Genomic DNA, 144,179 nt, shown 5'->3' on the forward strand with positions numbered 1-144,179 from the left:
TGCAATTACACAGACAGGCAGGTGTGATACTTGCACACATGATATGTTATGATGTTTGTTGTTTGCAAACTGCATCCATTTTTCTTGGATGACTGGATCAAGTGGAAAACGGTGCAAACTAAAATTGTTCGCTTCAAGTCCTGCTTTTTACCTGGACGACGACAGTTTCCAGCCACGCAGTAGTTCACCATCATGGCATTTGTTAACTGGTTTGAACGCAAATGAAGAGAGCATGTATTTACAAACCCTTACATAACTCTTGCTTGACAACGCTGCAAGATTCCACATCGAAACGTCGCATCGTATACAATAAAAGAATTTGCCACCAGTAAAGAATCATACTATCTTATCTCACCATACTTCTAAAGTGCCAATCAAGCAGCTCGTCTCTAGGTACACACGCAATGAACCGTCAGTGTATCGGCAAATGAACCAGACAATGAAAAGACTTCCATACACTAGAGTATACATCCATCCAGCTAGGGTCCATGCGTGAAGTACTCTAAGCCCCCATGGTCCCATGCGTGGTGATCTACCTTCATCTGCTGGCAATATATAGCCTGCCTTAATATTAAATCCGGCACTAGTAAAGATCCGGGTAGTAACCGATCTTCAGTATTCCATGTTTGTCTTAAGAGGCGACTAACAGGTCAAACTCGCTGGCTTGGTTTACACATGTAATCTTGTCCATCGAGATCGATGCTCATGTTGTTGATCAGGGGATTGTTTGGTCTAGGCTTGACAACATCCGAAACGGGAATATTGCTGAGGACAGCGTGAAACTAAACTCACTCACTCATTAATCCGAAACCTCCTCTAACTGGACTGTTACTATTATCAGATTACCGACATCGACCAGTGACATGACTCATGAAACCGCCTCTAACCTGTCATATTCGGAATCCCTGTTTGTTTCACTTTATCAAATATGGTGGCATACGTTCTATTCCCCGTCAGCATATCTGATATGTCCGTCGTATCATTGACGTTTCGCTTGGCAGACACTTCTCATCATATGCATTACTTAACCAAAACAACTCACTCACTCACATTAAGATGTGACTTAATAATGATGTGTGCTCCGTTGTTCAAAGCAACCTTATCTCTTAAGGTCAACCTTAAGATTGCAACCCTTAGACCTTTACTAAGGTTACAATATGTATGCTGGTGACGGTGCACCATGCATTGGTGGATGTTGTGGTGTACTCATGTATGCCGGTGGTGGTACACCATGCATTGGTGGATGTGATGGTGGTGTCTCATGTATGAGGGTTGTGGTGTCCCATGAATTAGTGTATGTGATGGTGGTGTCTCATGTAAGCTGGTGGCGGTGGACGATGCATTTGTGGCCATGCATTGGTGGATGTGATGGTGGTGTCTCATGCATATGTATGAGGGTGCTGGTGCGCCATGCATTGGTGGATGTGATGGTGGTGGCTCATGTATACCGGTGGTGGTGCGTCATGCATTGGTGGATGTTGTGGTGTACTCATGTATGCCGGTGGATGTTGTAGTGTACTCATGTGTGCGGTTGTCGGTGCCCCATGCATTGGTGGATGTGATGGTGGTGCCTCATGTATACTGGTGGTGGTGCCCCACTCATTGGTGGATGTTGTGGTGTACTCATGTATGCCAGTGGCAGTGCCCCATGCATTGGTAGATGTTGTGGTGTACTCATGTATGTCGGTTTTCCTGTCCCATCCATTGGTGGATATTGTGGTGTACTTATGCATGCCGGTGGCGTTGCACGATGCATTGGTGGATGTGATGGTGGTGTCTGATGTATGAGGGTTGAGGTGCCCTATGCATTGGTGGATGTTGTGGTGTCCTCTTGTATGCCGGTGTCTGTGCACAGTGCATTAGTGGATGTTGTTATGTACTCATGTATGCCGGTGCCCAATGGATTGGTGAATGTGATGGTGGTGTCTCATGTATTCCGGTGGTGTTGCAACATGCATTGGTGGATGTTGTGGTGTACTCATATATGCCGGTGGTGGTGCACCATGCATTGGTGGATGTAATGGTGGTGGCTTATGTATGCCTGTTTTGGTGCCAAATGCATTGGTGGATGTTGTGGTGTACTCATGTATGCCGGTGACGTTGCACGATGCATTGGTGGATGTTGTTATGTTCTATTGTATGCCGGTGGCAGTACGAAATGCATTGGTGGATGAGATGGTGGTGGCTCATGTATACCGATAGTGGTGCGGAATGCATTGGTGGATGTTGTGTTCTACTCATGTTTGCCGGTGGCGGTGTACCTTGCATTGGTGGATGTTGTGGTGTGCTCACGTATGCCTCTGGCGGTGCCCAATGCATTGGAGGATGTGATGGTGGTGTCTCATGTATGCCAGGGGTGGTGGAACATGCATTGGTGGATGCTGTGTTGTACTCATGTATGCCGGTGGTGGTGCACGATGCATTGGTGGATGTTGTGATGTACTCATGTATGCTGGTGGCGGTACGAAATGCATTGGTGGATGAGATGGTGGTGGCTGATCTATACCGATAGTGGTGCGCCTTGCATTGGTGGATGTTGTGTTCTAGTCATGTATGTCGGTGGCAGTGAGCCACGCATTGCTTGATGTGATGGTGGTGGCTTATGTATGCCTGTGGTGGTGCCCCATGCATTGGTGGATGTTGTGGTGTACTCATGTATGTCTGTGGCGGTGTGCCATGCATTGGTGGATGTTGTGGTGTACTCATGTATGCCGGTTTTGGTGTCCCATGCATTGGTGAATATTGTGGTGTACTCATGTATGCCGGTGGTGATGCGCCATGCATTGGTGGATGTGATGGTGGTGTCTCATGTATGAGGGTGGTGGTGCCCCATGCATTGGTGGATGTTGTGGTGTTTTCGTGTATGCCGGTGGCAGTGCCCCATGGATTGGTGGATTTAGTGGTGTACTCATGTATGCTTGTGGTGGTGCACCATGCATTGGTGGATGTTGTGGTGTACTCATGTATGCCTGTGGTGGTGCACCATGCATTGGTGGATGTTGTTATGTATTCATGTATACTGTTGGTTTTGCCCCATGCATTGGTGGAAGTTTTGGTGCACTCATGTATGCCGGTAGCAGTGCACCATGCATTGGTGGATGTTGTGGTGTACTGAAATATATCAGTGGCGGTGTGCCATGCATTGGTGGATGTGATGGTTATTTTTCCTGTATGAGGGTGGTGGTGCCCCATGCATTGTTGGATGTTGTGGTGGGCTCATATATACCAGTGGCGGTGCACCATGTATTGGTGGATATGATGGTGCCGTCTCATGTATGAGGGTTGTGGTACCCCAGCAGAAAGTTGATGGTGTTAAATCCTGGACTAAGAGCTGCAACTCATTAAAATTAGTCCTTAGACCTCTACAGTTCCACTGTAAAAGATTATGCTGATAACCTATCTTTTTGGGGGGTTTATTGGGGATCTACCCCGCACTGTTTTGGTGGGCGACAAGCTGTGAGCCCTAGAATGGACGTTTTCACACGTCGGTGGCAGTGTGTCATGCATTGGTGGATGTTGTGGTGTACTCATATATGCCGGTGGCGGTGCGCCATGCCTTGGTGGATGACATGGTGGTGGCTCATGTATACCTAAAGTGGTGCGCCGTGGATTGGTGAATGTTGTGGTGTGCTCATGCATGCCGGTGGTGATACCCCATGCATTGGTGGATGTGATGGTGGTATCTCATGTATGAGGGTTGTGGTGCCCCATGAATTAGTGTATGTGATGGTGGTGTCTCATGTAAGCTGGTGGCGGTGGACGATGCATTTGTGGCCATGTATTGGTGGATGTGATGGTGGTGACTCATGTATATGTATGAGGGTGGTGGTGCGCCATGCATTGGTGGATGTGATGGTGGTGGCTCATGTATGCCGGTGGCAGTGCACCATGCATTGGTGGATGTTTTAGTGTACTCATGTATGCGGTTGTCGGTGTCCCATGCATTGGTGGATGTGATGGTGGTTCCTCATGTATGCAGGTGGTGGTGCCCCATTCATTGGTGGATGTTGTAGTGTACTCATGTGTGCGGTTGTCTGTGTCCCATGCATTGGTGGATGTGATGGTGGTGTCTCATGTATGAGGGTGGTGGTGCCACATGCATTGGTGGATGTTGTGGTGACCTTATGTAAGCCGGTGGCTGTGCACAGTGCATTAGTTATGTACTCATGTATGCCGATGGTGGTGCCCAATGCATTGGAGGATGTGATGGTGTTGTCTCATGTATGCAGGTGTTGATGCAACATGCATTGTGGATGTAGTGGTGGTGGCTTATATATGCCTGTTTTGGTGCCCCATGATGTTGTGTTCTACTCATGTATGCCGGTGGCGATTAGGCTTGCATTGGTGGATGTTGAGGTGTGTTCACGTATGCCTGTGGTAGTGCACCATGGATTGGTGTATGTTGTGGTGTGCTCATGTATGCCGGTAGCGGTTTGCCATGCATTGGTGTATGTGATGGTGGTGTCTGATGTATACCGCTTTTGGTGGTGTGCCATGGATTGGTGGATGTTGTGGTGTATTCATGTATGCTGGTGGTGGTGCACCATGCATTGGTGGATGTTGTAGTGTACTCATGTAGCTGGTGGCGGTGCCCAATGCATTGGAGGATGTGATGGTGTTGTCTTATGTATGCCGGTGGCGGTGCCACATGCATTGGTGGATGCTGTGGTGTACTCATTTATGCGGGTGGTGGTGCACCATGCATGTGGATGTAATGGTGGTTGCTTATGTATGTTTGTTTCGTTGCCCCATGCATTGGTGGATGTTGAGGTGTGTTCACGTATGCCTGTGGTAGTGCACCATGGATTGGTGTATGTTGTGGTGTGCTCATGTATGCCGGTGGCGGTTTGCCATGCATTGGTGTATGTGATGGTGGTGTCTGATGTATACCGCTTTTGGTGGTGTGCCATGGATTGGTGGATGTTGTGGTGTATTCATGTATGCTGGTGGTGGTGCACCATGCATTGGTGGATGTTGTAGTGTACTCATGTAGCTGGTGGCGGTGCCCAATGCATTGGAGGATGTGATGGTGTTGTCTTATGTATGCCGGTGGTGGTGCCACATGCATTGGTGGATGCTGTGGTGTACTCATTTATGCGGGTGGTGGTGCACCATGCATGTGGATGTAATGGTGGTTGCTTATGTATGTTTGTTTCGTTGCCCCATGCATTGGTGGATGTTGTGTTCTACTCATGTAGGCCGGTGGCGATTAGGCTTGCATTGGTGGATGTTGAGGTGTGTTCACGTATGCCTGTGGTAGTGCACCATGCATTCGTGGATGTTGTAGTGTACTGATGTATGCTGGTGGCGGTGCCCAATGCATTGGATGATGTGATGGTGGTGTCTGATGTATACCGCTTTTGGTGGTGTGCCATGGATTGGTGGATGTTGTGGTGTATTCATGTATGCTGGTGGTGGTGCACCATGCATTGGTGGATGTTGTAGTGTACTCATGTAGCTGGTGGCGGTGCCCAATGCATTGGAGGATGTGATGGTGTTGTCTTATGTATGCCGGTGGTGGTGCCACATGCATTGGTGGATGCTGTGGTGTACTCATTTATGCGGGTGGTGGTGCACCATGCATGTGGATGTAATGGTGGTTGCTTATGTATGTTTGTTTCGTTGCCCCATGCATTGGTGGATGTTGTGTTCTACTCATGTAGGCCGGTGGCGATTAGGCTTGCATTGGTGGATGTTGAGGTGTGTTCACGTATGCCTGTGGTAGTGCACCATGCATTCGTGGATGTTGTAGTGTACTGATGTATGCTGGTGGCGGTGCCCAATGCATTGGATGATGTGATGGTGGTGTCTCATGTATGCCGATGGTGGTGCAACATGCATTCGTGGATGTTGTTATGTACTAATGTATGCCGGTGGCGGTGCGCAATACATTGGTGGATGAGATGGTGGTGGCTCATGTATGCCGATAGTTGTGCGGAATGCATTGGTGGATGTTGTGTTCTACTCATGTATGCCGGTGGCGGTGTGCCTTGCATTGGTTGATGTTTAGATGTGCTCACGTATGCCAGTGGCTGTGCACAGTGCATTGGTGGATGTTGTGGTGTACTCATATATGCCGGTGGTGGTGCACCATGTATTGGTGGATGTAATGGTGGTGTGTTACATACGCCTTTCTTAGTGCCCCATGCATTGGTGGATGTTGTGGTGTTTTCGTGTATGCCGGTGGCAGTGCCCCATGGATTGGTGGATTTAGTGGTGTACTCATGTATGCTTGTGGTGGTGCACCATGCATTGGTGGATGTTGTGGTGTACTCATGTATGCCTGTGGTGGTGCACCATGCATTGGTGGATGTTGTTATGTATTCATGTATACTGTTGGTTTTGCCCCATGCATTGGTGGAAGTTTTGGTGCACTCATGTATGCCGGTAGCAGTGCACCATGCATTGGTGGATGTTGTGGTGTACTGAAATATATCAGTGGCGGTGTGCCATGCATTGGTGGATGTGATGGTTATTTTTCCTGTATGAGGGTGGTGGTGCCCCATGCATTGTTGGATGTTGTGGTGGGCTCATATATACCAGTGGCGGTGCACCATGTATTGGTGGATATGATGGTGCCGTCTCATGTATGAGGGTTGTGGTACCCCAGCAGAAAGTTGATGGTGTTAAATCCTGGACTAAGAGCTGCAACTCATTAAAATTAGTCCTTAGACCTCTACAGTTCCACTGTAAAAGATTATGCTGATAACCTATCTTTTTGGGGGGTTTATTGGGGATCTACCCCGCACTGTTTTGGTGGGCGACAAGCTGTGAGCCCTAGAATGGACGTTTTCACACGTCGGTGGCAGTGTGTCATGCATTGGTGGATGTTGTGGTGTACTCATATATGCCGGTGGCGGTGCGCCATGCCTTGGTGGATGACATGGTGGTGGCTCATGTATACCTAAAGTGGTGCGCCGTGGATTGGTGAATGTTGTGGTGTGCTCATGCATGCCGGTGGTGATACCCCATGCATTGGTGGATGTGATGGTGGTATCTCATGTATGAGGGTTGTGGTGCCCCATGAATTAGTGTATGTGATGGTGGTGTCTCATGTAAGCTGGTGGCGGTGGACGATGCATTTGTGGCCATGTATTGGTGGATGTGATGGTGGTGACTCATGTATATGTATGAGGGTGGTGGTGCGCCATGCATTGGTGGATGTGATGGTGGTGGCTCATGTATGCCGGTGGCAGTGCACCATGCATTGGTGGATGTTTTAGTGTACTCATGTGTGCGGTTGTCGGTGTCCCATGCATTGGTGGATGTGATGGTGGTTCCTCATGTATGCAGGTGGTGGTGCCCCATTCATTGGTGGATGTTGTAGTGTACTCATGTGTGCGGTTGTCTGTGTCCCATGCATTGGTGGATGTGATGGTGGTGTCTCATGTATGAGGGTGGTGGTGCCACATGCATTGGTGGATGTTGTGGTGACCTTATGTAAGCCGGTGGCTGTGCACAGTGCATTAGTTATGTACTCATGTATGCCGATAGTGGTGCCCAATGCATTGGAGGATGTGATGGTGTTGTCTCATGTATGCAGGTGTTGATGCAACATGCATTGTGGATGTAGTGGTGGTGGCTTATATATGCCTGTTTTGGTGCCCCATGATGTTGTGTTCTACTCATGTATGCCGGTGGCGATTAGGCTTGCATTGGTGGATGTTGAGGTGTGTTCACGTATGCCTGTGGTAGTGCACCATGGATTGGTGTATGTTGTGGTGTGCTCATGTATGCCGGTAGCGGTTTGCCATGCATTGGTGTATGTGATGGTGGTGTCTGATGTATACCGCTTTTGGTGGTGTGCCATGGATTGGTGGATGTTGTGGTGTATTCATGTATGCTGGTGGTGGTGCACCATGCATTGGTGGATGTTGTAGTGTACTCATGTAGCTGGTGGCGGTGCCCAATGCATTGGAGGATGTGATGGTGTTGTCTTATGTATGCCGGTGGTGGTGCCACATGCATTGGTGGATGCTGTGGTGTACTCATTTATGCGGGTGGTGGTGCACCATGCATGTGGATGTAATGGTGGTTGCTTATGTATGTTTGTTTCGTTGCCCCATGCATTGGTGGATGTTGTGTTCTACTCATGTATGCCGGTGGCGATTAGGCTTGCATTGGTGGATGTTGAGGTGTGTTCACGTATGCCTGTGGTAGTGCACCATGCATTCGTGGATGTTGTAGTGTACTGATGTATGCTGGTGGCGGTGCCCAATGCATTGGATGATGTGATGGTGGTGTCTCATGTATGCCGATGGTGGTGCAACATGTATTGGTGGATGTAATGGTGGTGTGTTACATACGCCTTTCTTAGTGCCCCATGCATTGGTGGATGTTGTGGTGTACTCATGTATGTCGATGACGGTGCACGATGCATTGGTGGATGTTGTTATGTACTTATGTATGCTGGTGGCGGTGCGCAATACATTGGTGAATGAGATGGTGGTGGCTCATGTATACCGATAGTGGTGTGCTATGCATTGGTGGATGTTGTGGTGTGCTTATATATGACGGTGGTTTTGCCCCATGCATTTGGTGGATGTTTTGGTGTGCTCATGTATGCCAGTGGCGGTGACACCATGCTTTGGTGAATGTAGTGGTGTAATCCTGTATCTCGATGATGGTGCCCCATGCATTGGTGGATGTTGTGGTGTCCTCATGTATGCCGGTGGCTGTGCACAATGCATTGGTGGATGTGATGGTGGTGTCTCATGTATGCCGGTGGTGGTGCCCCATGCATAGGGGGATGTTGTGGTGTCCTCATGTATGCCGGTGGCTGTGCACAGTGCACTGGTGGATGTTGTGGTGTACTAATGTATGCCGCTGGCGATGCCCAATTCATTGGGGGATGTGATGGTGGTGTCTCATGTATGCGGGTGGTGGTGGAACATGGATTGGTGGATGTTGTGGTGTACTCATGTATGCGTGTGGCGGAGAGCCATGCATTGGTGGATGTAATAATGGTGGCTTATGTATGCCTGTGATGGTGCGCCATGCATTGGTGGATGTTGTGGTGTACTCATGTATGCCGGTTTTGGTGCACGATGTATTGGTGGATGTTGTTATGTACTAATGAATGCCTGTGGCGGTATGAAATGCATTGGTCAATGAGATGGTGGTGGCTCATGTACAGTGATAGTGGTGCGGAATGCATTGATGAATGTTGTGGTCTGCTCATGTATGCCTGTGGTGGTGCCCCATGCATTGGTGGATGTTGTGGTCTGCTCAAGTATGCCAGTGGCGGTGCACCATGCTTTGATGGATGTAGTGGTGTACTCCTGTATGTCGGTGGCGATGTGCCATGCATTTGTGGATGTGATGGTGGTGTCTAATGTATGAGGGTGGTGGTGTACCATGCATTGGCGGATGTGTTGGTGGTGTCTCATGTATATCTATGAGGATGGTGGTGGCCCATGCATTTTTGGATGTTGTTGTGTGCTCATGTATGCCGGTGACGGTACCCCATGGATTGGTGGATGTTGTGGTGTCCTCATGTATGCCGGTGGTGGTGCACCATGCATTGGTGGATGTGATGGTGGTGTCTCATGTATGCCGGTGGTGGTGCCCAATGCATTGGTGGATGTTGTGGTGTCCTCATGTATGCCGGTGGCTGTGCACAGTGCATTGGTGGATGTTGTTATGTACTAATGAGTGCCACTGGCGGTGCCCAATGCATTGGTGGATGTGATGGTGGTGTCTCATGTAAGCCGGTGGTGGTGCCCCATGCATTGGTGGATGTTGTGGTGTACTCATGTATGCAGGTGTCGGTACGACATGTGTTCCTTGATGTGATCATGGTGTGCTCATGTATGCCGGTGGCGGTTTGCCATGCATGGTGGATGTGATGGTGGTGTCTCATATGTGCTGGTGGTGGTGTGCCATGGATTGGTGGATGTGATGGTGTACTCATTTATGCCGGTATTGGTGTCCCATGCATTGGTGGATGTTGTGGTGTACTAATGTGTGCCGTTGGTGGTGCCCCATGCATTGGTGGATGTTTTGGTGTCCCATGTAGTGCCGGTGGTGGTGCGCCATGCATTGGTGAATGTGATGGTGGTGCCTCATTTACATGTATTTTGGTGTAGGATGTTGAGATAATTTTTTTACTGTAAACAAAACGTATACCAGACATAGTGAAATTAATTTTTCGAATTCACATCATTTTATCTTGCAACTGACAATTTAAGTCTTAGAATTTTATTCAACTTAGGATAAAAGTTGTTTAAGAAACGATTATAGATTCAAATCGTTATTACTGGTTTGTATTGCAAGGAGGTAAGCGCAGCAGTTAGAACAATGAAACAAGCGCACGTGCGGTACGTGATGAGCGTTAACTTAGAACAACCCAACTTCTCGACATTTTATTTATTGTGCACCCCAAACCCCTTGTAATGCAAATAGAGAAAGTGATTTGAAATTATGATCGTTTGTTTAACAACTTTCATCTTAAGTTGAATACAATTCTGAGAATTAAATGTTCAACTGGCAAGGTATAAAATTATAAGAAATTTGCCATCGTAATTTCATTTTATTCGATTTACGTTTTTGTTTAAAGAGACATTCATCGGTACGCTTTCACGGCAAACGGACTGTAATCGCAGAATAACACGAGTGAGTCACGAAAGCGATGAGCACTGATAAGCACATCACAATTTACAACATTCCCACCCACGGACGATAGTTTGTTTTAATTGATTTACATTGAATGTTCCATACACCTATGTCACTTTGGGTTTAACTTGTAATTTTAAATTTACAATGGGTTATACCTGTATTGTATTAACCGTTGATTATGTTTTAGCTATATTGTCTTACATAAATAAATCTGTAATTAATGGAAGAAAATTTTGTTTCGTTTTGTTTCAATAATGACTATTACCAGGTCTTACTTGGCTCACGCTAAATAAGAAAACATGCCTCTGTGCAAACACTTGTGATTGAGGTGCTTTCAATAGCTCTAATCCTTTGTTTCGGGTTCGGCGACTGGGATTAGGTTGCGTAAGCGAGCGACCCGAGGCGAGCGACTGAAGCCCGCTTGGGGTTTGAGCACCCACCGATAGTGATGTGAAATATTCGTCGTGGAGTCAGAAAGTCTTGAACTTCTGTAGAGGTAGGACGACTACAAGGATTCTTCGGAAGGGCGACAGACGACCAGACAGGTAGGTGTTTCCATATCTATTCGAAAGGAAATATGCATCTTCATGGATATTTGTTTAATATACAGTGCACACTCATTATCTCATAGTACACAGCCATTTAGGTATAGATGGGAAAGGTTGATACTGGTTTCTGCATGTAAACGGAGTGGTAGTGTAGCCTAGTTGTTCAAGTGTTGGCACGTCATGTTCAGTACCATTGTTCCAGTCCTCACTTAAATACTATGCCCCACGCCTACGTATGAGGCCCGTCGCTGGAAAATTGCCCAAAGTGGCAGAAAACCACACTTACTCGCTGTTGTTAATCCAATCTACATCCGAGAGAAACGTGATTACTGATGCTTATGCATGACTCATTTCTTTCAGACGCAGGAACCCTGGCACACTCTGGATTTCGTGTTGTGTCACTCTAAACCCTTCCACCTGGACTTTAGTACACTGACTTTCCGAGGGTCCGATGGGATGAGCTTTTGTCTCATGGTGGCTCCATTGTGCGTCTGCTCTCCGCGTAGCCCCCTGCCGAGCGTACATGGAGTAGGTTCGGTGCTAGGGCCTGACTGTACAGTCAGGATGGTTGTTACAGCAACCCAGCTAGTTTAGGGTTGGCACACTCTGTGGCCCCAGTCTTTTCAGCACCCCCAGTAGACCCAATGCTGACTGCACTTGACTGGTAGATTAGGGGTTAGTGTAGATAGGGCCCCCTTCGTGCATGCCCTGTACGATGCTATCTATAGATAGTATAACGTAGTGTTAACCCACCATTCCGTCCTTCAATAGGTAGTTTGAGACAAAGCAAGTCCCGGATGGTCACTTTGAAAGTCAGTGTACTGGCCACCTGCTGGTAAAGTATTCACTATTTCAGTTTAAAACTTAGATGAAATTTTGTTTTTCACGTCCCGACATATTTGCTTTGCATTTAAATGTTAGGGGATCGTCGAATAACCGAATGGTTAAAGCGTTCGCTCATGACGATCCAAACAGCCTATTTCGATTTTCCATATCTGAATGATGTGTGAAGCATATATTTGTTGTTTCTCACCGTGATATAGCTAGTATATTGCTGAAAGCGGTGTAAAAGTACACTCATGCAGTCATAATCTGTGTTAGAAGCATAAATTATTTAAAGTGTTCTTTGCTTTTTTAAGTAGAACCGTTGCTTACGCATGCAACTGTTCCTTTCAAACAATCTTTTGAATAAACCATAACATGCAATGCATCCTTGTTTATCATGACGTCTACTGCAAAATTACAACTTGAGTTTCATGTTTCAGATTTTACGTGTAGGCATATAAGTTGCATTTATGCACACGGTAAGTGTCAGCAATGTAAACTATATTCTCTGTACTGTTATGAGCAGGGATGCCATCTACCTGGGGGCGGAAATGGACCCTGAAGTCCCCCAGAGGCAGGACGACTGCCAAGAAGATATTCCGTGGACAGAAGTGGATCAAGGTCTCTTTTGGCGGCAGGACAACGACCACAAAGGCGCCAGACTACCAGGAAGGCAAGTTCTCCAAACTATCTTTTGAAGACAACATGAATATATTCTTGTTGACAATGACGTCATGAGCAAGTTACAACGTGTGTTTCAGGTTACAGCGTTTTCCTGACCAAAAAGCATATGCTTTTAATATTTATTATCTATGTAGTAAATACAGTCGAACCCCGTTGTGTCGAACTCGTCGGGACCAAGGGAAAAGTTCGACTTATCCGAGTGTTCGACACATCCGTCAGCATTGAAAGGACCAAGAACCAACACAACCACGGTGCTTAACACATCGTTATTTCGCAGTAGGATACACATACGAACAATATATCTTTGCAATAAACGTTTACGACAGTATTGATCTTTAAATTACAACATATACAAATTCAATCACTTTATTCGTCATGGCAAATAAATATGCATACAAAAAGATAAGAACAAGAATAATTTAACAAACTCACAAGCGATCCCGTTTAGTTGGCTGCACTAATTCATTTTCAGTCAGTATAAAAAGTTGTATAGTTCACACAAACGGAATCGGAATGTACATACGTGTACATGTGGGGAATTTATCTCTTAAAAAATCCGAAATTACAGTCTGTTTGGCGTTCGGGCATGGCATCACAGCAGAATTGCTCAAAAAGTTTCTTAATGTACCAAGCTGGTTGGAAAAAGTGTCAGTGTCACGTGCTTCCACAAATCTGATTAGGGTGTCGAGGGCGGTCCATGCTGCAGCTAGGGTAGGGGTGGGTGGTTCAATTTCATCAGATTCAGTGTCAGTCTCGGGATCGCTGTCATTGTTAGGTTTCTCCGGTGCCGGGGCTGATAGGGTCCTTCGCTGAATTGCTCTGCCATGTTACTAACCGTACTGGTTAAAACAAATTGATCCTACACCTTAAATACTACACCAAAAACAAAACATCAATTTAGATAATCCAACTCCGTTTTCCTCACATTTTGTATTTTCAAGGAAATCACATGACCGCTAACATAGACTGTCACATGACAACAACATGCGCCATTGTTTAGAGATATCCTGTCGGTCCGTGATCAACGTGTCACTGGTAACAACTTAATTATGGTTAATTGTTTGAGTAAAGTTCAGTTGGTAAGTGTGCTGACAATGTGTGTATAGATGCGTAGTTAAACATGTCACTTGATTGTTGAGTCCGTTAATCGTTACTTTTGATCTTATGAGGATGACTTCCGATTGCGCGACTGCAGTTTTCAGTTGCAACAACCAGCTTTGACAGTTCGAGACAAAAGGGTAAATTTGTACTTGTTAGAGCCTTTGGGGACCTTAAAATGAGTTCGACACAACCGGGAATTCGACACATCTAGTTCGACACATCAGGGTAAAAATAATGATAAATATAAGGAAATCGGCAGGGACCGAGATGTCAGTTCGACACATCCGAGAATTCGTCTCAACCGAGTTCGAGACAATGGGGTTCGACTGTATCAGTGATATGAAACATTAACCTATTCGTTATCGTTACTATTAGGAACGTGGATGCCATCGTCCTGGGGGCGGAAAAGGACCCTGAAGTCCCCCAGAGGCAGGACGACTGCCAAGAAGATATTCCATGGATAGACGTGAACCATGGATTCTTCGGAAGGGTGACAGAGGACCAGACAGGCAGGTGTTTTCAACTCTATTTGGAAGAACATATTTGTTTCATATATAGTGCACACTAATTCTCTCATAGTATACAGCCATTTAGGAGTGAGTGTAGTTTTACGCCACACTCAGCAATATTCACCTATAAGGTGACGGTCTGTAAATAATCGAGTCTGGACAAGACAATCCAGTGATCAACAGCACGAGCATCGTTCTGCGCAAATGGGAACCGATGACATGTTTCAACCAAGAAGTCAGCGAGTCTGACCAGCTGATCCCGCTAGTCGCCTCTTACGACCAGCATAGTCACAACCATTTAGGTATAGATGGGAAAGGTTGATACTGGTTTCTGCATGTAAAAGGAGTGGTAGTGTGGCCTAGTTGTTCAAGTGTTGGCACGTCATGTTCAGTGTCAGTGATCGAGTCCTCACTTAAATACTATGCCCCACGCCCACTTATGAGGCCCGTCGCTGGAAAATTGCCCAAAGTGGCAGAAAACCACACTTACTCGCTGTTGTTAATCCAATCTACATCCGAGAGAAACGTGATTACTGATGCTTATGCATGACTCATTTCTTTCAGACGCAGGAACCCTGGCACACTCTGGATTTCGTGTTGTGTCACTCTAAACCCTTCCACCTGGACTTTAGTACACTGACTTTCCGAGGGTCCGATGGGATGAGCTTTTGTCTCATGGTGGCTCCATTGTGCGTCTGCTCTCCGCGTAGCCCCCTGCCGAGCGTACATGGAGTAGGTTCGGTGCTAGGGCCTGACTGTACAGTCAGGATGGTTGTTACAGCAACCCAGCTAGTTTAGGGTTGGCACACTCTGTGGCCCCAGTCTTTTCAGCACCCCCAGTAGACCCAATGCTGACTGCACTTGACTGGTAGATTAGGGGTTAGTGTAGATAGGGCCCCCTTCGTGCATGCCCTGTACGATGCTATCTATAGATAGTATAACTTAGTGTTAACCCACCATTCCGTCCTTCAATAGGTAGTTTGAGACAAAGCAAGTCCCGGATGGTCACTTTGAAAGTCAGTGTACTGGCCACCTGCTGGTAAAGTATTCACTATTTCAGTTTAAAACTTAGATGAAATTTTGTTTTTCACGTCCCGACATATTTGCTTTGCATTTAAATGTTAGGGGATCGTCGAATAACCGAATGGTTAAAGCGTTCGCTCATGACGATCCAAACAGCCTATTTCGATTTTCCATATCTGAATGATGTGTGAAGCATATATTTGTTGTTTCTCACCGTGATATAGCTAGTATATTGCTGAAAGCGGTGTAAAAGTACACTCATGCAGTCATAATCTGTGTTAGAAGCATAAATTATTTAAAGTGTTCTTTGCTTTTTTAAGTAGAACCGTTGCTTACGCATGCAACTGTTCCTTTCAAACAATCTTTTGAATAAACCATAACATGCAATGCATCCTTGTTTATCATGACGTCTACTGCAAAATTACAACTTGAGTTTCATGTTTCAGATTTTACGTGTAGGCATATAAGTTGCATTTATGCACACGGTAAGTGTCAGCAATGTAAACTATATTCTCTTTACTGTTATGAGCAGGGATGCCATCTACCTGGGGGCGGAAATGGACCCTGAAGTCCCCCAGAGGCAGGACGACTGCCAAGAAGATATTCCGTGGACAGAAGTGGATCAAGGTCTCTTCTGGCGGCAGGACAACGACCACAAAGGCGCCAGACTACCAGGAAGGCAAGTTCTCCAAACTATCTTTTGAAGACAACATGAATATATTCTTGTTGACAATGACGTCATGAGCAAGTTACAACTTGTGTTTCAGGTTACAGCGTTTTCCTGACCAAAAAGCATATGCTTTTAATATTTATTATCTATGTAGTAAATATCAGTGATATGAAACATTAACCTATTCGTTATCGTTACTATTAGGAACGTGGATGCCATCGTCCTGGGGGCGGAAAAGGACCCTGAAGTCCCCCAGAGGCAGGACGACTGCCAAGAAGATATTCCATGGATAGACGTGAACCATGGATTCTTCGGAAGGGTGACAGAGGACCAGACAGGCAGGTGTTTTCAACTCTATTTGGAAGAACATATTTGTTTCATATATAGTGCACACTAATTCTCTCATAGTATACAGCCATTTAGGAGTGAGTATAGTTTTACGCCACACTCAGCAATATTCAGCTATGAGGTGACGGTCTGTAAATAATCGAGTCTGGACAAGACAATCCAGTGATCAACAGCACGAGCATCGATCTGCGCAAATGGGAACCGATGACATGTTTCAACCAAGAAGTCAGCGAGTCTGACCAGCCGATCCCGCTAGTCGTCTCTTACGACCAGCATAGTCACAGCCATTTAGGTATAGATGGGAAAGGTTGATACTGGTTTCTGCATGTAAAAGGAGTGGTAGTGTAGTCTAGTTGTTCAAGTGTTGGCACGTCATGTTCAGTACCATTGTTCCAGTCCTCACTTAAATACTATGCCCCACGCCTACGTTTGAGGCCCGTCGTTGGAAAATTGCCCAAAGTGGCAGAAAACCACACTTACTCGCTGTTGTTACTCCAATCTACATCCGAGAGAAATGTGATTACTGATGCTTATGCATGACTCATTTCTTTCAGACGCAGGAACCCTGGCACACTCTGGATTTCGTGTTGTGTCACTCTAAACCCTTCCACCTGGACTTTAGTACACTGACTTTCCGAGGGTCCGATGGGATGAGCTTTTGTCTCATGGTGGCTCCATTGTGCGTCTGCTCTCCGCGTAGCCCCCTGCCGAGCGTACATGGAGTAGGTTCGGTGCTAGGGCCTGACTGTACAGTCAGGATGGTTGTTACAGCAACCCAGCTAGTTTAGGGTTGGCACACTCTGTGGCCCCAGTCTTTTCAGCACCCCCAGTAGACCCAATGCTGACTGCACTTGACTGGTAGATTAGGGGTTAGTGTAGATAGGGCCCCCTTCGTGCATGCCCTGTACGATGCTATCTATAGATAGTATAACTTAGTGTTAACCCACCATTCCGTCCTTCTATAGGTAGTTCGAGACAAAGCAAGTCCCGGATGGTCACTTTGAAAGTCAGTGTACTGGCCATCTGCTGGTAAAGCATTCAATATTTCAGTTTAAAACTTAGATGAAATTGTGTTTTTGCACGTTCCGATATATTTGCTTTGTATTTAAATGTAAGGGGATCGTCGAATAACCGAATGGTTAAAGCGTTCGCTCATGACGCTCCAAACAAACCTATTTCGATTTTCCATATCTGAATGATGTGTGGATCCGATATTTGTTGTTTCTCCCCGTGATATAGCTGGTATGCTGGTAAAAGCAGTGTGAAAACGACACTCATGCAGTCTTAATATGTGCTGGAAGTATAAATTATGATACGGAATACTGTTTACCTTTGTTAGAAGAAGTCACTGTGTTCTTCCAAACGATCTTTTAAAGAAAACATAAAGTGCCTCCTTGTGTACAATGACGTCTACTGCCAAGTCACAACTTGATTTTCGTGTTTGAGATATGTTCTCGTGGAATCATATATTTTGCATTTATGCACACAGTACAGATGATATAAAATCTGTTTACCTTTATTATCAGGAGCGTGGATGCCATCGTCCTGGGGGCGGAAATGGACCCTGAAGTCCCCCAGAGGCAGGACGACTGCCAAGAAGATATTCCGTGGACAGAAGTGGATCAAGGATTCTTCTGGAGCAGCAAGTGGATGTTTTACTGTTCGGATATTTTGTGACAATGTACTCTGCGTGTCTACTACTGTAAACCCTCCAGTAGAATAGGTAGCGTTGCATACGTTGAGGGAACACGGTTCCAGAGTTTTTTTCTCAAAAATGTTTTTTTAACTCTGGTTTTACGTGTCGGGCTCAGTTACCTTTGACCTTGTTCAAATCTCAAATTTGATCAAGATCAATTTAGACACACATTCTGCGACAACAATGTTGGTGTTTATGTTCGAGGATTTGGTACTGTTCCATGTTGGGAATGATGACATTAATAAAACATAATCCGCACATCTGGTCCAGTTGTACTTGTTTGTTTTGTTGTTTTGTTTGTGAAACTTGTGAACTCGAGAAGAATTGTTTTTGTCCATGGAAATCGGATGTGCACGACTTTATCGCCTTGTAGGAATGCTTGTTTTTAGCTATATACTGCCATGCACTGCTAAACACCGCCAACACAGAAACACATCACGAAACATGTCCAACAGTAAAACAATAGATCAATACACGGGGGTATTCTAATGTCTACAAACCAGAACTTACTATACAAAAGCCTATCAACATTACTAGATCACATCGCACAGACCTTTAGTTCAATCTATGTACTAAACAATCCAGTGGTGTCTGTAGATGAGACAAGACATTAAATGAAAAGCTCCCACCAACATCCAACAGTCTAGAATATTACATTGCGCAAGTAAACAACCAAGTGCATGTTTGCCAATCATATTCCTTAACCAGTTGACCATGTTTGGGGCATTTGTGATAGTCAGCGTATCCCTATTCTGGTGTTCTGATGTCGAGAGATGCTGCTCCCCATGGATTGGTTGAACTGACACATAGTAAATGCAATAAAGTCAGTATGCCATCAGAGAGAGATCTATATCAAAGCAGATAAACTGAACAAATTGTAAGCTTCTGAATGTATCAAAAGTGATTAACAGTTATCTGACAGACCATTTGAATAGCTACTACGAGAGCTGAGAGGCAGTTATCGATTGTGAAGCATAGTTTTCTAATACTTTGGATACTGCTATTTCATCAAATAATTTAGGAAAGTATAGCTTTTATTAACCATAGCATTGAAGTTTGTTTTTTTCTAAACTGTGTTAAACATGTGACACCAAATGAATTGTTTGTTAGTTCTCTGCTCTGTATAGGCACTAAAACTACAATGGTGGCCATCTTGGCAGCCATTTTTGAATTCTGTTTAATATCAAGTTATTCCATGTAACATGTTGTCACTCTAGAAGTAAACAGGAAACAAAATCTCGTCTCAAAGAGTAAGCTGTAAAACATTTTATTATCACGACATGACCATACAAAAGCACCTGTTTTGTGCGCGAGTCACCACTCTAGAAGATACAAGTGTCAAAAAACATAAAAAGTATCAACACTGGCCGTAAATGGACACATTCGGTGTTAATTTTTATGTAAATGTAACTGCCGAGATGATAATTCATTTTCACTATTTTCAAAAGCACATATATGTGAAAAAACATATACACCCTTTAGCAATACACAAAAGTCACAATGACAGTGATCAGATTGATATTAGTAAAACTATCCATGATTAACTTTGAGATGTTGTCGGCCAGCAAACCAAATGTCATGAAAATGCTCACGGACCTCCACCACATAAAATGGCCTGTGAAAACCTGAGTATTAAGGGCCTTTTCATGAGCCAAAGACATCATACTAACTGAAGATAGTGTCAAACAAACTCAGTACTGGGGAGGCTACGACATCAGATTTTTCAGCTGCCTCCTCCTGTACTACTTCAATACCCTTGGATACAGCAAAGGGGTTCACCTTCTACGGAGTCTTGTCAGGAGTCTCGATCACAAGGAAAAGCGGCCAATACTCAATCGATGCAGAAGGTCTGAGATCAGTATCAATAGGGTCAATTTCAAGTGGACATTTTGGGCTTTTGGGCGGAATTTCGTAGCTGTAAGCCATGGTAAGTGTATTCTGGTTCATCATCCGAGCCACCCACCCACCACGGAGTATCACAAGGACAATGCAAAAAGCAAGTGGGTCTCCAACTTACAGCACCAAGGATACCCGGATGATCTACTCCAGCAGAAGAATTAATATTAATATTTCTACCAGATTGGCCCATGAGCCATATTAACTGCGAGGTCGAAAATATCGGGGTTCATATTTTTCATACGATGACCTAGGGGAAAATATTACTTTGTCATGGTGAGGTGATGTCGTGAGCAATGCAAGGACGCCACGTCTCCTCTATAACGTTGCGTTCTAAATGAGGCCATTGTGGGTAACCAGCCCATGTTTGAAAGTTGAGTTTGGTAATAGATAGGCACACTCGTGCCTAAATATCTGTATATCCCTCGCTTCCGTTCGGGGAATACCAACATTCCATTTTGTGTCGTAAACATAGTTTCACATTAATTAGCAACAGCCTTAACAATAATAAGCGTATTGTATCGTGCTTACGTCAACTTTCAGGGTGTATTGCACTCTGTAGACAGGTGTAAGTTGTGGTAAGTTGTCAAAGTTAGATGTAAATGGAAAATTAATGTCAGTTATATATTCTTTGTATCTGAACGTTAGATCGTTTGTTAGCGTTGGAAGCTATTTTAGTGAATCCTTTAAGAATAATTCGGATTTAATGCAAGGCGATGTTTTGTCTCCAATTCTATTTTCATTTTATCTCAGTGATTTTGAGACCCCCTTTTTTTGAAGATAACTGAATTTCTTATAAATGTAAATCCCTAAGTATTTTTCTGTTACTGTATGCAGACGACATGTCCTAATTTCTGAATCAGTTGATGGTTCACAAAAGCAGTTAGATTCGTTGTTGCATTACGCCACTGAAGTTAAAAAACTATACACGTAATTCTATGGCTTATGCAGAATTGGGTCGTCTCCCTCGCATATATCAGAGACAATTTAACATGACAAAGTATTGGTGCAAGTTGCTTCACACAAATGATCTTATCATTCGAAATTATTATGAATGTCTTTTGTGAGAAGTAAAGAGCCGTCGTGTTAATAGCTGGGCGTATCAGGGGAACAATATTTAATCTTTATATTGGTATCAATGAATTATGACATAGAGATGAAGTATGTCCTGCATACCTACCTTCTTACATGCGAAGTTTCGATCAAGCATCCCAAGAGATTGTTGTTATTTATCCAATTGATCAGAATGTGTAATTTATATAAATATTATTGATATTTGCACTCTACTGTACATGTATTACCTATGTAAAGTTATCCCGCACATCTTCGGGAAATATTTATCTAAATTCCGACGTAACTCTCGTAATTCAACTATAGAAACAGCATGTTGAAATAACAGAAAGAAACTATGTTTTTTTGTGAAGACGACATCGAAGAGGAGTTGCATTTTATATTAGTATGTCGCTATTTTATTAATTACAGAAAACTGTACATAAAACCATATTACTACAGATGCCATATTACTAACATATAAAACCATATTAGTACAATGCATAAACGCTTTCAACTTGTAAGTGTTAGAAATGTAAAACAGTTGTGTAATTTAGGTGAATATTTGTATAAAGCTTCTTGTCTCAGAAATGAAATGATGCTATATAATAAGGTACTCTCTGTACATTCTACATTATAATCAATGTTTCGTCATCCACCTGTGCCAACTTTCGTCTTTGTAGGCACCACTGATTGTCTGTAAAGGTAAATTATGAATCTCAATCTGACATGGGCACTCATACAATGAGATAATACATCACTTCATATAATGGTATAATACATCACTTCATATAATGGTATAATACATCACCTGAATCATCCAAACGTTCATCGATAGGAAGGGGTGCCCATTCTTCACTGAGTCGTGTTTGCATTATCCCAAGATTGATACTAAAGGTGATTTCAGACACGTGTAAGGAGGAACCATTGTTATACCATTCAGTAAGTTAGACTGGTTTAACGGAATGGAATCGATGACGAAAAACACAGATTGGCAAGGCAGGATGAATGACGTCTTTAACACGAGCCGAACCTAAGTACGGGAAATTGACGGGGGCTGTTTTGGAAATAACACTATGCAATGTGTGTCAGAGGTTTCTGGAAAGCAAATTAAGAGTTACTGGAGAAGCGATAGATTTAATGCCTTTCAAATACACGACAAGTTGTACCACGAGGCGTTCAGATCAGATGTGATTTCATTCCGACTTTAAACACGTTTTCTTTCAACAAAACGGTTCCAGTGACTTTTATTTTCTATGCAGTGATTCTTGTGAATTGGTGGATGTTTTGGTGTACTCATGTATGCGTGTGGCGTTGCGCCATGCATTTGTGGATGTGATGGTGGTGGCTCATATATACCGATGGTGGTGCCCAGTGCATTGGTGGATGTTGTGGTGTCCTGATGTATGCCGGTGGCGGTGCGCGATGCATTGGTGGATGTCATGGTGTACTCATGTATGTCGGTGGCGGTGTCCCATGCATTGGTGGATGTTGTGGTGTACTCACGTATGCCGGTGGCGGTGCACCATACTTTGGTGGATGTTGAAGTGTACTCATGTATGCCTTTGGCGATGCACCATGCATTGGTGGATGTTTTGGTGTGCTCATGTATGCCTTTGGCGGTGCACCATGCATTGGTAGATTTTGTAGTGTACTCATGTATGCCGGTGGCGGTGCGCAATGCATTTGTGTGTGATGGTGATGTGTCATGTATGCCAGTGGCGGTGCGCCATGCATTGGTTGATGCTGTGGTGTACTCATGTTGTCGATGGCGGTATGCCATGCATTGGTGGATGTGATGGTGGTGTCTCATGTATGAGGGTGGTGGTACCCCATGCATTGGTGGATGTTGTGGTGTACTCCTGTATGTCGGTGGCAGTGTGCCATGCATTGGTGGATGTGATGATGGTGTCTCTTGTATGAGGGTGCTGGTGCCCCATGCATTTGTGGATGTTATGGTGTGCTCATGTATGCCAGTGGTAGTGCCCCATGCATTGGTGGATATGATGGTGCTGTCTCATGTATGCCGGTGGTGGTGCCCCATGATTTAGTGGATGTGATGGTGGTGTCTCATCTATGAGGGTGCTGGTGCGCTATGCATTGGTGGATGTTGTGGTGTCCTCATGTATGCCAGTGGTAGTGCCCCATGCATTGGTGGATATGATGGTGCTGTCTCATGTATGCCGGTGGTGGTGCCCCATGAATTAGTGGATGTGATGGTGGTGTCTCATGTATGCTGGTGGCGGTGGACGATGCATTGGTGAATGTTGTGGTGTACTCATCTATGATGGTGGTGGTGCCCCATGCATTGGTGGATGTTGTGGTGTACTCACGTATGCCGGTGGCGGTGTACCATACTTTGGTGGATGTTGAGGTGTACTCATGTATGCCTTTGGCGATGCACCATGCATTGGTGGATGTTTTGGTGTGCTCATGTATGCCAGTGGCGGTGCACCATGCATTGGTAGATTTTGTAGTGTACTCCTGTATGCCAGTGGCGGTGCGCAATGCATTGGTGTATGTGATGGTGGTGTGTCATGTATGCCAGTGGCGGTGCGCCATGCATTGGTGGATGTTGTGGTGTACTCATGTTGTCGATGGCGGTATGCCATGCATTGGTGGATGTGATGGTGGTGTCTCATGTATGAGGGTGGCGGTGGACGATGCATTGGTGGATGTTGTGGAGTACTCCTGTATGTCGGTGGCAGTGTGCCATGCATTGGTGGATGTGATGGTGTGGTCACGTATGCCAGTGGCGGTGCGCCATGCATTGGTTGATGTTGTGGTGTGCTCATGTATGCCAGTGGCGGTGCGTCATGCATTGGTGGATTTGATGGTGCTGTCTCATGTATGCCGGTGGTGGTGCCCCATGAATTAGTGGATGTGATGGTGGTGTACTCATGTATGCCGGTGGCTTTGCCCCATGCATTGGTGGATGTTGTGGTGTCCTCATGTATGCCGGTGGCGTTGCCCCATTTATTGGTGGATGTTGTGGTGTGCTCATGTATGCCGGTGGCGGTGCCCCATGCATTGGTAGATGTTGTGGTGTACTCATGTATGCCGGTGGCGGTGCGCTATGCATTGGTGGATGTTGTGGTGTGCTCATGTATGCCAGTGGCGGTGCACCATGCATTTGTGGATGTTATGGTGTGCTCATGTATGCCAGTGGCGGTGCGCCATGCATTGGTGGATTTGATGGTGCTGTCTCATGTATGCCGGTGGTGGTGCCCAATGAATTAGTGGATGTGATGGTGGTGTACTCATGTATGCCGGTGGCTTTGCCCCATGCATTGGTGGATGTTGTGGTGTCCTCATGTATGCTGGTGGCGGTGCCACATTCATTGGTGGATGTTGTGGTGTGCTCATGTATGCCGGTGGCGGTGCCCCATGCATTGGTAGATGTTGTGGTGTACTCATGTATGCCGGTGGCGGTGCGCTATGCATTGGTGGATGTTGTGGTGTGCTCATGTATGCCAGTGGCGGTGCACCATGCATTTGTGGATGTTATGGTGTGCTCATGTATGCCAGTGGCGGTGCGCCATGCATTGGTGGATTTGATGGTGCTGTCTCATGTTTGAGGGTGGTGGTGCCCCATGAATTAGTGGATGTGATGGTGGTGTCTCATGTATGCTGGTGGCGGTGCGCGATGCATTGGTGGATGTTGTTATGTACTAATGAATGCCTGTGGCGGTATGAAATGCATTGGTCAATGAGATGGTGGTGGCTCATGTACAGTGATAGTGGTGCGGAATGCATTGATGAATGTTGTGGTCTGCTCATGTATGCCTGTGGTGGTGCCCCATGCATTGGTGGATGTTGTGGTCTGCTCAAGTATGCCAGTGGCGGTGCACCATGCTTTGATTAATGTAGTGGTGTACTCCTGTATGTCGGTGGCGATGTGCCATGCATTTGTGGATGTGATGGTGGTGTCTAATGTATGAGGGTGGTGGTGTACCATGCATTGGCGGATGTGTTGGTGGTGTCTCATGTATATCTATGAGGATGGTGGTGGCCCATGCATTTTTGGATGTTGTTGTGTGCTCATGTATGCCGGTGACGGTACCCCATGGATTGGTGGATGTTGTGGTGTCCTCATGTATGCCGGTGGTGGTGCACCATGCATTGGTGGATGTGATGGTGGTGTCTCATGTATGCCGGTGGTGGTGCCCAATGCATTGGTGGATGTTGTGGTGTCCTCATGTATGCCGGTGGCTGTGCACAGTGCATTGGTGGATGTTGTTATGTACTAATGAGTGCCACTGGCGGTGCCCAATGCATTGGTGGATGTGATGGTGGTGTCTCATGTAAGCCGGTGGTGGTGCCCCATGCATTGGTGGATGTTGTGGTGTACACATGTATGCCGGTGGCGGTGCACGATTCATTGGTGGATGTTGTGGTGTTCTTATGCATAGCCTCCCGTTGCACGAAACAAACCTAACTAAGGTTAACCATAAGTTAAGATTGATAACTAAGTTTGGTCCGACCCAACTTTAGCGTCTCTAAGGCTGGGAAGGGAATATGGAGGCTGCAACGAGATTGAGTTGGAGGAAGCAGAGAGTGTACAGAGACAGAACGAGTCAAATGGACACGCTGAATTCACGTGGTAACAAGGGACGCTGCCATTACTCCTACGCTGAAGTGTTCAGCCTCAGTTAAGTTTACGGCTAAGGTTGGAGACCAAGTGAAAGTACCCGTAAGGTTACTTTGTGTAACGAGCGTATCTTTTTCATAAGGTGATCGTAACTCTAACCTTAGTGTTTATGGTTGATCTAAGGTTGTTTCGAGCAACGGAACACTGGTGCAGTGAACTATCGTGTGAGTGTTGATGTAACGTGGTTTGAATAAACTGAACATGATCGAATACTCCTGGTGTATCATTGCAGTGTGCATGTATCATGTAAACGAGGGTAAGAACCTGTGAAGACACAGATGAGAACCTGTTTTAAGCAACCCATGTCATAAAAGGCAACTAACGGGTTCGGGTGGTCAGAGTCGGCAGCTATGTTCTCATGTCCTCGCAACCTGCTTGAGTAGATCGATGCTCGTGATGTCAATCATTGGACTGTTTCATCATCTTAGACCGCCGTGTTAGAATTTGAGTATTTGAGCGTTAAACACACAAACAATCAAAATCAAGATTGTTAGTTTCTTCGACGCCTTGCTTGCTGGTTACAGTGGGCAAGAAGCTTGACAGATGTCAACTCATCACCAAAACAGGATGTAATTGTTTGGGTTTTGTGTTTTGACTCATATTCCCACCGGCATACACAACCCACAGACAACGTTTTGCCACATTTATTAATGTTGAATAAATACAAATAGAACAATGTCTGGATAGAATATTGTGTGTCGGAGTTTCGCCTATTGACATCCCATCTGCTTGTAACTGATAGTAGCGAATCCTGTTTCACTAATAAAGCATCCGATGCGTTGTGACACACCGTCAGTGTTGAACCAGAACAAGACTTGTTCACTTTCGGCTCCTGCAATACGGACGGTGATGTCGTTGCTGTCGACGTTGATGTCGACAACTCGCTGCGGAGACATTGGGACCCACTTGTCAAGTTCTCCTTGAATCAGGACCTGATGCCTGTGGAAAAAGAGCACATTGAGCATTGACACTGTATGCAAAGTTGCCTCCCCTGAGACACCAGTACCCTGTGATCCAAACTGGAGTTTATGAAATACCCCGTGCTGCATCTCGAATGGTGTCCAAAGAATATCTAAAAAAAGTATTTCAAAAGTATTATCCTCAATCCTACATCAGTCCACCAATACGCATAATGGGACGGTGGAACAGCCTAGTGTTCGCTCGTCACGGTTATGATCCGGGTTTGATTCCCGACTGTGGTACAATGTGTGAGTCTTTTGTGGTGTCCTCCACCCTGATATTTCTGGAATATTGTGACTGTGAATAAACTAAACATATTCACTCGCTCATATATTATGCTGATACACATATTGATACTGTTTGTCATACAGTCAATATTTGAACCTATGCTGACACTCATATTAATACTATTTTTCATATTGCAATATTTAGACCAATGTTTAGTAACCCAATTTGTTTTCGGGGTTACACAAAGCCCTTCGTATCCTCGACCGTGTTGTGGTTATCGGTGGTGACACTTGGCAACGTGTTTGATTGCAGATGAATGTGGATAGGTGCTCTCAATCATCGGATTGCCTGTTACAGACTCGTCAGTGGCTTGTCTGTTTCAGACACTATTATTTACAGGTCGCTGCCATATGGTATGTGTGTATGTTTTTAAAGACGCAGTCAGTGACATGACAGAGGTCCGTAATTACTGGAGTCTAGATCTAGTGATTGATGTAATGTCCCACACTAATGTCAACCACTCGAGCTGTATAGTCACCTTTAACGACCGGCAGGTGTTTGATGCCAACATTAACTCGGGAACATGAGGCAAGTGTTTCATTTTAGTTTTACGCCGCAATATTCCAGCAATATCACGGTGTGAGGCACAACAAACTGGCTTCGCGCATTGTAACAATGAATCGAATCGAATCCGGGTTGTCTCCGTGACGAGCGAACGCTTCAACCACTTGGCTACCCTTCCGCCCTTTCTGGAACATGGGGCTCGCGAGATCACTTCATGCCCTGGCACTGTTAAATAACGTTTCTGAAGAAATACAGTCACAAGGATTATGGAAACGAAATCAGGTCAAACTATAATATAGCAAAAGAAACACAGCTCTGTTTTGGTCACGTTTTCAGTTAGAAGACTTAAACACGAACGCTTACTTTTATGACATTTCATTTTTGCGTTTGTTTTGCTGTTCAGTATATGTTGTCCACATCCTTACCCTCCAAATGTCATAACGGGTGAGACATAGTACAGACAGAAGTCCACCATAGTACAGTCACTCAGCAGGAGAGGCTGGGCGTCTGTCAGCATCTGCAACCTGCTGGGATCTTTGGCAGAGAACACCATGGACTCGGGGAACTGGAAATATACATATAAGTCACCCATTCTGCGTGTGACAGTTATATAATGTAGGGAGTGGTGGATGTTTGCTCAATCTTCATTTCAAAGGGATTACTTTTTAAAAATCACGAATAACTTTACTGTTATACCGAGCAGTGTATCAGAGGTACACAAAATACGTGATCTGGACAAACCAATATTGGACCTTTCGGGACATGCGGTGGCTGAGTGGGGTTTATAACTGACTTCGGTTTTTAGATGTCTCACTCTGAGGAGGTGGTTTCGCACCCCTGCTGGGTATACACTCATATTTCAGGTAATTTAAGATATTTACACTTCCGATGGCGGTACTCCCAAAGCACCACAAGCAATAATGTCCTTAAAGGAGAATACGAGAGAATTTCAATAATTGAACGTAAGAATACAATGGTACCTATTGCATGGATTGTAAGATGTGAACAAATGTCAACAGCGTTAAAAGCTAGACAGCAATTAGTACTACATGAATAAAGGGGATGCTAGGTATTATGTATGTATAGCAAAGGTACAAACTACATACTTAAACTCATTTCGAAACGTTTGCAAGTGTGCATCAAATAATGCCATACTGGGTGGGTGTGGTAGATACGCGCACGTTTCTACTCATAGGCGTGTTATAAAGTTTTGGTTAAAAGTATTAAGAATGGAATCGGACCGCCTTCCTCACCAGTGTTATCTTGATGAACGTGGTAAGCATACATATGTTTCACATGTCCGTCACTTGTTTTTCACGACTGGTCTTCGATTTGTTTGGATAGAGCGATGTGCAGGAAAAATACAAATGTTTAATAGCGCTTTTGCGCAAAGAATCCATGAGATATATTCCCAGATTTGGCATGGGTCTCTTTGTACATCCACAACTTTAAGGAATTACTCGGCTTTACAGCACTAAGTGATAACACCTAGATTCGTGACATTCTGTAAATTACGTATTGCATTCCATTAGTTTAAAGTTAATTTAATGAGAAAAAACATTGTACTAATGAAAGCATTCCTGTATGCCCTACGTATGTATGTTGTAATGTAGGAGTTCTCAAAGATGAGTACCATGTATTATTTGTATGTGAAAGGTATGCGTACCTCAGAAAAATTATAAAAGTCTGTCTGTCCTCGGTACAAAAAATACACTAACCATAACTTCTGTCTCAATTTGCATGAAACATGTGGTTTTCCTTTTCATGAAGATGTACATATGTTCTTCCTGTCACATGTTAAGTTGTCACAGTCAGTTGAACTTTGGGTCACGTGGCCAAACTACCGAAGAAATAGATTGAACTGAATGGAATCAAATTGGTGCCTCCCATTCTACTGATTCTTCTTCTTCATCTTCTCTGGAAGTTTCTCCTGCTCGATGTAAAATCAGTTAGTATTGATACGGTCTACCTTACAGGTAAAACATGACGTCGGGTACATACATTATAGCTTCAAATTCCATGGTCACTGTCAAGTTGTCAAATATAATCAAAGAGGGAGCCACCGGTAATAGTCACATTTGACGTCATGTCACGTGATACCACCTCTGCTCATTAACTGTCGGGTGTTTCCGCAACAAGCAGAAATCCGAGGTCGTTTTTCACGTTTTTATTGCCATTTTACAAACTTTTTGAGAAATTTTGATACGGAAAGTGATCTTTAGTGATCAAAGATTCATTAAATGTATTTTGTGTATTGTTTAGAGCCCATCTCAGACATATTCCAGCTATACTGTGGCGGTTTGTAAATAATTAAGTCTAGACCAGACAGTCCTTTGATCAACAGTGTGATTATCAACCTTTGTAACTGGGATATGGTGGCAATTGTTAGGTCTGGAAGCCTGGCAAATCTACCTTGTTAGTCGCCTCTTACGACAGGTATGGGTTTCTGAAGACCAGTTCTAATCCGGATGGTCTTGGGTTCTATAGATGGACAATTATATTATGTAAGAAGTGATGGGTACACGCGGAATCTTCATTACAATCGGCTTCGTTTAAAAAATCTTGAATAACAGTCTCTCACACACCCATCGATATTTCAGAGGAGTGCACTACACAGATGACCCAGACTGACAGGATTTTGCGGTGGCTCAGAGTTAGAACATTCTAAAGACGCAATAAGTTTTCAAACGCATTCATGGTAAAATGAGAAAGTAATTAACATGCATTTCCGTGTTTATCAGGCAACGTCATACACTCTGCCTTTGGAATAGAATTGATATGTGGAACTTCTTGAGTTGAAGGGGTGCTCTTGTTTGAAAAGCTGGTCGGAATAAGTTCTCAGCATAAATATGTCTCTCAAGTCATATGGAGGGTCAAAACTTGATAATTGTATATAATCGTGTCCTTTCTTGACGGATACCTCTCCATCTTTCTTACCCCTTGGAAACCAGCCATACACGGTGTCATGTTATAACTTCCTTGAAGGTCTGCAGCAAGCACGATGCCGTATTTGTTGTCGCCACCAAAGTCAGAATATGTTGACCACACTTCACCATCTGGACCATCAAAATCGGCCCATGCCAGCTGAAGACAAATACGCGAGAACCAAAACTACATGGATTCTGTTTCTCAATTTCATTCTGAACATTTTGGAAACATCTGATTTGCTCTCCGGCTTGTGATAATGGAACACTAACGGCGTTGTGTACTTGTTTCGTTCCTGCTTTCAGACAGAGTCCAAAATATGAACGCGACAGGGAAATAGTAAATATGTTTTGGGCCGTCTTTTCTACTTTTACTTTAAAAATAATTTTATCCATAAAATTCAGGCAGAAATTGATTTTATCTCCGGTTTTATTGAAAAAGCAAACTGTTCTCTGGAAATGCTAAATGTTCTAAAAACTGCTTTTTGCCACAGATTGAGTATTTACCCTTCTGATCATGTTGTCTATCGCTGTGGCGGGTCTAGACGGCTTCAGGATCAGTCCGTCCGAATTAACGCTCCTGAAAATGGTGAAGGAGTATAATTTATTTTCCTTATCAATAATAATGAATCTAAACAAAGAAAATATGGGGGATGTAAATTGTCAGTTGTGAGACCAGATGCCAGTCTGCAGTGTGTACACGTGTAGGAGATCCTAACTAAGTAAGACGCCCGTATGGCAAACCGTTTTCACGTTTATTAAGAAATACTGACATCGCAAATGCTTTTTAGGATATCTTGAACTGAACTGGAGATATCGAAATTGATGAAATATATCTTTGATTATTTACACACATATTTAAATACAATCCACATATCTTCAAAACAACTCTTTAAACCATAACCTTAACCTAAACTAACCTAAAAGCTGTCTTTTTATCTTTTAAATTTCTCGATACACATTCGGAAACATTTAGCACTGTTATCAAGCGTCTTCTAAGCGTTGTCAGTTTAACACGATCACAAGATTAACAATGTGTACCTCATTATGATTGTCTTGTTGAACTTGCCGATCATGTCACTTGGTCCAACAGGCCCTGTGCTGAGAGTGGCCACCAGTGCGTTCAGCTCCGTGTAAGGTTCTGTTGCGCCTGTGTTAAAGCAATGAATCCATCAACCGCCATACTAAGATGAGCGCCAAAATGCTTAACTCTTTCCCCAAAATACCTCAGATGTCTGTCATTAGGGATTAGCGAACCGGTACGAAACAAATAACCCTGCATATTTAATTTCAAGGATACTTGCATGAATAGATGCACCCACATCTTTCTCACTTACACACAGACACAGACACAGACACAGACAGAGAGACGCATAAGCACATGCACACACTTTTGTCACACATACTGACACACATGCCAAGCAGAGACACACACGCCGACGAACACCCTACACACACACACACACACACACACACACACACACACACACACACACACACACACACACACACACTCAGTTACACACAGTCACAATTCACATCTGCTTATGCATAATTTTGAATTCAGACGTTGTACAAGTTTTACGATGTATGTGATACGTTCTCTACAAATACCTTTATAAGGACTACCAGGTTGGACAGTCGTGGTCCAGAAGTTGTCCTTGAAAGGAGTGATGCCTATAGCCCATGCAAAAACAGAGGTGACGCCAATACGCCATTGTTGTGTTCCAGGATGATAGTCATTGCTGGCTCTTGCCTGTTGAGTGATTGACCGACTGAGTGAATTATTTTTCACTTTTGTTCGTTGTTTAACGAGGTTCTTGCGATACGATGACATGTATCTATTGCAATAGCGAGTCTGACAACGCGATCCCTTTCGTCTTCTTTTACGAAAAGCATGGGTTGCTGATGGCCAGTGGTAAACCGGCTGCTCACTGGAAACACTATTTATAAATGCAGGTAAGGTTGAAGTGAGCTTTCCAAAAGATCTGTCTAAATTTAACTGCTTTTAAATCATTAGGTTAGGTTAAAATTGTCAAGTAGATACATTCACAAACTGTTGTGTAACATGTTCAGTATTACAAATGTGTACCTGTGTCACAGCAGGGATAGAGATCCCTTGGAGTAGGTGTCGACTGTTGGCCATACAGTACTGTATCGTCACACCGTTCTTGGCAGCTCCACGCCCCATCTGGTTGAGCCATGTTTCACCCAGGTAGGCATCGTAGGTGAGGGACGGAACGCCGGCAAACTCCACGTTGAGCCAGTCCTGGTGTGATGTAGATGTGTCAAACCAAATTGAAACTATTCTATTTGGTATTATGAAATTGATGGACAGTGTTCAACACACACGACGAAATGTTTGAATGTGCTTCTACCATGGACATGTGATTATGAAGGCACACACTGGACCCACCACTGGCACCGGTCACAAACACATGCAGAGGCAAGTCAATTGGTCACCAGAAATAACAAAACACGTGCCTACCTGCTCATACGTTAGAAGACCCCATTTCCGACCATTGGAGATAAGATCATCCCAGAACGTCTGAAAACAGACGCATTCCATGCACAAAATAGCAAAGGCAATTCTACCTTGAGAATACATTTTTAATGCTGAATTTTGTTTGGACTGCCGGTATCATTCATCTTACATGATGCCCGACGTGTTCGTGCGAAATACAATCACGTCCTAAAGTGCATGCAAAATCTCCAAATCATTGTCATCATCATGATCATCATCATCATCATGCATGTCATTGATGGCTGCATCTTCTAAATGAATACCAATATCTTTATTTTTAGAAAGCCAGCAATAGGACTATTTGACCAATAAAGTGAATTCTACAGAGAATCGAATTTGCAAGAATGTCAGACTGAGTGTACAACAATTTCAGCACTGACAAAAAAGAACCTGTCTGAGATGCAAAAGAAAGCCCTAAAAATATTTTACATGAAAACGATGTGTCTTGTCAACTCCTTTCAACCATTTGCTTGTTCTTCATCAGGACGCTGGACTGGTTTATATAAGGTCGTATAGCCACCCGTCTGTACATGATTAAAGTTACTATACATCTATTGTTTTCTTTGGTAAACTGAGATGGGAAACAGATAACATGTAAAATGTTTCCCTTCATTGATGTCACATTGTCGCAATGTCTCAAGATAAACAGGAAAAGCATTTATTCAGGAGCAAGGAGCTACCAGTAATGCTAAGAGACACGTCCCGATATCATTGTTGCCATTAAGTGTTAAACCAATATATTCAGATTGTATGTATTCTTAATTAACCAACACAGTCTTGCATATTTCCTAAGAAGGCGGCAGGGTAGCCAAGTGATTAAAACGTTCCATCATCACGATGAAGACCAGGGTTGAAATGGGTACACAGGAATTAAGACGATTTCCGGTGTCCCGATTTCTGGTGCTAGTTTGCAACAAGATGCGCTAAACTGCACCCAGTATGTACATACTCGCTGTCCTTAGAAATGCACTCGCAGGAAACATGTTTTGCCGTACATTCACCTGACCCAATGGATGTCAACATCAGAAGGCAAACCTATGTTCATGTACTGTTTAGATCCTCATTCTTTAACTAGAATTTTCCAGCATGAATATATATGTTCTTACACAGGAACCGTCATCAGTTTGTCCCTTTATCTTCCTTACCTGGTCATTAGGAAGGGCTTTGTTGTTTTCAATAAGGAAATAATATTTTCCACCATTCTGCCTTGCATATGTTGTGTCGCTTGCCCTGAAATGATAAAGAGTATGTTAAAAGAACAACCCATTTGGTATCTGTCTTGTTTGTCTGTGTGTTTGATGCCACACTCAACAATATTCTGCGTAATGGTGGATGTCTTTAAAAAAACAAATTGAGACCAGAAACTTCAGTGACTGACATCATGGATACGTTCATATGCATCAACTACGGAATAGCCGATCCCGTTATTCGCCTCTTATACCTTAAGGTTGCTGAAGGTCAAATCAAACTATATGTTCTAATTCTTGAATGATTTATTTCAGCCATCTCATGTACTTACCAGTATCTATTATGAGCTGAAATTGGGAGTCCAGTTTTATTGTATAGCCACCTGGAATACAAAACATATGTGTCCAGATAAAGCCGATAGTGTAGAAAGGTCGCTTAAGCGTTAGTGGAAATTGTTATATACCCGAAACAAATCAACAGTTTTCTTGTGTATTGAAGCGCGCATTTAGAATCCAGATTTAGTGCATGTGACAATGTCTCTGAGAACCACCTTTGTTCAGTGATACAGATGCTGTCACTTACTGCATGCCGTTAGGGAACACTTCTGGAGTGCTCTCCCATGTTTTGACTCCATCACCAACACCTTTGTAGTACCACCAGGAGTCGAACTGCAGGTACCTGAAGCAGAGTGGTTGAGTGAGAAAGATGTTGAGTGATTGGTTGTGAGTGGTTCACTGAGTTGTCGAGTGAGTGGTTGAGTGAGTGAGTTTCATTCCGCTCGCTATCAGATAGTTGCTCAGTAATTCCACAGACTCTTGCGTATGGAGTGAGTGAGTGAGTTTAGTTTTACGCTGCACTCAGCAATATTACACCTGCATGGCGGCGGTCTGTAAATAATCGAGTCTGGACCAGACAATCCAGTGATCAACAGCATGAGCATCGAACTGCGCAACTGGGATCCAATGACATATGCCAACCAAGTCAGCAAGCCTGACCACCCGATCCCGTTAGTCGCCTCTTACGACAAGCATAGTCCTTGCGTATGAAACTGGAAATTGAAAAGTTATTACTGTGACAGCAGTTATAGTACAACGTATAGAACATCAACTCCAGGACGCTGTTGTCGATAACATGCCGAAATGATCCTTCTGGGCTTACAGGCAAGTAGTACTGAGATCTGTATGAATGGATCAATGAAAAACAGCTTGCGAGATGGGGAGGAACGTACAATCGAGTGATTGATCTTATGAGCAACGATCAACGCTGATATGCAAGTACACACTTGGTGGTGTGTGGTCTTGTGCATACAACACAGGTCACAACGTGAAGTTAAGCAATGATGGTCAAGGAGAGTCCTCGGATGGGTGACAGTGTTGGACATCTCGACCTCTGAGCGTTTATGCTGTCCCACGACGAAGCACACATGTGATCTTGCCGTAGGCAAGTGCGTTTGTTGCAAATTGCCTCAATTCACACGGCGGAGAATGGGCACCATTTGGGAAAAGTCATATGCATCAACTTTCCACTTGAAGGGTATCCCTGTTTCCTTGGCGGAACTGAAGGTAAGCGCCTACCTGAAGGGTAGCCCTGTTTCCTTGGTGGAACTGAAGGTAAGCACCTACCTAAAGGGTATCCCTGTTTCCTTGATGGCAGTGGCAACATCTAGTATTGTATCCTGGTAGTTTTTCTGAGGTTCGGTATTATAGTAGTAGTACGCCCCTGTAAATACAGGATCTCACATAGACCGTTTCTTTGACTGGTTTGAAAGTTCAGTTTTAACACAGTATATAATGCGCTTGTGTTCAGTTAATAGTTAAATGCCATGTGTATTTGTATTACGTCATGAACAGGCTGTGATGAATTTATTACGGAGAAACTTGAGCATCAACCAATGCAGTGCGTGGATTGACTAGAGATCTCAGTGTGGCTTTCCTACCGTTATCTGTCCAGTACCCCAGATAGTTGATGGTGAAGTCGGACTTGACAAAACTGTTGTCTCTTTCATACATCTTCTGTAAAATCTGACCCCAGCTAACGAATCCCTAATGCAGAGATATGAACTTTATATAATTAACATGAAATCATTGTGTACATACATATATCAAATTATATTTGAATTTAGATTGTTTTTAAATGAAACAAAATATATCTTCCAGTAAAGCGTTTATATATCATTTTAATTCATATTTATAGGATCTGTCATCGTTAGTAATGAAAATAACCCCGTAAACCAGCTTATCAAACTAATTGCTTCAATCACCAGGTAGCTTAACTGCATTTCGATTCAGTGGCAGGATCTAGCAAGCGATAAGCATCGTTATATTCAATCCATATAACTGTGTTACGAGGTCGATATCTTATTATATAATCAACTAGTCATCGGTAAAATACATGCGATGAAACAATTTCCATCAGTCGTCTAGATTCAGTTAGTGACGATTCAGTGAAATGGTCAGCGTGTCATGGCCGGATGCTCTGTTGTTACTTGAGGATACAGTTAAGTCGCATATGTTTTTCATGTGACAAACATTTATGACAGATACAGAGTGCTCTAAGACTGGAAGATCACGACTCGCCACAATACGTTAACGTGTAGATATACTCATGAAAATGAATAATAGAAAACATGAAAGTACAAGTGTCCCTGTCCCTGCATTCCCAGGATTCCACCCACAGTGCAAGAAAAAGCAAGACAAGAAACTCGGAAAAGAGTACAGGAACACTTGTGTATATTTAATACGCTGACTCTCACTCGGAATACATAAGATTAAGGAAATTTACGGGTGAAGAGAATATGTTCCTGTGACAATATTTTGCGACCACATTTTGCGAATGCGGTAGTATGTGCCGTGAACTTTGGACAGTATAAAACGCAACAAGCATCGCTACATTCAACTTTCTTCTTTGTTTATTATATCTTGCACAAAACTTCACCTCCCACGCTAGATGCAAGACGCAGGTGTCTCCACCACGTATATCAAGGTTCAACGTAATTGTTCGTTCTTCTATGTCCTGATAACATATCTGTGACTGAAGCCTGTACTCAACATTTGCCCCATTGATCGACAATGTATTTATATTCTTCAGCATATTTGTCGTTAACCTATACCCAATAGTATTGAAAGTATACTACTCCAGTTTTGATGGGGATAATGACCCATTAATTTCTTAAGCGTATATTATATTGTATCACTTATAACCACTCCAAAATGGAGTTTTCCAAAGACGAACAAAACATCGTTTCTTTCATGATTCGCAAACTCATGGCGCCGATCAATACGATCCCCAAAGTCGATCATCCGATCCCCGGGGTCGACCCTCCGATCCCCATTGGGGACAGCCTGTATTATGACTGTATAACTGTTGGGGACCCCTTTAAATCCGGATTTCTATTTCTATATTGTTCTGTGTGTACTCTCCGTCACCTTATCCTTTGAAATACCTCAAGTTAATCAATAATCATGGGTATTTTCAACAAATTAATTATTTTAAGACCTTGACACCAGTTCATAACTCACCTTGTTGATACCTTGGTTACTGTAGTACAGAATGGTGCTGGTTTCAAAACCCGGCACAATATCAGAGACTCCGCCCATGATTCCCCAGTAGAGGTTGTTTCCGGTGCTGGAAGTTTGGTACCACAGATTGGCAGCCATGAAGGTACTGGCGGGGGACAGGATGAGAGTGTTGGCGGTCTTTACCCGGTCAAATATAGAGAGGGGTCCACTTCTGATGCCGGACGTAATCTTCATTTCCGGGCCAAATCTGAAAAAAATGCACATAATTCGGAAATAGTAACCATATTAACACAGGTGAACAAAATGTTTTCTCCTCTATACTGAATGAAGTTTATATTCAAGCAAAAAGTCTAAATGTAATTACATAATCGTCAAGAATGTTTTAGTTAGTTCGTGTAATTTAGTGTTCTCGCAATAGATAACCATGAACATGCGGTCACATAAAATATGTTCTCTCTTGAATTAAGTACCTTATATACAAACAATCGTCATAAGACCCGTGAAGGTCTGGATAAGAATAAGGCTTCAGCAACCCATGCTTGCCATAAAAGGCGACTATGCTTGTCATAAAAGGCGACTAACAGGATCGGGTGGTTAGGCTTGCTGACACATGTCATCAGTTCCCAGTGGCGCAGATCGAAGCTCATGCTGTTGATCACTGGATTGTCTGGTCCAGACTCGATTATTTATAGACCGCCGCCATATAGCAGGAATATTGCTGAGTGTGGCGTAAGTCTAAACTCACTCACTCACTTACTCACATATCAGACATACATTTTCAGCATCGAATCCTGGCACATCTATGAGAGATAATATCAAATACTATTGATTTAAAACCATAGACCATCACGTATTTGTTACAGACTTTTGTTTGAAAAAGCTGACATTGGATAACTTCAACATAAAATATATGAACATTAAATTAACTGAACCGTAAGGACGTTTATGACGACTCAGTGAATGTGTTTGGTTTACGTCGCACTCAGCAATGTTACACCTAAATGGCAACGGTCTGTAGACAATCGAGTCTTGGCCAGATAATCCAGTGATCACCAGCATGAGCATCGAACTGCGCAATTGGGAACTGATGACATGTGTCAACCAAGTCAGCGAGCCTGACCACCCGATCCCGTTAGTCGCCTCTTACGACAAGTCGCCATTTATGGCAAGCATGTGTTGCTGAAGGCCTATTCTACCCCGGGACCTCCTATATGTGAAACGACACGTACTGTCCGAAGGCTTTGCTGCTGTCGCCGTACATGTCGCCCCCGTAGGACATGTAGCCAAGGGGAACAGTCGTCTCCTCCACAACAAACCCAGGAAAACCGGCTATAATTTCATCAACAGATGGCGCCTGAGTGGCATTGGTTTGGGTTAGGTAAGTCTGTGGAAAAAACACAAATTTATAGTTAATATGTCCATTATGGCAGATTCTGTGAATGCATTTCAAAGTGAAAAGATGTCTAATGTCATTAGAGGTTTGTTACTATGCTTAGAAATGGCTGTTTGTCTTGACTTATGCTTTTACTTTACAGTTTTTCATAAAAAAAACGTGAATTCCTAAGTTAACCATGCCGATAGCCAACGTTTGTGGTTATATTGTTCGCTGTGTATGCACAACGAAGGCTCGGGTATGACTCCCCCAGAGCGAACAATACATGTATATTGATCACATTTTCCCCGTAATATCGGAAGAATACTGCCATAAAGTATCAACTACGACCTCCAATATCCGCCGCAATAAAGGCGGCCAATGAAATCTCCTGTCTTTGCAGTAATCCTGGTGGGATAGTGCTAAAAGTGGCAAATTTCCGATTGACGAGTCTTTCTTTCATGTATGAGAACCATCTGTATTTTCTGAATTCATTAGTATTGCTTTAATAATCATCATGCATGTGTACATAGTCATACGTAAAACAAACGTATGCATTTCTTAACCCATTTGAAGAATCTTTTTCTAACCGTATTTTTCAACAGCCTCTATTCAACGAAGCTAGTCAAACACAAACATTGAGTAAACTTGTTAAGACACATTTCGTTTTAACTGTAGTTTTCGTAGTTCCTGAAGGAAGAGGTCTGTTTGAAACTAAACGGAAGGACAACATGTTGTTGAAGAGCAAAAATTGTCCTGGTGGGTCGTATTATGCATATGAAAAGGTACTTATCTGATATTGTTGTTAATACGCTTTTTAGTTTAACCTTTCATTTTCAAAGTCCATTTCAAAAATAGTATTATTCATCAGTATTTATAAATCAAAAGATCGCAATTGGAGCTATTGGAAAAGTCAAACCTGTTTGAAGAGAAGAAATTGTTCAGGTGGGTTGTTGTAGGAGAAGATACTTGAGTCGGGCGTGTAGAGATAGATGCTGGCTAGGAACCGGCACGTACTGGCTTGGTAGAGGAAGTTGGTGGCCTGCCATTTGCCGATGAAGTCAGATCCAGATGTAGCGGTGGTCTCCAGAAGCTTCAAGGTGCCTTCGGCGGTGCTGAACACCTGCTTGTTGACTCGAACGAACGTCGGTGCACTTTGCAGCCAGACATTTCCCTGCACGGAGATGCTGTAACTGCCGTTGGTGTTGACGTTGATCTCAAAGCTGTCACCCTTTGTGATAGCTGAACAGAGCAGTTACAAATATGGACCTTTTTGTTCAGATTAGAAATATTATGTGTAATTAAGTCTAGGTGTCATGACGAGATGAATTGTCGTGTAAGGCGGCACTCACCAATTTTCAAGCTATATGACAGCGGCCAATCAGTAATCGAATCAGGACAAGACTGTCAACAGCATGAGCATCGATCTACGCACCTTGGATACGATGACACGTGTGCACCAAGCCAGCGAGTCTCATCTCCCGATGCCGTTAGTCGCCTCTTACGACAAGTATAGGCGCCGTTTGTTGTAAGCATTTGTTGCCTAATCTACCTTAACGGATCGATCAAAACAAGATGTCGGCTGTCATTCACGACACATCACTAAGTCGTGATACCCAACTGTTCTTTGCATGATTTCGTGTAATAGCTATTATATCAACAGAATAATATGTTGTTTGAAGTCATTTGGTCCCTTTTTCACACCCCTTGTTTTTTTTTGTTTTTTTTGTTTAAATCAAATTACTGTTGACAATAATCGATCAAATGTATCCATAGGCAAGACCCTTGTCATGACGGCGTTCTTTAAGCTGACATCTGAGGTATTATTTTGCTAACATTGGATGAGTGATGCCATATTTATCAAGCACGTGAATGATATTTTATCTAACGAGTGGAAAGGAGCGAACGCGAGTTTGTACAATGTCGCTCACTCGTTTCATAAATATGGTATTACATGGGGCATCGTTTAGTATTCTCTATATCTGAACTGATCTCTACATATTAGTGTCGACAAAAGTTATGAATAACTGTAACACAGATACATGAAACCGTACGCGTAAATATGTCTAGGGACTTGTGAACTCAATTGACACGTTTTAGTTTGTCGTACGTGAACACATCATCGTTCATGTACACCTTTCATCCTTCGGTCTGGCTTAGTACACGCAATTTTAACACGTCAAGTCCCTGGCGACCCGCCATTGAAAATGTAACTTATACAGCTGTGTATCAATCACTCTTTATGCAGTCATGTGTTTCACATTCACAGGAGGCAAGCTAATCATACTCAACTATTCAGAATATTGAGATTTATTCCCATACTTTCTGGGGTTTTTTTCTAAGTCGGTCATCGAGCAATGTTCAAATGTCAGAGCATCTAAACTAGCACGTGACCTAATTACGTCACAGTGGATTTCCCTTCTTAACAGGACACGACATGAGTTATAACGAGAAAGTGACACTAAAATAAGACGACTGTGTGATCTGATACATCCACACCAGAGAAATATCAATTACAAAGGACATCGTAGACAGGATAAAACATTTGAATTCAGCAACGCTTACATGTAACAGATTGTAACCGAGTGTGGAAATACAATGACAACGCAACAAGCACGTTAACTGAAATATGGTGCAATAAAATACAAAACACGAACCTCCAGAGCACACAAGAATTAGCGCCACGAGAAGAAACCCAACATCCATCTTCAACAACGACACCCACAACAATAGTAAAAGATCAGATGATCTTCTCGCTCCTGAACATTATCTTTACCTTTATCTCGTCCTTGACCCAAGGAGCCCTATTATTATTAATTCTATCTATATTCTACTGCAACATCAATTGTAAAATTTGCAAAGTAATGTTCACGTTATGTTAGAATATGGATATGCGATGCTGGAACTTAAATACCATGTTAAGTAATACAATCAGTACAATTTAACTTGGTAACTGATATCGGTCGTATTACTGATCAGTATTGTCATATATCCATATGGGAACTAGATGTGGAGTTTATCTCGATGACGACAATACTGATACGTGTTCATGTATAAATATAGGTTATCGTTATGCTTATGTTTGCACAATATATTATCCATATTGGATTTGGACTTTATCAGCAATAGCAAATGTAAGCAGTGTCTCCAAGATCTCGTTGATTTCGACATGCATTCGTGTACCAGATTTTCTCAACATTCCTTAACGTAGCAGGAATACGTTGGTTAAATGTTTTTTCGAAACAGTGGTATAATTACTTGAACTGAATTTTACACATAAATCAATGTGCGATTTTTACCCTATATTTCCTATCGATGACAACGGTCACTGGGGCATTTTAGCTGAATGTTCAATGAATGATGGGGTGATGGATGGATGAATGAATGAATGAATGAATGAATGAATGGAAAGTTTTGAGCCTTTTTTCTTGAATGATGCTTCTCTTGAGCAATAGGCGTGAGAACCTCTTTGAAATCTTTCAACTGAAAACATGATTGTGAAAAATCTTGCAATCAGTGCATTGTACTTGGAACTAAACTGACGGAGATGCAACAAACATACACACGAGGAACACAAGCCAACAAAGCCCAGTTGTAACTTGTGCATGTGAAACTAAACTGCCGGCAATGCAACAAACACATGTACGAGGAACTAAATCCAAAAACATAACTGTGACCTGTGAATCGCACGTGGAACTTATAACTTCCTACAATCCAACTCACCCTATCCTTCTAATCTGAACAATCTGTCAAGCTGCGAATCTGAAATGAATGTAGGAATGTCTTTTATGTCGAAATACCCTATAGTGTGTGGATGCACTCGTGGATGTTTCTGTGTTAAATGCCTACGTGTCTGTGGCACTAATTATATTGACTATACCATCGAGCGCGCTTCTGTTGAAGCAGTGTCTGGCCGTGTGGGCGATGTTGGGATTCGAACCCAACCCTAGCGCATCATGTACAGCCAGTCTCTGTGTTCTTGATAATCTGTTAAGCCTAATCAAGGCAAGTGCCAAACCATTCTTTTCACCACTGTCTATTCTTGTAGATCCTGATTCACAATATATTGTTTTAGTTGAATGCTATCATTTACAACAGCGGTAGTCCTATAATGACACGATGCATCCTGCTTTACCTTGAGCTTTTTATGAAAACAATGAACCCCAAACACTGCCTGGAGTCAGAGAAGTGGGAAAACAATGGACAAAGTAAATGAGAGAGGTTCTGACACTACGTAATCTTATAAGTAATTAAATCAATCAAGTGTCATTGTCGTCCATACAAAAACATGCAGGAAGTTACAAAACAAACAAACAAACAAAACAAAGTGCGACAAGGACAATCTGACGATCAGTCGCATTGAGTATACGTTAGCACCCTCCTCAAGGGTGATATGGATATCAACGCTCGAGCCGTAAGGCGAGAGCGTTGAATCCATATCACCCGCAGAGGGGGGGTGCTAACCTACTTACACCACGTGGGCGCTGAATGGACTCGTCCATTGCTTGTCGCACGTGCCTTTCCTGCACCGCCAAGGTTATGTGTACACGTGGTTTGGGGAAATAAGTCAATGTGCAGGGTGAATTCTGATGATGAGCTTTGTCGGGCCTCGCAAGAAGCGGAGGCATGCCATATCAATAGCGATAGAGACTCAGAATTGTTGGAAGCATCTCAAATTATTGAAGAAGAATTACAAGAAAAAGGTAAAACTGCTGAACGTTTTTATGAGGCTAATGATGGTGAAATTGGGAAGCGTGCGTTGGATGCTGTGGAGAGTAACACCCAGCGGCGGGATAAATGGGCGTACAACACGTTTACTGCCTGGGCTATCGCCGTAAATAATCGGAGGGGGGTGGACGAAAACCGGTCACTCTTTTGGAAAATATGGGACTTGACGAGTTGGCGTATTTCATGTCAAAGTTTGTTCTGGAAGTCAGAAAAAAGATGGCTTGGAATACCCCCCGAATTCACTCTTTCAGATAGTTATGGGTATACAATCATACATAAAGACTGTTTCTAAAGTAAATGTTGAATTTCTCCAGTCTGATGTGTTCGAAGAATTCCGCCAGGTTCTTGACGGAGAGATGAAAAGACTGACACGTAAGGGATTGGGACAATTCGTTAAGAAAGCTGAAGCTATCAGTGTTGATGAGGAGGAGCTGCTGTGGAGGAGTGGTCAACTTGGAGACCTGAACCCGCGAGTACTAGTGAACACCTTGCTTTACCTGAATGGCAAACATTTTGGACTTCGTAGTGGCCACGAACACAGAAAGCTAAAACACAAAAACTCACAAATATCCCTTAAGATGGGTCCTGAAGGACACGAGTACTTGTGTTACCAGGAAGATTACTCCAAAACTGTGCAAGGGGGGCTGAAGCACAGAAGAGTTACCCCTAAAGAGATCGAACATCACACCAGTAGTAATCCTGCCCGATGCCATGTTCGTCTGTTTAAGAAGTACTTATTACTGTGTCCTCCAGACGGCCATGATGACGCTTTCTACCTTCAAGCTCTTCAATCTCCGACAGATAAGTGTTGGTGTTTCGTGAGCTTACAACTTCCGGTTTTAATGTGACCGTGTAAGGGATGCCAATAGTCATCAAGATATTAAACTAAATATTGTGATCAACGAAATGAAACCTGTTTCACATTCAAACCAGACCACTCGTTCAAACCAGTGTATATACTTTATCCTATACAGGATAGTCAATGAATGGCAGATTTATTGTTAGAAAAAATGAAAATAAAATTAAAGATGATAATTATTGAATATGCAATACACCCAGCGTTCAGTATTGGATTGGTCAGTCTATAATTACCAATTCTCCCATGTTCCAGGTACAGCCGACAGCCACTGGGTCACAACACGCTACAGAAGATTGTCCCTGAAATGTGTCGGAAGGCTGGTGTGCAGGGCTACAAGACGAACCACTCACTTAGGGTTACCACGGCAACCCGTCTGTACCAGGCTGGGGTTAGCGAACCATTGATAATGGAACGAACTGGACACAGGAGCGTTACAGGTGTGTATTATTTTTTCACTAAAGCAATCATTTAAGTGGTGAAAGTTCGTTTCTTTCAAACTAAAGTCCCATTGTTGAGCTTCACTACATATGCTACATTACCAATTTGATCCAGTTTTCTTTCAAACAGGTGTGCGCAGTTACACCAGAACCAGTGAGGACCAGAAAGCCATAGTAAACGCCATACTGAATGACGAACAGCTGGGAGATACTGGCGCGTCAACGGAGACCGCATCATGGCCAGACCAGGAACATGGCAAGGCCACCTCTGCAACCTCTAGCTCCACCGTCACACTGTCGGCAGCCCAAACCAGGCACCAGATTTACATGGACAACTGTGTTGTAAATTTCACAATGAAATAAATCCACACATCCTTGTTCATGTTATTATTTTAGATTGGCACCTGGACGGAATCGCTGTATTCACACCCTTTTGATACTTTTATAGAGGTAATTTTCAAATATTGTTTCCAGGCGAAGCCGAGAAACAATATTTGAAAATTACCGATGTCCAAAATTCCGTGGGGAGATAAGTCAATGACCGAGGCGAAGCCGAGGTGTCACTTATCTACCCCAGGTTGGCCAGTCCAGCTGCCAAATAATATACCCGGTTGTTAACATCATATCAACCTCTGCACGTGCAGATAGAAGGTTGATACACAGAAAATCAACCTGCCAGAACAATGGACATAACACACCCTAGTGGTGTAAGGCAAGGTACCGCCCTGAAAAATATTTTAACGTGTCTCTCAGTCAAAGTGTGGTAATACCGTTAGGTAAGTGTGTTTCTCACCTTTCATACCTTTATCTTCGTGATTGATGCCAATATTTTGCCATTTGCGTTTTCCCTACCTTATAAAGGATAGTTCTGTCCCTCATTTGGTTTCAGTGAGGTAGGGTGTGGTTGTCTTTTCCATGTAATACTGTAAGTGACATTCTCGCGAACTCGTCCTTTAGACTTACTTGTTTTGGATCAACATGCTCATCTTAAACTCAAAAAAATAAATTATCGTGTCCAGAGATAAAATAATCTCCGACTACATAATCTACAACTCTACAATCCTTACAGGTGTTTGACTAATTCCTAAACTGTATGTCTCCGATACATATTTTTCGTCTCCAGCCAAACCTTGGTTATATTTGTTGTTGGTTGTTTAACGATACACATAATCGAGTCCCGACCAGACACTCCAGTCATCAACACCTTGACCATTGATATACGAAACTGGGACATGATGACCTGCGTGGCTTGTTTGCTTGTTTGTTGTCGTTAAACGCTGTACTCGTCATCATTCCAGCTATTTGGTGGCGATCTGAAACTAATCGAGTCGTGGCCATACAATCCAGTGGTCACCTGTATGACGACATGTGTCCGCAAGCCTGACCTCCCGATCTCATTAACTGCCTCTTACAAGGAACAGTTCAAGATCAAGTCCAACCAACATAATTATATCGTACATGACACCATCTATTTCTATGGCGATCTATTTATTGCTACAAGTTACGTCCTAATATTAATTGAGGTATTTTGTTTTGTATTCTATCCATATATGCAGCCCCAGGCTTTGTAACTGATAGTAGCATAGCCTGAGTCTCCCAGGTTACACTGGAGACTTTTTGACACTCCGTCGATGTTGAACCAAAAATTGACAATTTCATTTGCTCCTCCTGTAACACGGACTAGGATGTCACTGTCAAAGTTGATGTCGACAACTCTCTGTGGAGACATTGGCACCCACTTGTCAAGTTCTCCTTGAATGATGACCTGGTGACTGAAAATAGGAAAAAAACGTGCACTGGAATGAAGGATTGAGTGACTGAGGGACTGAGTGACCGAGGGACAATATTTCAGTGATGTCGCTTTGGTGAAATATTTGGGAAATATCAAGGCTGAAAATACTGAATCTGATGTGGGAACTGACAAAGTGCGGATCCTGCATTGGGAAGGGAGACGACTCGTCTGGTGCCTCATGACTTCGAAACGCCAGGATCATAGACTAGGAGACCGGGGACGTCCTGAAACTGTGGAAATCTAGAGTTGCCAAAATCTAGACTTACATGGGCTTTCTTGAATATTTGTTAAAGGTTCTATATGACAGTCTAACTTGATCACTGTTAAAACCGTTAATTAAAAACATTTACAACCGTGTACCTGATACAGGTGATATACCTCACTGTGATCCTCCTTCCAAACATTCAGTGTACCCAATCACAAAGGTTTACAGTCAGTAAAAGATTTTTGGCTTGATCCTCACCCTCCATATGTTGTAACGGGTGAGACATAGTACAGACAGAAGTCCACCTTTGTGCAACCACTAAGCAGGAGAGGCTGGGGGTCTGTCAGTAGCTGCACCTTGCTGGGTTCTTTGGCAGAGAACACCACAGACTGGGGGAACTAGAAATACACAGTTTGTTTGATGTATTTCCAATGTCTGACAATGTCAGTGTGAAATGGGTGATTGAGTAAGTTTATTTTTTCACAGTTTTCCTCATGCCAGTGGTCAACAACATCAGAACACGAGCACATAGTAACAATACCGGGATACGATATGTGTTTCAGCCTGAGAGGAGTGGGTGGTCAGGCTCAATTATTTGGTTGACACATGAATCATGAATCATGAATCATGCGTTAAACAAGAAACAACCTACCTCTTGGAACCCAGCCATGCACGGTGTCATGTTATAGCTTCCTTGAAGATCTGCAGCAAGCACGATGCCGTATTTGTTGTCGCCACCAAAGTCAGAATATGTTGACCACACTTCACCATCTGGACCATCAAAATCGTCCCATGCCAGCTGAAGACGTACGGTAGAATAATCGATAAGGTCCATTATAAATGGGATTTTTAAAAATGTGTTAAATAAGGGTATACTCCGTTACAAAATAAAAGAATGTCATTGTTTGCCGCATAAAAATGGTATTGTTCATGCCCCTGGTGCTTACCAAAATATGAAACATGCTCAGAGCCCAATCATGAGACAATCATATCTTCAAAACAAATTCATATGCTTAAGGACATGATGTCAGATAGTTTCCGACAAAGTACTATTTATGAAGATCACTTACCAAACTGTTATACGTAACTTTGAGGAAATGAGATTCAGATGTACATTTCAACGTTCAAGTAATTTGACAATATATGTAAAAATAAATATCATTTGAATTTTATGCTCATAGTTCACTAAATGCGATGGGGTGGGTTGGGGTGTTGGTGTTGGTGTTGGTGTTGTTGGTGGTGGTCTCTGTGCGAGCGAATGTGTTACGTGCTGTCATTGGAAACATGCCTGTAAACATACAATATTGTGACATAGAAATGGAAGAGATAGTGTTGCCACATGACTTTGCTATCAAAGTGTATGTGGAAAATATATGAAAAGCAGGACCATCTGTGATCGGGACATTTCAGCTAACAGCTAACGTGTCCAGGAAAGAGTGCTCACCCTTCTGATCATGTTGTCTATAGCTGTGGCGGGTCTAGATGGTTTCAGGATCAGTCCGTCCGAATTCACACTTCTGCAAATCAGTGAGACCATTTACCAACAAGAGACAAAATATGTGGAACGTGTCAACAACAAATACTAAGGGAAACAACTAAGGCAATACCACTTCATGGTTCCATTATATTTATACACTGGAATTTTCATGTGTTCCTTTTCTTCGTTTCTCTCAAAATGTAAAACAAGTAACAAGAGAATGCTCTGTCGCTGGACCTAGACAGTTCATTTCCGAGTGTGCATGTCGTCATTTTCGGATTTCACGTCGTCATGTCTAAGTGAAAAAAAAACACCATATAGCACTTAAGGCGACGTGGCCAAAACAACCACGTCAGAGAACGTCGTCCTCGCTTTGACAGTCCAATCGTGACACCCTTTCGCCTCGACAAATGGATTCGAACCACACTTCTTCCATCCAGTGACCCTCGCGGTCGGTATGATCCCATAGAACAGAGGCAACACCTCATTGGCACATGCAACTCTTGCAATTATAGACAGGAGCAACAGGGACGACAGGGCACCCCTGACAGTAGTGATGGAGAGATCAGTTGCTCGGGACAGCAAAACTGACGAATCACGTTTCCTTGCTCGTCGACACTGTATCATGTGATTTGTCACAAATCGAACATGTTGCTACCCTTCCTCAGATATGGAATCCCATTTCCAAGATTCTCCAACAAGGTCGGGTGGAATGAATGCGGTATAGGTGTCCAAGTCGTCATTGATCGGTCCTGTATGTGCCAAGAACATATCATAATACCTTCCAAATACACTTGAAAAGTTGTAAAACTGCCCAAAGCTGTTATTGTCATAGTCATTGTTCATAATATAGTTATATAAATTCATATCATTTAATGTTAACGTTTGGCAGGCTGCTTGCAGATTGTTCTCGTAACATTAAACTTTTTTTCTAAATTTGTCGATGTGAATTCCAAAACGATATCACTGAATGATCAAACTGCATGATCTCATTAACATATATCTTCCAACTCTTCTTACCTCATTATAATCGTCTTGTTGAATTTGCCGATCATATCACTTGGTCCGACAGGTCCTGTGCTGAGAGTGGCCACCAGTGCGTTCAACTCCGGATATGGCTCTGTTATGTCTGTGTTGAAAAACATATTCTGATAGATACCTTCTGATTCTGATACCTTGCAGATTCATTCCCGAAAACAAACATGACATACCACAAATTCATGCACACGCACACGCACACGCACACGCACACGCACACGCACACGCACACGCACACGGACATGCACACTTTACGCAAATGCACGCACAAAAGAAACCTAATTTATCGACAATGAAGCTGACACTGATCATGTGTACTCATCATTTCCACCTGAAACAGAACCGCGCCAGATTTAGCCATCGATCTTGAACCCTCTAAGTAGTCCCTCAGGCAGGCCCTGACAGCTGACGAATAATGTTAAACAAGAATACCTGCGGCATTAAAAGAATTATAAGGATACGTGGTATGTTCACATAAGTGAATGCTTTACTTGAATGTTTTCCATGCGGTTGAACAGTCGTAGTCCAGAAGTTATCTTTGAAGGGTGCTATGCCGATGGCATACGCCAACATGGACGTGACTCCTATCCGCCACTGGTCGCGTCCAGGATGATAGTCTGTGCTCGCTCTTACCTACGAAACAAATCAATGCATGTAGTACAGTCGGCATCCCGTCAGGCCGTTAGTTACAAACACCTTTATCACTTGCTTGATGACGACGTTAGTACCTACACGGAAACGTATTAACGTCTCATATTAATATTAAAGAAACTGTATATCCACAGAACTCTCCTCGTTGTTTAACCACCATCTGATAAGTATTTATGTTACGAGGGAGAAGTATGCGTTATATGTTCATACAAGAGAAAGTGATGAGTCAGCATGTTTCGTCGTCCTGCCTGTGTTGCGAGAGGGTTTGAGTGAAGCTTGCATTTTCTCAAGAGTAAATGTTTTATACTCCTACCTGTGTTACGGGGGAGAAGTATGTTTTATATTTTCATGCAAGAAAACGTGATGAGTCAGCATGTTTGGTTGTCCTACCTGTGTTACGACAGGGATGGAGATCGCATGCAGTGCGTGTCTACAGACAGACATGCAGTACTGTATTGTCAAACCATTTTTGGCAGCTCCACGTCCCATCTGATTGAGCCACGTCTCTGCCATGTGTACATCCTCAGTGAGAGCACCAACTCCGCCAAACTCACCTTGAAGCCAGTCCTGAAGTTATTACAGAAATGCCTTGAGTTTCTGATGAGGCTACGTGAGGTGATGGTAAGTGAGATGAGATGATAGTGCTTGACATGAGGGTAGGGTAGGTGAGTTAAGTAGGTGAGTATGTTAGTTGAGATGAGATGATAGTGCTTGACATGAGGGTAGGGAAGGTGAGTTAAGTAGGTGAGTATGTTAGTTGAGATGAGATGATAGTGCTTGACATGAGGGTAGGGTAGGTGAGTTAAGTAGGTGAGTATGTTAGTTGAGATGAGATGATAGTACTTGACATGAGGGTAGGGTAGGTGAGTTAAGTAGGTGAGTATGTTAGTTGAGATGAGATGATAGTGCTTGACATGAGGGTAGGGTAGGTGAGTTAAGTAGGTGAGTATGTTAGTTGAGATGAGATGATAGTGCTTCACATGAGGGTAGGGTAGGTGAGTTAAGTAGGTGAGTATGTTAGTTGAGATGAGATGATAGTACTTGACATGAGGGTAGTGTAGGTGAGTTAAGTAGGTGAGTATGTTAGTTGAGATGAGATGATAGTGCTTGACATGAGGGTAGGGTAGGTGAGTTAAGTAGGTGAGTATGTTAGTTGAGATGAGATGATAGAACTTGACATGAGGGTAGTGTAGGTGAGTTAAGTAGGTGAGTATGTTAGTTGAGATGAGATGATAGTACTTGACATGAGGGTAGTGTAGGTGAGTTAAGTAGGTGAGTATGTTAGTTGAGATGGGATGATAGTACTTGACATGAGGGTGAGGTAGGTGAGTTAAGTAGCGAGTATGTTATTTGGGATGAGATGATAGTAGTTGACACGAGGGTAGGGTAGGTGAGGTTGATTAGGTGAGGTAAGGTGAGTAGAGATAGGTGATTTCAGCTGAGTTAGGTGAGGTGAGTCGATGGTAGGTGATGCAAAGCGAGGTAAGGTTCCACATTGCGTTTAAAATTACTGTTATTGTGCAGCGAATACATGCATGTGCCTGTGAGTGTGATTCATCTTGTGCCAGACCCATCTCCTTTCGGTATATTTATTTATTTTTCCACCACGAAGATACAACACCGAGGTTTAAATAATATAGATACCCTTTCTCTTACTCATTGAAGATGACCAATGCGTGTTCGCCCTTTCAGTCACAAATTAGCGCCAAGGTAACTATACATATTATCTTTGCCGCTATTTTGTGATGCAAAACACTGACCTTCGGGATGTGGTGGAGCGGTGGATTAAGTATGGTTTTACGCCGATTGTAGCAATATTTTAGTAACAACATTGCATCGGGAAACACCAGAAATAGGTTTCACAAATTGTTCCCATGCGAAGAATCGAAGCCCTGACGAGCGGACGCTTAAAACCATTTGGCTACCCCACAACCTTTCGATGTATTAGTGACAAATCGATTTATTCGGTGTATTTCTTTTGAAGCAATTGTTGGCCAACACTCTAGATCTCCCTATATGAAACAATCAGTTACTGTTGAGCCTACCTGTTCATATGTCATTAAGCCCCATTTTCGAGCATTTGCGAAGAGGTCGTCCCAGAATATCTGAAAGTAGAAACCATAAACCTATAAACCAAAAGGAAACAAGTCAAACCTATAACACATCTGTAAGCAAACACGATAAGTGTCTTATGTATGCAAGACATACATACATACATACACACACACATACACACACACACACACACACACACACACACACACACACACACACACACACACACACATACATACATACATACATACATACATACATACATACATACATACATACATGAGTGAGTTTAGCTTTACGCCACACTCAGCAAGATTCCAGCTACATGGCGGCGATCTGTAGACAATCGAGTCTGGACCAGACAATCCAGTGATCAACAGCATGATCATCGTTCTACGTAAATGGGAACCGAAGATATGCGTCAATCAAACCTGGCAACCCGATCCTGTTAGTCGCCTCTTACAACAATCATGGATTACTGAAGATCAGGTCTTCACGAGTTGACACCATAAAAGAGGAACATTATGAACAGGTATATTTTCAAATTACCTGTTCCGTTGGAAGGGCTTTTGTCTTATCAATGATGAAAGAATATTGACCACCATTCTGTTTAGCGTACGTTGTGTCGCTTGCCCTGCAATTGCACATAGCTGATATACAAGTAGTTAGCAGGTGATTTTAGTTTTACGCCGCTTTCATCAATATTTCCGCAATATCACAGCGAGGAAAACACATTCTATCCATGTGGAGAGTTGAACCGACCCAGATGTGATTAAGAGCATGTACTGTGAAGTTTATCATTTTTTCTTATTCATTCATTCTTTATGAGCCATCGTCTTATGATACGATAAACATGCTAAATACATATACAATTATAAATAAAATGGAATCATTCACAGTTGATTGAAATATAACATTCTCCACGACATCACGACATTTGATACTTCTTGAAATACTTATATGTCTTAAAATGTTTTAGGGGCTCTCGCATATTGTGGGTATAACATTTATATGTTGTTTACGCAGTTACAGAGTATTTACTAAGATACATCTGAAAGACAAATGCACATGATATTCATTCCCTGTGAAACCCTGTTTAAACGTCGCATTATCTTTGTTCTCTTGGTGTCGTAAAATATCTTCCTGTACATACACGACCACAGGAGTAAACATGAGGCACACTAATATTAAGGAGATAACATTTTAGGGCTTTTCATAATGAAAAATGCCACGTGAAAATCGTAATTGTGAGACAAATTTAAATGAGTCTGAAAAGCAAACTTGTTCTTTTTCATGACTTGTTCACTTGATTGTCTGGTCCAAATTCTATTATTGACAAATATTGCTGAATGACAAAAGAAACTATACAAACTCGAATCACCTTTATTCTAAAGACAGACCACCATTGTAAAAAGGCAAATGAAGTTTAAGAACATAGGTATGGACAATGCACATGCCCATACGCCTGCTATTAAAATTTCTTTCCTTTTTCCACAATGGTGGATTGTCATTTCGTACTATCAGTGATTTCGATTTGGTAGCCTTTCTTTTGCCCGTCGATTTATGATTATAATTACTCGATAGGGAAACTAGTGAAATACTTGCCAGTATCTGTTGTGTGCTGTAACTGGCAATCCTGTTTTGTTGTAGAGCCACCTAGTAAGTACATACAGCAAATACATTCAGATACAGTCAACCAAACGTGTGTCGAGTTAAAATGTATTTTGCACAACCGAAAATAGATGAATAAAGGAATTATGCGAGGGTACGAAGCCTTTATTTCCATACAATCATGGGTTCGATACCGTTGTGGCGAAGCTGAAGTGACCTTCTTAAATACTTCGAGTTATGCAAGATTCCACACAGCCGAAAATAGGTGACTATAGAAAGGATGCGAAGGGACAACCATATGGTCTTCTTAAAGTACGACTTTGTGGTGTATTCACATATATGCATACACATGGGACATGGGTTGATTTATCGTCGATGTTTGTGTACGTTCTCTAAGCCCGAGGGCTATCGCTCCTGTTACTTACAGCATGCCGTTTGGAAATACTTGTGGGGTAGCCTCCCATGTCTTGACGCCATTTCCTGCACCTTTGTAGTACCACCATGAGTCGAACTGCAAGTATCTGAAACAGAGTTCGTGAGTGAGTTGGGTTTCATTCTGCTGTCAGACAGCGGGTTGCTTTGAAAAATATTTCATTTATGTTAAGGTGAGTCAGATCCCCGAGCAAAGAGTGTTAGACCCACGTATATGTTGCGTACAGACCACGAATCATAAACACATCGAAACTAGAAGACGTACCCACGACAAGCGGATCCTGTTACCAAACAAAACCAAAACGTCATGCGCACATCGAACTGTGGCACTTGAAGCTAGTGTGCCTCTGGAAAGATGTGTAAATGTCCACCTACCTGAAGGGTATTCCTGTGTCATTGATAGCGGTAACAATGTCGATTATGGTGTCTTCGTAATTCTTCTGGGGTTCCGTATGGTAATAGTAATATGCACCTGCAAATAGTGAGTGCAATGTTTGATCGCTGCTTGATGTATATCAGGTATTCGTTGGAGTGGGGTCCTATGAGGAAAAACAAGCGCGCGCGCGCACACACACACACACACACACACACACACACACACGTCATGCAGGGGATTAGGAGAGGTTGGGTAGGCTTCTGGTTGAAGGATTCACTCGTCACTCTGAAGATTCGGTTTCCCACATAATAAGCCGCTGGTTGGTGAGAGTTGAACCGGCACTCGTTGATTTTCCGGCGATTGTTATTTGTGTAATGGTTAGTTTTACGCCACTTTTAGCAATATTCTAGCAATATCACGGCGGAGCTCACCAGAACTGGACTTCACACACTGAACCTATGTGGGGATCGAACACGGGCCTTCGACGAGAGGCGGGGCTTTATCCACTGGGCTGCCCCACTACCCCTGACGTGGTATCAGCATGTAACACCACAGAACAATTTTGCAAACTGGAGTCGAGAAGGGGTTGCCATTTCTTGCAGTCCCTTACCGTTGTCTGTGTAGTACCCCAAATAGTTGTTGGTGAAGTCTGACTTGACAAAACTATCGTCTCTTCTGTACATTTTTTGCAGGACCTGCCCCCAGCTGACAAATCCCTGAAATTGTAATGATTAAAATTTAACCTAATTAATGTCAATTTCAATTAAATAAATATTTAAATATAAGTATAAACATAAAACTGTAAAGCCAGTCTATGTATACGTTTGATAATGAAAAAAATATTATATGTAATACTGATATTATCATTACGTAATGAAATATATTTTTGCATAATAAAATAAAATAATTTTGATAACTTTTAGAATACGTTCTGTCACTGCTGTTTCGGATTAAGACAGATATCATAAATAGACATATTTATGAAGCCCTGTGTGTTAACCTTTTGTATTCCTTCACTTCGCACTGTTTATAGACCGGTCAATATAGTCTCATCAAATAGGCGAGAGCAATCTTATATACAGCACCTTGTTGATGCCTTGGTTGCTGAAGAAGAGGATGGTGCTGGTTTCAAAGTTGGCTGGGACGTTGGTAACGCCACCCATGGTTCCCCAGTACATGTTGGCTAAAGCGCCGTTTTTCTGGTACATGAGATTGGCGGACATGAAAGAACTGGCAGGAGACAGGATGAAAGTGTTGGCTGTCTTGTTCCGGTCGAATATACAGAAAGGGCCACTTGTGATACCGTCGGAAATGTTAAGAGGAGGCAAAAATCTGAAAGTGAACTATTCTACAGTAATAGCTTAGATGGACAAAGCAGAAAACATGCACATATTTTACATATATACGCACATACAAATGTATATTTACATATACACAAACACACACACACGCACACACACATGATTTCTGTATAAGTGATTTCTTCAGGTGCATAATATATAAGTATATAATCCATAGTCCATGCTTGTCCAAACTCATATATTTACCACACCAAAAGCAGTCTGACAAATGTTATGAATATTACTATCATTATGATTATTTATAAGAATAAACAATGACCAATGCCCCAATGCCCCAATGTCATCACTCATTCACTCCGCATCACTGTACATACTCTCCAAATGCTTTTTGGCCATATCCAAACTGACCACCACCGTACGACAGGAAGCCACGGGATACTGGCGTATTCTCCACAACGAAACCGGGAAAGCCGGCTATGACGTCATCGTTTTTCTTTGCCATCGTTCCGTTCGTTGCGTTCAGGTACGTCTATTGAGAGCAAAGCGAAAACTCATATACCTGACGTTCGTGTGTTTTATGAATGATCCATCCAGAGAAGTTTGGAGATAATAATGTTCCTTTCGATAACACATTGGTTGTCAGGACTGTGCCACTGTTATGGTCATTTGTTTGTTTGCATGCTTGTTTGTTTAAAGTCGTAATATTCAAGCACTTTTGTGGCGTTCTGTAAAAAATCCAGTGATCAACTTCACTATCATCGATATATGCATTTGGGATACTAAGACATGTTTCAGCCATGAACGCCATCCGGCCATCACTGATGTGAGGGGACGGTGGGGTAGCCTAATGGTTTAAACATTCGCTCGTCACGCCGAAGACCCGGGTTCGATTCCCCACATGGGTACAATGTGTGAAGCCCATTTTCTGGTGTCCCCTGCCTTGATATTGCTGGAATATTGCTAAAAAGCGGCGTAAAACTAAACTCACACACTCACTGATATGAATGAAACACTGTACAGCATAGTCGTATTGGACACGTATATCTTGAATGGTAAATATCCATTAAACAACACCCAACGTAATATAGGTGTTCATATTTAACGATATTTGAACTGCTCTTGGATGTTACAGACGGCGTTGACGTTGGTCAATCATTAAAAACAGTCCATAGACATTTTGTATGTTCACATTCACCAGTAAATTAAACAGAAAACATTCCAAGGTGATACTTGTACAAACATGGTTTTGTGTTAACATCAGTGTGTGTGTGTGTGTGTGTGTGTGTGTGTGTGTGTGTGTGTGTGTGTGTGTGTGTGTGTGTGTGTGTGTGTGTGTGTGTGTGTGTGTGTGTGCGTGCGTGTGTGTCTGGTATCATCACAAAATCAACATGGATTCAAGTCATTTTTGTTGTGAGTGAAAGGGCGGGTCAGAAATACTCAGCTTTTCCATCTTGGTCACCACGAGAAGTTTTATATACATTTTTAAACACATACTATTGCAAAAATACAGAAAGGGTGCTTATTGAAGATATCTGTGTATATGCAATTAGAGGGACTTTGTACAGGGTAACGCTAAAGCTTCTGCAATGTGCATGTTTGATGCAGAAAATGTTTGTATGTAAAACCCGTGAGAAGAAAGTAAAACCTGTTTGAAGATGACAAACTGATCAGGTGGGTTTGAGAAGACACTTGGGTCTGGCGTGTAGAGGTAGATGCTGGCTAGGAAGCGGTATGCGTCGGCTTGGTAGAGGAAGTTGGTGGACTGCCATTTGCCGATGAAGTCAGATCCAGATGTTCCTGTGGTCTCCAGAAGCTTCAAGGTGCCATCGGCGGTGCTGTAGACCTTATTGTTGGCGCGGAAGAAAGTCGGGGCGCTATTGAGCCAGACATCTCCATCGACACTGATCGAATAATAACCGCTGGTATAGACGGTGATGGTATAACTATCACTCCTTGTGACACCTGTACACGTGAAGTAACAATTATGAATAGAACTTCCAGATATTACTGAGATTCCGGGATACGAACACGCTTTTTCAGAATCAGACACCCATCTGATACCTGTGACAGGGATACACAAAGTACGTTATCCAGACTACTAGATTTTCATTTTGTGTAGGAGGCTGCGTGGGTTAGATGGCTATCTCTGTGTGCTGGCATATGTACTATAACTGTTTCCTAAATTCCGTTTCACATTAGTTATGGGCTCTTATTTTCATAATGTTTGAATGAAGAATTAATTTGGTGGAGTTTCGTCTCGACCCACGGTTATTTCTTTCTGAGATTCCATTGAGGTACATTTCAACGAGCGCCATGCAACTCTTGGTTAGAAGTTGTCGCATTTGTGCAAAGCCTTAGTATAACGGTTTACTGAGGGCATGTGGAAGAACTGAATCATTTACGAATCCGTTACAGAAAAGATGTTTCTTCGATATAGTTCCCTATTTTGACTAGATCTTTTTCAGGTATACAATTAACTGGCCTTTGGATATGCGCATTGCTTAGTATGTTGTAACTTTAATTTGCCGGCTGATTACCAAAGCCCAGGATTGGAATCTAGGTGAGACGAAGACTTAGATAACAACACATTCCAGTTTGGCATTCTCTAAATAGAATTGGCATGACTCGTGACTCTTGACCAAAAATACTAATTACAAAATACCTAAAAACGCTTACAAGAACTGATGGATATAACGCATGTGGGGTCAGCTTGTTGCTGTATATTTTAGTCGTTATTCATAACAAACATAACACGAGCTATGAAACGTTGTTTACTCTGCCTGTATTTCTGTCTTAATTATTTCATGCTGCTTTGCATATTTAACATTTCCTTTAAGTTGGTCAATATGAGTTCTCACCATAAACCACACATCACTTCACGCCTAATTTACTCTTAGAAACATTGTCACTCATTAATCGATTTACACATGATGGCTATTATACAGACTGATATTGTTACTTTCATCAATTAGACATCAGTAGTCAGTCAGGTATGGTCTTTTCTAAAGGAAAGTAATTTCTTTGAATGTATGAGTAATATCATAAATTTCAACAATGTTTAAAAGAGTAAAAAAAACAGATTTTAAGACACAGACCTACTGATCTAATGAGTCTCATCTTATATCATTTCATTCTCTTCATATGTAGATACATACAACAGAAAGTGTTTATCAAACAATGACAATAACACACTGACCTGCAGCAGACACAAGGACCAGGATCGCGAGAAGGAAACTGACAGCCATCTCCGCCTATGATGGCAACAATAGTGGAACAAGATCAGATATTCTCCTCACGCCTTAGTATTATCTCCAGTTTCTTATCGCCACCAAATACGTATGGCATGCTTATCTGCATTCTGATACTGATAATCCATACAAACATGCCTGAGAAGTGAAATTTAAAAAATATTTACTACTATACTGAAAATAGGTAACTTGTCACACATTCGAAAGCGTTGGTAATTCTGAGTGCACTTTGTTGTGTGATTGCAACTGATACGTGTGCGAACTGTACTTATTGCTCGCGTCAAATATGTTGACGGTCGAGATCCATATCTTTCTGAAATGCCTGCCAAAATTGTATGTATGATTACTTGGAGTCATCTCTGAGATCAAAGACTGCCTTCTGTTTGCATAAAAGAAATTTATATTGAAGTGTTTGTAGCAAATTATAATGTAACACGTATTTAACAATTTTGTTGAAAAGGCCTATTCTGCATTTTATTGTTTCATAAGAACGTGACGAATAATTTTATAAGCAATAAATTATATATTCTATTCTGTTTCCGTTACTGTTATACTGTTCTGAAGATCTGTGGATAAAGATCTTCTAAGCCATGCCTGGAGACATGCCAAAGATGCCAGGCCATAACAGACTGTGTAATGAAGAGCTTGGTCCTACTTAACGTTTATCAATGGAATCATGCCGGATTAAGTAAAAACTGCCATCTAGCATTACTTCCGGAAGTAGGAAATACCCACGGCACAGGCGCAGCACTGCAGATGCAACATGAAGCGGACGACAGGCCTCAAACGAAAAGGAAGTTTCAGAGGTCACATTTCATCTTCACGATTTGCTGCCAAGGGAGGCTGTTCATCCCTGTGACGCCAATCGCCAGCTTCCCAAAAATGCACAAGAAAGAGATGTGGGCATTTCTATGATACTGCACGAGGCAGGAAACGTCAAAACACCAAGCACCGTGCAGTACTTAAGAAATACAGTTCGTTCTACCACCACCTATGGTGTAATAAAGCACACTTTCGCCATGAACTATTATAGTTAAAGCACGAGGACGCTCCTCTCTAAGATGCCGTATTTAATAATTTCTAAGCCTAATTTCGATCAATCTATGGCAGAAAACAAACGAGGGTGTCTGTGACCTAAATTAAGAATCCTCGCACAGGGCTAACTGACGCGCTGTTCATTTGACGTGTCAGCCCCCGCTACGGTAAGACACACGGTACTAGAAAAACAAATGATGAACAGTTTGGTGACGGTTTAAGTTCGGGTTAAATATCTTCTCTATATCATTTTAACTACATCTGTGATTCTCTTAAACCATACAAGGCAATATGAACATCTCATTTCTACTACCAACGATAATTTAGGCCAGTACATTCAGCTGAAGCTGACTAGTCATGCGACATTCCACGATTGCATTGTGGGAATGTAAACATTGCAAACATTACCGTGTCACTGTAAAATTTTGAGTCGAACTATGAGACATGTTATCCTTCGGAAAACATAAACGTAATGTTTCCACCAGTGATGTTAGCTGTGTGATGCAACTGCAAACCAAGAAACGGGATGCGACGAAGCAGTTTACTGTGGGAGGCTGTACGAGGCGATGGCAACTGACATCCATCGTGACGTCGGTTACATTGTGACGTAATGCAAAAAAGTTCGATTACGAGGGCAGACTGGAATGGCTCAGTGACATCAACGCATTGTGACGTAATGCAAAAAGTGCACATTATCGTCTGATAAAGTATTGTCGGCGCCTTTGATCTTTCACCGAAGCATCTTAGAATTCCAAATATCTCTGTCTTAATCTAGGACAAGTCTACATGTAGCGCTGAAACTACAGATTCACAATGTTCACAATTATGCGGTTAATGCATAGTGCCCCCTAGCAATGTATTCCTTTGCTTCTCATGACAATGGTTTTGGTCTGTTTCTAAAGAAATGTTTCCTGTCTATTTCTAAGTGCATGTGTTGCAACATATTTCCCAGCGACCTCTTCTTTCAATTTGAAAACTTATACAAAATCATCAACAATACCAGTCATAAAAAATATTTCATATTTTCAACATAGACCACGAAGGTTTATGCTCCACGATTTGGATCAGATGTTTCAATCTAGACAAATTTAGATAAATATGAATGGTCATTTCCAGAGGAAATCTGGATGCTCTCTCTTTTCACAATACTTATGCAATATGTTCCTACGTTCCCAAATGGAAGTGCCATGCGATAAAGTAGGCTCTACAAGACTATTTACAAAGTTGTGTGACATCATAATGTGTCACAAAACCAATTTTCAATCTTAGCCGTTGCAGAGTTAGTTGCAGCTATTTAATTTTACAATGCAGAATACCGGTATTCGTGTTCGACGGTCTGAACACGAACGCGGGTAGCTGATATAGTCTATATTTTGCATTCTCAGTCTTCCTTACAAGTTACAGATGCTATGTGCAACGTTTATCTGTGTCAGATGAGTATGTATTTATTCTATAATACAAAATGTATGACTCCCAAACTGTAACACGCTACAAAAAAGGAGTAAGAGCAGAGACTGTCTATTTCATAAGACAAACAAGTACACCTGAGGAAGTGCAAAACCTATACAATGGTTAAATGGGGGAAACCTGTGAAGTGTAGGTGTCTTATTAGGTAGAGGGGTGTTTTATGCTATTCGTCTTCGCCGACCTCAGCTGAGGTCAGTACAAACAGATCCCTCGATGTGATATAAGGCAGGGACATCGAGTACACCAAAGACATCTGCCCTCGTTACATGAGGTCAAGTACATTTGGGCTGATATTGTCCGGGGAATAGATTGAAATTGATCATAGCATTATTTCTGTTGTAACATCTGAATAGCTTTTCGATCCACCAGGACAATGTTTTATGCAAAAGGTGCACTAGATCATGACTTTTTGTTGAAGTGCCGTGTCATTGCCACAAAACGTTTCTTGAATTTTCTTTTTCAACACGCTGTTTCAACTCATATATTCAGAACATGACCATTTGTCAATATTCATGTAATAGAACCCCAATACAGTCGCCAGTGATTACAAAAGGGAGCAAGAAAAACTTGCACTTTAATCAGATGCAAGATCGATCACCTCCTCTCTGTTTGAATGTAAGGTGAAGAATCGTCTGATTAATTACCAAACGGTTCCTATGAGAAGACGAGGAGGACTACATGGCCGTGTACTACCGAAAATGATTTCCATAAAGCAAAGTCTAAAGATCTACTGCCTGTCATAGTAATTTCATTGATGTATGTAAAAACAAATTAAGGTGCGAAAAGAACGTCAACATACAAATAGAATAGGATGAACGAAGAAAACCAACGCCTAAATCCTGGATGTAATTTACAAAAATTATGTTTTTCGGGGTTATTCTGAGTCTTGCGCTGATTGAGGTTTTATTTTGTCAGCGTATAGCATCAAAGGCTGTTTGTGGTGGAATCAATATTATTATGTCAGAAAAAGTCCTAACTCGCAACAGGCCAGTTCAGTAAAGAGACGTCTTCTGTGTTCAATTTATAGACAATGTATAGACCAACGAATGAATAATATATTAACACAGTTCTTTAAACGTACATATACACTGAACAGTAAATGAAACGCAGCTCTGGTTGTAAGTTTTTAAATAGAAGTCATAAACATGAACGTTTGCTTTTATGAGGTTTCATTTTTTCGTAACGTGTTTCTTATGCAATTCAGAACAATGTAACGCTCTGCTGTTTTAGAGATAGTCATAAAATGTATTGGCAAAGAAAATCATGCCAATGAGAATTGCGGACATTAGTCGGAGACATGTCAAAGTGTTATATAGTTGTAACCAGAGACGCTGATTGTTTGTTGCGCATCTGCGTGTAAAAGCTCCAACACTCCATGCCCCAATGCTTTGTACACCAAGGTCTAGTTGCCCAATATCAACACAAATACATCAGCATGAAAACGTCTTGTGTAGAATATCCTTTTAATTAAGCATCTCTGCACAATTAAGTTTGACTACGGAACAGGGAATACGTGACATTTAAAAATATATATTCTAGCTGGACTCTCAAGTCCGAACATCCTTTCGAAATGAGATTGACACAAACCCGTAAAACCAAGGAATGGTTTTCCTTCCTTTCGCAAACTGTACTAAGTTCACACTGAACCTCGGTTCACTTTGACAGTCACAAAGCACTTGTCTAATTTGGGGTCTTATCTTAAACACTAGAATTGCTGTTTGAGAAACACATGTTCGGATACATGAAAGATTAGGACGTGTCTGGGCAGATTGTGTCAACTAGTTTAAGGTGATATTCCTATGACAGGGTAGAGCTGAAATTTAATGTATAAAGTTTGACATCGCATCAGTTTTGTTTTATGCAAGGATCAGATCATTTTGGTGGTAAAAGTAGCTACGTTAATGTATCCTATTCTGATTATTATACTATTGAAATGATCGAAAACAAGGAATTCATGATATTTTAAGACTATTAGATTTCTTTCTTTGAATGTGATTCTGGTGTAGTTATTTAAGAAAATCTTGCCAAAAGACTTGTACATGTTTATATGTGCTTCTTCTCTCAGATTCATGTTGACATATTGTGCACACATTGTTTTCAGCCAGTTTGATCTTGAGTGGGAAGGAATTAACGTTCGCAACATTAATTTTGATCTACAGATTAGTAAATTTGGATTGAGATATAATTCTTGTTAGGAAAGATTTTCTATATTTAAATTTAAACAATTAAACTTATTTTAAACATTTCAGACACTATATACATCACAGGCCTACGTAAAAAAGATGAAAAAACTATACCTCTAAATAAAAGTGAAAAGATCAGTTTTATTTTAAAAAATGATGCCTTGGACATTTTACATATTCTTCACAGAATAGAATTGTTTCTTCTTGCCTCTTCAAGCCATTTCTAATATTGGTTTTTAGGATTTTAAAACCCAAACAATTTACTGTAATTGTATGAAACATTCCTCGAGTGTGAATGTCTCCCGTGATGTTTAGTCACGTCCTTTGGAAAACAGTTCCTTTATTCCATTACCTTATTACCCGTGAAGGCTAGAGTTAGAAAATAGGTCTTCAGTAACCCATACGACTAACGGGATCGGGTGGTCAGGCTCGCTGATTTGGTGGACACGTCATCGGTTTTCAAATGAGGAGATCGATGTTCATGCTGTTGATCACTGTATTGTCTGTCCCAGAGTCGATTATTTACAGACCGCCGTCATGTAGCTGGAATATTGCGCGGCGTAAAACTGAACTCACTTACACACATATTCTAGTTTGTGTCTGACTTAACATTCCCCTGTCCTAACTGTCCAGACTGTAACGGATTATAACACATTAAAAATATTGCCGCACACAGCAATTGTCCTGCAATATGACAGCTGTCTGTAAGTAGTCCAGTTTGGACCTGGTAATCCAGTGACTGACAACATGACTTCACCGAGTCAGCGAGCCTAACCACCTGATCTCATTTGTAGTACGATAAGTACTGGTAGAAAATTTATTCCAACCCGTCTGTTCTCAAGGCACAATGTGGCGATTATCGAAACCATTATCTGAGATTGACAGATGGTAGATAGTAACAATGGCTAGATATTTTATAGATGACACCTAAATTCTATCATAATGTGATGTTTCCGAGATAATCCTTAAATCTGATAGGGATTACCTAAACAATACATGACATGCATAAAAGTGATTTAAAACAATATCTAAGGGTAACGATGTGCGAATAAACAGTGGATGAAAATCTATAAAGCTGAAGCATATGTATTCTGTTGATAAAATGACGATCTGTACAGAGTAGGGATAATCACTGATCCATGCTGTGGAAACCCGTGCGAAAATACTCATCACTATTTCTTAGAATGTTCTTTATGTAGTCAACATAGAAAGGTTATGCTTACAGCTATGGAAGATGCATGATGTAGTAATGTTGTGATTACATTATCTGTTATTTTAAACGGCATTGCAGATCTGACAAATTATCAAAATGAAACTATATTCATTTTGGGATAGCCTAGATTATTCTAATCCTTATAAAACTCTCTCCTTACAGACTTTTATCCAAAAGTACCCGTTCTAGTAAAATGACGGAATATACTGTTCGTATCTTGATTGTGTGAATCATTTGACACAGTTAACCATGCAGTTTTGTTCCACAGCCTGGCTAACGTAGGAGATATTGGTGATTTTTTTAAGGCAACGGATTTTTTATATCTATGCATTCTTCATAATCTGTCTGTGTAAGAGCTTATATTGCTTTAACTGATTAGTTTACATTCAATATTAGAACTCGTCAAGGCTATGTGATAGGTCCCTTAATACATATAATTAATACACATCTTAATGAGACAATTGTGGTTATTTCAAACAGGTGCTGTGTAAATAGTTGAACGTTACATAACGAAAGTTGTGTAACCAAACTAGGATTCTCAACGATAGTGACATCATAATGCCGAACTACTTTCACAATCAGCTGATCGAGTTCAAGTTACGTTTCTGTTGCCACCTCGTTTTTTATAAATTCACATAATAACTATATTCAAGCACTGTTCACAAACAAATGTCAACCAAACAAAACATCAAGTTTTGTGGATAATTGAATTCAGATTCTGTGTTCTGGAGATTGGCATTATTTTGTAATTGATTATATTACATTGTATATTTTCATCTATAACGTAGTCGTGTCAAAGTTATCTCCCCTTTTGTTTACATCCGGCGTTGGCTGCCTGATTAGTTTTATCATCATGAATTACTGTTTCCATGTAAACGTCTTTGTTTCTACTGGTGGGAAGGATAGGGGAAGAGCGGTATCAAAAATTCGAGAACGTACAGACTCTACAATGTGAAACTGATTTCTGAAGCAGCTTTCTGAAATTAGGCAAGTACTTCGATTTGGATGTATGAAAATAACCGAGACCCCAAGTAAAGCAGTGTCGTCATCAACGCCAAGGCTTTCAATTTTGCTGGCGGATCTACTATAGAGTGCCGAGAGATCGTTCTCGTTCGTGGAGCATAGGGGATATGCGTCCTACTGAAACTATCGCCATGAACTTTGTGACCAAGTGTGCTCTTTCATCATCGGTGTAAATGAAACTGATGGCATAAACTACGATCCCTCATCATTGAAGTTAGTGATTTCAACCTTTGAAATACACCTGCAATCAAGGAACTATGATGAATCGGCGTACAGTGACGCTGTATTTTCTAAGCTGACAGATGTTGTGAAAATAAACCCCAGAAGGGTCACACGATTGATCGAAAAGGTAACTTACCTAAGCGTTTAGAAGCCCTGTCTGATGAAGATGTGGACAAACTTTGTCAAACCAGACAACATGGAGTGAGCAATCCTGAAACTATTTTATATTTACTTTGGTGGTTCTATAGATGTGGACAAACTTTGTCAAACCAGACAACATGGAGTGAGAACTCCTGAAACTATTTTATATTTACTTTGGTGGTTCTATACTACCCTGTTCGCAGTCCGTAGTATGAAGCCTCACAATGAAATGAAGTAGGGTGGCGTCTCCTTGAAGATTGACCGGAATGGGTCTGAATTTTTTGAAATTCAGAAAAGACATTCCCAAACTTACCGGGGCGACAGTAAAGATTGGGTTCGGAACGTAAGTCCCAAAGCACTGGCTAATGTTGATGAACGTTACCCATTTACATTGTTCACGCGATGGAGCGAAGTCCGACCATCTGGATATTCATTCCCTGACTCGTGGACGTCGTTCTATTTCGCACCAAACAAGCGTCCGCCATGCATCCTTGGTTTAAGCGACAACCAGTTCGAGTGAACAGGCTGGGGCCCAATGATACGAATGACCAACAATGGCGGATTAGGAAACCAACGGTTCACTAATCACTCATCTAGAAAGTATCCAGTTCAAAAACGCGCTGTTGGTAACATACCCCCAACTGAAATTATTCAAATGTCAGTGCACAGGAACGTCATCAACAATTACACTTCGTTGTCCACGAACCGCCACAAGAACTTGTGTCAAATGTTGAGGCATCAATCCCCTTGTCAGCTTTCTCTGGCAACATGGTGGGTCACTTCAAAATGAGAAGTCTGCCCTCCACCGCTGTTGTGAACTTGGTTACTCACTGCTCACAGCAATCAGATAACTAGTTACTGGAATAACGAGGGAGTACCATCAGTCTAAACGTCTTTGGGTCAGAAAAGAAAATAATGTTTGATGACAATTTACTTCTTAAATCAAAGTTGACTAAGTCGGTGTAGTGTTGTTCACGTTGTCGTCGTGGTTTGGCAGTGTTTGACTGACAGATTCAGTGTTCAATGACTGAGAAATGTAGAAGCGTTTGGTTCTATCTATCTATCTATCTATCTATCTATCTATCTATCTGCTAATCTGTCTATCTATCTATACCAATTTCTTTGAAAATACAAATTTAAATCATATTCATTATGGATGTTTCTGCTACTTTCACGACTAGACCTATATTTTATGAGTATATCTTATTTATAAATTTTATAAATTTTAAAATATTGAAGCTCATTTAATTCTGATGTCTGGAGTTCCAGAAGCTGCTCTAGATCTTGTTCCAAGATGGAAAGTTTCGTAAGAGTCCACTACGAACATCTGGTTGACAGACTCGCTGACTTGGTTGAAATGTGTCATCGTTTTGCGCAAATAGAAACTGATGCTGTTAATCAGTGGGTCATCTCGTCCAGACCCGATTATGTCCAGACCGCCGCTATACAGCTGGAATATTATTGAGTGTGGCGTAAAACAAAACCAAATGACCACAATCATCCCCGATTAAGGAATTATATGTATGGATAAATTTTCCGTTGGATGTGGAAACATTAAACCGGGAACACGAACATGAAACAACGTGCACATTTATTTGGCATGTCTAATATACAATGTAATACAATCAACGCACACAACTGACTATCACACACCTGGAGACGACATGAGATCATCCCTTCGTAACACAGTCGGACGTTCAACCGTTATCCTACACCAGCCACGGAAATTACATCACAGGCGTTAATATATATGTTTAAAACGTTTGCAACAAGGATAGTAGCTAATTGAAAGAATGAGCGAGTTTTTTTGTTCTTCTTTTTTTTGTTTTAAGTTGATGTTTTTAGCAATTCAATTCATAACAAATCCAATATTTACAAACTCAATTCCACATTTTTAAATCTGGACTGATAACAATTTAATCACGAAAATAATATATATCCCATTCAAACCGAACCAAAACGCACAGACTTCAATACTAGCAGCGGCAACAGGTTGACAACAAAATACACCTGTCGACGGACAACAACGACAGTTATTGACAAAGGAATTAAGACCCTTCAATCAGAGGAGTGAGTGAATGAGTTTTATGCTGCGTTTTGCAACAATAAACTATTATCTTGGCATATGACACCAGAAATGGTCTCACACATTGTATCTATAAATGAAATCGAACCAGGATCTCCGGCGTGTCAAACAAACGCCTTAACCACTATGCTACCCCACCGCCCGTAATATTCAAGAACGAAAACAAACCTGGAGCGTCGAGTGAAACTGGAAGTGATATTACGTTGCATGCAAAGGGAGATAGTCCTCAGATCACAAGAATATATTACCAGAACAAAACTTTACAGACGGATAAACACTTGTAAACAGTGATAAACAGTAATGATCTGGGTCCATATGATTTTTGACTAACTTTATTTGTGAGTTAATATATATTTAGTACCACGTCGATAGCCACGAAACGAATATACCCCGCTCCTGAGATTGCTATTGGTAATAAGGATCAACTGTGACAGTTTCCTCTTGGAACACTCCATACTGGAACTCAGTTGTGTTTTCTGGAAAGGATGGTAGGGTTCGTCCGTCCACTCTTGACGAAGGCTGACGAGTGTCTGGTGCTTCCCTAAGTTCTTGATTGGGATGACCATCAGAGAGATCATCCGGATCCGGATCAGGGCCAGGGTCAGGGTCAGGGTCGGGTTCGGGGTCGGGGTCGGGGTCAGGGTCACAGGGCACATACCTGTCTTCCCCAGCGTGATAGTAGTAAAGCGTTTTGTTCGGCATGTTATCCGGGATTTGTATTCCATGGTAGACATTTTCCTCGGTCACCGGAGAAACATGTTCATCACTTGTTGACCATTGGTATCCTTGGGCGTGAGCCACTTCATTAGAGCCAGAACTGGAGAAAAAGCATGGATGCAAGTGTATATTGTTTCATAACATAGACCTGAACTGTCACAGCATTTATTACCTTCTACGAGTATATTGCCACGTCATCGCTGTCGATATTGCAGTTTCGTCAATAAACTCATATAAAAGGGGTGAAAAATTCCACACAAAATTGAAATTGGGGGAAATCCAAGAACAAGAGAGAGGGTTTGGGGCACACCTTTTTTAAATTTACGATGGCAATTTGAGAATCTCGAGTCAAACACTCCGCAGATCCTGACTGGGGCAGGTTGTGAACTGAACTGCTTTCATTAATGGTCTACACGTACTAACGAGACATGTAGACAAGGCAAATACATACACATATTTATGTTACAGAAATTTATTATTCCATGAAACTTCCATGTAAGTAGACACAGATGGGTACAGTACTTACGTTTGTGCTTTCTTTCTCTGCCTTAGCAACCAGCCTATCACCATGAGTGTCACGAGGATAAATGACCCCAACACACTTGCAACGATGACGAGAGCGACACTGTTAGATGATGCAACATCTGGAACAGGAGTCGTTTATTCATATTAAATATTTGTTGTTGTAAGGGGAGACTTACAAGATCGTATCCCAACTGCGATGTTCGATGCGTATGATGTTGATGACTGGAGTGTCGGGTCCAGACTGGATATTGTATTGACTTCCGTCATGTAGTAATAATACAGTTGAGTGCATCGTTAAACAATTGCAACACCCAACCAACAATCAGCATGATATATGTTTGAGTGAGTGAGTTTAGTTTTACGCCGCACTCAGCCAAATTCCAGCAATATTGCGGCGGTCTGCAAATAATCGAGGCTGGACCACACAATCCAATGATCAACAGCATGAGCACCGATCTGCGCAATTGGGAACCGATGACATGCATGTGTCCACCACGTCAGCAAGCCTGAACACGTGCACCCGATCCCGTTACTCGCCTCTTACGATAAACACAGTCACCTTTTATTTCAAGCATGGGGTGCTGAAGGCCTATTCTGCCCCGGACCTTCACGGGTGTGATATATATTTGAGATTTCACACAATCAATATTGATGGTAATACCGTGATTTAGACATTTTCAACTTGACTTTAAAGGTTTTGTACTGAAATGATATTTATTGTGGATTACGGCCTATGCCCGCTCACAAAGACACAGAAGTCAGGAAGCAGTCACCATAAGCGTAACATTTTCCATTGACTCTTTGTTACTTGTGGCAAACGGATCATCACGAATCTGTCTCTGATCTTGATATGTGCACTTACCTTTTGGTACAGGAGTAGGGTGGTTCACATTTGCAGGTAAAGGGGTAGATTGAGTTACGCCTGAAAATATCGATAGGAAAACGTTTGATTGATTTTCAAAGGTTTCCATTGATAAGTTTACATAATGAACATTTATCAGTAAGTTCGACTTCATAAGGAAATTTGGCCATGTATTTCCTAAGTTCTAATGATATCAGCGAAATACGCTCTAAATGTCCAGACACAAACCACGACGAATCTGCCCGCAAGCAAACTGCACAACTTGCATGTAAAGACGGGATGTTTGTCTGAACGTGTACTAAGTGTTATAATTATTATATGTTTTCTACCGTGTTTGGTTGCGGCCAGTGGAGTACTGCTCTTAACACTGGGAGATCTCGCTGTCTGTTCTGTAGTATCTGCAAATAATGTTTTAACATTTTTACTCCAATTATAGCCGTGTATATGCTTTACACATTTTCATGGGACATGTCCGGTTCACAGCTGGTTCCGGCTGTGAGGTTCTAAACTCACTAAAAGACAAAGAAAAGGCGGCTGAGTGAGTTTAGTTTTACGCCGCTTTTAGTACTTTTCCAGCAACATAGGGACACACAGGGCTTCACATATTGTACCCATGTGGGGAATATAACTCAGGCCTGTTATGTGACAAGCCAACATTCAGTGGTCCTTAGAAGGTAGCTGAGGGACTGACAAATCAGTACTGCTTTAAAAACATTACGTATTTTACAACTAAAATTCGATTTCTATGCATAAATGTATGAACAAAACAAGTATCGTAAATTTTATACAGGATGCAATTATTGAAAATGAATATTTTTGTCGGGATATTGTGAAAGTCCAACTACCAGTTTTGTTCCTATTTGTTCGTACCTGCTGTGGTACAATCGCCGGCAGACGTGGCACCAAGGTACTGTGTTGTGGTTCCTGGGGGACACGCTCTACAAAATGACTGTCCGGGGATAACTTGGTAAGTTCCTCTTACGCAAGGGACACATGTGCGTCGAACACCATTGTAGGATGTGCCAGACGGACATTCACCTGCATCAGAAACTATCAATCAAAGGATGCTGCATTCAACTCATAGTTAAAAGTTCCCATATCAGATAAGATTCAGTTGTCTGTTGTATCTGGCGCGGAAGGGTAGCACCGTAGTTAAAGCGTTCGTTCGAAACGCCAAAGACCGACCGTGTTCGATTCCCGACAATGGTGCAATGTGTGAAGCCATTTTCTGGTATCCTCCCACCGTGATAATACTGGAACATTGCAAAAAGCGGCGTAAAACTAAACTCACTCTATGATAGGTATTTCAGTATCTTGTACTATCCGAGTCGTGTTTCATCTTTTGCCAGATTACAGCAGAGTTGAGTTCAAATGTGGTACTGATAGGTAGTTTCATAAACACGTGTTCTTATAACCGCCTCTGCTTAGGTGCACATCAATTTTGATAAGAAACATGCTTTTGTTGGTTTGTTTACTTTTTGAAGTCACAGTGACTGAATGCGTCTTCTGTTTATTGTTCATCTTCAAAACAATCACTCTTGATCAACAGTTTCAGCTTATTGTGAGAAGAAAGCCTGAAGACATGCTGGTCTGACGTTTATGATTTTGGTGGCCGAACCGATATCCAAGCCACAATCACAGTGAGTAAGTGAGTTTAGATTTACGTCGTTTTTATTCCAGCAATATCTCGGTGGGGTCACCAGAAACGGGCTTCACACATTTTATCCATGTGAGGAATCGAGCCCGGGTCTTCGACGAAAGAACGCTTTCACCACGAGGCTAACTCAGAACCACTACCCCAAAACTATTATAAGAGTGCTCAAGGGACGCAACTCTGCATTGCGCAAAATAGATTGTTAACCGTTATGCACAATACATTAAACACATTTTCCTGTAATTTGTTCGACTGTATTTTTACATACGATACCTGTGTGGCAATCGCGGATTCGTACGAAAAACTAAACTGTCCCTGGTTGATTTAAACATATTCAACGTACATTTTGACCTGGTAGATGCATGGCATCGTATCCCAGGTGTGTGTTCCTGATGTTAGTCACTTGAGTGTATCTTCCAGACTGGATTATTTGCTGAGTGTGGCGTTAAACAACAAACATTTCAAACAATAACTGACAAATTGTTCACATCGACTCAGGACTTCAGCGTGTTTCATTTGAATAATGTCGTCACCTCGACGTACTTACGATTAATATGGTGGAAATACAGTTGCACATTTGATTCAAAGTTCGAAGTCTCTGCATCGCATATGCGCATTCAATATGGCCTAGTGAAAAAAGTCCAACAGCACAAGCAAAACAAAGTGAAAAAAGACGTACCACACAACCCATCTTCTGGAACGGTCCCCGGAGGGCAGATGACATAAGCTGAGACGTTTGTGGGAAGTGACGGCGAGTACGTCACGCCGTTTGACGCCACAATCCAGACATTTGTAGTTGTATTCTGTAGCTGACGTGCGGTTTGTTCCAGTATCTCCACAGCATCAACAACAGCTACAAGCCCAGGAGAGACTGGAGAAAGCAGGATAAAATAATGTGATAAAATAACAAATTAACATAAAAAAATAACATCGTTGTAACACGGCTAATACATTTTGAGAAGCTAATATACATTTGTTGAGAGTGTGATTTCGAATCCTGGACGAAACTCACCTGTAATCTACAAGACATTGTACTTCACTGAATATATGTAGTCGTGGATATGAAACAGCATATATTTACATATTTAACCATCGACATGACAGTTCCAGAGTCAATCTCGTGTCAGTCTAAAAGTTTGGTTTAATAACAAAGGGGTTAGACTGATCCATTTCACTTCCCTTAATGATCACGTATAATCGTTCCGTCTGTGGAGAGTACATTACATCACAGTTTTTCGCAAAGCCCAACCACAAATATTGCTCAAGTCTATGCAGTCATGTGTTGAATCGATCATGAACCTTTAAAGCGACGAAGCTTTAACCATATCGCTACCCTTCACCTACTTGTGTTCAAACTTGTAGCCCCATTTCCAAATTATATACAGTTGTGGTTGAACCGATAGACAGAATACTTACGCGTTTTATTGTGAACATAGGATGCTAGGTCAAGGTCAGCGTGTGCGAGGTTGACGGTGAAGTGGGAGTAAACCGTTGTAACGCTCTCAGAGTTACAATCAGGAACGGTAACTCTGATCGAACAGACTGATTTCTGTCCACACGTAATTCTCCCGAGGTTGCGGGTCAAGGACGTCTGGAGGTCGTCTGCCTGTGAGTGTGTGAGACATGTTCCGCCAGTGTAATTAACTGCCGCTGTCAATGACATTGTTGTAGGGGAGACAACTCCTGAAAGCATATTGCTGATTGATGCATTTTTATTTTTCACGGACACTGCCAAAAACTGCAATTTGCCTTTGAATCTTGGTGAAATTGTAATTCTGCATATAAATTTAAACAAGCAGCACTTCACTTGTTTAAGGATTATATATCTTTGAAAGTATGTTTGACGTGTATCATCAAACGATTGTTACGATATTGTTAGGACATTAATTGGTGTCCAGCCGGAACTCAAAACGGAATTCCGATACAACGTCAAAGCCTGAACAAGCGTTTTGGTATTTCACTGAAAAGTGAAACCCCGTCAATTCGGACGGAAGTGATACGGGTGAAATCATCCGATTTTCAAAGATACTTATGTTTTCAATCACGTGTAAATGACCAAGTGGCTTTAACGGCATATAAATGTTCTTTGCAGTGAGTGCCCGGACTGCTCGGGGGGTTCTTATTAACAGTGCTCTGGTTATCGAGGTTTCCGTGTTTACTTACTAACGCAGGACGGCAGTTTGGTTGATGGAGTCCAATATCCTCCCCTACAAGTGTACAGGGTAATCTGGTGCCTTGTAGTAAATAATCCTTCCTGGCAGACTGGCCTGCAGTCGAGGGCACCACCAGAACCGTTACACTCCGGACCCCTGACGGCATTACCATATCCCAGCGTTAGCTGTGACAAACTGCAATCTGAAACAAAAGTATGTTCCCACAGAAACAGTGCAAGAAAACGCGGAAAGCTGGCAATGTAATGACCGGTCTACCATGGAATCGGCTGCTGTTTTCTGGACATGTTTTGTTGTCAAATGTCAACTTTTTCTGAGTCTGTTTGATGTTTAACGCCGCAGGCAGAAATATTCCAGCTATATGGCGATGGCTGGAAATTATACGACAATCCAGAGATGAACATCGTGAGCATCTTCTCAACCTAGATATGATGACATGCGTCAACGAAGTCAGCGAGCCAGATCACCGATATATTCGCTTCCCATGACAAGCAGGGGTAGCTGAATACCAATTAAACATGTTTTTGTCTATTGTGTGATGCTTCAAAGCAGTATTCTATCCGACAACGGCCTTTAAACAATCGAGGATCGACCAGGCAATCCAGTGATGGATCACAGTGTTACGTAATGTTTACCTCCTCTGGCAAAAACAGCAACACGGACTGGCACGGACCATCCTAAGGGCAATATAAGTTAAAATATGTGAATCGAACCACTATCGTCGAATTCTGCTGAGACAAAATCGATGCAGTTCGCCACAGAAACAATTTACACAGTGCGACCACGTGGGAAATCCAACCCTAAACAACTTGGCTACCCCACCGCCCGAAAACCAATTCTTGGATCCTGGTAGCTAAAGAACAAAGCTATGCACATCTTACCTGAGCACCAGAAGCTACCCCACCGCCCCATGTATGTATGGGTGACTTATACACTTGTTGTAATTGTTCTCACCTGGACAGTCCAACGTGTTGCAGGTCTGTGTCTCTGTGGCTGGTCCAGGACAATCTTTTCCTTCAGGGACCGGCGGTGGACTGTCACATGACCTCGACCTTGTCCTCAGCCCATCCCCACATGCAACGGAACATGCTGACCAGTCCCTCCACGATGACCAAACACCGTTAACTGAAAATACCAGGATTCATCAATAGTTATGACGACGAAATAACAGTTTTGAGTTGACGGCAATAACCTGGCATGCATGTATATGACTGTCCTATCACTAAGCATACTAGCGTTGTTCTCCTAAAGTGAATCTCCAGATTATGTGAACATGGGTATTTCTGCATCAACATCATTGCTGCAGTATATATACCTCTCATCAAAAGTCTGAAAACTCACCATATTTTATGGACACAGACACAGACACAGACACACACACGCAGACACACACACACTCACCTTATATGTACCTTTGACATTGTTATCGTACTTTTCAGCTGAGATAATATTTTCCCAATGCACACATATATATTGTTACATCAAAGAGTGATATCTCAACTAGCTTGGGGGAACCAAATGCAAACCGAAATGCAGATGAATTGCCAGAGAAAAAAAACGTGTATAAATATCGTAACATGTAAACGGCTATGTTTTGGTGTAAATTTGAGTTCAGAATTCGCCATTTTTCGTCGATTTGGATCATTTACGGAACCCGTGTCAGTATTCTTTTAAATGTTACATATTTGTTTTACATTATACCAATTCATGTGGAAACAGTACCCTTAAACACTTAAACAGTATGAAACATTTTGCACAAAATAGTTTTGAGCATTTGCCTGAAGTGGCTATATTTACACTGGTGAGTATAAACTATTGATGAAAATATACTATATTTCAACGAACAGTGTGCTCAGCTTGAAACAGTGCGATCAGCTCACTCAGTGACTCACATCTCGTAAAGTCATCCTTCATTCGTCCTCTACACAGCACTACCTACCCGTGAAGATCTGACTTAGGATTGGTCTGTAGCAACCCATACCTGTCGTAAGAGGCGACTAAAGAGATCGGGCGCTAAGGCTTGCTGACATGGGTGACACACTGTACCCCAGTTGCGTAGATCGACAGTGATGCTTTTCATCACTGGATTATATGGTCTAGATATGATTTACAGACCGCTACCATATAGAGGAATATTGTTGCGGAGTCAAACAACAATCAGACCAAACCACTGTCGCTACTTACCGATTCGTTGTTGGCATAGCAGACCGTGGAAATCTTCTGTACATTCACATGTGTAGTTGGAATCACCAGATTTGCACAGCGCCATGTTTTGGCACTGATGATGTGCACAGAGGTCTGGAGGCGAGGAGCAATTTCTTCCTGTGTAGCCTCTCTGGCACTGACACTCATAGGACGTCGGAGTGTCTACACATGGATGCCCATTACACGGGGACGTCAGGCACTCATCCACAGCTGATGACAGAAACATGGGCCTCTTTAGAACCGATTACTGAATATCAGAAAGGTTTGGGAAGGGAATAATTTCTATAACAAATACCTCTGAAAGCAGAACCGTTGTATGCTTCCGACGTGATTCACATGTCCAGGTCTTCGCGAAAAGGTAATTCAACCCATCTCCCACCCGCACAAGCAAAGGCAAGTCAATTATTTCATCCGAAAATGCTGGATTTCTTGCTTGACAACTGCACAGGAATCTGTACCGTGTTACAACAAGGATGGGGTACTGAAGTTAGTAACCCGGACCTTCACGGGTAACACCATACCCAATATAACATCCGTCTATCAAATGAACTGTTGGAATCAATTTGTACTGAGTGCCCAAATAAACGTCGGTGATTTCCTCATGTGTTTGAGGCTGAAAATTACATTTATATTTACATTTTCAGCTCCAACGTTACAGGGTCACTTCTGAACCTATTCAACATTGGACAAAATATTTTTACGGAAAACAGTTTAGGCCAAAACTTACAAACTGTTCCAAGAACGAGTGATAAATACATAGGCTTCCAGAGGTTGAGCTCGACATGAACAACTACCCAGAGCTTCTGTATACTGCTCCTCAGTTCGTAACGAATCCAATATTTATATTGACAAACTAAATTCCAATGTTTTGGAAATCTCAACTGAGATCTGAAAAAAATAATCTATATCCAAACCGAACCAAGTTCAGACGTAGAGGCTTGAACAGACATCGATTTGCAGGCAACGTTTGCTTTTTGATATTAAAACCAACTTGACGAGCGGCATGGACAGCTGTCAGCAAAGGAACCAGGGCCTCTAAATCAAATGAGTGAATGAGTTAGTTTCGTTTTACGTTGCCCTTTTCAATATTCCAGCAATATCAAAGCGTGGGAACACAGGAAATGAGTTTCACACATTGCAGTCATTGTACCCATGTGGAAAATCGAACCTGACGAGCGGGTGCTTTAACAACTAGCCTACTCCACCTCCCCTCAAACAAATGAATCTCTCAATACTCTGCATAGAGAAGCACCTCATTTTTCATATGATCTAGTAAAAGGACATCATCCTACCCTGTTGTGTTGCTGTTGGCTCCATAGCATACTGTTCAGATGGACCACATCAAAGAGGAATGGTATGTATAATTTCATATAAAGCGTCGTAAACCCATTTTGAGACGAAACATCATTACCAATGCAGGTGCTGGGTGACATCATGGTGATTGTTCCAGAGCCTTCTGTACGCATATGATCCAGTGAAAGGGCGCTGTCGTCACCCGCCATTGCTCCGCACGTAGACGCCATCTGGAGGATCTCTGAGGGTGTCTTGCACGTGTTATACAGAGATAGACTTCTTATAGTTATTGCTGGAACAGATTGAGATGACCAGGGCACTTTGTACAAAGCAATCTCAGCATTAAATATTTTTCTATATTATAATGCCATGTTAAAGAAAGACAACTGTGTATTTCTTCATGCAAAACTGGCTATTGGACCCTAGCTGTGTCAGTAAACGTCAAAAACGTGAGTTTGTTTTCATGTAAAATCTTCAAGCCAAGACTTCCTAAACTATTCTTTCTTTAAAATTACACGGAAAATCAAGTTACAAAAACGCGGCGCAAAATTCAGTCTCTAAATGCTAGGGGCTCTCTGAACTATCTAAAGGTTGAATAGTTTGAAACACCATAGATATGTTGCTAATATCACAATCGTCAACCGGGAATTATGGATGATTTAAGAGTGGACCACACAGGGGACCACAAGAAAATATTGCAAAATAATTGTTAACACAATACAGTTTGTATCATCTTCTGAACCGCTGTATTTAGAGATTATTCGTGGATTACCAGGAAATACCATGCGCATGTTTGTTTGTTTGCCGTTTAACACCGCTCTGAAATATACTACCGACAAGAAATAAGGGAACTAATGAAATAATAGCGAATTTGAAACTGCTTTAAATATCCACTAAATCAATTTTAGGCGTCAAGTTCAATATCTGGTGTGTCCACCATGTTGGGCAACACATTCACGGCACCTTGATGGCATGCTGTTAATCAATTTCCGGATGGTTGCCCGTGGTATTGCCCGCCATTCCTCTTGGAGAGCTGCTCCAAGCTGGGCCAGGTTGGCGGGTCCTGGGTCCCTGGCGTACACCCTTCGACCAAGAACGTCCCAGAGATGTTCATTTGGGGACAGGTCTGGGGACTTAGAGGGCCAGTCCAATATCTGGATACCTTCTTGTCGGAGATAAGCGGAGACAATTCGGGCCCGATGTGGTCTGGCATTATCATCTTGGAATACAAAATTTCGGCCGATAACTCTAGCGAATGGAGCCACAACAGGACGCAATATTTGGTCAACGTATCGCTGACCAGTCATGGCTCCGTTAATGATGACCAAATCTGATCGTCTGTCATATGTAATCCCACCCCAAACCATGACAGTACCACCTCCATATCGATCATGGTCAAGAATTGCTGCTCTGGCATATCGCTCCCCGCTCCGACGCCAACAACGTTTTCTGCCATCTGTGAATCGTAGGCAAAACCTTGACTCATCAGAGAACATGGTGTAACGCCAGTGGCGCATAGCCCGTCCCTGATGCTGCCTAGCCCATGCCAATCTTTGGCGCTTATGGTGAGCTGAAAGGGTGACACCCTTAAAAGGCCGTCTTGCTTTCAGACGAGCTTGATAGAGTCGGTTTTTAACGGTTAAGGTTGAAATGCGTCTTCCAGTGAGTGTGCGGAATTCTCTATTGATGGCAGCGGCCGATTTAAACCTATCGTGTAGAGCAATTAACGTAATGAGACGATCCTGTCGTGGTGTCGTTGATTTTGGTCTAGCACGCCCAGGTCTCGTTGCAACCCCACCCGTTTGACAGTACTTATCCCGCAGGCGTGAAATTACACTTTTTGATTTACCCATCTGCCGGGCAACTTCACATAATGATGTCCCCACCTCTATCATCCCCACAATTCTCCATTTTGTTGCTTCACCGAGATACTGCCTCGGAGGCATTTCTGTCAGTAAGTGTCAATCTCTATTGCGTTAGTGACTGCGACTTCTCCAGTACATTTACAGGAGTTAACTTCTGTATGCACGTGTAGCACGTGCTGGGCATGCATTATGCGAAATTCCATTGTCATTGGATGTTGCGTTTGGGAGATACGCCACGATAACGGACCCTGTCACAGTCAAAGTCATCTACATTCAATTTCTTGGTTCCCTTATTTTCTGTCGGTAGTATATTACGGCTACACGGCGGCGGTCTGTAAATAATCGAGTCTCGATCGAATACGCCACTGATCATCATGGGCATGGGCTGCTAAGTCCAATCGAACCTTGATCTTCACTGGTCTCAAGTTTGTAACCGAGTGACCACACAGTGGACAATGACTGCCTGAGACACGAAAGACACGTCTATTTATTACATGTGACAAAAAACAACCAGATGTTCAACAATGTTTTTGCGCACTCTTATCCTTGTCTGTATCCCACAAACTGTAATACATTGTTAAGTTGTCTCGTCTGAAGATGGTTTCTTGTCAGATACATGTAGACTTTGCTAGCACTGAAGTTATCATACATGATCACCTTACCATCACGACTGCCAACACTGACAGACAGTTTTGAAGAAGATTCTGTGACAAATGCTATACAATCAGACACTTTCTTGCCATCTCTGTACAGTGTCAGGACGAAAGAGCTGGAGCTGAACGTCACGTCAAACCGAGTCCACTTGTTGAGATCTATCGTATCAGTGATCATGTCAGCCCTGTTGCGTGTGGACAAGGACGTGTTTACATGAGTACAAAAGCTCAGTGATGCTACTTTTGGAGCATAACTTATATTTACAGCTAACTTTCTCGTTGATCACAAATTATATATTCCATTTTTCATTTAGTACCTTGATAATCTTAAACTCATTTTCAAATACTCGAAATTTACAGTTTTTGAAAAAACTTGTAATAGCGAGAAAATGATCAAAATGTCAATAAAACAATTCAAATAACGAGCAAGAAACCGAAGCAGCAAGAAGGAATTCAAAGAAACAACATAATATACTGAATCAAAAACGAAACTTCACAAAATGTAATATTAGAAAAATAATAATTTTTCTCTGATGATACATCTATGTATCCGAAATGGGATCTCTACCTTTCGACTCTAGATAAACGTTAGCAAAACCCACTCAAACCCATACATTCGTCGTGCAAATGATGTTAGTGACAAATCAGGTTTTGCACGTGTAGTCGATCACGTGATCTTCGCATCGAAGTTTCCTTCATTTGCATGTATTTGCACTGGCCTCAAGAATTGAAAAAAAAAAACACTTTTAAACCACAGTTCTGACCGTACTCCAAATGCCACGATTGTCAAATGTGCAACGTGAACGCGCCGTTGGCATGTTGCAAGCGGGAAGATCAGTTATTGACGTCGCAAGAGAAATGGGATGCAGCCGTCGTATTGTTTATGACTTGCGAGGTAGTCTAAAACAGACAGGCACCACTTCTGATCGCCAAAGGTTGGGTCGTCCACGTGTGACTTCACGAGCAGAAGATCGTCAGATCGTCCTACTTCATTGCCGTCTACACAAAGCAGGGTTGAGATGAATAGAGGTCGACTGTCCTCACAGACCATTCGAAATCGGTTGCGGGCTGCCAATCTCCATTCTCAGCGTCCGTATCGTGGGCGAATGTTGACGCCGTTTCAACGTCAACGTCTGCTGTGAGTCCAACGGCACCTCCGATGGACCCAGGGAGACCGGAATCGAATCGTCTTTAGCGATGAATCCAGAATCGCGGACGGAAGGCACAGAGAGTGGAGAAGACGTCGTGAACGGTATGCCCAATGTTGTGTACAGGAAGCCGACAGATTTCGGGGGCGGAAGTTGCATGGTGTGGGGTGCTTTCTGTAGGAACCACTGTTTCCTTCGTGGAAACCTCACAACTTACCGCGACCCTTAACTCGTTCCTTTCATGGCGGCTCATGGTAAAGGTCTACAGTTCCAGCATGATAATGCTCGGCCGCATACCGCGATGTTGACATGAAATTTCCTTCAAAACGCTAGAATCAATTTCGAATTTTTATTCTTGTGACTTGGCATTCTGTATACCCATGTTTTGGAGCGGCGGTGTAGCCTAATGGAACTGATCGTGGTACTGTCAGTGTATCGAGTACATCACACAGATCTCAGCAATGAAATAATAACAGTTTAACCCTCTTACCATCTCTGTTCTTTTATACTGCCCTGAAGAAAGAAAGTGAAGTTTCGTTTTTGACTCAGTATATTAGAAATTTCTCTTTTTGCAGAGAAACTTGAAGTAACGAGAAAAAATCACACCGACAATTTTTTGCTATGCCTCAAAAGTGGGTTGTTGAAGATTTGAGTGTTAATTTGATGAATTGAGAGAAAGCTATCCGAAAAAGGGTCTTTAGCATAGCTGTCGTGAGTTTCTAATTGATAAAATACACATTACTCACCCATGTACAGAGACCGTCAGGTGTTGTGCGAGATGAAGTTTGATAGAAATGCCACTAGCCGATATATTTGTTCCACTTGTGAGCTGTGTGGCTTTGTACCACAGTGATAAGGTGAAGTCGTAAATTTCCGATGTCGCTGGTGCAAGGCTTGCCAAATTAACATCGCCGTTGACAGAGAACTCGAACGCTGTGAGCATAATGTAGTACTAACTACACTCACGATAATACGTTACTTCATGCACGCCAAATTCTTCATCGCACGTGACGAACATAGGTAAGCGCTCACTGACATATCTCGCAAACGAAGGAGCTCCGTTCTTAATCGTTTGGAGCATATCTGAGACATTACTGAACGTCGTGTGCAACACAAGGACCCTTTTGTACTGAAACTGGATAATCGGAAGGTGTTTTCCATGAGGAATGACCCTTCAGAGGATCAGGAGGCTGACATGGGGTATGAGGAAGAGAGTGTTGGCTGTCATTCATTAAACATTAACCATTCCATGGCCATACGTGTACAGATACATAGTTTTGTATGAAAACATCAGTGTTGTATTTTTTCATTTTTTAAAAATAAATAAATGAGCAATTATCATCATAAAATCCACAAGTATTCATGGGTCAAGAGATCATTCGGATCAGAACAAAATCCTCCATCGTGGTCACCACTATCATTGCATCATGGGCTGCTTAATTAATTTCTTTGTGTATATACTAGTCTGCGACGTATCTATAGAATATTATACCGCTGACAAGCAAGGGCGACGTACCCTATCATAATGATAATTTGGAGATTAAAATTTAACGCGCACTTTTCGACATAAAGAGTATTTCGTCCAACAGCACAAAACAGATTACTGACAATGTTACATCATGCATCATGAGTATCGATCTACGCAACCGGAGTGCGATGGCATGTATCCGGATAGATGTAAGAAGGATGTTCTGATGCACAGACGATCATGCCTTGGTTATTATTCATCAATATCTAATGTGCAAATCGATCGAATAGATAATGCGATTATTAGAAATGCGTAGTTATTAACTTATTGTCATATATCAGACCCAATGATCCACGGATCCTGGTACAACGAAGAGAGACAAATCTACATACCAAATTTGGGGACGGATACTGCACTGACACTCCCAATGGTTCTAGAATTACTTTATAGCTTTGGCAGCGTTTTAGAGTTTGATCGAATATACTTGGCTTATACAGCTAGGGTGTTTAGTAACAGTGAGTGAGTGAGTGAGTTTTATTTTACGAGGCACTCAGTAATATTCCAGTTATATGACTGTGGACTGTAAATCGAGTCTGCTGCTGAAGTAGGTAGCTATATTTACACTAGTGAGAAGTTTTGAAAGGAAGTACACAGCACCGAAGGATCAAATACCTACATTTGCAGGCTTTGGGAGATGTGCTTCCAATGGGGCTGATGGTACCTCTTGGACAAGGAAGACATTTTCTGGCGTCTGCCAACGGTTGATACTCTCCAAGAGGACAAACAACACAGGGCTCGATGCCGTTTGGAGATGACATTCCAGCAGGACATTGGACTTGAAGGAAGACAATACACATTGAAATCCGCACGTCAGCTATCACACTACAAAAAACATACCATGCATAGATACGCCCGCAGGCCCCCGGCCCACACGCACGGACGCACATACATACATACATACATACATACATACATACATACATACATACATACATACATACATACATACATACATACATACATACATACATACATACATACATACATACATACATACATACATACATTGTTTTCCTCGACATCACAACAGCACATCGTATTTTCAAGCTCAACTCCTTTGGGTTCATACAACTCTTGCTGCCTACAAGGCGCACCGAGTGGTTTGCGGATCCTTACGAATTACCCATTTACATCTGGCAGCACTGGGACACAGTACTTTGTCCAAGTGTACCGCACACTGTATTCATGTGGGATACAGAGATATTTTAAGACTCTTTCAATTTATCATGATGCTTATTATGTTTCAAGGACATTTCATATCCCATCCCCATGAAGAATGGTTTCTTTGTTCTTTGCTGTGTACCGGTGCAGTCAGCAACATTTAAGCTATATGGCGACGGTCTTTAAATACATGAGTCAGTCAGTCGCGTGATCAACATCGATCATTTTCGATTATAAGTCATTTGTAATAAAAGCGCTGCCACCTCGTCATCTCAAACTCATTATTTAGAAAGGTCACAATATCATCGAATAATTTACCAAATATTAGATAGACTATCTGCAGAGGTACAGACAGGTACTGCGTAAAATGCGCAAATACGTATGTGTACACTGAATTGTTATTCAGTTTGGTGAAGTACAAGTACAAGTACAAGTTTACAAGTACGCTTGAATTTTCTTAAATATTCAATATATAATAGATAAAATAACTGACGTATATTGAAGGGTTCGATTTCAGCACACAAATTTGGCGACTTGCAGCCTTCCTAATCGTTTTTCATATTAATGACAGATAAAATATACCAACACATAGACCAACATTTAAAGTGTTTTTAATTTTCCTACAATTAATGGAAAATAGCAGAATACCGAATCGAGTTTGAGTGAAGTGGGTGCAATTTATTTGATTACTCACAGGAAAGTTGGGATACAAACTTGAGATGAGTAAAACCCAGTACCCAACTCAGAGACCCAAAATGTTATCTGGGGTGCTGTAAAACATCTGTTATTTTCTTACATTTCTGGAGCATTTTTCGGTTAACAAATCTCAAATATTATATTTGCCATCAAAACACTGTCTTTTGCTTCGGGGACACTCGGAGATAGTAATTGTGTGTTGCTACCTTTACAATCCGCACGCGACGTTGAACCTTTGTCAAGAGAGGTGGTTCCGCGAGGGCAGGTCTTGCAGCTGTAGCTGTGGTCTTCATTTTGGTAACTGCCTCTGGGGCAAAGGTCACACAATGATGTTGCGTTGTTATACATCGTACCCTTTGGACATACGGCTACAAGAAAAACACTTTCACAACTGCAAACGTATTAATACGCAAAAATATACTCGTACCACAGGTATCTTGTAAAGCTTTGTGTATTTTAATGTAATAGTAATGTACTGGTAGAATACTTCCCTGGTGTATACTTTCTTTTGAACGTTAGTGTATTCTGCAACCTTAAAATGGGACACATCATATAAGCCTTCTTCCACAACAGTGTTTTCTGAATAAACAGTAAAAAGAGTCGCGAAGCGTGGAATGCAGCGTATGTAGACTTTAGGGTAGATTAGAGCGCAAACATGGTACACAACAAAACCATTTGAACTGAAAGATGGGCTTTTTCAAATATTGCGTCAACAAAACCGTGAAATCGCAAACTGGCTTTCCGTTTCAAACATATTTAATTAGAGAATAATGAGAATGTTTTCATCATTAGTCCGTATATAAGAAAGTACATGTAATTGCTTGAGTCTGCTTTTGGAAATTCCTGAAACTGCATTGTTAAAAATTGGAATGGTTTCTATTTTAAGTCCCCGAGGTCCGATTTCATTCCATCACAAGATCAGTAACATGAAAGTTCTTCAGAGCGGTCTAAGGAAAACTGGTTAGTTTCCAATCTGTAGACGGTAACTGTAATTCTATTACGTTACTTACGAGGTTTTGATTTTGGTAAAGTGTTAATTGTAAAATACCTTGCATTCAAGTTTTATATCCTTACCGCAAGAACCAGTTTCAAAAACTGGTAGCATTCCTTCCTCACATTTGAAATTCGCGTTCAGGTAGCTGAGGGAGTCATTGCGGACGTGGCCTTCGGCGACGGTCGTGTTGAAGTGACCATTGTCCAGCATGGTTTGGACCTTGCTCAGGAGGTGATTCAAGACATTATTGTGATAAGTGACGCATTCGTCTGTCGTCATGTTTTTACAGATGTAGTTGACGCCGAAGTACCAAGTCACCTCTAAAGCCGTCTCCGACCGCCTGTACCGATTGTGGGGAGCAAGAAGCTGTAAAATACATAATATATGTTTCACGAAGTGACAGATTTCATATATACAATACGCGTACAATCAAGTTGACCAGGAAGCCGAACATATTCGCTGGAAGGGTGAGATGAATTTATGTACATAACTGACTGTTACATCTGCAAGACCAGAATAAATACACAAACGAATGAATGAATCACGTCAGATAAAAATAGATAGATAGATAGATAGATACATAGATACATAGATAGATACATAGATAGATAAGGAAAGATCCCGAGTTTGATTTCCTTTATGTTTATAATGTATCAAGCCCATTTCTGGAGTTTCTTGCCCTGGAATATTGCAGAACTGTGTGCAAAACCACAATTCGCTCACTCACTCACTCCAGCCTACAACTATTGTATGGCTGATACTTTGAACACAAAAGAATCAGACATTCACAATGGCTGAGCCAGTGAATTATTTCCTTCATCCACTTATCAGTTGTGTATGAGATATGCCGTTTGTTGAGTCTTATCACAAGTTATGTACAGTCTAAGTAAACTTAACCTCAGTACTTTTCATTACACTCCACCACTGACTCTAACAAACCCTATTAGAAGGTCGCCTTTGAGCGACATATGAACGTCCAATCAATAAAGAGACGGTTGAATAGATTTAACCAATCAGACAATGGCTACTATTTAGAGATCGGAGGGACTTACAAAATATTCAGGTCACTGATACCGATCTCTCCACAAACCAAAATCCACATATAACACAGTTATTTGACCTGCAGTATGTACGCTTTGGGGTTTCTGTTGACATGGTTACCATTAGCTAATATTTCTGCAAGATAACATCCTTGAATATTGCCCAAACCACTATTTTCAGCGACTGTTTACTCGCCATTGTCAGAGCTGTATCTTGCGCCATGTGCATCACCCGGAAGCAATCGTACGCTAAATGCATTCGGAATCGTTCGGGTACTGACCTTTCCGAGAAAAAAAAAAAGTTCAAAAGGTATGTGCAAATGTCCACTTTCGCGATTTGATAAGCTGTGTTCTGATTGTTCAATCTCAGAGGTTACCTGACTGAAGTTATGTACATTTCTTCAACAAGTTCTCAATGCACATGGTTACCTGATGTTCAGCTGGGCTTCTCTTTCTCCGGTTGACGGTCACACAGGCCACCGTTACATCTTGCACAGAACAGGAACTTGTGACACAATCAGTATTTGAGAAAAATGTAGTACTATTGATTAGTGGTAGGAATGCATCTTCAACCTGTTGTTTGCCAGCAGAGGTCTCACAGCTACTCGTGTAAAATAGCATCCTGGCTTCAAGAAGCATCTCATCTGGAATTCTCTTGACTGAAAAAAAATATTTGAAACAATGGGTTTTTTTCATAAAAAAGGGAAATAATTACGTTGTATGCAGCCGTCTCGTTTCATCACAACTTGTTAGTGTTTTATCAATGAATGCCCATGACAGACGGAATTCTACATGTCTGTAAATAATTTGATCTGGATCAAGCAATCAGGTGATCAACATCATGTGCATTAGTCTACTATGACTACTGATATGATTTCCAGGGATGGAATGAGGGAGCGAGTGAGTGAGTGAGTTGTGTTTTATGCCGCTTTTAGCCAAGTTCCAGCAATATAACGGTAGAGGACACTAGAAATGTGCTCCACACTTTGTATCCATTTAAGAAATTGAACCCATGTCTTTGGCGTGACGAGCGAACGCTTCAACCACTCGGTTACCCAGCAGCCCGTGTCAACTAAGCCAGAGGACCCGTGGAGGTCCCGGGGTAGAATAGGCCTTCAGCAACCCATGCTTGAAACAAAAGGCGACTATGCTTGTCGTAAGAGGCGACTAACGGGATCGGATGGTCAGGCTCGATTACTTGGTGACACATGGCATTTTCCCAATTGCGTAGATCGATGCTCATGTTGTTGATCACTGGATTGTCTGGTCCAGACTCGATTATTTACAGACCGCTACCATATAGCGAGAATATTGCTGAGTGCGGCGTAAAACTAAACTCACTCACTCACTAAGCCACACCAACCGATCCGGTTAGTCACCTCTTACGACCAGCATGCATTGCTGAAGACCATTCCTAAGCCAAATCTTCACGGCTCTGGTAACTTAACCGCAATCTGATGAAAGCACAGTTCCCTACATTCGAGCTGTCAAAAATTCATTGATCTTACATGATCAATTTACAAACTCTTTAAATTAGGAAACGGCTGTGATAATAATCACTTCCAAAAGTTTCAAATTTGTAAAATGTTATTTGACAATTTTATTACTGTAACCCGGATGTTCCCAGGTAACCTACCTGTGCAGTCTGGCACCACAGTTGTCGGTATCCAGTTTCCGGTTGCTGGAGGGCAAACAAAAAGATGGAACTGAGCATTGCGCGGCCTGTCCCACTCATCGTCGCATGTCAATTTACACATATCTCCAGCTGTTTGATGTCGATCGCAGGATATATTACCATTGGTAGGTTGCCTGAGAGGTGGACATTTCGGCTCTGTAGTAATGAAAAGAAGTTTATTCACATTTTTGTTTGTTTCTTGGTTAACGTCGCACTCAGCAATATTCCAGCTATATAGTGGTGGTCTTTCAATAACTATCTTAATCAGCCACTGATCACTGATCAAGAGCATGAGTATCGGTCTACGCAACTGGGATACGATGTCGTGTGTCAAACACTCATAATGCGTCATACTTCGTGTAGGTTACAAAACGTCATCTTAAGATGGTATCGGGGACATGCCCAATCGTTTTAGCAACAGTAATGTGTAAGCACGGGGTGGTTATAATGGTATCTACGATCCTGGTGTATAGTTGATTTTGGTCGAAATGGTATTAATTTAGCCTAAATAGAAATAAATCTGTCTTGTAGTGCAATATATACAGGAGAGGTGACGAGGGGGAAATAGATAGAACCAGACAATTTCTTTCCTTTTTCTAACAATTTCTTTTGTTTTTTTCGGACGAATCGTAAAACGAAAAGTGAGTTATATTCATGGTGACGTTAGACTAAAGTCTTACTCTGGCAGGACAGCGAGGACCCTGTCAACACTACCCAGGACATAGTTGGTAGTATGGCAGCATTTGTCTGACACTTTATGGAACTTGATCCGCCAAGGACGTAGCCGTCAGAACAACTGACGTTACATTGTGAGTCAAGGTCATATTCCTTGGTGCAGTCATAGCGCAGCCTGGGATCGCTGTATGGCGGAGGGGGGCAGATCTGATCTAGAGAAGAAAACACTTAGATTCAAACATCGATAACTTCGATAAAGTAGCTTTTGTGAAAAAAATGTCCTTGCAATACATTGCAAAACGTATCGCAATATTTGCTTTCGAATCGCAATATATGGAAACATGAAAATTCTCTGCAATGTCCACCCCTACGTGTTAATCACACGTGTGGGCTCGTCTCGCCGAACACCCTTGATCGATTCCCCACATGGGTACATTGGTGTCTACCGCCAATGTTGTTGCTAGCATTTTGCTGAGAGTGGGGCTAAAAAAACCAACTAGATATTAGACACATGTTTAGATGTTGTACAGAACGTCTAAGGGTCTATAGAGCTTGTAAAGGCTATTTTGACTTTCCACTTATAGGACTCACTGCTTGATAAGTATTAGATGAGCCAGCAAGTAATTTGGACGTACACACTTGGTTGCTACAGGTAGGTTGGCGATTAAGCACGTACAATACATGCTGACCGTGGCTTGAAATCAATACCACTACTGTTTAACACATATCTCGTAGAGCGATTTAGTTCAGCAAAACACCATGACTACACGATTCGCACGAGGAAATTGACCTTTTCAATATGTAGACAACAACCTGTTTCCCTCTTGTTTCAAATGGAATATCCTGGAGGGCGCTCCCGTATATGCAAATTGGGGTCATTTGTCGGGTCATGGCCCATCTAATACTTGTCAAGCATTAGGAGACCTTTTCACAGGTAGGAGACCGTGCACAGACATTCTTATGATACGGATACCTTGTGTACATACATGAGAGAGAAAGAGAGAGAGAGAGAGGGGGGGATAAAACATGTTACCACATTCATCTTAAGATCTGAACGTATAAAGTTTCTGTAATCTTATACTACAGCATACATTCTAAACGTACACGAGCTTTGCATATACTTTGAGTGAATGAATGCAAGGTATATCTTTAAAGAGTAATGCGCTGCATGTGCGAAGGCTGGTCCAAAAAAGTCTAAACCTACATGACTTCTATACTGGTGGCACCAACACCCCAATATGCTTCAAGGACCTGTTGCTCTCGATCTAGTTGATGTATTTCAGTAAAATAACTGCTGATGAAGAACATTGTCCGACAACACTCCTTAGATTAGTTGGTGTCCTCAGTCTAGAAAATACTAGCATGCAGACTTAGAACGTTTTGGACCAGCCCTAGTGCTATGGTAGATAATAACTAATGTACCAGCTATGTACTAATACTAGTATACGCTAATAATCATTCCAACAATCGGGGAGGCGGGGTAGCCAAGAGGTTAGTGCGTTCGTTCGTCACACCGAAGCCCCTGGGTTCTATTTCCCATATGGCTACAATGTGTGAAGCCCATTTCTGGTCTCCCCCGTCGTGAAGTTGCTGGAATATTGCTAAAAGCGGCGTAAAATAATACTCCTTCACTCCAAAAACCCTTTTCTCCACAGAAGACATTACCGCCTTTTTACCTCAATCATTCACTAACTCACTTACTCATGTTTAGGTGACCATTATCGCAGTATTTTTAAGGTCAGTCCAATATTTACACACCACGCTGAAATAGTCACATTCGTAAAAACACGTAAAGCGGACACACAGAAAAGAATTAAACCAAAACACTTGAACAAAATCAATAAACAATGCCAGTAATCACTAAAAATCAAATACAGTTTTACCTGTTTTGAGATTTTACCAATGTTAGAGTGAATGGGTATTGTTTTACGCCATCACAACTCAGAAGAGGGATCGCTACATTGTAGTTATGTGGGCTCAAGATCCAGTTAGGGCTTGACGAGCGAATCCTGAAACCACTGTCTACTCCACCATTAGAGTACTTGCACAAAGTGATTTTAGAGCTACAATGATTGTAATTCCTATTCGATTAACAGGCTTAAGATAGTCGTAGCGCTAAGATCGCTTTGTGCAAGTGGGCCCTGATCTTATGTAAAACGTATACTCACGGTTGACAAGAACGTTGAACACACATTCTGCGCTGTTTCCGGAACTGTCAACTGCTTTGTATCTGACCTCAGTCCTTCCCACAGGAAAGGATGACCCAGAGACGAGTCCCCCTGTTTGAGTGACTGAAACATTTCCTGCGTTGTCTGTTGCCAAAATATCATTCCAGGTTACTGTCGTCATAGCAACGGGGGTGCCAGGGTACCTAAGGCTGTTTTCCTCGGGACAGTTGATAAATATCGGAGGGGTTGTGTCTGAAGTTGAAAAGGTCAAAGCAGTGGTTAATTTGAAAATTATAATGATAAACAAGATTATGCAAGTTATCCAAAGGGGACACGGTTGGTTTTTGCTGGTCTATCAGACCCCGCTTCAACACTTACTGCAGCGCACTGAAACTAGAAAACGGTTAAAAAAAACTCCATATATTTTGGGGAACAAAGCCATAAAGGTATAAAGAATTACACCTGAGTATTCGGACGACGAATGGATCATGGAGGGTTATAATAGAACCAAAGATTCCAAGTCTGCAATCTCTGCGTCTGGGATCCCTAAAATCTCTTCACTGCTTACCATTGCAGTCAGGTATTGGTAAATACCAACTCCCGTTTTGAAGACAGAATGTTGCTCTCGGGTTGGCCACGGCATTCACGTTACAGTTCACAGAGCAGATGCTGCCGTAGTTGACGCCGTCGGTGCAAGAGAAGAAGGTGTCAAGGCTGGGACAGGTCATTGCTGATCATTAAAGCAGAACAAAATCCATGTATCAATTTGTGAAGCTCACATGAACCATTATCGTGAACACGGATGCATTAATCCATTCAAAAATCCACACCTATTGTGATTACCAAAAGATTCGAACAGGTGGATCATCGTTACCGGTTCAACACTGAACTTTTTAACGTAATAATTCGAATCTATCAGGTTAAGATATCTGTACATGGACTGAATGGTACAATACAGACCTGGTATGTACTTGGTGAAACTGTCCAGTGTTACCAAATATCCGATTAACGAAACATGGCTTAATGGTTATTCCTTTAAGACTGATAAAAATATAATTACCGTCCTCTGGTTCTTCTGCAACTAAAACACCTTAGTAACGTCTTAGTGGAACTTCCTCACCTCACCTCACCTCACCTCACCTCACCTCACCTCACCTCACCTCACCTCACCTCACCTCACCTCACCTCACCTCACCTCACCTCACCTCACCTCACCTCACCTCACCTCACCTCACCTCACCTCAGACTTACGTGCACATGTGGGAGCCTCGGGGCTCCATGCGCCTCCTTCGCACGTGAGCTGACTCGCTCCATTAATTGTGTACCCTCCGATGCATGTAAACTGACAGGTTGTTCCATAGATGAAGTTGTTTCTGTCACAGACACGGTTAGCATGTGCGACCACTGGCACAGAGCATGTGTGAACTAAAACAGAATTACATTTAATTCAAGACTTTAATGGGATTTCCAGCTATCGGATATCCCTTACAATGGACACGAAAACAAGACACTGAAAGGGTCTACCGTGGACACTGAAGCGACCTACAGTTGACACTGAAAGGGTCTACAGTGGACACTGAAGCGACCTACAGTTGACACTGAAAGCGTCTACAGTGGACACTGAAGCGACCTACAGTTGACACTGAAAGGGTCTACAGTGGACACTGAGGTGACCTACAGTTGACACTGAAAGGCTCTACAGTGGACACTGAAGCGACCTACAGTTGACATTGAAAGGATCTACAGCGGACATTGAAACGACCTCCTCTGTACATTGAAAGGCTCTACAGTGTACATTGAAAGGGTCTGAAATGAACGTTGAAACGATCTACAGCGGACATTGAAACGAGCTGCAATGTACATTGAAAGGGTCCACAGTATAAACTGAGCGACCTTTTGAACTCTTGAACTAAACTACTTTGCTATTCAAGGTGGCATGCAACGAGCAAAGTTCCTTCACAACCATGAAATATTAGTTATATCTACATACCTTTAACCTCGAACGTGACATGACAGAAACTCGACAAGCCGTTATCATCTGTTGCCTTGTAAACAACTGTTGTCACTCCGATATTAAAGGTATCGCCTGGTCTCCCATTGCCAGTCACAGCCACCACACTATTCGAGATAAAATAGAAAACATTGCCATCTTTTTCACTATTGTGATTTACTTTTCAAATTCTAAAATACCAGGCAGCATAGGGGTAGCCTAGTGGTTGAAGCGTTCGTTCGTCACACTGATGACCCGGCTTCTATTCTCTTTATGGGTAGAATGTGTGAAGCCGATTTCTGGTGTCCTCGCCTGTGGTATTACGGCGTAAATCCATATGAACTCACTCACCAACTCTAAAATGCCAAACTACCATGGGTATACATAAACTCATTCTGAAAACGCATGGAAATAGACATGGCACAGATAAACCAAGAAACATAATCAGGACACATCAGGATTCGAACTCACAATGCAGACTGTTTTACGGGAGCACGGGGATTCTCACGCCTGAGAGGCCTAGGCCTCATTTGTCGCAGTCGATACTTATATATGATATAATTTTATTTATAAATCTACTTAGAATAGCTGTTGCAAATAGGGTTTGATAGTAAATCTTGTCTCCGATGCCATGACCCGTGAAGACCCGTGAAGGTCCCGGGGTAGAATAGGCCTTCAGCAACCCATGCTTGTCATAAAAGGCGACTATGCTTGTCGTAAGAGGCGACTAACGGGATTGGGTGGTCAGGCTTGTTGACTTGGTTGACACATTTCATCGGTTCCCAATTGCGCAATCGATGCTCATGTTGTTGATCACTGGATTGTCTGGTCCAGACTCGATTATTTTACAGACCGCCGCCATATAGCTGGAATAATGCTGAGTGTGGCGTAAAACTAAACTCACTCACTCACTCACTCATGACCCGTGAAGGTCCGGGGAAGAATAGGCCTTCAGCAACCAATGCTTGCCATGAACGACGGCTATGCTTGTCGTAAGAGGCGACTAACGGGATCGGTTGGTCAGGCTCATGATGTTGGTCACTAGATTGTCTGGTCCAGACTCGATTATTTACAGACCGCCACCATAAAGCTGGAATATTGCTGAGTGCAGTGTAAAACTAAACTCACTCACTCACTCACTCATGCCGATGCCATCTAAACTGAAAAACAAACTCATCACTTTACCTTGTTATCTAATTTCCGCCAACAACAATGCAAAATGTTTATTTAATCAATCTCTCTACATAACGGCAACTTTTACCAGAAAACCAGTGGTTGATATCGTGAACACCTGTCCCTGTCGTCGGGTACACGCAATCAACCTTGCCACAGAGCCTGACCATCCGATCCTTAATACGACATGTTAGAAATACTGACCTGATCCTCTTTCCTTGACCATCATGAGCCACAGGTACTGTCCACGTAGCGCGACTGGTTGTCAGTCCATCTTCTACATAAAATGGCGTCTTCGGTGATGTGCAGGTTGAAAATGTCGGAGAGACAAACCCTTTAACAAAATCAATATTTGGTATTAACGTTTACCCTATACACAGGACCAGCTAAATGTTGATTGCAGAAAGGAACTGGGTGTATTCCAAAAGTGCTAGATGTAATCTGATATCCAGTCCGACCCCAACTATTCAGCAAGGACCAGATATTCTATGGATAGCCTGGTCATCACAAAGCCAAAGCTATCGCACAAAATCATCTGATAATATATAATTAGCGAAAATCGATTAAAACATGTATTTTAACACACAATGTTACAACAGCAGTCTAAACAAACAAATGTGTCGTTTTTAAGAAAGGGAAAAGGCATACAGGTCAACGATCTCTCGAGAAACCTACTTGTCTACGTCATATCTTTATTGTAAATAAAACATATTTGTTTTCCTGATAGAAAGTAGTGATAATATCATAAATCTTCACAATGATACTGAAAAGGAACATAAGGTTCAAAACCTTTACCATAACCATACCATCAAAGACTCGTACCAGAGAATAACATGTGGGCAGTATCTGCTTGATCAGATTTATCAGGAAAGTATGTATGCATGAGTCGATGAAGGTCAATGGTGAGAGCGTGTGTTCGTTAAAAAAAATGTACATAAGAATGTCCCCACGGAATCCCATCTTAACAAGGAACCTATTCTTGTAAACGGAGAAGTACTTCAGTGCGTTACCTTTGCATGTATTTCCTTTCTGTCGGAAAAGAATAAGGAAAGTAGAATTTACCCAGAAGCCCCTGTTGTTTCTTCTCACAAAACAAGAAACACTCGCTGATGGAATCATCCAGGAACCCAAATGATCGTTTCGTCCTTCTTCTGCCTGTCAGAGGTAACAACGTTAGGCAGTTGCTTTTAACCCTGTGTCTGGTTTTAGGTGTTTTGACACTACTATCATTTTCATCCTCATGGAGGTGGCATGGTGGTTAAAGCGTTCTCTCATCTCGCGACAAAGACCCGGGTTCGATACCCCACATGGGTATAATGAGTGGAGTCCTTATCTGATGGCTAAAATATTGCTAACCCAGCATAAAAAATCTATTCACTCACGCCCATTCCTTGTCGTTGCAGCTACATAACTGAATTGCAATATGACAATACATGTACACCTGCGCTGGGCCTCCGGGTCGGTGGTTATTTCGAACGCTGATTTCACAACTCTATAAAATTGCATGATAATATATGCTTATGATTATCATTCTCATGCCCGTTATGAATTCTCATTACTTGTATTCTCATATTTACAGCCATTTGTTATAGATTCGTGCTAAATACAGTTAAAGTATCATGTTCAAGAAGATGACTTAAAATCATGTATGCTGCAAGTGGTTGTGGGCGTAGCAGCCACAATGTTGCTGTTTGTTTGTTTGTTCTTTAACGCCACGATCAGCAATATCCCACCCATGTGGAGGCGATCTGTAAATAATCGAGTGTAGGCCAGACATTTCAGTGATCGACAGCAAGAGTATCGCTCCACGCAACTGGGACACGATGACAGCGAGCCTGATCCCTCGACCCCATTAGTCGTCCCTTACATTGATCAAATCTAACTAGGAACTTCAGGATTTTGTGTTTCGCCATGTTTGCCCTATATAGGTTTTATAGTATATATTATTACTTACCTTTTTCACATGATGCAAGATTCCATGACCCATTTAAGCACCAAGCACATCTATCCACATGTTTCTTCAGGGTGCAGACAGAATATTGAGGCACTCGTAGTATGGGAGCGGCTGAGCCGAGAGTGTTACCTTCGGATGATCTGCACGTATCCAGCAGTGGTAGCTGATCAATAATGCATGATCTTTGATATTCACTTTCCATGTCTTTGACCTAAACAATATAGAGAACGGCATTAAAAACATATTTCCTATTGCGTTATCACTTGTAAAACCTTAAGATTGCGTATGTATGGCAAACATGTTGAAAATGTTTATATCTACAAAAAAAACTTAGTAATAGAATGTAGACTTTCAAATGATTTCTCCTCTAGGTCTGTCTTGCTTTTTTACTTACAGCAAACATTATTTCAGAGATTCAAAATTATTGAACCAAATACCAAATGAATGAATAAATCAATGAATCAGTCAAACACTCAATTCGAGAGTGTGAGTGAGTCATGTTTTTGGTTTTTTTTGTTTTACGCCGCAAGTATTGCATGAATGAATGAATGAATGAATGACATCGATGACCACATAAAATGTCAGCAATATATTACAGGACTATTCGACCGAACTTCATATCTTGCCAAAAAGATGTAAATGTATTTCATACATGTTATAATTTAACAGATTTGATAAGAACGGTTAAAAATCCACTCGTTTTGATCACATTAATTTCATGGGATGACTTTAATATCTCCTGTAATCGACATCGCCGAGCCTGATTCCAATTTATTGCAGTTATTTTCGCCAGCTACGTCAGCATGCTTCGACTTCAAAATTAGAACAACACGAACAGATTATCCTAGTTTGTATTGAATATGATATCATTTATGCGGGGTGGAGGGGTGGTTAAGCGTCATGACGAAGACTGGTGTTCGATTCCCCAAATGGGCACAGTGTGTGAGGCTCATTTTCCGGTGTCCCGCCGTGACATTGCTGGAATACAATGTATTACTAAAAGCAGCGTAAAACCATGTTCACTCATTCTTTTATACGATATACATTCTTACAATTTTGTTTTACTTGATTGTTAAGTTGTTTTCAGCCACCGCTACATGTCAATTAACGGAACCAGTTGTTCCGCTGACTCGCTGACTCGCTGACCTACCTGATGCATGTTAATCACTGGATTGTCAGACAGTCGTTTGATTTAAACAAGGAAACTAACATGCAAATGTGTCACATATAAAGGAAAGATGTTTGCAGTGTGATTTACGACATCCATCATACACACCAGGTGACCGAGGAAATGCATTCTCGCTGATGTACATCCGGGTATCGTGACAAGTAGTGTGAACAGACCAACCATATGAACGACGGTCATTTCGCAATATCTGTAAACAACGAACACAAAATAATTAATAAAAACAAGTTTTAAGGATTGACAAGTTCTTTAGGACAGTAAAGTGTATTTCAATGCAGGTATAAACACCGTTATCAAAGAAGTTATAAACGACACTATAATTTTATATACTGTCCAATTAAAAGAAACGCATGGACGATTTGCATTTTAAAAAATCTGTTAATGACCCATTCTGTTCAAACAATCGTCAAAATATGTGATGAAAGTGTTCATAGCATGATTTTACTCAGCTGCACAAGTCAAAATCGATTTTACCTGAAAATGTTGATTTTGATGCGATTTCTTATAAGGAATAGTAAGGCATCGCCACAACGCAACAGAAATCCCCTTCCAGTTGAAATAGTACATCAAAAGTCATTCAGTGTCTGGCAATAAAAATCCTGATGACTTTCAGAAATTGACGTTCGTTTTGAAGGAGTTTCAATGTCAAATGACTACGTCACGGAATAGCGCCACTGAAAGAATGGATGCTGAAGATTACCAATCTTCTGTTGCTAGGTATCTGAATGTTAGTCTGAGCAAGACATCATGGCTTGCAGCTTGTAGCAACCAAAAAGGTACAACATGTAACCGTCCCCGTACAGGCAGACGGAGATTTAAGAGGATCACATCACTTCGTGGTTTAGGCCACGTTGTGAATTGTTGGAATCAGTCTCTGACTATCTCCCCCATGATAGTTACACGTCAGCCACCTCCGTTCCTTTCACATCGCGCAAACGCCGACAACTGGTTTTCTCGAGCTACCACTGCAGCCCAAGATCGGTACAACCGGGTACTACAGTACTACCCGTACTGCCAGGGGTGAGAGCACAGCAGTCAGGATGCCTGGACTTCGGAGGATATCCGGTCAAACTGTACGGAACTGGTTGAAAGAGATTGGTCTGAGAGCCAGAAGACCCGACGTCGGGGTCGTGCTACGTCGTTACCATGGCGCACAACGTCTCCATTGATCCAAGTATCCACTCGGTTGGATAGACATTACCTTCTTCTAAAGTGTAGTGTGTAAAATTTCATGCACTAAACTCTATTTCTGGACGAGTTATACATGTTTGAAAATACAACATTTTCGCAACAGATTTCTCGTGTATACGTTTCTTTTTGGGATAGTATACAAGGGGAATACATACAAAAAGGATACTTGGATTTCAGAAGGAAGTTGGCAAAGAGTCTTGTTAATCCTCCTCATGTGTCACTTAAATGAGCTTTACAATGGCTAATTGATTAAATAATGTATGTAATGTCATTTGAACATTTCTATTTGTCAAATTATTAAAAGACATTCTGGACCTCCTGCTATGACCACTATGTTCACTGGGCCATTTGTTATTATATTTATCCTTGTTCAAAATATGATTTTAGTCATCTGGCAAAGTCTCAGTGAATTATTTAATTGATTATTATTTAATTAATTCTGTTCCGGTGTTTGAAAAGGAAACGACATGATTGGCAGTCTTCTAATGAAATCAGGACCACTTCTTGTGGCTCTGTATGATCATATTACGGGTGTCAGATTGTTTCCCCTGATAAACTTAATGATATTTAAAGGCTGTAACAAGCACACCGGACGGATATAACGATTTTAGGGGTCCAATCAGCTTCCAGTAAATCTTAATCGAAATTCAAGTAACGAATTACGGACATAGCGAACTAAGATTAGCGTTACCTCTCAGATCGTAATAAAAGCATAAACTGTACAGGTGACTGATAATATAACATTCATATCGCAAAATTCAAGTGGTTTCACTGAAAATGTTTATACTGCAAAATATTTCGAATTAAAAAAAATGAATTATGTAATAATTTACATTTTTCTGATTTTATGTTGCAGTTTTTAACTGATTGACAAGTGTTATTACAGGACGGGTCACCTTACTTCTATTGCTCCCATGTCTAGGTATTTTGACCCCGACTTGGTAGGTGGGATGTCATCCTACCCGGATACTTTGCTCGTGGCATCAGCCACTTTATTTTGGCTGATATTTTATGGCTGGGACTTTTCATGATCGACATGGGTGAATAACATAAAGACAAAATTATATTTATAGGATATGAAACGAGCTTCCCCTTTCATATCAAGTTTATTTCAAGAGGGACATACACTTGACATGAAAGGGGAACGAGTTTTGTATCCTATTTATTAGCCACGTTCTAAAAAAAGAACATATCGTTAAAATAAAGCAATGTTTTACTTTCCTGTATAGAACCGTACAACGCGGATTAATACATCATATTGGTGACAGGAATGTCAACCGCTTCACTCCAGGAAAACGTGCGCCACGAGAGGCAATACCAAAAGTCATTGTGTTCTGTAATCTGATAAGTTGAAAAACATGACCAAATGGTATTTGATTCCCGGAAACTGCAAGTCTGTTCGCTGCGTATTGACACGTAGAAACATCGCAAACAATTGTTTTGTTGTGTCATCAACAGTGGAGTGGTGACGTCATTCAAATCTTATTGTAACGTAAAGTCAGAATGACGTCACAAATGAGCACCTCTAGATGCTACCATGGGAACTAGCTGAAACGGCCAGCTGATGACACTTCACTGCTGTACCCGAATTCGATGTAAACGAGTGCGGACAGTAAAACAAACCCTTTGGTTTATTGTTTTGTTTACAACGTCGATTCCAAATGCATTCCCGTGCTTCAAATACTCAATAACACCCAGAAATTGGCCAAAACGTGATGTTTATCTCTAAAATACAACATAGATATAGATAGATATGACGGGAGTGGGTGCGGCTGACAGTGGCAGTGATCGAGGTACAAGAGCGCAGCTCATCTTTTGATGTGTGTTATTGTGCAGTCCTGACAGCATGGGGATGTCAATAAGTTTTGAGCCTTGAGCAATTTTCATACCCAGGTGTCACAGCCTATGGTACGACATTGAACCTTGGGGTGTAGCTGATATGATATATAAGTTTTGGTATCCTACTCTCAGAAGTTATTGAACAGCTCACATTGACAGAAAGAGAAAATCGTCGAATCACACTCCACGAGTTAGAGGAGACCACAGACATTTCACACGGATCCATCGACACAATTCTTCATGAACATCTCGTCATGTCTAAGGTGTGCGCAAGATGGGTGCCAAGAATGCTTACAGATGAAATGAAACAAACAAGGGTCACCATAAGCAACTCCATGCTAACCAGATACAACAAGAATCCAGAAGATTTTCACTTTAGGCTAGTAACCTGTGATGAAACCTGGATCCACCACTATGATCCTGAGGGCAGCGACTGGCAGAAAAGATGGAACAAGTGTCTTGACTCACAAGGGGACTATGTTGAAAAATAAATGTGGTTCATACCAATATTTTGTGTTTTTCTATGCAAGGCTCAAAACTTATTGACATCCCCTCGTACACGATCAAGGTATTCAATCTCCTGATTCTATTCACAACTCTTCCAGCTAATTGTCCGTCAGTGTTGACGAAACCAATTACCTTTCCACGTCGTATTTGTTTACACTGACGAGACCTACTAGACGTATTTTTTACTTATTTAGATTGCTTTGTTTTCGTTTTTAATACAAAAACTTGATTTATTATAGGATTGAGAAAATGCTTGTAACCACACTAAATGAAATACATGCTCTTTAATTCCATAGTTGTGTTTTCGTTTTGCATGCTCTCAGAAGGTGTGAAAACTTCTGAATTAAAAGCATGTGTGGAATGAGTGAAGTAATGTCAAAGTTCCAATTTCCCTCTCCGTGATGTTGCTGGAATATTGCCAAATGCGGCGTACAAGTAAATTCACTCACTCACACTGGGGTTACTCATGTGATATTGCTGGAATATTGCTAGAAGCGGCGGAAAATGGTGTTAAATCCTCCTGACACACACACTCATACTTGCACTGAACGCCACCTATACAGTTTCTCCGTCTCTCTGACTGTCTTGTGTGTTGGTCGGGTCATCAAGGTTCATGTATGACACAGGGGATTTCCCCCTCATTTCCTGACAGAGCTCGAGACCATAGGGATCAATAACCCCTAACTAATTATCGATCGAATATCCATAAGTATAGGATAAGTCACTTTGAGCAAACGCTTCATACGCTTTGAAGGAAATTAATATATCTCACTGATGAGGGAGACATAATTAGTAACAAAACATTACCCTGAACATTTTTCAGAATCCATGCTTTAAAAAACTAACTGTGCATTGTGTGTGAGTAAATTAAAACCTTTTCCCATCACTACGGGGAATATAGACTCTTACCTATCATTTTTTATCGATAATCATAAATATTTTTTTTTAACATCGACGATATTTCTGTTCATATTATCTAACATAGATAGCACGTATAAAGTTTGCAATAGCACAATAACATGAAAACATGCTCACCTGGCGTACTTTCAATCGACACCGTATTCTGGAGCAGTACAACACCGCAACAATCTACCAGCTACTAAACACAGTACACGGATAACTACCTGATTTTGTTAGTTACTGTCCCGTTGCCACCACATCGATTCATTGAGATATCTTTTGCCTAGCTATTTGGAGCGTGTCTGGACTCACTTTGTCTGAACAATGACAATTTGTAATATCATATCCTTTACCGACAAAGTTGCTATTTTGGTATCACTTCCTGCATGCCAATCTGGTAAAAATGTTAGTGTGATTGTGTGACTCTGTGTGTACGTACTTTTTAACTGTCCCTTGTATACAAATACCAATAACTACGGAAGCGTATTAAAGTTTTTTGGTGTCACTATCTCCTACGTAGGACATACTATCTCCTACGGAGGACTTAATATCTCCTATGTAGGACTTATTATCTCCTACGTAGGACATACTATCTCCTACGTAGGACATACTATCTCCTACGGAGGACTTAATATCTCCTACGTAGGACTTATTATCTCCTACGTAGGAGATAGTATTCCTAACTCCTACGTAGGAGATACTAAGTCCTACGTAGAAGATAGTATTCCTAACTCCTACGTAGGAGATACTAAGTCCTACGTGGGTGATGATAAGTCCTACGTAGGAGATGTTAAGTACTAAGTCCTACGTATGAGATACTAAGTAGTAAGTCCTACGTAGGAGATACTAAGTCCTACGTAGGAGATACTAAGTTCTACGTAGGAGATACTACGTCCTACGTAGGTGATATTAAGTCCTACGTAGGAGATAGTAAGTCCTACGTTGGAGGTAGTGACACCAAAAAACATTTTCACCGTGGCCCTAATACGCTTCCGTAAATAACATATGTTAAGTTTAAGTTCAGTTTTATTAAACGATTTTAATTGTATGTCATCTGTGATTAGTTTGCTCGTGTGTTGTCAAACGCAGGTGTTTGAAAATGTAGTGCCAAAGTCTGTCAGTCCCAATTTCACATCGTACTACAAATCTCAGCTCCCCGGGGCTCATACAACTCGTGCTGCCACTAGGCGCACCGAGTAAATGTGGCTTTCCAATCCTTACAAGGAACTCATCGACAGTTGAGTGGACTGGGACACATAGTCACAGTACTTTGTCTATGTTTACTGTAGGTAGTTGTACCTGCAACTAGATGTTTGCATGTATTCATGAGGCACTACCTGGTCATATACCACCCGATTCGTTTTGTTTTAAGTACACAGAGTAGTGTACTAAACACTAGTGGTTCTGACAACACTGAAAGCTTTTACACCCGGTCACATTTGGGGTTGACCCCGACACCTCACCCTCGCTGATCACAAGCCTGGCGCCTCAGCCAGGTCGCCCACCATCGTGCATAAATATTGTATATGTGTTGTACGTGTATGTGACACTTTAATAAGACATCTGTCTTTAATTCCCAAGCTGTTCAAATCCGTATACCTGGAATAATTGCTTGGCTCGTTTGTACACACTTAACGTACCTCAACAGTGCCAGTAATTCCATTTCACTTCCTGGGGGTAATTTTACCTTCGTACAACGTTAAAGAATGGGACTTAAGGTTAACGTTAGTGAAGGTTGTGTCGTGAAAGGAACCCCTGGTAAGCCCGTCTGGCCTGTGCTTGAGTAAATATTGCAGTGTGTTTGCGGATAACTTGTTTTCTCTTTTGCTGTTAAGCTCGCGCAACACTATTGTACAATATATCATTAAAAGAACATAACTGGACTGTTATTGCACCACACGCGATCTTTCTTAATAGTTTCGCAGCCTATAATGTTATGCCGCCATAAATTAAATATGTCTACAGTTCTTACAATAACAAAAAAGTATAAGATGACAAACAATGTCCTCTCAGCTAATTACACAAGTCATTACACAAGTACACGATATACCATCTACACTATCAATATCAATGAAACTCAGGGACTTTATTATGGCTAAAACATATTTTTATTTCGGAGGCGAGAAAGCTAATGTACAAAATGAATGATTTGACCTAAATGACAAAACAAAATAATAAAATAACAGAAAAATGATTGAATGATAAATATCTTCGTTATGGTGTTGATTATGCCTAGCAACGAATAAGTTGCCACAGAACATAAAGTTCTACAAAACCTGTTTTACCTTTCTGCATATATTTAGTGGTGATAATCACGGAAAGTGGTTACTTTCAGGAACGAACTGGTTTAATGAGATTGGAATTTCACTATTTGTTGAGGTATTGAATGCGCCGTTACCGTATCAAATACTTTCAATATCACATTGTTGAATATGAAAATACACAGTTGTTATTAATTTAATATTTTGAGAGTTCTAACGTGCGAAAAGGTAGGGAATAACGTCTTCGTTATAATGACCACATGAACACCTGGATGTTTCCGATGCATGTTGATTATACACACTCAAGTCCAAAAGAAACTTGATCCCTAACAAAGTTGATTAAAATTAAAAGTTTAATTTTGAATAAAGCAAAATACGACGTTATAACATTTCCTTTCTTCACAGACACTGACAACATAGTGCAGAAACGCAACATTTCAAAATCATGCTGTACAAGTGAAGTTTTCAAAAAATTGGTTTTCTTGCTTGTGCACGAAACCCACGTGCAATTGTGAGTATAAAAAGAGAGTGCACACCTCACTGTCATTGCAGTAACCAGAAAACCACCGAAACAATGCCAAGCCTTACAGTGGAGCAACGTGAAAGAGCTATCGGTATGTTCCGAATGGGGGCTTCTCGAGGCCATGTTGTAAGAACCTTCAGCTGCTCGACCACAGCGGTATCCAACCTGATCCAGCGGTACCAACAGACTGGCCAAACAATGGACCGTCCCAGATCACGGAGACCACGAATCACAACCGCACAGGAAGACCGGTACATCCGTATTCTTCATCTACGTAACCGTTTCCTGACGGCAACGTCAACAGCAGCAACAGGGTTAGGTCGCCGCCTCAGTCGACAGACCGTGGCTAGACGTCTTCGTTCCTTTGGCGTCAGGAACTACAGACCCTACAGAAAAACGTTGCTAACCCTTGCACATCGGCAGCAGAGACAACGTTGGACACGTCAAGTACGACGTTGGCAGATTCGTGACTGGCGGAGGGTATTCTTCTCGGACGAGAGCAGGTTCAATCCGTTCCAGAACGATGGCAGGAGACGAGTTTATCGCAGAGCGGGTGAAAGGATGGCTCCTTGCTGCATTCAGGAGACTGAACCTTTCGTCAGAGGAAGTGTTATGATCTGGGGAGACATAATGGGAGATCAGACCACTGGACTCGTTGTCTTTGATCGGAACCTGACTGGACAACGCTACATTGACCAGGGTTTGAGACCAGTAGTTCTTCCTTTCCTCCGTCAACAGCAGCGAGGCACTCTACTTCAACATGACAACGCCAGGCCCCACGTTGCTCGAGTTGTTCAGGTCTTCTTAAATCGCAATAACGTCAACGTTCTGCCTTGGCCTCCACGTTCTCCTGAAATGTCTCCGATCGAGCACCTGTGGGACCACCTGGATCGTCGTATCAGACAGCGTCAAGCACCTCCACAAACCCGTCAACAGCTGATTCAAGCGCTCAGAGAGGTGTGGCAGAGAATCCCTAACAACGTCATCAGACGGGTGACGTCATCAAAGCGCAGGCGTGTGTTTGCATGCATCCAGGCACAGTGAGGACTCGTTACTGACATTCACTTAAACCAGTCTGAGAGCTTTTGTGTGATTGAAGTCTGTGTCCATTCTACCATGTAAATTTCACCCTCTCTTTAAAGATTACGTCACATCATCATTAACTTTCGTTGCAACGCCATAAGAGTTTGATACATAAGGTTTCAGTGGCATTGTGCCAATAATGCACACACGATCAATATTTTAGCGGGTATCAAGTTTGTTTTGGACGTGAGTATATCTGTCTGCGTTTAGGTCACCACAGCCGAGCTTGAGGGACAATGGATGATTAAACAAAATCTTGCCCCAAGATTTAAATCAAAGTACTTGTGAATTTCTTCTTGGTTTATTATGGTTTGAAATTGATTCAGGGAAGTAGCATTAACAAATCCATCGGACAATACATTCCACGACATAATCGTGCTCGTTAAATGACTGAGATTACCGTTGCGTTCTACAGGTAATAGTTTGAATAAAAGCAAAAACAAACTGTATTACAAGTTTCCAAAATTGTAATCAGAGTGGAGGAGAGTATCTCCAAATATCAGTACAAACAATGAATGCTCACAAGGTACAGGTATAGGCCTATTGGTAGGTCCTTACCTAAATCTCCTTATAGGTTTATTTCAAACAGTATACAAACTGACAGCAATCAGCTGTACAGGTACGGGTGGTCAGACTCACTGACTTGGAGTGGAGGACACATGTCATTGAATCACAGTTGCGTAGATGTGACGATCTGGACCAGACAATTCAGAGATCAACAGCATGCGCATCAATATTTCTGAGTGCGGCGTCTAACTAAACTCACCCACTCCCTCATTACGGTAAATCCTCTTTATGTCTGGGATCTCGATGAAAGTGCACGAATGAAAATCTGCATGATCTGAAATGAAGTAATACACCTACCCACTGGTGGTCAGTACAGGCGATACATAGAAGTCAGTATTGGTACAGCCACACATTGTCAAAGGCTGGATCTGATTGGGACTGTTGGCTGGGAAAACCATAGATGTAGGCAACTGGAGATACCAACGTCCATTTTAGCTGCATGCATCGCTATATTTACGGATGTATGTATTCTATGGGAATGATGTGACAGTAGAAATAAGGAAGAGAAATCGTTATGTCCTACCAACTGAAATCCAGCCATGCATGGAGTCATGGTGTAGCTTCCCTGTAGTTCAACAGCAAGAATGATACCGTACTTGTTTTTTCCTCCATTGATGGTCAGGACAGGAGATACATAGAAGAGACAGAAGTCAGTCATGGTACAGCCACTCATTGTCAAAGGCTGAGGGTCTGTCAAGGGCTGGATCTTGTTGGGATTGTTGGCCGGAAAAAACATGGATGTAGGAAACTGGAAACATTAACTTTCATTTTAGGAGCATACCTGACTTATTGCAGGTAAACTGAAACAGTAATCTACAGGAATAATATGACAGCAGAAACATGGAAGAGAAAACGTTATGTCCTACCCCTTGAAATCCGGCCATGCACGGGGTCATGGTGTAGCTTCCTTGGAGATCAGCAGCAAGGACGATACCATACTTGTTCTTTCCACCAAAATCTGAATACGTGGACCACACCTCCCCATCAGGACCCTCAAAGTCTGGCCACGCCATCTTGAAAACATGCATGATAATAACATTCTATTCTATAAAAGTACATATTTCATGCCAGTGTGTAAAAGTCTGCCTTTCTCTTTCATTTAAGTAGGCATAAACCACTGCGATGTAGCACAAAACACTCTCTTGATCATACCTTGTTACTATTACATTTAAACATTTAAACCAGCAGTTCTCTGTTGGTTGAAACATGACATTGCTGAGATGTATTGTGGAATCTGTTTTAAGAGTTTAATACTCGTGGACGGTTTGCAGAACTGGGGGTATTGATGTGGAGGGTGATTGTGAGTTTATTATGTTTTACATATTAGAATAAAATCCAGCAGAGAGGGTTCGGGTGATCCTGGCACAATCGGGCTGGTAAAGCTCATCATCAGCTCAGGGCCCTCGACCCCTCTACACGCAGCCCAGACAGTGAATGGGATTTCTCCCAGGAAACACTGCCTAGTCGAACCCACCAAGAACTTTCCGGAGAATATGGAGGCTCCCCAACACTGCAGTCTTCTGCATTACCCAGATTGTCAGAAAAGTTGTGCTCCCGGTGGAGAACCCGGGCACTCTCCTGAGATTAGGAGGTACCAAACCAAGGGCACCGAGAACAATGGGGAGCCTGACGACAGTGTACTTGGGATGCAAGCGAGACATTTCAAAGGCGAGGTCCGTATATTTATCATGCTTTTCCTGAATCTTACCAATCACACTGCTGTCAAAACGGACAGAAAATTCTATCATATAAATAATTTCATTAGTTTTATCAAAAGTGACAAGATCAGGTTTGTTGGCTGGAATTCGTCTCAGGCTGTATATTGGCCTATTCCAGAGAAGCTTAAAAGCATCATTTTCCAGGACACCTTGGACATGTTCAGGGTCGTACCATGGATGGACCTCTGGATCAAAGCCACAGGTGTGGCGGAGACGATAATAAAAGCAGCGAGCCATGCCATCATGGCTTTTAAGATATGCTGTTTGTGCCAAGGAAGGGCATCCACTGACAAGGTGTTGGACAGTCTCTGTAAATTCATTGCAAAGACCACATTTTATTTTGATATTTATGGTTTTTAAGAATAACATTCTGGCGATTGCGAGTGGAAAGTAACTCGTCCTGAGCAGCAAAAAGGAAGCCTTCAGTTTCATATTTGAGATCAGCCGACTTCATCCAGGCAAAGGAGTCAGTTGGATTGCTGTTCTGTTCCACACACTGCATGTAAACACGATGCAATGGTTTCTCAGACAGCTTCTCCACAAAGGACCGACTCTGGGCAGACTTGGTGAAAAAAAGACATTATATATCTGGTCTGTTTTCAAGACGAGGGTGTTGACAAAAGGCTGAACAAATACTCATGCTTCTTCTTCAGCAAGAGAAATCGCTAAGTAGTTCATATCATGATGTCTCTCTGATGCATATAGCTGTCAGTGGAATTCCACATATTTTTACTCCACGATATCATTCTATTTTGTGGACAACCATACTCAGCTCAATTCACTCTCAACTATGTGACAATAGATATTTTCAGAAATCCATAGTCCAAAATCTCTAACAAAACAGTACATTAGCATTTCTGTGACATTGCTAATGTCAACATATAGAGACATTTGTTCTTACCTGTGTGACGACAGGTATTTCCAGAGATTGCAGCATATGTCGCGGGTAGGACATGCAGTACTGAATGGTCAGTCCGTTCTTGGCGGCACCATTGCCCATGTGAGTCAGTGGCCAAGGTCAATGTCAGAAGGAGTTCTCGAATTTGTTCAAATTCTTCCTTCAGATAACCCTTCAGAAAAAAGGATTGCACAAAAAGCAATGCAATGAATTTGTAATGAAATGTTGAACATTATATTGGCTTATACTTGGTCTTACCTGTTCGTGAACAAACAGAACGCAATCCCTTGACTCAGCGAACAGGTCATTCCAAAATCTCTGAAGTGAGAAAGATTGTCTAAGCGTTTAGGGTAATGAATGGAACAAACGATGATCAGGCGAAGAAGCTAAGGATTATATTGCACCTACTGAACAAAATATGAATGCCATATCCAGCAGCGTGAGTACGTCTTCAAGCGGTGAAGTCTTGTGACCATCAATAAGGAAGTCATAATCTCCCCCATTAGCCTTTCCATAAGTTGTGTTACATGACCTACAATGTTAACAAACCATCAAACATTTTGTGATGCAGAGCTTTCATGTACATATATGTGGGCTTCACGAATAGAAGCAACTCATTTCGACGTATCAAACCTAACAAAACCATCTTATGTTTTTCTCTTGACTATGATTGACTTCTTTGATACGGACTTACCCTTCTCTTTGAGCAGTTGTTTTTGTGTAACTACCCAGATAGCATGCATAGTGTGCCCAACATTGGCCCAACCTTTCCCAAAGTTAGGCCAACGTCTGCCAAAGTTGGTATTTGGGTAGTATTGATATTAAAACTTTTTACAGATTTGAGAAAAGTTAATGATTTCCGCATTTAAAATGCATCTAAAGCCGCCTTGAGTCAAACTGTTTTGAAAGATGAACTTGCATGCACGAGCAGATGGTTACATTTGTCATTAACAGGCATTAGAGGATTTACCCTTCAACACGTACAATATCATTAGTGCGAGCATTGTCTGGCGTAAACTCCATGATCTTTGAAACCAAACACCAGTCCTCCATAAATAAGAAACATTTGCATATCTGGATAACTGATAAGAACTGCACGAAAGAGCAGTTGCTAGCTGGGGACGTTGACCATATGTTCTGGCATAACAACTGACATGCGAGGCTTATGTTTGGTCCTGTCATAATATTATGATTATTTACGCTAACTACGAGTACTTACTGCCCTGCCATGAGATCCACTCTCCCGGACACGAGTCCTGCATAACTGAGATATCCCAATGGAATGGTTGATTCTTGAATTCGAAATCCAGGCAAGCGGTGTTGTTTGCTCCATTGATGAAACACTGTTGTCGTCATTAATGAAAAACAAGGGACAGCGGAATAAATATGAAGAGTCAGCGACTGTCAGCAAAAACCTTGGGAGAAGCTTTAAGTACAAAATTAACTCGTTGTAATACAGGGTTGACACTGTTTGCTTGATCTGGTTTGGTTGACGTGAACAGGATTGTCACTGCTGGGCATGACAATGTTTGGTTGACCTGACCAGGGCTGTCACTGCTGGGCGTGACACTGGTTGGTTGACCTGAACAGGGCTGTCACTGCTGGCCGTGACACTGGTTGGTTGTCCTGATTGGTTGACCTTGTTGGTTGATCTGATCCAGTGCTGTTACTGCTGGACATGACACTGGTTACTTGACCTGAAAAGGGCTCTCGCTGATGGACATGAGACTGTTTGGTCGACCTGAACAGTGCTGTCGCTGCTGGGCGTGACACTGGTTGCTTGACCTGAACAGGGATCTCTCTGCTGGTCATGACGTGAACAGGTTTATCACTGCTGGGCATGACAATGTCTGGTTGATTTGAATAGTGCTGTCACTGCTGGGCATGACACTGGTTGCTTGACCTGAACAGGGCTGTCACTGCTGGGCGTGACACTGGTTGGTTGACCTGAACAGGGCTGTCACTGCTGGGCGTGACACTGGTTGCTTGACCTGAACAGGGCTGTCACTGCTGGGCATGACACAGGTTGGTTGACCTGAACAGGGCTGTCACTGCTGGGCGTGACACTGGCTTGTTGATCTGAACAGGACTGTCACTGCTGGGCGTGACACTGGCTTGTTGATCTGAATAGTGCTGTCACTGCTGGGCATGACACAGGTTGGTTGACCTGAACAGGGCTGTCACTGCTGGGCGTGACACTGGTTGGTTGACCTGAACAGGGCTGTCACTGCTGGGCGTGACACTGGTTGCTTGACCTGAACAGGGCTGTCACTGCTGGGCATGACACAGGTTGGTTGACCTGAACAGGGCTGTCACTGCTGGGCGTGACACTGGCTTGTTGATCTGAACAGGACTGTCACTGCTGGGCGTGACACTGGCTTGTTGATCTGAATAGTGCTGTCACTTCTGGGCATGACACAGGTTGGTTGACCTGAACAGGGCTGTCACTGCTGGGCGTGACACTGGTTGGTTGACCTGAACAGGGCTGTCACTGCTGGGCGTGACACTGGTTGGTTGACCTGAACAGGGCTGTCACTGCTGGGCATGACACAGGTTGGTTGACCTGAACAGGGCTGTCACTGCTGGGCGTGACACAGGTTGGTTGACCTGAACAGGGCTGTCACTGCTGGGCGTGACACTGGTTGGTTGACCTGAACAGGGCTGTCACTGCTGGGCGTGACACAGGTTGGTTGACCTGACCAAGGCTGTCAGTGCTGAGCATGACACGGGTTGGTTGACCTGAACACGGCTCTCTCTGATGGGCATGACAGTGGTCGGTTGACCTTGACAGGTGTCTTACTGCTGGCTATGATACTGATAACACATTTTGCGCTCATCCGTATTGCCTACACAGCAAATGTCTATAAAGATATGTGTCACACTCAGCTATGCGCCCATCTGTGTCACACTCAGTGTAAGATACAAGAGAACGAAATTCGAATTTACCTGGAGAGAGCGAGGGATATTTATGAATCCCGACAACTTTTGTAAAGTCAGTATATGAGACTGTAATGCATTATTTGTTGATCATACTCCATCTGATCTTCCCTAAGAAACGCCATAGAGAACATCAACTGACTTCAGCCTTTATGCTGTTTCTCATATGACGTCAGCCTTACCTTAGGACGTATTAAAATTCGAATGACCTCAACATTGCCGTCAAGATTACGTAATAAATACACGTACACAGTGCACTTGCGATGTTTATCACGGGGTAATTGTAACCCTGCTGTAACTAACTATAACAGAAGGTTATAAATCTGCAGAAAACTTTAACTTTAACGTCAAGTGACTTAAAAACTGTTCAACCCCATGTACAGCCACTGTCACGCCATGCAATGCAGCATGACCGTACGCTTGTTAAATACAAGAGACAAGACAGACCAAAATATTGCTCACTTTCAGTAAATCTTACTGACCGGCAAATACTATAATTTTTTTTTTTTAAAAAAAACAACGTTTTATTCAGTGTTAGTATTAAAACACGATAGAGTACCGGGAAGTGCCGAATATCGAGCTGTTAGGCTCAATAACGCTGAATGTTTGAATTCTGCTATACGCTTGTTACAAGTCTAAGTTATGAATTAAAACTTGTAGCTTTTATGTGATAACTTGTTTGCTCAAATGTCGTTATTTATGCAGAATTTCACTCAACGGGGACACTTTCAATAAATAATAATAATGCTTTTTCTTAGTAAAAGCCGCACGAGGCTTGGGTACATGAAATCACGCAGGACATGATAACTTGGCTCTTATTGGTCTGTAATATTCTGGACATATTAATCATAAATCTTGCCTTCATGTCTGGTTGTTTTAAAAATATCGAGACATCCTATTTATGTTTTTACTTTGTGATATCTATCCACATGCGATATGTAAGACACTATATTGGAAGCCGCGTAAATATACCCTTGACCTGAGGGCAACAACCCCTGACCTCTTGACATCATGGTGATATAGCGTGCTACCAGAATAAGGTCAGTCAGTTGTCAATCAAATATTGCTGTAATCTACAGCTGAGGCTGTGCTCCGAACAGGGACGTACTTATATGAACCCCCATGTCTCAAAAGCAAAAATGTACACACTGTTACGCCCCGGAGAGTATAACACTCAAGTAGCTGTAGTAGGCTCTAGACGAATTTAAAAAACAATGTTATCTGATTCTCTGTTGCCAAAAGAAAGCCATGTTGTCAACAAAGATTCTTTAAGAGGACACCAAACAGAATCTGTGTTACAGCGTGAGGTACGAATATAGCCCTAGACGTTCAGGTAACAGATAACGATGTTCTTGAAATATGGTATGAACACCTAACTAAACCCCACAAAAGCATGTACTGTTGAAAGATCGAGAGGAACCGTTTTAAACTTTTCCTGTATTTCAACAATTGTGACGCTGATTTAGCAGCTGACGTCATGTCTGATTATGATGTCACAAATTGATATCATTATATCATCTAAACCAAGACTGTCCTCAGCAAGGTTTAACAAGGTTCAGTTATATTTAGTACGTTAAGGTGACAATGGTAACTCCGTACAAAAATAATAACCTGAACATACTAAGAAATATACTTTTCCCTCCTTCTCACATTTAGAATCGTCACAGCGTTTGTGTTTATCCTGAATCACTCAGATATGTAACATAACATCCAAAGAATTATGTCACATCAAATTCTGTCCGTTTTGGTCTTCGGCGTGACGAGCGAATGCTTTAAACACAAGGCAGCTCCACTGCTCCAATGTCGTTTTACATGGGAACAGTAGATGAGCTTTACAAGACGGACCGGATGAGGATCCTCTTTGTTTCATTCATTAACTGAAATGTCTAAGTACTCTTATTCTTCTTATTATAATTACATATTCCTAGCGCATTATGCGATAGTGCTCAGTCGAATTTAGCGGGAAAGGGCGTTTGTTGTTGGAAAATTTTGAAAATTACATTTGACCTTTTATGTCGATGCAATATTTACAAAAGAATAACGTCATCTCACAGAGACTCCAGATTTTGAGCTACAATACTATCAGATTCACTGTTGGTAAGAAGGACTCCGAGGAGACACGTTACATAATCTGTATTTCAGCTGGGGATAGGGGCAAAGCCAAAGGCATGCATATGGTCACGGGACACCATGCAGATAACAGTGTTCATGAAATGTCATGCTTTCTCCAAACTGAACCAGTCATAAACTTCCAAAGATTCTAATTCAGTGTTTGCTCACATTGCCGTCTGAGATAGATGATGTCCCAGAATCGTTGAGCACTGACGACCAAAACGACCGTCACATTTAACCTTGACACGCAGTGACAGATTGCTGGTGACACCGCACATTATCAATGTCATTGATTTGGGTTATGTCCTGACACAGTGCTTGAAATAGCGCCTATAACTCGACTGATACGAACACTACATCAGTCTTTAGAGAGTAAAGATGTGTCTCAGGAGCTGGTTGTACGTATCTCTGGTTTCTTGGCTCTGCGTCAGTAAGTATATATTTACACAACCATATTCTCACACCTAGAACTCACAACAATCACCCGGTTGTGTCATAACTTCATAAACATAAGCTTTCATGATTCTTGCAACTCTTAATCGAATACGTTCATGCGATGTACAACGCCGTGTTAAAACATTCATTACGTAACGATGCTTCTAGCACAATTTCTAATAACGTCATTAAATGCGGGTCTGCAAGGTAATGCAAAGCAAAGACCATTTTCAAATGTGAAACACATATTTAAACATCGAGTATTACATAAATGTGATGTTAACTGAACTTAGCACATCTGGTATTAACAGTTATTGGTGAATGGGTAAGCTTAGTTCTTCACCATTTCAACATTATGCCAGCAATATCATGTCGGGAGACACCAACTAATTTATATTGTTCCCTTTGTCTTTGGAGTGACGCTTTATTCACAGGGTTAGCTCAACGCCCCTAAATAGTATGTCGCGGCGGAACCAGAGAACACACCATGATGCCATCATTAACTAATGCATTATTAAACATATTGAACCTTTGAGTATGATGAACTCAAAGTTTTGGCAATGGGAAGCAGGTTGTTTGCTGGCCCCGTATAACATCAGGACTCGAACCCTCACATGGGTACAACTGGTCTCTCATACAGACCCTGAAGCAAATGTATCAAAGAAAGTCCACACATGTCAAGAAAATGTGGCAAGTCTTGATTTCCACAGCTTCAGAAAGTCTCAGGATTCCTTTTCATTAAGTTATATTATTTCACTATACACCTTTTCAGTAAGCTGTGTTCATTTCGGAGACTAGTTGTTAGTCAAGCGTTCAAAAGTTGTTAGTCTAGGGTATGTAACAGTTGTTAGTCTAGGGTATAATGTGTGGTGTCCACCGCCGTGATATTCTAGGAATGTTACACGTCAAACCATATTCACTAACTCACTTAACGTCAAGGCATCAGACGATCCTGTGTACTGATGTGTTTGTTTCTACAGTTCACATAGTCATGAACTATTTTTAACTTCAGCAATCTCCGAGGGAAACCAAGACTTTGCTGTGAACGTCAACAGTGACGGCACCTACAACGTCGTGATTCAGGGAGATGTGTGGCTGAAGAGTGCTCCCACCTTCTTCAGAGCTGATGGTCAAGTATTCTCCTCTGCTGATGGATCTCTGAAACTGGTCAAGAACACTCAGTCCAGTGGTGAGGATGTCATCGGGCAGTGGGAGGCCAACAACTTCTTGTACCAGGCAGGGTCCAGTCAGATCGAGGCCAGCTTTGTACAGTACACACCAGACCCAAGCATATTCACCTACAACAATCCATCCTTACCGTTCATGTTGTTCAAACAGGTGAGGACACTCCATCTAGGATTGTAAATGTACATAAATACAAACAGAGATTACTTAAGTTCATTAAAGATAAGCATATCAGCTTCGCCTCGTCGCCAGTGTGCCGAGAGACCTGGCACCAGTGCAACATATATAGACAATTCATGGGATAAGTTCAGTTGAAGTTTTGCCAAGACTTCGCAAACGTTTTATGCAACGAGTTACTGTCGTGTTTTTAGAAGAAAAAAACTCTTCATATTCTATCCTGTCTTTCTTTTTCTTTCATCAATGACGACATCAGCGTTACATCAATGGAGCAAACAACACCGCCTCAAACAGCAGTGCCTTCACCATTTCTGGCTTTCCTGGGTTTCTAATTCAAGAATCAACTATCCCACTGGGATACCTCAGTTATGCAGGGCTCATGTCTGGGAGCCTGGGTCTCATGGCAGGAGGGTACGTACTCGTAACTAAACGTAGATGACCGTGATATTATGACAAGACCCCGCATAATGTCAGGAAATCAGTTGTTTTGCCAGAACATGCATGCGGTCACCGTCCCCAGCATGCAACTGCTCTTTCATGCAGGTCTTATCAATTCTCCCCCTGTCGATTCCAGATACAATGACATGTCGTATTCCCGGATCGGAATATGCAAATGTTTCTTGTTAATGGAGGACTGATGTTTGGTCTCATGAGGCTCATATCAGACAATACTCGAACTATTACTATTGATGTTGTACGTGTTGAAAGGTTCACACATAAATCTTCTGATGTCTGTTGTATTTCCAGAAAATGCAACGGTTTATGGCAATGGCAGCCATCTGCTCATGCATGTTTTCTAAAACGATTTGAATCCCAATTACCTAAAAAATGAAATATCAAATATACCATCTGTTGCAAATGGTGTATAATAAAACAACGTTTTTACAATCAATTTCAACCTTTGTGTACTTGTTCTCAAGGTGGGGACCATCATCATTTAAAATCAACGACGGTATAGAAGGTGGACCCCTGGCTTTATTTGATCGAGTGAAGACTGCAAATACACTGATTATCTCCCCTGCCAGTCGGTTTATGTCGTCATCAATATGGCGTCAGAACTCCAGCACAGGAGGAGACAATGTCTACTGGGGGACGATGGGAGGAGTTGAAAATGTCCCTCTTGGCGTTGAGACAAGTTTTGTTCTTTTCTATGGTAACCAAGGCATTAATAAGGTAAATGTCATTCAACTTACGAATAGCCGCAAACATCACGTAAGAACATCTTATGACCATCGTATCAACCATGGTATCGTTCTGGCCTTTTTCGTAACTTTTCTGTATTTTTAGATATTATTTAAGTTAGTCGACATGTTTCCATTTCAATGTTACGCTTTGAAACCTTTCAGACATAAACATATCCTTCAACATCATAATAATCAAATGCTTTGTACCTTTGATCACGAAATGTTTGAAAATGTTGTTGTAGGCCTTCGTCAGTTGGGGTCAGATTCTGCAACGATGGCACGGCCGTACAGATCAATATACGAAGTCCGACTTTACCATCAACTACTTAGGGTATTGGATGGACAATGGTGAGGATTTCTGAAACTTCCTTTTTTACAAAACGAAACATTGTATATGTTTACCTGAAATATTCACTTTACTGGATGATTTACTGTATCCGCACATGTATACGCACTGCTGGAGCTTGTTCACGACAGCATATTGTTGCGCACATCGACTTTGCAAAAGCGTATCTGTCACAAAGTGAAAACGTTGTCCAAAAGACCGTGTTTGTTTCGTCAGGGGCGTATTACTATTACCGGACGGAGAAAGGAAAGAACGACCAAGACACAGTATTGGATCTCAAGACCTACATGGGACAGATAGGGGTACCAGTCAGGTTGGTGGATTCACCTACTCCAAACAAGATATGTGTCATGGAAGAATGCCATAAATCAAATGTCTATACGTTTCAGGCACAGGAGCAACGTTATGTTTTTTCAGCGAGTAATATTACGGAGATGTGTATTTAAGAATCTATCTCCAATTTTGTCTAAATGCAATGGCGATTACATATTTATATAGACCATTTGAAACGTTTCCTTATTTGATTGAACTTTTACAGCGATATATGCATGTATCACACGATATACAGCGATGATTCAACATATTACTTTATCTAGGGCAATCGATCATCATAATATTTACTGGTTAAATTGTTGATCCCTTTGGTCAGGACGTAAACGTCGGTGGGTAATATTGGGGCGATTATCGTGTTCATTACTTTCCATGGCAATACAGTTGGTAAATACATCACTTTTTAGCGTGCCAGATGCATCCAGTACGACAAATGATGGTACCAGTGGGACGATGCCGTTTTTCCTAACTTGCCAGGAACATTCAGTACGGTGAACGTTGCTACTAGTAGGACCATCATCTTGTTGTTTATTTGCCAGGTTCATTCAGCACAAGGTGTTTTGGTAATTCTTGTACAATGACCTTGTTTACTTGCCAGGTACATTCAGTACGACGAATGGTGGTACTACTGGGACAATGATCATGGTGTTGTGACGTGGACAGCTCAACCAAAGATCTTCCCAAATGGAATGGAGTGAGCTATTACTCATCTTTCATTGTACCTGTGAAAATATTAAATTACGCTGTTAGATAATATCGATAATATTATCATTCTCGTTTCCTGTTGAAATGTCATTGTATAAACAGTTCAATGTTCCAGTAACCATATATATCTTTATACGACCTTTATATGTGTGAAATCAAAACTTCACCTATATGAAATTAGTTACGTGAGTGGATATCTAAAATGATAGTGTACCATCATCCTTTTTCCAAATGATATTTTGATTTAAATCTCTGAAACTAATACATTTTCGTCTTGTTTACCTTTATCCTGGGATACAGGTGGCTTTATAACAAGACACAGTATCCCGTCGTGGCCCACAGCATGTACTGGTAAGCCGGGTGCGGGGATTAGATTAAAACCATCAGATTAATCTAAATGCGAAATTATTATATTTAAGAAATATATTCATGTCAAAGTCATAAACGTTTCTCAAATCTGTAGGCAGGTTTAATGTCAAATCGGTTACCCAAACCAACTGCGCAAAGAGAAAGGAAAATCCATATCAAAGAAGTCACATCATAATCAAGAGAAAAAACGATGTTTCCATTAGGTTTTATACGTCGAAATAAGTTGCTTCTGTTTGCGAAGCCTATAGATGTTTACACAAAGCTCTGTATCGTGTTTAATGGATTGTTAACATTGTAGGTCAAGCAACACAACTTACGCAAAGGCTAATGGGGGAGAGTATGACTTCCTGATCGATGGTCACAAGGCTTTGCCGCTGGAAGAGGTACTCGCGCTACTGGATATATCACTCTTGTTTTGTTCAGCTCATACAATATGATCCTTTCCTTCCTCTCTTGGTCATCATTTGTTCCATTCATTAACCTTAACCCTTAGACATCTTTCTCACTACATTTCAGAGGTTTTGGAATGATCTGCTCGCTGAGTCAAGAGACTGGGGTCTGTTTGTCTACGAACAGGTACGACAAATACACACACGTATACATGCATACCTCAATATTCAGTATTTTATTATAAATTCGTTGTATTGTTTTTGTTCAATCATTTCTTTTCTGAAGGATTACCTCAATGAAGAATTTGAACAAATCCGAAAGCTCCTGTCTGACATAGACCTTGGCCGCCAATGGCTGACTCAGATGGGCAATGCTGCTGCCAAGAACGGACTGACCATTCAGTACTGCATGTCCTACCCGCGACATATGCTGCAGTCTTTGGAAATACCTGTCGTCACACAGGTAAGTACAAATGTGTCTGTACGTCGACATTAGCAATGTCTTTATCTATTGTCACATAGTTGAGAGTGTATTGAGCGGAGTATGCTTGTCCGATATCGTGGAGTAAAACTATCATTAAGTGTGGGTGTCCACTGATTTAGCCATTTTTGCATGAGAGAGACACCATGAGTGAATTGAGCGGAGTATGCTTGTCCACCAAATTGAATGATATCGTGGAGTAAAAATATAATCAAGTGTGGGAATGCACTGACTTAGGTATATGCACGAGAGAGACAACATGATATGAAATACCTAGCGATTACCTTGCTGAAGAATCATGAGTATTTGTTCAGCCATTTGTCAACACCATTGTCTTGAAAACAGATCAAATATATAAATGCCCTTTGTCGTTATATAACATGATTGCGTCGGTATTTAACATATGTTTCAGGCTCGTGTTAGCCATGACAACCGACCAAACACTGACAACTGGAAGATAGGTGTGACGTCATTATTTTCATGGTCTCTTGGGGTTGCACCCTTCAAGGATAATTTTTGGACAACCAGCGTTCAACCCGGAAATGGCTACAGTATGTACACAATAAGTTCTGAATCAACATTAATAGTAATTTTAACATCAAACACATAACTGCATTTCTGAACACACTTTGTTGACAGGTATTGAATATGTTGCAGATTCTACAGAACCGCACACATCCCTAAACGCCGTGGTTGCAACCTTAAGTACCGGCCCAGTGGGAATCAGTGACATGGTGGGGGGCATGAATCGGACACTCATCATGAAGTAGGTAGTATGTTAATTCTAAATTCCAAATCCTTCTGGACAGTGGTATGCAATCCTCCATAACTATATGTGTACTTCATGGTCTGTTTATTTATGAGTTATTACTCCTATAAGTCTTTTCATCACACTGATCAAGTTTCCCTGTATATATTATTCCCTTGCCACGTGTTGTACTATTTCCTCTTATGTATTTACTAAACACAGCTCCCGTATTTATCACGCGTTATATCTGTAGTGCTCACTCTACATCTACATCTCATCACTGTCATTTCAACTTATCTACAGATCTGTAAATACTGACGGCCTCATATTGAAACCATCGCGACCGGCGACGTCAATTGACAACAGGATACGAAGGGTAAATGTGATGTACATACGTATTTGTAGCGCTTAATTCATATAAGGATGTTGTTACTTTCAAGGGAACCAGTGAATTACACTGCAGAAGAAGTACTAATTTTGTAAAGTCTTAATAGTCACTAGTTTGTGAACTAAATCGACGGTTTTCAGCATATGTGATGCAAATTGTACTAATGCCATTATCTAATAAAATACCTTTTCACCTCACATCTACATAAAACACACTCGAACACCCTTCACATCAATACCCACTGCTCCTCAAATCGTCCGTGAGCATTAAACTCTTTAAACAAAACATCTCAGCAATATCATGTGTAAACCAACAATGGACATCGTACTGCTGGCTGAAATGTGTATGACCAAGGGAGTGTTTTGTGCTACATCGCAGTGGTTTATGCCTTAAAATTACAGAGAACGCCGGACTCTAACATACAGGCATAAAATATGTACGTTTATGGAATGGAATATTTAGTATCATGCATGTTTTCAAGATGGCCTGGCCAGACTTTGAGGGTCCTGATGGGGAGGTGTGGTCCACGTATTCAGATTTTGGTGGAAAGAACAAGTACGGTATCGTCCTTGCTGCTGATCTCCAAGGAAGCTACACCATGACTCCGTGCATGGCCGGATTTCAAGGGGTAGGACATAATGTTTTCTCTTCCATGTTTCTGCTGTCATATTACTCCTGTAGATTACTGTTTCGGTTTACCTGCAATAGGTCAGGTATGTTCCTAAAATGAAAGTTAATGTTTCCAGTTTCCTACATCCATGGTTTTTCCGGCCAACAATCCCAACAAGATCCAGCCCTTGACAGACCCTCAGCCTTTGACAATGAGTGGCTGTACCATGACTGACTTCTGTCTCTTCTATGTATCTCCTGTCCTGACCATCAATGGGTAGGTGTGCTCCTTTATTTCAGATCATGCAGATATGGATGAATATCAAAACTGATACAAGCAAGCAAATCAGTAGTAAATGTGGTTTAGAAATGTGCCGTCTAAACATTATAACCGAAAGACCATGTGTAATGTGATGAATGCTAGAACGTGAGGATTTCCTTTTGTGTACTTTCATCGAGATGATAATACTGCTAATAATAGTAGTCCATTTTTCATTCGCATTACTCCATGCACAATGCATGCTCGAAGCTCCCAATCAAATCTGATTACTATTACCCCGATTTAACCCAACCAGCCGGTTAGGCGCTAGAAGGTTACTGATCACATGACTTCACATGTGATCACAGACATTCAGAGGATTTATCTCAATGACTGAATGAGGAGTCTAGTTTTCACTCGGCAATATTCCTGCATAGATCGATGTTCATGTTGGTGATCACTGGATTTTCTGGTGCAGATCGTCACATAGGCGGTCTGCACCACAGAATCCAGTGACCAACAACATGATCATCGATCTGCGCAAATGAGATACCATGACATGTGTCCAAGTCAGCGAGTCTGACCACCCGATCCCGTCAGTCGCCTCTTACGACATGCATGGATTACTGAAGATCAATTTTTACTGATCTTCGCGGGTCTTACTTTTATGTTTCATTGAATAGGGAATATACCTTGAAGATACTGAAGATACTGATATGTATTGGAGAATATGATTTTACTTGAGTAGACATGATATTTTCCCAAAGTGTATGCACAGATGAGTTCAAGTGATTTCAGTCTAAACTAGGACACGTTGTAAACAAACGTTACAAGTTCGCCTTGCATTTTTTTTAAAACCTTGCAACGTAAGAAAATAAAAGTGTAACTGAGGCATATATGTTGTGTAGACGAAATGAACAGAGGTATAATTATTTTCCCCGACAGCAAGCAAGTTCTGATCCAAGGTGAGTTAGACAAGTGGGTGCCGATGTCACCCCAAAGAGTGACGAATATCAACATTGCCGATGACATCACCATCAGCCTCTCTGGAGGTGTCCACGAAACTGTCTCCTTCTGGTTCAACGTGGATGGTGAATCCTCACCTGTGACCTGTACCCTCGGAGCAGCAGGTTTAGCCACTCTCAGCTTCACATCAGGCACGTGTCGTGGTACATGATGACTATGATACATGTGCGTGAATATTTAGACATGAATATGTTACTAAGTCCCCCGTGTGTGGTTTTAGAATCTTCATAATATATAGACACTGTTTTAGTTCATTATCACTAACGCAAGTTACTACACATCTATATAGATGAAGATATGCAATACTGCCATACTACATTTTTTTCAGTGGTGTAAAATGTGACTTTTGATCTAGTGAATGAATGATAGTATATGTGCTGAAATATAAGTTCCTCTGTTGAGTGATCTGTAATATTTACATTTCCTACGTCCGCACTCCCCTCAATGGATGTGAATATTGGTTATATGCGGTATAAATTTACTGTGCATTTCTTTCAGTTTGTGTAAACCTGACTTTTGGTCCAGTGAATGAATGATACATGTGCCTAAGCCTAAGTTCCTGTGTTGAATGTTCTGAAATATTAACAATTCTTGCACCCATACTCCCTTGAATGAATGTGAATAAAGGTCATATGATGTATGAATTTACTTCCGTTGTTTATCTGTAAACGCGGGTGTCCTTCTGAATTCACTTCGAGGAATAAAGAATCCGGAACACGGTAAGACTGGCAAGTGCCAAGATGGATGTGGCGGCTCTTCATAGGTTTTTGGTTTTTGTTTTTTGGGTATGATAATGATCTTACAGTCTGCTTTAATCAGCAGGTGTTTCATCCCACGAATGATACAGCAAGTAAGGCAATACTGAGTCTTGTATAATGAACACGAGTGAGGTTGATGAGGGTCGATGAGCGTCCATCACAAAGAATGTATTTAAAGCTTTCAACAATGAAAGATCATTTTAATATATATTCTCTTCTGATGATTATTTTAAAGAAATTGGTTTATTACACAAATTGTGATTGATATGTTTTCTATATAATAGCGTAAATGAGGATTTACTGAGGAGAGATTATTGTAGAAATAAGCAATGCAACTTAATTGAACAGACTATGGCTTTATACAAATTAGAGCGCGATGATATTGTATTACAAAGGACACTTTTTAATATCCATTTTGAAATTAGACTTACCTTCATTATGAACGATAAATGGAGTCTCACTATCTCTATAAAAACAAACAGGTAGGAGGGGGTCGTCTGAAAAGCAAAACCAGGACAGGTGTTTTATACCGTGCTTGAGGTCGGGCTGTGGTGAAGATAAATTAGCTGAGATGAGTTAATCCTGTAGGGAAATCATCTGGGGAGGACATGGCATGTCATAACAATTTACAAATGATATCCAGTCACGTCGATCTTTTGGTGGGTAATGTTTCCTATGTATTTTGTGACATTTGATACGATGGTTGATTTAAGCTTTTCTATGGGTATCCTAAACCTTTACGCATCTCAGCATAAACTATATTAAAAAGAAAGAGAAAAGATATTAATGAATAGATGAGTCCGATGAGGAAAAGCATACAATATCTTTGAGATGACCCCTTTCGTCTGTAGGCAGCACATTCATTTAATAACAGGTGAGTCGACGGCCCATCGTTATACCTGCCTCATCGACCAAATTGCCATCTACAGTTTGATCTAATGTTTTCAGCAGCTATTCTTGTTTATTCCAAGTTTTGTCCGATTTTACGAATAAACGTTCTTTTCTTCAAATCCTATCACGCATCTCACAGAAGACCCTGTTAGGCCGATTTAAGATATTCCTACATATGCTATTTTCGACCGTAAAATGTATTTTGTCTCTATTTCCGACAGTGCTTTAGTATGGGAATCTACTTTCGCTTGTTGGCAATCTAACGCCCATTTTTGTGTCGCACTGTTCTGTGGAAATATTGTTTTATGGACACATACTTGGTTTAAGTTTACATCTGTGATAATCTAGATATTTTACTCTCCTTCGTTGACAGATATTCATATAGCCTGAGTTTTTATAAGCAACACTCACTCGAAACTCTGATGTCATTCAGCTCCGAGAAACATTACATGTGTATTTCACATTATTTGAATTACACATGGGTATCCGATACTCGGTTAAGAGTTCATTAATTATATTTTTCTTATGTAAATCATTTATAATACTGTATGAAACTATTTCATAACACAGAAAACGTATTTTCAGACTCTAAGATTAACCTTTACCTAACGATTTCTGTTTATCCCTCGGAAGAATCAATACTTTTCAATGATTTCAACATACTTTGTTCAAATGAAAAGATTAGAGCTTTTATCACAGCACGTCATACGCCCTTCCAGTGACAGTCATATTTCAAATCAAACATTGCTGGAATCTTGCCCAAAGTGGCTTAAACCCAACTCATTTATTTATTACTCCAAATCGTCATGGTACACGCAAACATCCATCCTTTCAACTGAACATTAAAATCCTGCAAGAGCGAGTCATCGATAAAGTCAACAATTCCTGTCGATAAATTGAGAAAACGTTTGTCCAAATTCAAGGAATGCCAGCTGAAAGATTTCCATGTAAATCTTGCGCATTAAGAATGAGCTGACGTCACATAAGGATTTGATCGCCGAGACAGCCACAAAATCAGTCACTGACTACACCAGGCCATAAAACAATCCATTTAGAAAGAGGTCAGATATACCATTTGGGATTACACTTTCTAAATAAAGCATGTATGCACACATTGGTGTCGTTCTTGTATATTTGACATTGACCTGGCCTCGACCTCGGGCACTGGTGTTGGCATACATGCCTATATATTATCATGCATGTCCCAAACCATACGGACAACCTCTTAAAAACACGGTTATCTCAGATAGTGAACGACATGTTGTGAAATACATATATAAGTCGTACGATCCGGTTAGGTCATTTGAAAATATTGCACTATGGCCTGTATATACCTACTTCTGTATGTATCTCTTTGGGCTGGTAAGTATACTTTTTACATCAATAATGGGAAACAGTCAATCTCGCCTTGTTTGTGCACAAATATGGTTATTTTTTTTCAAAATAGAATATGTTATCAGGTACACCTGCACATTTCTCAATGATGCATGTAGTAACATCATTCGAAGTTTTGTCGTTATTAATGACCTAAACATAATAACACCATTCCAACTTCTGTCGTAATTAATGACCTAAACGTAATGATTTTGAACAAGATTTAAACATGAGGTAGTGAACTGAAACACACCATTGGAAGCTCTTCACAAAGCAATAAAACCAAAAACTTTGTCACTTCCTTGAGGCTCTGTTGAATAGTGATCAAAATGCTCTTACGGAAGTGCTATACAAACAGCAGATATGTGATTTTATACTATCGTAGTGTCCATGCACGCAAGTTATACGGTTGGATACACAGAAATGCCGTTACACTATACCCATCACATTGTTTTTAATGGATCAGATAAGACAATTCATTTTTTATTCAATACTGTACGTGTTCAGCTAGAGCAGGAAAGGTGTATATATTTTGGATTAAAGATATAATTCTGAATTTAGAAACCACAAATACATGCAAAACAAGTGCCTTCCCGTTACATGTGATAACTGATGTTAGAACTCATATCGCACTGTTTAGTACTAGATATCATCAATAACAAACCAGTGTCTCCTACTGTACATTATGTTCGGTTAAAAAACACATTATCATCCATGTCCTGTTGACATTTCAAGTATCATCAGAATCATTTGCGTTATCAATGAACTTGTATTGTCCGCTATCATAAACTTTATACATGCTTTCTTGCTTACTCAGTAAAGTTAAAGTATTCCTTTTACAATGAACACGCTTCCATTTTAGGTGTCTTCCAGGGAAAGCAGGACTTTGCTGTCAACGTCAACAATGACGGCACATACATACGTCAAACCATATTCACAAACTCACTTAACGTCAAGGCATCAGACGATCCTGGTGTACTGATTATTTTGTTTCTACAGTTCACATAGTCATAAACTATTTTTAACTTCAGCAATCTCCGAGGGAAAGCAGGACTTTGCTGTCAACGTCAACAGTGACGGCACCTACAACGTCGTGGTTCAGGGAGATGTGTGGCTGAAGAGTGCGCCCACCTTCTTCAGAGCTGATGGTCAAGTATTCTCCTCTGCTGATGGATCTCTGAAACTGGTCAAGAACACTCAGTCCAGTGGTGAGGATGTCATCGGACAGTGGGAGGCCAACAACTTCTTATACCAGGCAGGGTCCAGTCAGATCGAGGCCAGTTTTGTACAGTACACACCAGACCCAAGCATATTCACCTACAACAATCCAGCTGTGCCGTTTATGTTGTTCAAACAGGTGACAAAAGATAGCCTAGGGTTGAAAATTTACGGCACAGTTTCTGCACATAAAATTACCGAAGGCAAGACCATTCTTTTAACGTCACATATGCCTTATTTTCACCTTTTAGTGTATGTTTTTCTTTGTTTTCATGCATTTAAATTCACATACAAATTCTTTCTCCATTGCTTTCCAATCTATATGACAATACATGTGGTATCAGTGTATCGTTAAAGACTATTTAAGTCATCAGTCGAAGATAATGCTAAAGATGATTTTGGAGATTTTTTTGTAGTTTCCGAAGAAACCGCTTCTCGACATGTAGGTATAAGTGCAAGCCACGCGTTTTATGTTTCACCAACAATGGAATCAGCGTTACATCAATGGAGCAAACACCACCGCCTCCAACAGCACTAACTTCACGATTTCTGGCTTTCCTGGTTTTCTAATTCAAGAGTCAACCATACCGTTGGGGTACCTCAGTTATGCAGGACAGATGTTTGGCAGCTACGGTCTCATGGCAGGAGAGTAAGTACTCGTGAATAAATACGACCTGATGTCAGGACTACATAAACCAGAAAATGCCCGCTGGTCTGCCACAAAATGCATATGAATAACTTCTCAAGCAACTATATGCTCATCCATGCCACTTAATTCGATGTAATAAGTACCACCGCATTTGCTTGAAGATGAGATGGTGTTGCACCATCTCCCAAACAGGAAGCAGATAATCTCTTTCGAATATGGACCTAACGACGTGTGGTATAAAGTTCTATATTGTTCAAATTTGAACTATTGCATACCTCTACTCAAGATGGGGACCATCATCCTTTAACATTGTCGACGGGATTAAAAGTGGGCCCCTGGCTTTATTTGACCGAGTGAAGACTGCAAACACAGTGATTTTCTCCCCTGCAAATCGGTTTATGTCGTCATCAATATGGCGTCAGAACTCCAGCACCGGAGGTGACAATGTCTACTGGGGGACGATGGGTGGAGTTGAAAAAGTACCTCTTGCCGTTGAAACCAGCCATATTCTCTTCTACGGTAATCAGGGCATAAACAAGGTAACTTTCATTCTCCTTACAAATTGCTGCATGTGTTAGCCAAAGCAAGGCCTAATATTTTATTTTATTTTCATGACTTATGCGCTTGAGTGCAAAATACAAAATCTACATACTTATTTCTCCTTCAAACAAGGAGATGTACCATAGTAAAGCCGATCATTACATTTGCAGGCATTCGTAAGCTGGGGGCAAATCTTGAAACGATGGCACGGTCGTACAGATCAATATGTCAAGTCTGACTTTACGCTCAACTATTTAGCGTACGGAACAGACAGTGGTGAGGATATTTGGATATGCATTGATTTGAGTAAACTGTTTCAACACCGAATTAAAGTGCCATATGTCACACAGGCAAATAATGCAATAGTTCTTAATCTTCGTAGAATATGCATTCTACAAATGATGAAACCTGCGATTGTTCCAGGTCATGACACAGAACTTTAGCATATTGTTGCACACGTTGTCGAATGGACGTCGGACTCATCATAATTCCCACAATGCCGAGATCCGCTGGCTTCTAATAATGAATGGATGGGTGACAGCGCACAACATTGTTTGCCTCTTACCTTGCCATTTTCGACAATACAGAAAGTAAACAATTGTGCCATATTGCCATGACGTTCTTTTTCCATAATGTTTGAAAACCATCCGAGAAGAACATGTTGTTTATTCAGGAGCGTACTACTGTTATCGTTCCGAGGAAGGAAAGAACTACCAAGACACAGTGTTGGATATCAAGAGCTATATGGCAGAGATAGGGGTGCCCATCAGGTTAGTAAACTTGTTCATAGTTTCTGGTTCGATGAATGAAATGTCTTTCCCCAAGCGTGCTTTCTATGACGGAATCGTTACGTTATCACTGTTTAATTTTACCTGTTGAAATCCTTTTCCGAAAGCATCACATGTGCGTTATATTTAAATGTACGGATTAATTCTGCATCTTCTAGTTACTGGTTCAATTCTTTGTGAGAAAATTAACCGAACAGTCGTCATATTGTTTTACTGCGAAACTATTGGTTCAAATCGTTATTGTGATAGGTACTACTAACACAAAGACCTTCTTAATATTTGATAGGTACATGCAGTACGACGTAACATGGTACAGTGACCTTCACAGTGGTGTTATCTCGTGGTCGAGTCCACCTGACGTTTTCCCCAATGGACCGCAGTAAGATTTCTTTATTGAACGGAGTGAATATGGTAACATTCTAAGAAATCGTACTTGAATGTTTTGCACTAAATGTTAATCACTATTATTATATATTCCTTCATCAGCAATATATGTTGATATAGAAGGATTACTATTAAGCATGATTTATATATGTCCAAGAATGTAGGAGGAGAGTGCCAGTTTTGAAATCCACTCACTGCTGATTTGACAATGATTAGTACACAACACTATGTATCACTCAAGGTTCTCTGTCACTATATACATGTACATAATACAGAATGTCTTGAAACCCAAACTTTATGTTTGTCGAAACATTCATATGAATTCTATCGAGACATAGAGGTGTGTTATTTCGCGTATGGTGGATGAAACAAGTCATTTCGTTTTGCTTTGAATCACCCCGTGATAAAGGTGGCTCTATAACAAGACACAGATTCCTGTCTTTGGCTACAACCCGTTCTGGTAAGTCAGGTCAAAGAATCGAATCATAAGTGTCAGCTTCGTCTGCATTTTTTTCATTTTGTATTTAAGGATTATATACCTCTGAATATCTGAATCAATAAATTATAATTTTTTGTTAAACAAACTCGAAATGAGCTTGAGAACGGATGAAAATATTTACATCAGAATGATAAGAAAATGTACTCTTCATACGTATTTTCCATATGGAATGATTTCGCTTTGAATTAGCATTTGCAAACGTTATTCCCTTTGATATAAACGTTTATAGCTTTGCTACGTCAATATGGCTTGCTTGTATTTGTTTGTATTCATAGTGGTTTCTGAATGTCTAGGTCCTGCAATACAACATACGCTAAGGCTAATGGAGGACAGTATGACTTCCTAATTGATGGTCGAATGGCATTACCACTGGAAGAGGTACTGATGTTACTAATTATTGCTTATAAATTGGTTCAATGGATTACATTTCTTTAACGTCTCTTTAATTGACATTGTCTGACATTGTTTCTAATTACTCTTCAGCGATTTTGGACCGATTTGCTTGCCGGTGGACGGACATGGGGATTGATTGCCTATGAACAGGTATTATCCCTTATTACCAAACATGATACCTTTAGACTAGACTAGAGTATATTCTTATTTTAGAGACCTGTGAAGATCCTGGGGTAGAATAGGCCTTCAGCAAACTATGCTTGCCACAAAAGGTGACTATGCTTCACGAGGCGACTAACGGGATCGGGTGGTCAGGCTTGCTGACCTGGTTGACACGTGCCATCGGTTCCCAGATCGATGCTCATGTTGTTGATCACTGGATTGTCTGGTCCAGACTCGATTATTTACAGACCGCAGCCATAGTGGAATATGTTTGAGTGCGGCGTAAAACTAAACTCACCCACTCTTATTTTAGTCTAGACTGGAGTATATTCATATTTTTGTTTGAGTATGTTTCTTTTCTCCACAGGATTACCTCAATGATGAATTTGAAGGAATCCAAAAACTCCTGACTGACATTGATCTTGGCCGCCAATGGCTGACTCAGATGGGCAATGGGGCTGCCAAGAACGGACTGACCATTCAGTACTGCATGTCCTACCCGCGACATATGCTGCAGTCTTTGGAAATACCTGTCGTCACGCAGGTGAGAACAAATGTGGTTGTACTTCGATATAAGCTATATTGTATGTATAGTAAAACAGTTGATTGTGAGTGAAAGACTGGCAGTGATGAGTGATTGTGCTAATGCTCAGTTTGCAAGGGAACATGTAGAAGATTCAGGAATTACATCGGACATCATTCGTCAATGATGCCCACCACATGACTTCCATGAAACTTTTTGAAACTTTAAATTACTGAGGTCTTAAATTGTGAGTCTTTTGATTTGAGAAGCAATATTTGTGGTGTCAGCGTCTTTAAAACGTCGGCATTTCGTCTGCATTCCACTTCCAAATGCCCCTCAAAGATCTAGTTTTGTGACCATTGGAAAGAATATATGTCCCTCTTACCATATGCTATTGTGAAGGACGTCGGATACGTTTTTTCTTAGACCTAAATTAAAAGCAGATGAGACTGTCTGCATGGTTACCTCCATTTCTATTTCAATGACCTCTAACTGCACTGGCATCGCTACATGTTTGGTCTTGACTGTTTCAGTTACTTACTAATATCAAAGGAGTTAACCCTTGAATAGCATCTCATACAACAGGACCGACAGTTGTTTCATGATCACTGTTTACCCTTGATACCCAGACATGGCCTAATCTGGAATAAGTGAGTTAGTTTAGTTTTACGCCGCACTTGGCAATATTACAGCCATATGGTGGCGGTCTGTGCATAATCGAGCCTGGACCAGTCAATCCAGTGATCAACAACATGAGCATCGATCTGCACAATTGGGAACCGATGACATGTGTCAACCAGGTCAGCGAACCTGACCAACCGATCCCGTTAGTAGCCTCTTACAACAAGTATAGTCACCTTTCGTGGCAAGCATTCGTTGCTGAAGGCCTATTCCAGGGTCCCTAATTTGGAAGTTGGATCACGTTGAATATTTCTATCTCTGTATTTTCGCTATAATCACTGTTTGAGTTTGATACGTTATTTTGCACTGAAATCGGAATCACCAGGGATATGAATTGGTCTGCAAGCTTACGTAATTCAAGGGTACTATGGTTAATGATAACACATCCCTTTGCTCTTGGTTTCACAGCAATATGGACTGATTTCCGATATTAGTTTTTCAAGTTTCAGTTATGAAGTAAAACGTAACATCTATTTGGAGATATAATATTAAGGGATAACAAAGAGGCTACGTATCCCTTCACTATAGAAAATAGTTCATGTATAATTATTCATTTTGTCAATACAAGCAACAATTCTGATTCATACGCACAAGTAATAGCAACTAAGGGATGCTCGATTGGTGCCTTTCGGGATGACCATTTCTTGCCTAAAATGAAAGCAAATCCACTGTTGACACTCCACATTGCTGCCTAGGTTTAAGTGTGTATATTTAAATCATCGTTCCTCTTGTCACATGTCGGCGTTCTAGCAACTGTTCAAAGTAAATCATCCCTGAAATATTTTCAACAGATTCAACCGCTTTTTCAACCATTCTTCAGCAGCATCAAATACATTTACAAGTTGTTAACCCAACAGTTAGAAAGTTATATCATTTGAATGAATGGGCAATTAATGCATAAGTGATTCTTCTGGGCTTAATTATCATGGCGTGAAATATTAAATGAATTGTATCCCGTGTACGGACCGAGTCAAACGGCATTATACATATACCGATCCCAAAACCAAAGAAACCAACCAAATATGGACTTTGTCTTGTAAATCAATGAAACAAATTTCAGGCCCGTGCAAGCCATGACAACATACCAGGCACAGACAACTGGAAGATCGGTGTGACGTCACTATTTGCATGGGCTATTGGCATTGCGCCCTTCAAGGATATTTTCTGGACGACCAGCGTTCAACCTGGAAATACTTACCGTATGGTGAAAGCTAGTTCGGAATCCACATCCATAGTTCATCTTCACTGATTTTTTTTTCGTCTTCCCATGAGAATGTCTAGTCCATCTGAATATGTGTAATAAGTAACAATCCTGTAGAAGACTTCGTGAAAACACATCGTATATCTTCAGTGGGTAATGTCCTGCAGATTCATCCGACCCATACACGCGCCTTAATGCTGCGGTTGCAACCTTAAGCACTGGACCAGTAGGCATTGGTGACATGGTTGGGGCTACAAACAAGACGCTCATCATGAAGTAGGTTGAAAGTTGTAATTTCATTCCAACGTATGTATATTTCCATATTTATGCACTGTTGATCCTGTAATGCACTTCTTTAGGTATTATTTTCACTTAATCAGTAATCAGTTTGCTCCACAATGGATATTCCTTACTTCGATCGATCACAAACAGTGATGTTATCGATCACTTCTATTTTAATTATTCATTTATTTAATTATAAAATGACATCCAAAATAAGTTTTTTACCTTTCAAACTTAAAAATATCGACATCTGATACAGAAAAAAGACAGGTGAAACACATTTGATGTGAAATGCATAGTCCAAACGCAACAATGTTGTAAGTAGAATATGGTCACCGTGCACGGCATAAAACGCGAAAACTGAAAAATACGTGTTGTATCTACACCCGTAACCGCACATGCAATAAGGATATAAAAGTCATGCCGTGAGTATGTCAGACACCCGCAAAGGAAAAAGAACGCCAGAGCAATGCGACGACTGACACCAGAACAATGCGAGAGAGCCCTTGGTACGATACTCACGCAATGTTACACTACAAACAGGGCAGACATCAGACAGGCCAAAAACGTCCCATGAAGACCGGTACGCATCCTGCATCTCTGTAACCGCTTCCTGGCAGTGACGTCATCAGCGAGGAATGCCTTCGGGCACGTGGTGTGTCGACAGATAGTTGCCAGACGATTGAGAGCTCAGTAAAGGAGAGCGTACATGGGACAGCTGTTGTCAGCGCAACACCGTCTTCTGAGATTGAGAAACGTAAGACGCCGGCAGCGAGGCAACTGGCAGAAAATCGTCTTCAGTGACGTGTGTCGATTCTGCTTATACAGGGCTGATGGTCGACAATGTGCATCGTAGGGGTGAACTAACAACAGCTTGTTGTGTTCAAGAGGCCGTTCCGTATGGTGGAGGTGGTGTAATGGCATGGAGAGGGACTTATGGATTGGAGAGTAAACCATTGTCATCGGAAACGGAATCTTGGCAGCTCAGGGGTACATTGACCAGATTCTTCGTCCAACCAAATACTTCGCCCTTCCATTTCTCTAGCCGCAGCCACCTGGTGTCCTTTACCAGCATGACAACACTAGGACCCATGTACCCCCAATTGGTGAGAATTTCATGGCAGCAAACAATGTCAACGTTTTGCCACGACCGGCACGATCCCCAGATTGAGCCCCTCTAGGATGCCATAGATCGACGTGTACCAACCAACCAACAGGCAAAAACTCATCCATGTCCTTCAGGAAGACAGGCATTGCATACCACGTGGCGTCATCAGACGAATGACTTTTTCTGTGCGTCGGAGAGTTCTTGCGTGTAGAGGCACGGGAGGTCAGAGACGTGACGAATGGTCCGTGTCTCGACGTTGAGGGATTTTCGGTTTGCTCTACCTCTTGTGCAGTTTTTGAACATTCGATTTTGACACCCCACCCCAATATCCGACCCAAATGTAATCCGATCAGTGTTAGTACTCACGTCTAGCGTTTCTCACTGTCACTTGATTTCCTCCACAGATCTGTAAATTCTGACGGCCTGATCTTGAAACCATCTCGACCAGCGACTGCAATTGACAACAGAATACGGAGGGTACTTGTGCACCTTTTTTTACAAATTATTCTAACAACCCAACCGTTTGGACTCTATTTCAAGCATATTTAGTCAGTTGCATTGTTCAGATGTAACAATGGACCATTAGACATGTTTGCTCTAAAGGGCGTAATGGATTCCAAAAGGCCGACTTAAGTCGTGCAAAGTATTTTATCAACTTAACAAAGCTCCCACCTGCCCACTATAGGCTACTCTCCTGAACACCCTTCACTTCACCAGCCTCTTCTCCTCACATGTCAGTGACAAATCATAAGGGTATGACTGAATGAATGATGATGGGATTAGAGTAGAGCTTATCCAATGGCAAATAACATAAATCTGTGTATTTTATGATACTTACATGCCATGAAATGCCTTAAAAGAAATGAAAAGTTTATATGTACCAAGTTTTCAAGAAATGGCGTGAATTACCTTTATAGATTGGAAGGTATATCATGCATGTTTTCAAGATGGCCTGGTCCGACTTTGAGGGTCCTGATGGGGAGGTATGGTCCACGTATTCAGATTTTGGTGGAAAAAACAAATACGGTATCATCCTCGCTGCCGATCTTCAGGGAAACTACACCATGACTCCATGCATGGCTGGATTTCAAGGGGTAGGACATAACGATTTCTCTTCCTTATTTCTGCTGTCACATCATTCCCATAGAATATATACATGTGCAAATAGAACCACTCATGCAGCTAAAATGGACGTTGGTATTTCCAGTTTCCTACATCCATGGTTTTCCCGGCCAATAGTCCCAACAAGACCCAGCCCTTGACAGACCCCCAGCCTTTGACAATGAGTGGATGTACCATGGCTGACTTCTGTCTCTTCTATGTATCTCCTGTACTGACCATCAATGGGTAGGTGTATTCATTTCAAATCATACAGATGGATGTGAATACCCAAACCGTACCAAACAAATATTATGTATACTATATACCTATATACTGTAAAACAATACTGCAATGGCACAATATTCTTTATTAATATGTCAATTAAATATGCCTATGTCAAATTTTTGGCGTGTATATATAATCAGTTTACGTAATTGGGTTGCAATAATATGTGTCAGCCAAGTCAGCGACTATATATGAAGGAGAGCTGTGAAAGGTTTTAAAGTTCTGCACCTGATTACCACCAATTTCAGTCAAAGTCAGATTTGTTGCCATGGGCACGCAGACACTATTTTATTCAGAGAGCCCAAACCTATCAAAACGTACGAGGACAACGCAACCTTTGCGACAAGCTTGGTGAATACAGATTGAACGGTTATTAAATTGTGCTCGGTCAAAGTCAAACATGTTGCCTTGAAAATGCAAAATGATATTTTATTCAGAAATCCAATACTGTTAAATGGTACCAGTTCTCCTCAAGACCTATCTATCTGCTAAGTTTGGTGACGAAATATTGAAGCTTTGAACTTCTGTTCCGGAAAAGATCACCAACGTTGCCTGGGATATCTAAAAGGACATGTGTCATGTGAGAAATGTGCGAACGTTTCATCAAAGTCAAACGCATTAAGGGGGTTTACTTAATCAGTTGATATAATTTGACGATATCATTAAAGATATCACATTATCGACTGGTGGAAAGGTAGAAATGTATATGACAGTTTCCAAAAGGGTGTGTACTTTTGACATCAAGTGATTATAAAATATGCAATTGGACTCAATGTAAACAAACGCTACAGGTATTGTGGATTAGGGTGTTTTTGCTGTTCTTTCTAATTGAAAGCTTTATTGGATTAAAATGAAATAATAAGGCATGTGTTTTGTCTGAAAGAAGTCAGCAGCGATATATTTATTTCCCCGACAGCAAACAAGTTCTCATCCAAGGTGAGTTAGACAAGTGGGTGCCGATGTCACCCCAGAGAGTGACGGCCATCAACATTGCCGATGACATCACCATCAGTCTCACTGGCGCTGCCTACGAAACTGTCTCCTTCTGGTTCAACGTGGATGGTAAATCTTCACCTGTGACATGTACCTTGGGAGCAGCGGGACTAGCCACTCTCAGCTTCACAGCAGGCCTATGTCGTGGAGTATAAAAAACAATGGCGTTTCAGTAGTGTTTTGCAATAGTAACAGCTGAATAACTCAATAAAGGAAATATGAGTTTTTAATATGATGTATATCTCTAGGGTAGTGTGTCATTTGGAGCTCAGTTCTGGGCAGAAAAGACTCAAGGTTAGAGTAAGATAAGCAAATGCTTGAGTTTTCTGTCTCGAAAGCTCTGTTGTCATTTATCCCTTTGTTTGCCTGATACACGTATAGTGCAATTTAACGTGTCTGGGGCTGCTATTTGGACAATGTATTTTTATTATAGGATAATTATATGGCGCATACATCCATGCAACTAGTATATGCACAAGGCGCATGGAGTGTTCCCGTGATTCTACATTGTAACCTACAGAACTCCCTAGGGAGTATTCAACTCATGCTGTCTGTTAAGTCTTCACATAGCCTCATCCCTACCCAGTTGGATATAGTAACAGTGTTTTGTCCTGTGATACTGCACGTCACAATACACACAACTAGATGTCTGCACGTTTTCTTGTGTTCACCATCAGCTCACCTACCATCGGATGAGTGGGTTCTTTAATGTGCACTGAATTCTGTACTGCTGTAGTGGTTATGTCATCACTGAAAGAACCTGCAAGTGATGTTTTTTACACCCGGGCACAAGTGAGGATCGATGCAGGCATCTTTCGCTTACTAAACGCCTTCGCCCACCATGCCCCCAATGCGACTGTCGTTAATTTATAGTGTCCAGGACTATGATATCAATCTCTCTTACCTATATAGCAACATTATCGTGGAGCTTTAAAACCCGGTGTCAAGAGAGACTATCGCGGATTCGGGATTCAAACCAAATGTAGGCGCTACTGATGACTGGTTTTGTTAGATTTGTTTCTGGTCGCATAAGTGGAATTGTTGCTTTGTCACTTATGCCAAGCTCTGTGAGCATATATTTACGGTAGTAATGAATAGAGACCTTTTAGAAAATGGTCAAATGTGATGTCATTTCATATTTGAGATATCACTTCTCTGTAAAGTACATATTCTCGTTACAACATTCTCAGAACTAGGCACCAATTTGTCGCATGCAAAGTCAGCGATCTGACCCACTCACCCACCCAGACCTCCATAACGATGGACGTCTTGCAACTTGTAGTCTGGATCACGTCCTTTATGTAGTTCTCTGATAAGTATAAATTTCCAAATTTACACTAATCACAGAGGTACACAAAGTGTACCGTCATCGTTTTCGTCATTTTACCACCATCATCACTTAATCGGTGATTAATATAATGCCATACAGTATAAACTTTGAATGATGCAGGAAATGGCAATTAGCGTGAGTGCAAGGGATTGCACGTCACATACAAAAATACAACGTAAAAAGTACTGGGACACAGCACCCAACCGTGGAAAGCGAGATGCGTTGGGAATTCGATTCGTCAATATGAAACGCGCAAATAAATATCAATACAATCAGAGAATGTGAGTGAGTGATGGTCTTTTGTGCCATATTCCTGCTATCTGTCGGCGGTTTGTAAATAATCAAGTCTGGCGATCCAGTGATCAACAGTATGAGCATCGATCTACTCAATTGACATGTGTCAACTAAGTCACCGAGCTTGACCACCTGACCCCGTCCGTCGCCAACTGCGACAAGCATGAATTATTGAAGACCAATTGTTCACAGACACAACAGGATCAAAAGAGGGCCAGATCGACTAAGGAAGGAAAACATTATACATAAAGGATAGTAACTTACCAACATAGCATAATCACATGGTGAAATGAAAACTGATAAAAGACAACAATATAAATGCGTCTACTATTTAACGTCAAATAGAACTGAATTGGTAAGATAACAATCATATTTTGGATATTTGATTTATACGCATGGCAGTGGAAATGGTTAAATAACGTAACTGCAGCCTGTGTGTAGTCAAGTCTAGATATTCGTACACAGTCAGTCAAGTCACACTGTCACTTCATCTGTTTACCTTGCTACTGACAGCTATTAGAACTACTTGTGAGATAGATTCTGGATTTCGTCTGAGATTATTTTCAACTTCACACAGAGCGCAATGACGTTTAATGTCACTCTTCTTTATTGGCATCACTGGCATTGATCTGACATCACGCTGAGCTTCAGGGATGTTGGCACACATGGTTAAATGTGTCATCCTTATCCAAACTTTACACCCAACCTTAACAAAGCACTGCTATCTCTGATACAGATCAACACTGTGAGCATTACATCAAGTAGTGTTCGTTTTCTCCTCAAACATATTTAAGCACCAGTTGAGCGATGATGAAAATGAAATATATTTGCAGAACAGTTATCCAGACAGTAAGTCATTGTGTTCCTGTAGTCAGTCAATTCGGTTGGATGTAGAGAAATGCCTTTGTAAATTGACATCTGTCTAAATTATTCACACAACCTTGACATAACTCAGATGTAATCTCAGATAGTGAACGACCTTGTGTCCATCAGTTACATCAAGTGATATGATATGTGATAAGTCATGTGATTTGATTGCGAGCCAGTATCAGTAGAAGATGTTCTCTATGGCATGCATACACCTGGTTCTGTCTCTGTTGCTCTGTGTTGGTAAGTATACCTGTTCACATTGACAATATACACGACAATGCCCCTTTCATTATGAAAACAGTTCACCTTACAGGAAACTTAGCATATTTCTACTTGTTTGGAGATAAATGAGTTTAAATAGTGAGCGAGTGAGTTAGTTACTTTTTACGCCACACTCAGCAATATTACAATTCTATGGTGGCGGTTTGTGAACAATCGAGTTTGGACCAGACCACCAAGTGATCAACAGCATGATCGACTTGCGCAATTGGGAACCGATGACGTGTCAGCGAGCCTGACCACCCGATCCCGTTAGTCGCCTCTTACGACAAGCATAGTTGCCTTTTATGGCAAGCATGGGTTGCTGAAGGCCTATTCTACCCCGGACCTTCACAGGTTATAAATAAGGTTAAACAAGTAGCTATAGTTCTTTTTATAAAATCTGACAAAAATGTACTTGCTCGTGAGTAAATAATACATTATTTCCATCGGTCACCATAAAATAAGTACATGCTAGGCTTGTATAAACAAATGGGATTATCATTCATTTACCATTACCATATCAACTGAATATCTGTCGGTTAGTAAGGTCGGATACAGTCAAAGGATTTAACGTTACTGTCCTTGTTCATTCAGGACCAACCAGTTCCTATCTTATACTTGACATATGTACCCAGCAGTGAAGCGGGATATGTTTTGAATTAAACCTATTAGGCACAATGTAAAAAAGACACACCTTCCACTTTCTTTGGCAGGCAATCACCATTGTTACAACTAAGATTACTATTTGTAAATAATGAACCTCATAGATAACAGACCAAGTGCCCGATACAGATCATAATAGTTGGAGTAAAACCCACATTATCATCCATGTCCAAAGTATTGATTATTCAAAGTCCGTTTTGTGGCTGAAACAAAATTTCTCATTCTTTATCACTTTCCTTATGTCGTCTGCTTATCATGATATATAACAGTTGTTAGTCTAGGGTATATAACAGTCGTTAGTCTAGGGTATAACGTGTGGTGTCCACCGCCGTGCAATTTTCCAGGAATGTTACACGTCAAACCATATTCACTAACTTACTTAACGTCAAGGCATCAGACGATCCTGGTGTACTGATTATTTTGTTTCTACAGTTCACATAGTCATAAGCTATTTTTAACTTCAGCAATCTCTGTGGGAAAGCAGGACTTTGCTGTGAACGTCAACAATGACGGCACATACAACGTCGTGGTTCAGGGAGATGTGTGGCTGAAGAGTGCGCCCACCTTCTTCAGAGCTGATGGTCAAGTATTCTCCTCTGCTGATGGATCTCTGAAACTGGTCAAGAACACTCAGTCCAGTGGTGAGGACGTCGTCGGGCAGTGGGAGGCCAACAACTTCTTGTACCAGGCAGGGTCCAGTCAGATTGAGGCCAGCTTTGTACAGTACACACCAGATCCAAGCATATTCACCTACAACAATCCAGCCTTACCGTTCATGTTGTTCAAACAGGTGAGTACGTCCAGCCTGGGGTTGTGAATGTACTTTACAATTTCAGTATAAACTTTTCATTTCATATCACAAACCTTGCATTTGCACATTTAGATTTTGGCCTTAAGTTTTTAATTTCACCAGTGACTATACCTTGTCATCAGTGCAGCACTAAACACTATTTATGTGATCAGATGACTGCTATGCTGAAGATCTAAGACGTTTTGCCTCGAAATGTTGTGGAAGTGTACGCTGACGAACTGTAAGTACATGTTTTCTTTCATCAACGTTTTCGTTCAACAGCGTTACATCAATGGAGCAAACAACACCGCCTCCAACAGCACACACTCCACCATTTCTGGCTTTCCTGGATTTCTCATTCAAGAGTCAACCATTCCAGTGGGATATCTGAGTTATGGAGGATTGATGTTTGGATTCAAGGGTCTCATGGCTGGGCAGTAAGTACTCGCATGTTAAAATGAAAATGTGTTTGACATGTTGAAGGGACGACAAACAGCCCGGCAATATCAACTGTACGTGAATGCTAGTCTATTCTTGATAAGTTAAAACCTCTTTGTTTGAGGACGAAATGGTGGCATCTTAAAAAAGCAAGTGTACCACCTCTTGCAAGTATGGTATTATTTCTTTCCATTCGAAGGACGCGATATCTCGTCTGGGGGATCACAACCCTTCAACACGAGACTACTTTTAGCAGCTTGACACTTACATACGAGGGACGTGATATCATGTCTCCGTGGTTGCAACGGTTGACATGAACCATTCACGAGGAACAAACCATCAAAACCCATATGAACTTTTTTTTCCCAAAATATCATCATTCACATTTATTAAATTATTCCAGACTAAAAGAGAATATATTAGGTCGTCTTTAGCCCAGAAGCATTGGTAATGCAGGGTTTTCTTCAACTCAGACAACAGTGTGGCAATTGTGACAATTGTTTTCAATGCTGTGATTACACTACGGTGGAAGAACAACCATAAATTAGTAGATACAGGTCATCACTTAGAATTATAGGGTCATGACATTCGCTGAACGAATGAAACGTGTGTTGCCTGTGATAACAGTTATAAGAGCAGTCAACAGTCAAGGAACATTGCTAACAACCAAACGTCGTAATGGCTACTCTCATCATCACAAATGGCTCATAGAACTTGACTTTCAGTCCAATACGATTTTCACGACTAGCCATTTAACACTGTGTTGTCGCCGAATGTCGAGATCATACGTGGTTTGGGCCAGGGGAGATAATCAAGCAATTTCTAAATAATGCACTGTCACAAAGGTACGTTAATTGCATTCGAAGGACGAGGATACACGGCTAAAACACTGTGAAACATGTTTAGTATGAGTAGGCGAGTTATCGCGTTCCTTGTATGAAAACACTGTCGAAAAATCGAAGGTAATATCTCCTTCGAAATCACAGGCTACGAATGGAAAAGTCTGGTCGTATGCAAGGGTTGTATATGCCTTGACTTGATATGTCGTCCTTGGGATACATGTGCATCTGTGAAAAGGTTAACTCGTATGAAAAGATTTGTACAATAACGTGTTATACAATCAATGACAACTGTTTTATACCTTTACTAAAGATGGGGACCATCATTCAAAATCGACGACGGGATCGAAGGTGGACCTCTAGCTCTATTTGACCGAGTGAAGACTGCAAATACACTAATTATCTCCCCTGCCAGTCGGTTTATGTCGTCATCAATATGGCGTCAGAACTCCAGCACAGGAGGAGACAATGTCTACTGGGGGACGATGGGAGGAGTTGAAAATGTTCCTCTTGGTGTTGAAACCAGTTTTATTCTTTTCTGTGGAAACCAAGGCATTAACAAGGTAACAGTTTCAGGTTTGTTTTTCAGGTTTGTTTCTGTTACAGTCGTGCATTTGATCTAAACAGATACCTACGTTTCGATGTCTGTGTTTGACTTCACACGCTTCAATACTAAAATCCATATTTCTCCTTCAAAACCTTCCAAAAACATGGTAATGTACCTTAGAAAAATACATTGATCATGGTTGCAGGCCTTCGTAAGCTGGGGGCAAATCTTGAAACAATGGCACGGCCGTACAGATCAATATGTCAAGTCCGACTTCACGTTAAACTATTTAGCATACGGAACAGACAATGGTGAGGATATATGGGGATGCTTTGATTTGATTGTCAACATTTTGCAGTTTTGGTGCTGAACCGAAAAAAGTGCAATATATCCAGCAGACAAAAGATACCTTATCTATTATCTTTGCACAACATAATTCCACAATTAGCGTAACCTGAGGTTGTTCCGAGTTACCACGGACATCGTTATCATATTGTTACACATGTTGCCAAGTGAAAGGCTCACTCGTCATCATTCATTTATGGTAAACAATGCCTTTGGCTGAAAGTAAATGGACTGGTGACAGAGCTCGACATTGCGTAATTCCTGAGAGTGCCTCTCAATCTGTAACAGATCTTTAATGTGGTGCAAGAGTCTTTAATGTCATAAGGCAAGTGTCTTTGCCAAAACGATTGCTCCTTGTTGTAATTACCGGTTTTTTTTGTTTTGTCTTTTTTTTTTTTTTTTTTTTTTTGTTGTTGTTTTTTTTTGTGAACACACCCGAAGAGAACGTGTTGTTTATTCAGGGGCGTACTACTGTTGGCGTTCCGAGGAAGGAAAGAACTACCAGGACACAGTGTTGGACATCAAGAGCTATATGGCAGAGATAGGGGTGCCTATCAAGTTAGTGAACATGTGCATGCTTTCAATACTTTTGTTACAACACATGTAAGATGAATTAAAAGTTCTCTCCCAAAGTATGCCCCGTGAAAAAGAAACATTTAGTTATCTGTTGTCGAATCTCACATGCATGAATCGTTTTCCAAAGAATACTACCCTTACAGTATGTTTTCTACAACTAGCTGGTTGTGATTCTCTGTGTCGACTGGGAAAATGACTGGAACAATCCTCATAGCATGCTTGACTATTAGCGGCATTTAGAATGTGTTATGGATGACCAAGATATTTCATCGATTATCTTTTTAATCTTTCCCACGCAGCGTTTCGGGGTCATTGTAGATTCCTTCATTAGGTGAAATGACAGTTGATACTACGACGTCGATCCTATGACGTCATAACAGCGCCTAAAATATCTCAGTATTCTTTATATTGTTTGCCTGC

The 144,179-nt window shown here is 41.6% G+C and overlaps 6 protein-coding genes across 6 annotated transcripts in view; 3 read left to right on the top strand and 3 right to left on the bottom strand.

Moving 5' to 3' along the window:
- Positions 1–26,246: 26,246 nt before the first annotated feature.
- On the bottom strand, positions 26,247–41,692 carry LOC137273801 (uncharacterized). Its single transcript, XM_067806660.1, has 17 exons — positions 41,554–41,692; positions 39,816–40,138; positions 38,754–38,908; positions 37,525–37,771; positions 35,943–36,048; positions 35,629–35,725; positions 34,589–34,684; positions 34,338–34,388; positions 33,964–34,048; positions 32,783–32,842; positions 32,387–32,563; positions 31,909–32,050; positions 31,336–31,444; positions 30,802–30,874; positions 30,308–30,454; positions 27,796–27,935; positions 26,247–26,557 (listed from the first exon to the last, which is right to left on the bottom strand). The coding sequence occupies exons 1-17, from the start codon at positions 41,600–41,602 to the stop codon at positions 26,329–26,331; spliced, it is 2,286 nt and encodes a 761-aa protein (XP_067662761.1). The 5' UTR covers positions 41,603–41,692; the 3' UTR covers positions 26,247–26,328.
- Positions 41,693–46,370: 4,678 nt separating this feature from the next.
- On the bottom strand, positions 46,371–59,203 carry LOC137272576 (uncharacterized). Its single transcript, XM_067804964.1, has 17 exons — positions 59,055–59,203; positions 57,504–57,820; positions 56,233–56,387; positions 55,643–55,889; positions 55,168–55,273; positions 54,557–54,653; positions 54,175–54,270; positions 53,744–53,794; positions 52,688–52,772; positions 52,129–52,188; positions 50,474–50,650; positions 49,924–50,065; positions 49,415–49,523; positions 48,362–48,434; positions 47,570–47,716; positions 47,176–47,315; positions 46,371–46,692 (listed from the first exon to the last, which is right to left on the bottom strand). The coding sequence occupies exons 1-17, from the start codon at positions 59,101–59,103 to the stop codon at positions 46,461–46,463; spliced, it is 2,283 nt and encodes a 760-aa protein (XP_067661065.1). The 5' UTR covers positions 59,104–59,203; the 3' UTR covers positions 46,371–46,460.
- Positions 59,204–68,192: 8,989 nt separating this feature from the next.
- Positions 68,193–95,504, bottom strand: LOC137271836 (sushi, von Willebrand factor type A, EGF and pentraxin domain-containing protein 1-like). The gene is made up of 22 exons (XM_067804231.1): positions 95,492–95,504; positions 94,874–95,003; positions 93,497–93,624; positions 92,758–92,931; positions 92,075–92,236; positions 88,625–88,669; positions 87,418–87,647; positions 86,029–86,314; positions 85,161–85,322; positions 82,316–82,502; positions 80,431–80,606; positions 78,022–78,195; positions 76,590–76,820; positions 75,360–75,530; positions 74,398–74,589; positions 73,651–73,917; positions 72,914–73,105; positions 71,451–71,618; positions 70,910–70,978; positions 70,581–70,640; positions 69,720–69,837; positions 68,193–69,293 (listed from the first exon to the last, which is right to left on the bottom strand). The coding sequence occupies exons 1-22, from the start codon at positions 95,502–95,504 to the stop codon at positions 68,882–68,884; spliced, it is 3,747 nt and encodes a 1,248-aa protein (XP_067660332.1). The 3' UTR covers positions 68,193–68,881.
- Positions 95,505–114,614: 19,110 nt separating this feature from the next.
- On the top strand, positions 114,615–123,620 carry LOC137272577 (uncharacterized). Its single transcript, XM_067804965.1, has 17 exons — positions 114,615–114,775; positions 115,793–116,118; positions 116,399–116,553; positions 117,063–117,315; positions 117,569–117,674; positions 117,889–117,985; positions 118,601–118,696; positions 119,008–119,058; positions 119,375–119,459; positions 119,593–119,652; positions 119,752–119,928; positions 120,359–120,497; positions 120,604–120,712; positions 120,998–121,070; positions 121,564–121,710; positions 121,829–121,968; positions 122,896–123,620. Exons 1-17 carry the CDS (start codon positions 114,724–114,726, stop codon positions 123,125–123,127), a joined length of 2,298 nt encoding a protein of 765 aa, XP_067661066.1. The 5' UTR covers positions 114,615–114,723; the 3' UTR covers positions 123,128–123,620.
- A 2,221-nt stretch (positions 123,621–125,841) lies between these two features.
- Positions 125,842–137,041, top strand: LOC137272578 (uncharacterized). Its single transcript, XM_067804967.1, has 17 exons — positions 125,842–125,987; positions 127,031–127,356; positions 127,712–127,866; positions 128,153–128,405; positions 128,577–128,682; positions 129,080–129,176; positions 129,481–129,573; positions 129,988–130,038; positions 130,371–130,455; positions 130,561–130,620; positions 131,000–131,176; positions 132,897–133,035; positions 133,205–133,313; positions 134,832–134,904; positions 135,375–135,521; positions 135,635–135,774; positions 136,730–137,041. Exons 1-17 carry the CDS (start codon positions 125,945–125,947, stop codon positions 136,959–136,961), a joined length of 2,286 nt encoding a protein of 761 aa, XP_067661068.1. The 5' UTR covers positions 125,842–125,944; the 3' UTR covers positions 136,962–137,041.
- A 2,417-nt stretch (positions 137,042–139,458) lies between these two features.
- Positions 139,459–144,179, top strand: part of LOC137272579 (uncharacterized) — a 16,010-nt gene continuing 11,289 nt past the window's right edge. The window contains exons 1-6 of the mRNA XM_067804968.1: positions 139,459–139,540; positions 140,689–141,014; positions 141,297–141,451; positions 142,605–142,854; positions 143,044–143,149; positions 143,645–143,741. Of these exons, the coding sequence (XP_067661069.1) occupies positions 139,489–139,540; positions 140,689–141,014; positions 141,297–141,451; positions 142,605–142,854; positions 143,044–143,149; positions 143,645–143,741 (986 nt within the window). The 5' untranslated portion in view covers positions 139,459–139,488. The remainder of the gene's footprint in view (positions 139,541–140,688; positions 141,015–141,296; positions 141,452–142,604; positions 142,855–143,043; positions 143,150–143,644; positions 143,742–144,179) is intronic.

The sequence above is a fragment of the Haliotis asinina genome, chromosome 2, assembly GCF_037392515.1.
Source record: "Haliotis asinina isolate JCU_RB_2024 chromosome 2, JCU_Hal_asi_v2, whole genome shotgun sequence".
Taxonomy (NCBI): Eukaryota; Metazoa; Mollusca; class Gastropoda; order Lepetellida; family Haliotidae; genus Haliotis; species Haliotis asinina.

Coding starts and splice junctions, on each gene's coding strand:
- LOC137271836 (XM_067804231.1), bottom strand. Junction 80,607..82,315: donor CTGACGGTCTCTGTACATGG/GTGAGTAATGTG, acceptor CACACGCAACAG/GGCTGACATGATCACTGATA. Junction 70,641..70,909: donor ACTGGCCGCAACCAAACACG/GTAGAAAACATA, acceptor CGATATTTTCAG/GCGTAACTCAATCTACCCCT.
- LOC137272576 (XM_067804964.1), bottom strand. CDS start 59,103: ATGGCTGTCAGTTTCCTTCTCGCGATCCTGGTCCTTGTGTCTGCTGCA. Junction 55,890..56,232: donor GGCCAAAAAGCATTTGGAGA/GTATGTACAGTG, acceptor GTTCACTTTCAG/ATTTTTGCCTCCTCTTAACA. Junction 54,654..55,167: donor GGGGTACTACACAGACAACG/GTAAGGGACTGC, acceptor CACTATTTGCAG/GTGCATATTACTATTACCAT.
- LOC137272578 (XM_067804967.1), top strand. CDS start 125,945: ATGGCCTGTATATACCTACTTCTGTATGTATCTCTTTGGGCTG. Junction 128,406..128,576: donor GTAATCAGGGCATAAACAAG/GTAACTTTCATT, acceptor TTACATTTGCAG/GCATTCGTAAGCTGGGGGCA. Junction 131,177..132,896: donor AAATACCTGTCGTCACGCAG/GTGAGAACAAAT, acceptor AACAAATTTCAG/GCCCGTGCAAGCCATGACAA.
- LOC137272577 (XM_067804965.1), top strand. CDS start 114,724: ATGTGTCTCAGGAGCTGGTTGTACGTATCTCTGGTTTCTTGGCTCTGC. Junction 117,316..117,568: donor GTAACCAAGGCATTAATAAG/GTAAATGTCATT, acceptor ATGTTGTTGTAG/GCCTTCGTCAGTTGGGGTCA. Junction 121,969..122,895: donor CCTGTCCTGACCATCAATGG/GTAGGTGTGCTC, acceptor TTTCCCCGACAG/CAAGCAAGTTCTGATCCAAG.
- LOC137273801 (XM_067806660.1), bottom strand. CDS start 41,602: ATGGATGTTGGGTTTCTTCTCGTGGCGCTAATTCTTGTGTGCTCTGGA. Junction 34,049..34,337: donor TCAGCTCATAATAGATACTG/GTAAGTACATGA, acceptor TTATCATTTCAG/GGCAAGCGACACAACATATG. Junction 31,445..31,908: donor ACCTGGTAGTCCTTATAAAG/GTATTTGTAGAG, acceptor GCTTTAACACAG/GCGCAACAGAACCTTACACG.